Source organism: Cibotium barometz, chromosome 27, assembly GCF_041138505.1.
Source record: "Cibotium barometz isolate CiBa-2024 chromosome 27, ASM4113850v1, whole genome shotgun sequence".
NCBI lineage: Eukaryota > Viridiplantae > Streptophyta > Polypodiopsida > Cyatheales > Cibotiaceae > Cibotium > Cibotium barometz.
Window position 1 is genome coordinate 21320808 of NC_141072.1, and position 144179 is coordinate 21464986.

Genomic DNA, 144179 nt, shown 5'->3' on the forward strand with positions numbered 1-144179 from the left:
AGATGTTCAAAGGATACCTAATGTATAGGAATTTTGCAGTTGATCATGCAGCATTAGCTTTATGGGTAGCCCGAGCTTCATTAACCCATTTGGTGCAATAATCTATGGCGAGACGATTATATATCAGACTTGAGTGTACCTAGCCACAGGAAATCAATGCCCCACTTTTCGAATAGTTTCAAGGATACAATAGGGTTTAGAGGCATGTTGTCCTTAAAGTGGGGAATTATCGCTCGTTTTGGCATTCATCGCACCGCTTGACGTATTTTGTTATATCAGCCATTAAGGTGGGCCACCATAAAATGGCTATGAGGACTTTGCGTGCAGTGATATGTGCTACAAAGTTCCCCCTAGCACAAGCAAAATGAGCATGTTCTGGAAGGAAGACATATTCGTCTTCACACATGCAGCATCTGAGAATCTTGTCTTTCCCCTGCCTGTAGAGTTGGCCTACAATCAGTTGGTAGGGGGATGCTTGTTTAATGAGACATCATGCATGATCCTTGTTTTACAAGGGGGTCAATAGGTAAGCCATTGGCTAAAAAGTGTGCTACCTCCTCACCCCACTCAGGAATTCAATATAATTGGAATATACGGCGGCATCCGGTAAATCATCATCAACTCCCACGTGCAGCTTGCCATTGGGGATTCTTGACATGTGGTATGCGAAGACATGCTATGAGCCCTTCCACACTGTGACAGTGAAGTCAAACCCAAGCAAGACGAGTAGCTAGCTTGGTGATTCTTCCTGTTATACAGGGATTGCTTACCAAGGTATAGAAGAGCTTGATGGTCTACAAAGAAGATAAATTTGGTCCCCATAAGATAATGGCAAAACTTCTTAATGGTGTAACAACCCTTCCCTTTCAATCATGGTATAATTTCTCTCAGCCTCATTGAGTTAGTGACTGGCAAAGCTGATGGGAAAATCCATCTTGTGTTCACCATGTTGGGCCAGCACACATCTAACAGCAAAAGCGGAGGCGTCGATGTGGACATGAAAGATAATGTCCCAATTAGGGGACCTTAGAATAGGAGCACTAAGCCAAGGCATTCTTGAGGGTGGTATAAGCATGTTGGCATTTCTTTGTCCACTAAAAAATGATCAAGAGTCCGTAAAGAGGTCAAGCTATATCGACATACATAAAAATGAAGCGTCGATAATAGCCAACATGTCCCATGAAACGTTGCACTCTCTTAAAATTGGTGGGTGAGGGCAGCTCAAGGATGAGCCGCACCTTGCTATCGTCCATGGAGATTCAGGAGACAATGTGTCCCATGATTACTTCATGCCTAACCCAAAACTGGCATTTGAGTGGGTCAAATGAAATGCGGTACAACTTGCATCTTTCTAACACCTTACGTAAGCAGTTAAGGTGTGCCTTCCACGAGGAGTTGACACAGAGGTCTGTTGAGATTCAAGCTCGATGTCAGCTTGTGCCAGCTGCACTATGTGCTGGCATGTTAGGTAGCAGCATGTGTGAGATATAAATGACCACGTCTAGCTAGTCATAGTGTGTGGACATTAGCTAGGGTGTGTGGACACAACACATAGTGTGAGTTGTGTATTATCGATGATGGCTTTATGCATTGTGTGAGAAGGGAGATGGCTTCTCTCTATGGTTAGAGTTTGTAATATACATTAGGGTTTGGTCTTGTGTGTGTGTCTCCTCTCCCTCTACTTCTTTTTCATCATGGTATCAGAGCCTGGTGGTCTCTATTAGGGTTTATGAGTCAGTGAGAGAAGAGGGAGAAGAAGCTGTGAAGAAAAGATGGTGATGCTGTGAAGCTGGGAGCACACCGATTTCTATTAGATCAGAAGGCTTGGCCTACCGAATAAGGACTACTAAACATCCTTGAGCAGATTGTAGGTGATTCAAGCGCAAACAAGGCAAATTAGGGTTGCCCAAAGCAAAAGAAAATTTTGGTTTTTTGCAAGCTTTTCATTGGAGCTTGGAAGCGGTGATGTATTGTGAACATAGATGCAATCTGGCAAAGAAACATGTATCTGGCAAATGGGAATGTATTGGAAACTCATGTGCAAGCCCTACAATGAATTTGGAGCAAGTATTATGCATTTGAGTGATTGAAAAATTACTGTTTTTGAAGCTCTCACAAAACAAAGAAGAGAGGTCAATTTTTGATGAAATATGCATAAGCCTCATGTATAAAGCTCCTCATGTATAAAGCTTATACATTAGTGATAAGCCTTTATACATAGCCTTACACACATAAGCTTATGCACGAGGCTTATGCATAAGCATCATGTATAAAGCCATATGCACAAGCCTTATGTAACTACCGAGGTATGCACCAAGAGCTCCCATTATGTGTCGGGTGCTACCTAAGCATGCCACTAGCTATTGATATACCTGGGTAGTTACCCAATGCATGTTGGATACTACCTAAGTAAGCCAATAGCTTCCAACATGCCTAGGTAGCTACCCAATGCATATTGGGTGCTACCTATGTATGTCGGTATGCTAGCATGCACTGGGAGTACCCAATGCATGTCGGGTGCTACCTAGGTATGTCCGTAGCTATCGACATGCCTAGGTAGCTACCTAATGCATGCTAGATGCTACCTAAGTGTGCCGGTATGCTGCCATGCACCGGCGGGAGCACACCCATTGCATGTTGGTAGCTTCGATGTGCTACCTGCACATGCGAACAGCTTCCGTTGGTAGCTACTAACATGCACCCAATACATGATGGATGCTACCTAGGCATGCCAGTAGCTTCCAATGCATGTGCCAGTGCCACCTACGCATGCCTAGGTAGCTTCCTATGCATGCTGATAACTCCTAACATGCACTAGGAGCTATCGGCATGCACCATGAGCACGTAATCCATGTCGGGTGCTACATAGGCATGTGGGTAGCTTCTAATGCATGTCGGGTGCTACCTAGCCATGTCCGTAGCTTTCCAATGCATGTCGGAAGCTATCGCCATACACCGAAAGCACCCAATGCATGGCAGGTGTTACCTAGGTATGCCGGTAGCTACCGTCATGCACCGGGAGTACCCAATGCATGCTTGCATCATGCATGTGTTACCTAGGCATGCCGATAGCTTCCAATGCATGCTGGTAGCTATTACTACCATCATGCACTGGGAGCACCCGGGTGTTACCTAGGCATGTCGATAGCTTCCAATGCATGCCAGTAGATACTAACATGCACCGGGAGCACCCAATGCATGCCAAGTGATACCTAGGCACGTCGGTATCTTCTAATGCATGCTGATAGCTACTGGCATGCACCGATAGCACCCAATGCATGCCGGGTGCTACCTAGGCATGCCGGTAGTTTCCAATGCATGTTGATATTATACAGCATGCACTAGAGCCCCAGTAGCTACCTAGGCATGCCGATAGCTTCCAATGCATGTCGACATGCACCGCGAGCACCCAATACATGTTGGGTGCTACACCTAGGCATGCCGGTAGCTTCTAATGCATGCCGGTAAACTACCGACATGCACCGCGAGCACCCACCAATACATGTTGGGTGCTACACCTAGGCATGCCGGTAGCTTCTAATGCATGCCGATAAACTACCGACATGCACCAGCAACTATCAACATGCACTAGGAGCACCTAATGTATCTCGGGTGCTACCTAGGCATGCCAGCAGCTTCTAATGCATTCTGGTAACTATTGACATGATGTGAGAGCTATTGGCATGCACCGGGAGCCCCATTGCATGTCGGGTGCTACCTAGGTATGCCGGTAGCTTCCAATGCATACCGATAACTACCAGCATGCACCGAGAGCTACCGGTATGCACCACAAACACCCAATGCATGTCGGCTGTGCTACGCAGGCATTATTGTAGCTTCTAATGCATGCCGGTAACTATCGACATGCACCAAGAGAACCCAATGTATGTCGGGTGCTACTTAGGCATGCCGGTAGCTTCTAATGCATGCCAATAACTATCGGCATGTACCGGGAGCTACCAGAATGCACCGAGAACCCAATGGATGCGGGGTGCTACCTAAGCATGCCAGTAGCTTCTAATGCATGCCAGTAACTATCGACATACACTAGTAGCACACCCAATGCATGCCAAGTGCTACCTAAGTATGTCTGTAGCTACTATACAGGCATGCACCAGGAGCACCCAATGCATGGCAGGTGCTACCTAGGCATGTCGGTAGCTTCTAATGCATGTTGATAACTACCGACATGCACCAGGAGCTACGGGCATGCACTGGGAGCACCCAATGCATGTTGGGTTCTACCTAAGTATGTCGGTAGCTACTACAGGCATGCACCAGGAGCACCCAATGCATGGTAGGTGCTACCTAGGCATGTCAGTAGCTTCTAATGCATGTTGATAACTACCGACATGCACCAGGAGCTACGGGCATGCACTGGGAGCACCCAATGCATGTTGGGTTCTACCTAGGCATGTTGGTAGCTTCTAATGCATGATGTCGCAACATGCACTGGGAGAACCCAATGCATGCGGGTGCTACCTAGGCATGCTGGTAGCTTCATGAAGCTCATAAATCTGGAATAGATAACTGTTGTTTAAAGCTGGGACAAACTAGGGAGTTTTTTGAGAACTCCCTTGTCTGCCCTAGTTTTTTTGTAGGTTTATTTTCATTTCTTACGTTATTAGCATCCTTTTTTCACTGCTCAGCAACGCTATTAAAAACATCATTTTTCGTTACTTAGCAGCGTTATTGTTGCTGAGCAGTGATCCCGTTATAATAAAAATAGCGACGTTTTTAAGTAGTGAAATGCCCGATGTCTTTGTAGCCATCTCGTTATAAAAGCGCTATTATTTTTGCTGCTAGACCCTCATTCTATTGTAGTGTACTATTTTGGAGTTGGGACAGTAAATATTTATCCCAAACCATCCTAGAGTACTATCATATATTTTTGTATATTATATTTGTCCCCCTTGGGGAGTTCACCTCAAAAAATGTTAGTGTACCATGTGAGTTCAACAGAAGAGGTTTTTTAATTAGATACATTGAGAAAAATTAACATGATTACATTAACAGGAGGGGTCTTTAAATTAAACTTTCGAAAAAAATCATTTAGTTCATAAGTAAAGAGGGGTTGTTTTATTGGGGAAATTTTTTTAGTTAAGGGGTTGTTTTAATACCTCTTGAATGCATGTGATACCTAGGGTTTTCTAGTAGTGCACCCCCTGAGATTTATCCCAAAACACTCAAAAGTCTTGTCATATGTAATGTATTAAACAATATTGAAATAAATGTGAATTTAGGATACAAGAGTATCCTAATGTACTGTATTGAATAATAGTAGTCCATATGTGGAGTTGAGACACTATAGGTTTGTGCCAAAACACTTCATAGTACTTTTTTAGAGTACTCTATATGGTAAAATTGCACTCAAGTTATGGAGTTGAGGCATTACATATTTGTTCCAAAGATTTATCCCAAAATACTTTGGAATACTATCATATGATATGGTATAGAATTATAGTACTCTAGATGTGTAGTTAGAATACTACATATTTGTCATAAAGAGTTGTCCCAAATACTTACCGCAAAATACTTCGTAATACTATCATATCATATTGTTAATGTGCACTTAGAATACTACATATTTGTCACTATCATACCATCCTATGTAGAATAATAGTACTCGAGATATGTAGTTAGAGTACTACTAATTTGTCCTAAAATACTCCATAATGCTATCATGGCAATACTATCATATCGTACTTTATAGAACATTCGTACTCTAGATATGGAGTAAAACACTATAGATTTGACTCATAATATTGTCATATATAGTACCAAGATAATATTGTGTAAAACAATAGTAATTGAGATGTGGAGTGGTACACTATAGACAATACTATCTTACAATAGTAATATACAGTATCGGGATAATATTGTGTAAATAAATAGTAATTCAGATGTGGAGTGGTACACTAAAGACAATAATATCTTACAATAGTAATATATAGTATCGGGATCATTTTGTGTAAAACAATAGTAATTGAGATGTGGGGTGGTACACTATATATAATACTATCTTACAATACCTATGATACAATCATGCCCTACAGTATATCCTATAAAAATAATATTATAGCTATAGAGAAGAACAACAATAGTATAGACATAAAGAGAAGGACAGTCCTCCTCTTCTAAAAGTAGTACTGACATACATGACTAACTTACAGGAGCTATCGACATGGACCAAGAGCACCCAATGTATCCCAGGTGCTACCTAGGCATGCCGACAGCTTCTAATGCATTCCAGTAACTACCGACATGCACCAAGAGCTATTCGCGTGCACTGGCAACACTCAATGTATGTCGGCGGGTGCTACTTAGGCATGACGATAGCTTCCAATGCATGCGATAACTCCCAACATGCACCGGGAGCTACCAGTATGCACCACGAGCACCCAATGCATGTCAGGTGCTACCTAGGCATTCTTGTAGCTTCTAATGCATGCCGGTAACTATCGACATGCACCAAGAGCACCCAATGTATCACGGGTGCTACCTAGGCATGCCGGCAGCTTCTAATGCATTCCAGTAACTACTACTGACATGCACTAAGAGCTATTCGCCTACACTAGCAACACTCACGGGTGCTACCTAGGCATGATGATAGCTTCCAATGCATGCCGATAACTCCCAACATACACCAGGAGCTACTAGTATGCACCACGAGTAGGTGCTACCTAGGCATTCTTGTAGCTTCTAATGCATGATGCCGGTAACTACCGACATGCACCGAAAGCACAAAATGTATGATGGGTGCTACTAGGAATGCCGGTAGCTTCTAATCCATGCTGATAACTATCAAGATGTACCGAGAGCTACCGTGGATGCGGGGTACCTAAGCATGACGGTAGCTTCTAATGCATGCCAATAACTATCGGCATACACTAGTAGCACCCCAATGCATGCCAGGTGCTACCTAAATATGTCGGTATCTATGGGGATGCACCGAGAGCACCTAGGCATGTAAGTTCCAATGCATGTTGATAACTACCGACATGTATCGGGAGCTACTGGCATGCACTCGGAGCACCCACCAATGCATGTTGGGTGCTACCTAGGCATGTCAGTAGCTTCTAATGCATGTCGATAACTATCGACATGCATCGGGAGCACCCAATGCATGTTGGGTGCTACATGGGCATGCCGGTAGCTTCATGAATCTCATGAATCTAGGATAGAAAAGTTTTTTTAAAAGCCAGGGCAAACTAGGGAGCTTTTTGAGAACTCCTCTGTCTCCCTAGATTTTTTTTTTTGCATGTTTATTTTCAGTGATCACATTACTAACAACGTTTTTTCGCTGCTCAGTAGCGCTATTAAAAACATCATTTTTTGTTGCTCAACAGCGTTATTGCTACTATTTTCGCTGCTAAGTAGCGATCCCGTTATAACAGTGAAATAGGCGCGACATCTTCATAGCTGTCTAGTTATAAAAGCGTTGTTATTTTTGCTTCTAGACCCTCATTCTATTGTAGTGTACTGTTTTGGAGTTAGGACAATAATATTTGTCCCAAACCATCGTAGAGTACTATCATATATTTTTGTATATTATATTTATCCCAAAACACTCCAAAGTGATCATATGGTAATGCATAAGACAATATTGAAATATATGCTTATTTAGTATATGAGACTATCCTAATGTACTATATAGAATAATAGTAGTCCATATGTGGAGTTGAGACACTATAGATTTATGCCAAAACACTTTATAGTAATATTTTACAATACTCTATATAGTACAATTGCACTCAAGTTGTGGAGTTGAGACATTACATACTTGTCCCAAAGATTTATCCCAAAATATTTTGGAATACTATCATACGATATGGTATAGAATTATAGTACTTTAGGAGAGATTGCGATCAGATCCTGATTGCTACATGTCGCACATGCAAAAGGTTAGTGGGTTAGTGGAGTGTTTAATCCATTTGTGTGGGTGCATGCCCGTTGTACATTGACGAGTGGTTGACGTGTCTTGGGCCTTGCATGGCGATGGCCTCTAGGCGGCGGGCAGATGGCTTCTACGTAAGGATGAGGGGGCAAGTGGATGGAGGACTCGGATCCGAAGGTAGAGAAGGAGATGAAGCGCAGAGGTGAGGACGTCGAGGCAGCGTGCATCAAGAAGAAATGTGTTCCCGACTGGCTGAATGAAAGACTCTGTAAATCAGGTGGTGAAGAGCAAGGTATACTTGAAACTTAGCCCCAAGAGTTCATTAGAAGCCAAGTAGGGTTATTTTCGACGTGTACCGTGTTCCTTTTCTACCCGGGCAAGCCTCCGTCGAAGGGCAAACTAGGCAAGTGGCTCCAAGAAAGCATTCTGCACGATTGCTCTGTTTCTAAGATTTTCTACTTGGGGAAAGGTTTTTTCAATGTGCTGTTTACTAAAAGGTCAGCCTGTTTTTGAGTTTCTTGCTAAGGGACCCTTGTTTTTTGGGCAAAGGTTGGTGCATGTATTTCCTTTTGATCCCTTGTTTGATGTCAATAAAAGTTTACAAAATGCATGCCCTATTTGGGTAGAAGTGATAGGGAGTCCTCCCTAGCTCAGACCTGTGTTGCGTGATATTGCCTAGTCCCTTGGTTCTATGTTATACGTTCCTAGTGATGAGGTAGGAGGAAGGTAGGGTAATAGCGTGTGCATCACATGCAGTCCAACTAATGAAACTCCAATATCTATGGAGGTAGATTTAGGTCAATTGGGTAAGCTAGAGTTAGGCCTCAAGTTTGGAGCTTTCCCTGGTGCTTGCTTCAGATGTGGGGCGTTTGGGCATATTGCCAAAGACTACCCTGACTTAGAATCTATGAGGAAGGAGGGTAAAGAGGTCAATCGGGGGGAAGTGACAAAGAGAGAGTATCTTTGGAAACTCAGAAGATAGAATCTAAAGGGAAGGAATTAGTGTTAGAATCTGGGGAGAACAAGATGGAAGGGGGTTGGGCTAAAGCTAAAAACAAAACTAGTGCCAGACAGACTAAGGATAAGGCTAGGAAGGCCCAATTTAGTCGGGGTTTCGAGAGTAGAAAGAATGGGAATGGTGAGAATTTGAATTCTATCATCTTTTCTAACCCATTCAACCCACTTATGGAAATAGATAACCGTATGATGGTGGAACAGAATTTTGGGCGGTTACTGAATGAAACAAGAAAGGATTCTGGTCTTGTTCAGAGTAATCAGAGGGATGGAGAGGAAGTGGAGATGGTCCCGAAAACTACATTAACATGAAGAACATTACAGAGTTTAAGGGGTGCACATGGAACGTGAAAGGGATTAAAGATAAGAAGAAAAGTGCTATATTTTGGGAATTAGTGTGGTCCTGGGGTCTTTCTGTTTTGGCTGTACAATAGAATAACCTTTTTGGGAAAACCTCTAGGATAAATGGCTTTAGCAATTGGGAAATATTCTATGGTGGTGTTAGCTTAGGATATAGCGAGGTCATGACTCTAGTTAGGAGAGATCTCAATCCTAACATTATAGTTAAACATCCTGCGGGAAGAATTTTGGTTGTTGAGATTGTAATAGATGGTGAAATAATATGGATTGTTAATGTGTATGGGGCTCATAATCATAAGATTAGGAGCAATATGTGGAATTGGATTGCCGGGCTAAATGCTCAAGTTCCTTGTAATGTGTTAGGGGACTTTAATATGGTGGAAAAAGTAGTTGATAGATGTGGTGGTAGTGATGTTCTTATAGGGAAGGAAAAAGGGAAATGGGAAGAGCTTAGAAGGGGACTGGGGCTTAAGGATAGTTGGTATCTAGGTGATTGGAGAGATAAACCGGGGCACACTTATTTTGGCCTTCAATATTTATCTTCCTCATCAAGAATTGATAGAATTTTCTTTAGTCAGCAGGCTACATGTGCGAGATCCCTGCCCCCTCTACACATCGAGCTCTAGAGTGCTAGCAGCAGAAGTAGGAGCCTCATGTGTAGGGAAGAGCTTCCCACTCGAGGCCTTTCCCACGAATGTCCGGACAAGAGACTAATCCCTCGATTCTTTCAAAACCAAACCTGGAAAAAACTTCCCTAACCAGAAAGAATAGGCAATTCCTCCAGGAAAATTTTCTAACGTAGTCAAGAGCCTTAACTACCCTTTGTATTCTGACCAAACCCATGGGTCACATGGCCGAATCAAAGGAGGAACTTGCACTTGGTTCATAGAGACCAACAATTTTTTCCCTATCAAAAGAGGCACAGCCGATGATTCTTTTCCATAGAACAAGAATTATCCTATGACTTACTTCAACTATCGTAACTTGAATAGAATTGAATTTTATTATTGAAATCCATCGATCCAACCTAACCCCATCCAATCCCATGGGTTAGCCAACCGCCCAACCACTGTATTAATAGGATCCATTATGAAAATTTAGTTATGTTTTGTCCTGGCGGGTACTAGGGAAAAGAGTTCCCAGGCCCCCTAGCCGGCTCTCATGCAAAAATTAAATAGACACACCACTTACACACCCAATATGAAATTGCCTTTTCTCTGATTCAAACTATTTCCAAAACAGAATCTCAAATAAAACCAGTGTTTCTAGCATAATCCTTAGTATTCCATTTCCGAGTCCAATTTCCAACTTTTCTACTTTCCAACCATAAAATCCAAATTTCAGTCATTCCTTCCTCAGTGTACCTATGGCATCATTGGCAACCAGAATACTCACCACATGCTCACTCAGGGGCCTTTTCAATAGTTCCTAGCCCATAGTACCTAGGAGTATAATCACATAAAATCCATATGGACTCTCCGTTGAAGATCAACTAAATCAACCAACAAGATCCATGTAAAAGAGCCATGAACTCATCTATTGAAGACTAGTAAGGCCAATCAACCAGATCCATGCCCGTATTCAGAAAACAACTCCAACTCATTTTCTTAATCAACCAACAAGATCCATGTAAAAGAGCCATGAACTCATCTATTGAAGACCAGTAAAGCCAATCAACCAGATCCATGCCCGTGTTCAGAAAACAACTCCAACTCATTTTCTTCCTCGTCGCACGCATGGGTATCCTGGGCCGAGCATCGTATGGTCAGCACCCTCTAGGCTCCTTCGCAGGTCACCTAGCGCTTCACTTATAGGCTGCTTCCTTGGTCTCTCATCCACCGTACCGGAAGCTCACTATTTTAATCGAATCGAGGCTGGTCAAGACCTTGGCCAACCTTGCTATGCGAGATGTCCTTCTTTGACTCTCTGTTCAGTCGTGCAACATTTTTTCATGTAGGTCCCCACGACCTCATTCCATAAGATAGTCAAAATGCTTCCCCCAGCATTCTTGACGTAAAACAATCTTTAAAAAATAGGTTCCATATATAAATACAATTTTCAAACAAAATTTCCATTATTTCTCATCATTCCACATCATTCCATAGCATTCCACATCATTTCTCATTATTTCATATTTTTCTACATCAATTCACATCACATCAATTCACATCCATCATCATCCCACATCAATTCACATCCATTCACATCATCTCACATCAATTCAAATCCATTCACATCATCCCACATCAATTCACATCCATTCATATCATCCCACATCATTTCCACATTCATTCACATCATCATACATCATTTCCACATTCATTCACACCATCATACATCCATTCACATCATCATACATCATTTTCACATTCATTCACATCATCCCATATCATTCCCACATCCATTCACATCATCCCACATCATTCCCACATCTATTCACATCTTCATACATCATTTCCACATTCATTCACATCATCCCACATCCATTCACATCATCATACATCATTTCCACATTCATTCACATCATTCCCACATCCATTCACATCATCATACATCATTTTCATATTCATTCACATCATCCCATATCATTCTTACATCCATTCACATCTTTCCACATCATTCCCACATTCAATTAGATTTCTACAAACAAGATGGTGTCTTTTTGCTTTAAGCGAATCAGGTTTGATTATCAACTTTCCTTGATCTAGTTATCAAAATCTTTGTTCCACAATCAGCCAGGTTAAAAGTACAATTACTTTACTTTTCATACTGACAGAACTTTCTAAGTTTCGACCATTACTTGGCTCAGTTAAATGCATCTTTTTCTCAACTCAATTCCATTAAATCTAAGTTTCCGTTCACTTTTGCCTTTCAAGTATTCCAGATTCCTTTCCCAGGGAATCTAGGAATAAGTCAGTCCACAAGTATTCACGCTCATCCAACTAAGCATGTTTTTGGTCTTTTTCTGGGAAATCCTTTTCCCGTTCAGAATGTACCCCAAGATTCTATTTTTCGGGAATCTAGACGTATCTTTCATAATTTTAAAAGTTAAATGTGTTCATAATTTCTCTTTCTCATTAAAAATTAGCCATGTTTTCTCAATGCATTCCTATGAATATTTTCACATTCTTTTCTCAAATTTCTCCAAAATAAAATATCATGGAAATCCCTCTTTTAGCATGAATTATTCTTGCACACTACTAATCCATTTTTATCTAAATGAGTTATATTCCTAATCATTTCCATAATTCTCATAGTTTGAATGAATCTATTTTTTTTTTTTGCATAACCTTCTTTATTTTTCTAGTAAATGAATAATGCTCAAAACTCCACTTTTGGCATAAAATTAATTATGCATAATTTCATTCTTTAATGATATTAAATTTTCCATAACTTCCCTGTATTTTCTATGAATGATAATACTCAAAATTTATTTATGCATAAATTCCATTTTCTAATGATAAATATTTTACCATAACTTTCCCGTATTTTCTATGAAATGAGAATGCTTAAAATTCCACTTTTAGCATAAAATTTGATTATGCATAAAATTCATTTTCTAATGCTAAAATTTTTGCCATAGTTTCCCCGCATTTTGTATGAATTAAGAATGCCCAAAATTCTACTTTTAATATAAAAACTAGTTTATGCATAACCTTCATTTTCTAATGATAAAATTTTGCCATAGTTTCCCTGTATTTTCCATGAAATGAGAATGCTTAAAATTACACTTTTAGAATAAAATTTATTATGCATAAACCTTCCTTTTCTATCGATAAATTTTGCCATTACTTCCCTGTATTTTCTATGAATTGAAAATGTTCAAAATCTCACTTTTAACATAAGAATTAGTTTATGCATAAACCTAAGCTTAAACATAAATATTAATTAATCATAAATCAAGAAAAACATGGTTTTAAGAGGAAACCCATAAAATAAAATGCTTTCCAAGCATGAGCGAGGTTGGGAAGAAGATTACCATTGAAGAAGAGAGTAAAACACCATTGTTTTAGGCTTACTCTTGGTTTTTGGCTTGATTCTTTTAGAGAGAAGTGAATCCCACAAGAGAAAGCTTGGCCACCAAGAAGAAGAGGGTAATCTCCAAGAGAAGAAGAGGATTAGTGAAGCTCCAAAGCTTCACAATGGAGAGGCAAGGTAGAGAGATAATGGAAATACACTAAATTGAAAATTACACTAGCATGAAGTTACTCCAATATGAAAATAAAAAGTAATGGGGGTCTATTTTTAGGAGAGGGAGTCCACCAACCAAGTCCAACTGGGATCTAGAGGCTTCCAGCTTCAGTTTGATCTAATTTGGATAAGTTTTAGACTAGTTAAAGCCATTTTTTGATCCAGTTTGATGAGAGATAAAATGTCTGGCCACTTTATAATTTTTTTGAATAAAAAAATGCCCCTTTGATGTGATTTCTTGGTGACTCTTTCATGAGCTCCACTCCCCCCTCCTGAGGTGTCAAAAATACATTTTTTTACTATTAAGTCATGTACTAGTCAACTCTTCATCTTATGTGAGAATTTACTCCTTTTTAGGGGATTTTATTTTATTCTTGTATTTTTCTCATCCCAACACTTGGATTAACCCTATTGGCCCTTTAGAACACTCTTTGGATCTTAATCCATAATTTTCTAAAAATGTGGACCCTTAGGCTAAGGTGTCTAATGCACATATTCAATTACTTCCTAATGCATATTAGAAAACTCTTTTTGAACTTCTGTTTCATGGGAATTCATCTTAAATAAAAGGGATAACTTTATATCCAAAAATATCTCAAAACTATATTATCTCTCTCTAGAATATTTTCTCTCTCTAGGCCAAAAACAAAGGAAAACAATGTTTTCTTGCATTCTGAAATAGGGGATGATTACAGGGGACTGAGAGGAGAACTTATGCATATTTTAGGGGCTAAGGAGGAACCTTACATCCTACCCCACTTAAAAAATGCAAGATGTCCTCATCTCACACAACTAGAGGATAATCTCTTTCTTCTTCTATTACTTCCAGCGTTACTACCTTGGAAGTAGATGGCTGATATGGGAACTTCTCTCTTTGACTTCCCCAATTCTTATATTGAGATCTTGCGTTACTTTGCATTAAAGCTGAGGGTTGGTTAGGGAGTCTAATCTCTGGGGTTTCCCTGATTTTGACGAGGACCTTGATTACTCTGGAAGGAAGGAGCTGGCATCTGGAATCTTGGTTCTTGACTTCCTTGTCATGAAAACCTTGATCCAAAAGGAGTTGGGCACTCCGTGCTATAATGACCATGTTCTTGGCAGTTAAACCATCTAATTCCTTTGTTCAAGGGTGGAACTTCTGAAGTTGAGTTCCAAGGGATTGTGTTCTGAGAAAAAGGCCTTTCTTCCATTCTGGAACTTCCCGTATCCTAGGTTTGACTAGGACCTTATTGTCTCTTAAAAGGTGGAGAGTTGGAATCACCTTCCGGGGTTAGGAATCTTTTGAAAGACAATGGTGTACCTTGACAACAAAGGCCTTGGCGAAATCCTTCGCCATCCGCACTACTTCGGCCACAGAAAATGGCTTAGCATTTTTCACCAAGGTATCCAAGGGTTTGTTCATTCCCCGAATGAACCTAGCCATCAGCTATTCTTCATCAAGTGAGGGGCGAGTATTTGAGGAGGAGAGCGAATTCTTTGTGGAATGTAACACTGAAAAGCTATTAATAAACTAAAAAGGAGAAAGGGGGTTGAGGGCTCATAAAAGCAATTTGCTAATGAGATGCAAGGGATCATTAGAGATGTGGGTAAATTGAGGGCTGAGGAAAGGATGTTGAAATATGCAAGTGAATGGTGTGTGCGGGAACAAGCCCTTAGCTAGGGATTGTAAAAGGGAGTTCAGAATTGAGTGGGTAGCAGTGAAAAGGTGAGAAGAATCTCCTAGATGAGAGAATCAAGGGTAGTATGAGTGAATATAGGGATGTGGAAAGATTCTAGGAAAAGGTGGCCCCGAGATGTAAGGGATGTGGCACAAATCAGGGAGAAATTAGTGGGGAGTGGGTTCTTGGCACCTTGTGGATGTAAAAGCTATAAATTGAGGCATTGGCTTAATGAGAATTTGCTAGTTTTTGAGTATGCATTTGATCCACCATAGCCCATCACATTGCTGCAAATTCAACTTGGTATTAGATCCTAGCTTAGCATTCAGCTACTATTTTAAACCTAATCACCTTCTTGATTACTAATTAGGTGCTAATAGCCTTATAAGCCATTTTTTCACTTTTGCAATACCCACACTCGGTGCAGCTTAGATCTCTCCCTCCACATAGCTCCATTGCCTACAAAATTCACACACCCTCTCTTGCCAACACCCTGGCACCTAGGTGTGGCACCTCAGAAGCTCAAACCACCGACGAGACGGAGGCATCAATTTGCTAGCGCCATTTATTTTTAGAAAAATCACAAAATTGTCATCACGCCTTTGAATTGGAAGCATTCGAGCTAGCCCAAGAGGTTTTTGGGTGTGCTCAACACGTTGGTGACCTCAGAATTTTTAAATTTGTCAAGGAGAAGCTACATCAAGCTTTGGATCAAATCTGCAACAAGTGACTTTGGTAAAATAGAGATTAAGCATTCATTATTTAGTCAAATCTTATGTTTTTGAGCTTTATCCTCTACTAGACTAACTGCTATTGATGCCCTCAAAAGGATTTGAGCTCATATGAGCTCTAAGTCACCAAATCAAGCCTCCCTGTACACTCTATTTTTTACACACAAAATAGGGGATTAACCTTGTTAATCCAATTTTGGGATTAACAAGAGCTACCACCATTCTCTTACATCAAAGAGTCACAGTAGATACACGAAAGGAACATACATTCAAGATATGAAGCAATAGTGTCCAAAGCTACAACTTGGATGGGCACCCATAATGGTGTGACAGAGTATTTATGGTGATTCCTGCTTCAAGAGCGTGTGGTAGCAAGTTAGGATGAAGTCCTAAGTGATGTACTTCATGGATATATTATGAGAGTAGTCATTGTAATAGCATTAGGTCTCTTATAAGCCTAAAGTGCCCGATCGGCCATAGTGTAAGTGAGTGTGAACACTTATGGCCATGTATATAAGTGAATTTCTCTCATAATACAACATACTCTCCCATTGTGTAGTTGAGTCTTGCTCTTGCTAATCCTCTTGCTAATCTCTCTCCCTAATGCATGCTAGTGAGCGTGTGTGAGTGAAGTGAGGTGACAGGAGGGACGAGTACATGTGGTGCAACGTGGCGGTGTGACAACACTTGCAGCGGGAGACACGGTGGAATTGCTTATCAAGGAGTTGTAGAGCTTGGAGACCTCAAGGGTTACAAGCTCGGCCATTGGAAAGATCCTCACGACAGTTGCGGTTCACCAAGCAATCTCTTTTTGGATGTGTTTCAAGGAGGGTTAGGGTGAGCCATAAGATTTTTGGTGCCACTATTGGGGAGCCATCCCTTGGCTTTTTCCATCGTTTTGTCTCTAATCTATGCATAACCCATTGCCTATTATCTTGATTAGTGGTTTTCCATGAAAAACATGCAGATTTGATGGTGATTTGTGTGAGATTTGGTGTAGAATAGCTCTCTTTTTTGTTTTTGATGAAAAGAATGCTTTTTGCTTAATTTTTAGATTAATTTATTATTTTTGTTGTTGTTTTTATGATTTTTTATGTTTTTAGGGCTTGCACATAGTTTGTATTAGGCTTAGCATCCATTGCGTCAAACAATGCAATTTTTAGTGAATGTTAGCTCTCTTTAGTTTAAACATAGATCTAAGATCATTAATTCTAGTTTAATTGTGTGTTTTTGTTTAAAATATTTGGATTAGAGTGTTAGCAAACATTAGCAGTAGCTTAATGTTTCAAAAAATTTCCAAAAAAACCTTGAATTTGATTAATTTCTCTTAATGGACTGGTTTTTGTCATTAAGAGATTATTGAAATTATTTGGATTAGAGTGTTAGCAAACATTAGCAGTAGCTTAATGTTTCAAAATTTTTTAAAAAAATCCTTGAATTTGATTAATTTCTCTTAATGGACTGGTTTTTGTCATTAAGAGTGCTTAATCTTGTTCAAGAGGCCAAAAATTTAAAAAATGTGTTAATTGGGGGTCTAAATTGATCATATGAGTAGTCGAAATTGAGGTTTTTAAGTGTTTTGAGAGCATCTAGATGCATCAAAACACCTAATCACATCAATTATTTGATCAATTGAAGAATTTTGACTCTCTTTGCTTAATTTTGCCTTAAAGAGAGGAGACTATAATTAAGAGTCTAATTAATCTCCTAATTTAGATTAGTTTACACAATTGTTGATGCACAAAGATTAGTTTTTCCTTGCTCTATCCAATGATGTGCTCAATTGTGTGAATTAATGAGGGATTAGTGGTTAATTAGAGTCCTTAATTAGTATAAAAGAGAGAAAGATTAGTGAAAGAATTAATCTTAGGTTAATCCTTAATCACTTTTTTACATAACTCATTAAGGCTAATCAGTATTCAATGAGAAGATACTCATGAGTTGTCAATTTGTCCATTTTGGGGATCATTTATGAAGGCTGTACAGGTGTCATTAAAAGGTTGACTTTTTTGATTCCACTTACTCTTTTTGGGAAAATGCCCATATCCCTTTCATTTTAAATTCAAAAAATATTCCCTCCAAAAAGGAAAATTCGTATTTCCCACTAGACTTACAGAAAAAAACAAAATTTAATTTATGCATGAAGTCTGGTTCACGCGTGAAAACCGTTTCACGGCGTGAAACACTAGTTCACGCGGTAAAAAAAAAATTCGCAATTTAATTTTCGCGTGAAGTCCACTTCACGCATGAAACACTAGTTCACGCGGTTTAAAAAAAATCATAATTTAATTTCCACGTGAAGTCTGGTTCAACGCGTGAAAACCGTTTCACGACGTGAAACACTAGTTCACGTGGCAAAAAAAAATCGTAATTTAATTTCCACGTGAGTCTGGTTCACTGCGTGAAAATTATTTCACAACATAAAACACCAGAGTTTCACGTGCGGTAACAAAACAAAATTTAATTTTTCGTAAAGCGTGAAAACTGTTTCACGGCGTGAAACACCACAGTTTCACGTGCGGCCAAAAAAAATGAAATTTAATTTTTTGGGAAGTCCAAAGTGAAACACCAGAGTTTCACGTGGGAAAAAAAATGAAATTCAATTTTTCGCGAAGTCCGGCGTGAAACACCGGAGTTTCACGTGGCCAAAAAAAGACTCTAGAAAACACCCCTGTTTGGAGGCCCATATCTCCTAAACGGTATATCCGATAAAGGCGCTCTAGGGCTCATCGAAAAGTTGACATTGAGCTCTTCGACTTTGGACTTGGTTGTCCGAAGTCAAAATCAAACACTTTGGCCTCCGACCAGACCAGCAGCCTCAAAATTCAACCTGGTAATCAAGGCAAAAAACAACCCTAAAACCACGAACATTTGTAAAAAACAGCGCGAAAACGACAAGCCATATTCGGGCTACTTTTTGAGGGTGTAAACGACAAAATCATGAATGACTCAAGAAAACAAAGTTGTAGTACTCCAAAAATACTACAACTCCCTCATACAGAATTTTTCAAAATTCCTTTTGGAACACCCTTAAAAACGTGCTGCGAAATAGGTAAAAAACTCTCGAGAAATTTTTTTATCTTAAGACAAAGATCGAAAATGGGTTTTAGGACCTCCTCTTCCATCTGGGAAGTTCCTAGCATACGCTTTTTTTGAAAAAAATAGCACCTAAGCTAATTAGGGCAAACAAACACCCGTTTGATCCAACAAAGATTATGCCAAGCCTCGAGGCTGTAACGGGTGGTGGGAAAGTATAAAAGCAAAAAAAAAAAAACTTTGATTGCTCATTAAGAAGCATTTAGACACTCCCACATGGCCGTGATGGAGGGATTGCCAAAGGTCACACAAAGACTAAATCCAATGGCTGACATCTTCGAGCCATTGAGATCCATGCCGCAAATTCACCTCCGAATGCCATTGGCCATGCCTATAGCAAGTGTGTAATTAGGTTTTACACCCCCTATGACTTCGATCCCACTAGGCTTTGGTCCCTTGCCTAACATTCCCGCAAGTCCTATAAGTACCAACTATTTCCTTGGACATACTGATAAGTCTAGGAAGGGGGTGGCCCAAGGACTCACTGAGTCTCTTCCAACAAGAGCACTCACATACGGCCTCAACGATTCATATAGAAATACGATCGTATAAATTTTTAAAATTATGGGCAAATATGACAGAACAACAGACCCTGTTAAATTCATTCAAATGTTTGAACAAAGATGTGAAGCCTTTGGAAATCCCAGCCGCCCCACTAAGGTACTTGTGTTGAGCTTATGCTTAGAGGGAAAAGCTAGTCGATGGTTCATTGCATTAATGCTGGCGATCAAGACCAACTTCAAAACCTTGAAATTAGCCTTTATACATGGCTTTTCGAGACAAGGTTATCGATGGAGAGCAGTAACAGAACTGTATTCAATTGAGCGACAGCCAAATGAATCCATTAGAGACTTTATCCTTCGGATAAAACTCTTGGACTCACATTGTGAGTCATGGAAAAAATTAAACGATGTTCAATTGAGGAGATGTTTTAATGATGGGCTTAAAGAATAACAGCTTACACAACTTGATGATTGTATCTAGTCCGAAAACATTCGATCAATGTTGCAAAGAAGTAATACGTTTAGATGACAACATGCTAGAAGATGATCGTGCTATGAGATGTTCCTCATCTAAACCAAGTGAAGCAATGGCAAAAGAAAGATCGATCTCGGAATTGACATTCCGAGAATTTTATGAAGCCTTGTTTAAAACCTTACAGCCAACATCTGTAGAGAGGATGAAAACCTTCAAAACCAAACATCCTTAATGCCTATAAAAGTGACGAGCAAAATGCCTTGTGTTAAATGCAATCACTACGACCATCCCAATCCTCATTGTGCATACAAGGCACCTGTTCTTCTATACTACATATATTGTAAAACCTTTGACATGATACTAAAAATTGTCCTGCTTTCATCCGCTTTCATCCACAATGGATTCAAAACCTCCATCTCCCGTGCACAAAACAGAAATAGTCCAAAGAGTAGAAACTGCTCAGGAAGCAGTTAATCGGACACTTCAGTGTTTTTATTGTCGTGGACCTCACAAGGTGGAAGATTGCACAGTTTGGAATACTTCCATGCCCATAGTCATTGACACCTTGCGCGACCAATGTGTGAACAGTGTGGCATTGATCACTTTTTCCAAGATTTCCCAAGATGAGTTGCTTCAATGCAACTTTTCTCACAAAATACAACTCTTAACATATTAAGTGTGCAAAACGGGCAATTAGCCATGGTGCCCTTGAATGTGCTTACAAACTTACAAGCTAAGGCACGACAAACAGTCAAGAAAAATGTAAAAGACAATACCTCAACATGGGTAGAAGAACATGTTTTAAAACAGCACTTAAAAGAGAAAACAAAACCTTCTAAACCCAAGAAAAACAAGGGACTACAAAAAACTATCAAAACCAAGGTCGAATTAAAAGACAGGGAAAAGGAGTCTGTAGAGGACATAATCCCAAAACAGCCAAAAGCTATACATGATGCATCCACCTCAAAGACCACAACACAAACCACAACACCCATATATGTGCAACACAGGATACAAAAACCTAAAAGAAAATTCGATCTCGTTGCATGAGTAAACATAATGAAAAACTAACAAACCAAAGAAAGTCAGATAATGAAACAAGTTTTACTACATCACTAAGTGAGGATGAAACAAGTTCTTACTCTTCTCGCTGAGTGCACCACATAGACCAATCAAGAAACTAGAACCCACCCAACCACCCCAAATGAACAATAATGATCGCATGACGTATGCAGAACGCAAAAAGCAAGCTCACGAGAGCATGCTTAGCTTGGTTGAATGTCTTACAGGGATTGTGACTAAACCTCATAATGCCAAACCTAAAACAGCAACCAAGATACAAAGCCTAGAGGAGTACCGCTTTCCCTTCAAGAGGAAGACATACTCTCTATAGAAGAGTCGTTTGAAAAACAAACTGTACGAACTATAGTCTTGAGAAAGCACATAAGGAATTTGATAGTTCCCTTACAAGACTAAAACAGTCTCTCAAAACTTCATTCGGAGGAATGCTCTTCTCTGATAATAAAGCTAGGATCACATCAACACTTGCACCTTTAATGGCTCAACGTGAGTTATATAAGGACATAATGAGCTACATAAAACAAGACTGTCAGGATTCACAAGTTTCCAAATAGCCCTCATTAAGAATTGTCAGAGGGCCAAGTGCGCCATTGCACGCATTGGTGGGTACTCTTGAAAAACTTAGACCCAAACAAAGGATGAAAGTGAATGGGAATATGAAACAAACACATGATTTGAAGCTGAAACAATAACCAAAACACCCATGGTTCCTTGGAAGATTCTATCATAGTATGGTTGGATTTCCCTACAGGCAATGATGTTCAGCGCAAACGCACATTGACTAGCCCTCGAGCAAGTCATAACATCATGACAATAGACACTTGGGTGTCATTGGGACAACCTAAACTCACCACGACAAGCAATGGTCTTGCAAAAGGAGCCAATGAACAAACATTGAAGTTCCAGGCTACTTTAGATACACTATTGGGCGATATGGAATTTACATTTCATGTCACCCTAGATTCCCTTGAGTATAATGTCATCATTGGCGGACCTTGGATAAGTGAATTGTTGTATTCACTAGATGAATCCATACATACAGTCACCTTGAACACTTCTGCATGCAATGTACAATTGCTATCACGGGAGGAAGAAACCTTGCAGGAGCTGGAAGTTCCAACATATCTTACTGAAAAGGTCCCTAGGATTTTGTTTGGATTGGAAATTGCAAATAAAATCACCACAACTCAAGCACAACTTTATCCAACATGAGAACAAAATCTCATGATCCTCGAGCTATGGGATTTGTTAGGTCAATCAACACTCACGGCACATCCTGAAAGGATTACCTTTATATAGAAGTCTTGAACATGCCATGTTTGGGGCACTTTGAACATACAATGTATATTGAAACTAACCCCCTCACTTGCAAGTTTTTTGTGGTTGAGTATGTACTGGAAGCATATTTAATATTGGGGCATAAATGGACTGTTGCTTCCCAAGCACACCACTATGCTTTGCTAGCGATAGAGTCATCATGATGGTCGATGACAAAAAGTTGGCTTTCTAGGAAGAAGATCCAACTTTAATGGATATCTATGATGCTGAACGCATAAGGATACAAGCGTCTTCCACAAAAGCCCCTCTACACAATGACCTACCATATCTGCATCAATGACTGACTCTGATAAAGCCTCTACTCTTTCAACCCCATCCTCACCTAAGAAGTTTGATGCCAAAAACTCGCAATCCTCAAGAAATTCCCAGAGCCCAACCATCTAACTCTAACAAGGAACTCAAAGGAAATGCCCCTGGCTCCTATGCATCTTCATCGACAAACCTCATCAAAGGAGACAACCACATGCTCAAAGGCCTCCTCATCAAAGGAGACAACCACATGCTCAAAGGCCTCCTCATCGACAGCCACTCCACAAGAGACTCTAACCTCATCATCATCAACAATTCCCATGAGTCTCAAACCTGCAGCCTTAGTGCCAACCCAACTCAAGGAGGGCCCCAAACCTTCCACATCAACCCAAACGAGAACTTCACCACCAAACCTTCCACATCAACCCAAACGAGAACTCCACCACCATGACAACCACAATCAAGGTATCTTAATAGTATCAAAATGTGGGTGGAGAAGCAGCTACTTGTAGCTCAAGGCTACTATGAAGTTGCCAATCAAATTTGGGTGCCTTGACAGTCAAAACCTCTTCCTCAACGCACCGTTCGAAAGCCAAGGAAGAAGAAGAGTACTCCACAACACCATCCATAAAAGCCTATGCGAGTTCCTCAAAGAACTCCACAAATGCAACAAGTGTGGGTACCAAAAACACTACTGCAAGCACAAGGGTACTACCAAAGCTTGGGTCCCCAAGAGCATACAAGGACCCCTAAACTTGCACAAAGAAGAAAGCCTCAATACCAAGCACATCGGCAACCAGATTACAGTGTTCATCTCAAAGATGGTGTTAACCTATGGCAGACATTGAGATGTATTACTTTTTACATCATATAATTATTTTACGTATTCTGAGTCATGGGCTAGGCTTGTCAGCACCACATGTAAAGGGTAAGGGAATTGGGTGATCGCCGATGAGAGAGGCACACCTCGAATTTCATCAGGATAAGGGTTAGGATCGATCACCCATGTGTGGGCGCCCATGTGTGAACGGCCAGGTCACATATAAAAATCAAATGTAACCTAAAACCTCTCATTCTCTAAGTGTTGAATACATGTAGTGCTCTTGCTTCATCTTCTCCAGCGGGTGTGTGTGAGAGAGAGAGAGAGAGGGAGAGGGTGTGTAGCGATAGAGCATTGTGTGGTGGCACGGTGGCGGCAAGGCGGCAGAGCGGCGACGGCGGCTCCTTCTTCATCACGGCACGAGAATCCTTCACGACGGCGATCTGAGCGGTGAGTGACACAGCTTTGCTCCCTGTTTTGAGCTTGCTGGTTTCCTGGTTGTGTGCTTGTAGCCATTCGTGGCTCACACACGTTGCTTGGCAAGTCCCTAGCTCCGACACGTGCGACAAAGCGCACATTTTTGGCACCTTTGCCAGGGAATTGCCGTGCACCAAGTTCCAGATGCAGCTCGGGCTATTGCTTGAAGTCTATTTTATCCTGCAGGAAAGGCAAGGAGAGGCGTGTTTGTGTGTTTGCTATTGTTCTTCAGTCACTTCTCAGTTTTGTTTTCTTCATTTCCTGCACATTTCAGTTCTATGTGTTAGCTGTTAGTGTGTGCGTGCGCACGTGTAGACAGAGGGCAGAAGAGCCGCTGCGCCCTGTGCTGCAGGCAGTGCTGCAGAGGGCACCGCACGGGGGCCAGCGGGGCCAGTCCTAGGTGCACATGAGCTAAAACATTATCCTTAAGTTTTTTTAATTTTTTGAAAATATTTTCCAAATTTAAAAAAAAAAAACCCGCGTGGATAGAAATTTTTTTATTGAAAAAAAATTGAAAAAGAATAAACCCCCAATTGACCCCGACCCTGACCTCGGTCTCGGTCTTTTGATATATAATATAGGAGAGTAAGCCTCCATAGCTTTCTCGCAAGTGAGAGCTTAAGGGGAGTGAAGCTTTCTATATAGTCTACCCCCAGGGAGTGGAGTGGGCATGTGGGACAAAGCCTTCACCTATCCCCCCCATAGGCGCACAAATAGAATGTTCTGAGGACCACGGGAGCTCCGGATAGGTGAACACTGTGCTGTAAAGCACGCTAGGACCCCTTGAACGATACGCTCGTCTTGAGCTATCACACGCGTTAGTCCAGTTTTGACCATAAGGAGGTAAAAACGGGTTGAAAACAAGACAAAAACAAGTAAAAACGGGGTGCAAAACACCTGAGAAACCACTCCGGATCTAGCATGTTTAGTCATCTAATAGAGACTTTTAGTAGGGCTACATGCTCTGAACCTGCGACAAGTGTAGTAAACAAAGGAGGTGGGGAAGTAGATTCGCCATTTACATCTCATGTAGACCCTGCCCTCCCAAAGAGTGCCCATGTGGATATTCTACCCACTTCATTTAATGAAGTCCCTATTGAGCTACCACCTTCTGATGCTCTTCTTAAAGTAGAGGCCCCTAGAAGTCAAACCACAAGAAGTGACATTGCGTCCACTTCGAGAGAACCTTTTGGCATGCCAAGTTTGGATGGGATATTTCTCAATGAAATTGGGAATATGACCTACACACGGAGACTCTAACTGACCTATACACGGGTTACACATACCATGTAGGTTGGTTATTAGAAGTCATATGATCTTTATCTAGCGCCACCAATCTAGGTGAACAACAACAAATGATATGTGAAGTTATCCATATAATTATCCAATTCGAGAGGCAGAATAGGGGAGTGAACCTAGTTTCAACTGGCCCTATGAGATTTTTGGATACAGGCAAGGCTAAACAACCAACCCTGTCACAATTCGGTGAGTCCCGTAGATCCTTTATATGTTGTTTCGCCTGGAGTCTCAATGTAGGTTGAGCCCAGGAGCAGTAACTTTAGCTTTCCAACTTTGGCTCAACTTTTCATTAGGGAATCCACAATGCCTACTCCGATGATGAGCATGACGGAAAGTGCACCTGTTACCATTGTAGTTAGTACAACACCGCTACCTAGTGGTACAGTACGTACAACAGTGCTGCGTACCAGTGAATATATCGACCATATGTACCTATCGCTACTCATGCTCATGTAGAAACCATGGGGACCAAAGACACTACTTTAAGGGAGGAACCCACTTGGGAGTGAATGAGAATCAAGCAAAGACATAAATTGGGGGAAACAAAAGGAAACTCCTCCTGCCCCACAACCAAGTCAGCTAATGCCCTCTCCGGCTACCCAGACTGACTGAGACTCTCAAAGATAAGCCACGTGGGCCAAAAACCCTTAAGAAAACGATTGGGACTTACCCAAACCCAGTAGAGGAGATTGAACAAGTGCAACACTTAAGGGGTTTGGTGGAAGAAACACAAAGAGAACTGGAGCCATAACCTAGAAAAATCAAGATTCCAGACACAGTGTTTCATACACAAGTTCAGCCTCACAGGAGCCATAAACCGTTAGCTATACCTAGTATCATTCGGGAAGAAAGTGAGGATAGGACATTAGGAAGTGGGCAGACACCCTTCTTGCTTGAAAGAATGTTTAGTGAGGGAATGCCTAACCCCATCGAAGAGGAAGTGATTCCATCTTCACCAATCCCTAGTTAGGGAATGATATCTCGAAAAGTATCGTTGAATGTGTCCAAACTAATGGATTTCATGTCTTCTGAAATCAGAACCACAATCATATCCAAGTTATACGGAGATCCTGAGCTATTCTTAGCTCTTCGAATGGAGAACTGAAGGCGGGGTTACCATAATTTGCAAATATGGATAGACCCGACATGCTTCAAGATGTGGAGGAACAGTTGGATCTACAGCCCAACCTAGATGATGACTCGATCGTTGAAATACCTGTTAACAAGTTGGGACAGTACTTTGAAGGTGACGAATCTAATGCAACCCTCCCCATTACTACCAAGGGATTAACTCTAAAGGGAATCCTTGATGGTGGTGTTGGAATGAGCATTGTGACTAAAAACTACTGGAAATCTATGGGAAGACCTCACCTAGAAGTCAAAAACATAGTGGTTAAGATGGCAAACGGAACTATAGCTAAACCTATTGGAATGCTAAGGGACCTTAAGATCAAGGTTTTGGGATACAAGGTAAGGCATACCTTCATTGTAATGGAATTCTCTAAGCATCCTATGTCATATCAAATGATCTTAGGACATCCCTTCATGAGGGAAGCACAAATGGTGCATGACTGGTCGAAAAACCATGTCTACTTACAATTCCAGGACTCTGTCATTCGAGTTGATCTTGAGAATGGTCGCGCGCATCCTTTAGGAAGCAAGGTTATCATCGATAATCAATCGGATACCACTATTCACTCAGCCCCATTAAAGTATTGCTATACATGCAAAAAAGAGACCGATGATGGGAAAGATTCTCCTTGTATGGATGTCTTGCCGGGCATGACTGAGTCAAATAACCTAGATTGGGTACACCACCTAGCGGCAACCATAGACACATGGGGAAATAGAGGCACAAGTTGGGTAACACCTAAGGGGAAAGATATGCCACCATTAGTGCCAGTAAACATGATGGGTGTTATGCACTTGACTTCTGATGGCAAGAAAGTGGCAAACTCCCTTGACACTGAAAGTAGCGAGACTCTGACCAATGCGACTCCGGTCTGAATCTCAAGAAGAAACTGATTCTGAGCCTGATAGGGGGTATGAATTGAATATTCACCCAAGTGAGGGGGACACAAGTGAAGATCGATCAAGTGAGTCTGAATCTGATATAAACAAAAATCATAAACTAGGTAAGAAGAAGACGAGACATAAGCAACAATGCTATCGAGCTAATGTACGAGCTAGAATAAACAAAGAGAGATCCACTGCAGAATGGCTTAGTTATGTAGGAGCATATGATGCTCATCGAAGTTAGTGGATAATTGGGGAGAATACCTCTAAAGTATCATGTGGTGTAGTTCGCAACCTCATGACATCACCCAATTAGAAATCAAAGAGAAGCCGAAACTAAGTCATACTGCGAGAAGGCATCAAAACTGAGAGTTATCTCAGCAACAAAAGGAAGCGGAATTTAAAGAAAAAAGCATGGCACAACAAGAACCGGTAGACTTACACCCCGCACCCGAGCATTTCAAATCTTTTACCACGGGGGAACGTAAAGTCGTCTACACAAAAGCCCAACAAATGCCTACCAATGGGAGTAGCGGTGTCTATGATGGCCCGGCGGTAGTTAGGGAGATAGAACTAGCAGATATTGCTCTCAAGACCTCACCAAGATGGAAGAGGCTACACTTAAGATGCTTCTTAAAGAATTCAAGGACATATTTGCTTGGACATACCATGATATGAAGGGTGTTCCACCCTCTATGGTGCAACACACCATTCCAATGATTAGCACTACTAAACCAGTCCAGCAACGTCCCTACCCAATGAATCCTAAGTATGCAAAGATTGTACAAGAGGAAATTGAAAAGCTTATAAAATGTGGATTCATATACCCTATTGAGCACTCAGAATGGGTTTCTCCGATAGTCATTGTACCAAAGAAGAATGGGAAACTCAAAGTGTGTGTTGATCTCAAAAAGGTTAATGCAGCCACCAGAAGAGATCATTACCCCTTGCCGTATTCAGAACATGTGCTTAAAAGAGTTGCAGGCAAGGAGGCTTATAGCTTTTTAGACGGGTACTCTGGTTATAATCAGATCACAATTGCAGTAGAGGACCAAGCTAAAACAGCTTTTATAATGGAGTTTGGAGTGTTTGCCTTTTGCGTCATGGCCTTTGGCTTAACCAATGCACCTGCAACATTCCAACGATTGCCTTTGAGGAATATGTAAGGGACTTTTGTGAAGCCTTCTTAGATGATCTTTGTGTTCATTCCTCTTGGGACGAGCACTTGATGTGTTTATGAAAAGTATTTGAAAGGTGTATATTATATCGCATCTCATTGAATCCTTTCAAATGCCAATTCTGGGTTAAACACAGAGTTATTCTAGGGCATATAGTGTCCAAAAATGGGATTTCCACTGACGAAAGTAAAATCAAGGTCATTCTGGAATTGCCCCCACCCACCAACTATAAGGGAGTCCAACGCTTTATGGGCTACTGATGCTATATCTGTGTTTGCAGATATGGCAGATGCACAAGCATCACACACTTCATCCACTCCCACCTTTGGTGAGAGGTATCATCTATATCTTTCTCAGATATTTCACATGTGCTATCCTATAATTAAAACGGAATTGGGTCATATAGATGTACTAGCCAGTGAAAGAAATGTTGAGGAATTAGAATGGCTAATTCGCCTATTGACCACGACTTGACCACGACTGACCCCTACTTTGTAGAGGACGTATCCTGGATAGCCCAAGTCTTTACTTTTCCATAGGATAACTATCCTCGCATAGTTACATTCTTGACGAGTCTATGTGGAGTTTATGTGGATGGGAGGACGAAGAAGATATATCTGACGAGACGATGAATGGACGGATGAGACTCATGGCACTATCGAGGCTGATTTTATTTATTTGGATGATGCGGATAGAGGCTTAGCCTTAGGGCTATAGCCAGGACTCTACAACATCCTCTTACCTTGATCCTCAATATTAGTGTGGTGATGACTGGTAGGTAGGTTAGTGTTTTCAAGTTGTTTCTAGTTTTGTGTCCTTAAACGAGTCCTTATTTTTTCCCACTGATGTGCCTCTCGAGGTATAGTGCTTGTTAGTTAATTGTACAGGTTAAAAATTTTGAGGTGGGTTCGCTTTCATAGTCCTGGGACTGCCGCAATGTTCATACATGGATATCTACATCAAATTGCGGGCATTTCTCATCGAATCAAGGAGATCTCCAAAATAAAGGTGTAATTCTTCCATCCCCACTCTCTTTCATTTTTACTGTTCAATTAATTGCATGAACTATTATGCATAACCACATGGAATTTGTCAAGCACTACTTAGTTTTTGAAGTTGCCTAAGGTGTTAGTGTAAATCATTAATTGAGTTTAACCTTATTTTAGAAATTCTTGGGAATGCATGATGTCTTTAGTTAACCTTGGAATATGGTTGTCTTAGGTCTAGGGATAAAACCATCTTAATGCTTGAACAACCTGGCCGTGGGTGTTGACCTTTAAGACATAGCTTCTACCCCTTTGTCAAAGGATGTCAGAACGCATGATAATTTGGGAGCAAAAATCCAAAGAGATAAATTAAAAATAAAAAGAAAGGCCTACAAAAAATGGCAATGTATGTCTGTTATGTGCTTTCATGTCGGCCTATTGCCCTATTGACACTTGGTAGGAGAGGGGTATTCCACTCCAGACCGATGCCTTGGGTTGGTAGGGGGTAGCGTTGCCTAAGGTGAGCTAGTAGATTCCTAGAGAAGGCCTTGTGGTAAACATGGCACTAGGGTCGATGCTAGTTTTGCTTGCTAGTTTTGCTTTAGAGGTCGCAATTGTTTGTAAAAATTATCACAGCATAAAATAAATAAAGGGAAAAGACTCCTATGACTCTGATATTTCTTGTGTGTCCTTAGGCTCTTGGGATTAGCTTGTTCTTAGAATAGACACATTGTGGTCATCTATTTATTTATTAAGCTTGGTAATTTTCCTTGACTTAGGCTAGTTGTAGACCTTGACTAACCTTCGACACCTTGCTAACTCTTGAATTACTTTTAATAATTTTAAACTCTTGTTAATTTGCTACGCTAGCTCCTTAATGTGACCTCTTAAACTAGATTCTCATGGCATACTTCCATTGTGGTCTAACATGCTTGATTTTATTTTTGATACACTCTATATCTTTTGAAGACCAAGCATGCTTTCACTCTACTTTCTTATTTTGTAGATATAGCCTACCACAACAAACCCTGTCGAGCTTACCATACCATAGCTTCCAAGGACTAAATCTACATTAGGAAGGGGGGCATGTTAACCTATGGTGGACATTGAGACATATTACATTTTACGTCATATAATTATTTTACATATTTTGAGTCATGGACCGGGCTTGTCTCGGCACCACATATAAAGGGTAAGGGAATTGGGTGATCGTCGATGAGAGGAGCACCTCGAAATTTCATCAGGATAAGGATTAGGATTGGCCGACCATGTGTGGGCGCCCATGTGTGAACGGCCAGGTCACATATAAAAGTTAAATGTAACCTAAAACCTCTCATTCTCTAAGTGTTGAATACAGGGAGTGCTCTTGCTTCATCTTCTCCATCTCCTTCTCCAGCGTGTGTGTGTGTGTGAGAGAGAGAGAGAGAGAGGGAGAGGGTGTGTAGCAATAGAGCATTGTGTGGCGGCACGGCGGCGGCATTAGGGAAAAACGGAGCTCATTTTGGGGCCTTTTACGGTTTGGAAAAATAAGCTCTCAACCAATGAACAGAGGGCCAACGTAACGTTGGAAATTCACAAAAATAAGAGAAAATATATCAAAGAAACAATATTTTATGTAGGTACAATCCTGTTTTGCGTTAATGGACAAAATAGATATAGTCATTTGGGAGCATTTTTTAGTATAAAAAATAAAAAATTACAAACTAACCTTGCTTCCTGAATTCTTCGCTTGCATTCACCAGTCCCAGCCTTCAAATTTGCAATGTTTTTAATCTTCCTGCTTCGTTGTCTGTCTCCAAGCACGGTTCGCTTCCTTCTTGATCTTGTCAACTCTTTTTTACTCTTTGAATGCTCCTCAATTTCATTCTGCAACTGCTGCTCCAATTTTGCACGAATAGCTATCTCTTGAATCCTGGCCCCCTTTTCTTGTAGGTACATTATTTTATATGTTTCTGCAAATGCAGACTGTGTTGAAATATAACCAAGAAATCCATTTTGTCCATCGCCCGCAAACCTCAGTAGTGTGGTTGGATTGACAAATGGAGGTGTAGAGTTTTTTACTAGACATTTTGGATATATACTTCCATCACACCATAAGTCAATATGTTGGAGCCCTTCTCTTCTCATATTTTCCCATTGTTGAGCATTCAGCACCGTATCCTTTCGTCTTTTTTTTGTGCTGGAGCATATTGTTCTTCTAAGTCGATGTGAAGATGGTATAATCGCTTCTTCTGAGATTGTAACTCACTAGTATGCGGCCATTTTTTGTGCTTCTGAGGTTGCAAAGTTGGCTTGTCAATCTCATAGTCTTTTTGTAACATGAATTGTGGAAGTGTGGCGGTATCCATACAATCATTAAGTTCAGTGATGGATTCTTTATGAGAGGCCTGCACACGTCATCAAAAGAGATGCGGAATCTTCGAGAAACAAAAAAAATTAAGGAGATATTTAATGCAAAATCGTGTTAGTTAGATTATCTTATTCTTTTTTGAACTGACAGTTCAGTAGATCTTTTAGGAGAGAAATAAATTGAAAAATAGTGAATTTCTTACAGGGCCCCAAAATGAGCTCCCTTTTTCCCTAATGCGAGGCAGCAGAGCAGCGGCGGTGACTCCTTCTTCATCGCGGCACAAGAATCCTTCACGACGGTGGTCTGAGCGGTGAGTGACACACCATTGCTCCCTGTTTTGAGCTTGTTGGTTTCTTGGTTGTGTGCTTGCAGCCATTCTTGGCTCGCACATGGTGCTTGGCAAGTCCCTAGCTCCGACATGTGCGGCAAAAGCGCACAGATGGGTGCCTGTGCATGTACTTCAACAAGGATACTATGATGGTAATTCCATCATATGGTTGCCAAAATCGAACAATGTGAAGAAAACCTCACCACCAACTTCAATCCCAACAACTGCACCTATAGTTTGACAAGAATGGATGCCCAAGAAATAGCAAGCAAATCCCTCAACCACTCTCGTGCATTCAGCACCAACATAAGAGCTTGTTTGTTATTCAGCACCAACATAAGAGCTTGTCTGTTATTCAGCACACCACCAACACAAGAGCTTGTCTGTTATTCAAGCAAATAATCAGGAGTCTTCCCTACTACCTCAACATCATTTCAACAACAAATTCAAGAAGCAATACAAAGACTTAGGAGCATATCAGTAATAGAATAACAATGCTCTCCCCCTCTAGAAGTAAAAAATGAGCGCATAAGAAGCTGTTACTTGCAAATCATGACATAGATGACCCATAAAATAAGATAAAAAGAGGGTTAAAATCTGCAAATTTGTGGAATTCCATCTCATGGAATTACAATTCAAGAAGTCCCATCTCACGTCTTAAGAACCTGCACTTTCATGATTTAAGCCTCATCACACGGATTAAGCCATATCACACAATAGCCACTATATATTATTAAGCTTATTGCTTACTATTGTTTTGGCTAAATTAATGTAGCAGCTACTCCATGAGTACATATCCATACTCATGCACTGGAGAACATTTGCACCAAAGCCTCACCACCATCGACAACTTCCAAGTACATCTCTGGATGGGGGACCATGGTGGGCGATAGCCTGGTCAATGGTACAACCCATTGCCTCCCTGGAATTTTCCTTCAAATTACAAACCTCTCCAAATGATGCCACAATCTTCACAACTCAATGATTTTCAATCCCTAGTGAAGATCTCTATATTAGCCTTGCAAGTCGACGTAATTCTTTCAATCCTCACCAACAAGTGGCTACTTCAACACATAGTAGTTCAATAAGAGTCTATATGACTCAATTCTTCTCCTTCATGTAAATCTGCTTTATAAGAGCACCTAAATATGCATAAAAACATAAAAAGCACATGGGCAGAAGAAGACAGGATCAAGTCCTACTTGTAAGATTCCTCCCCAGCCTCTCAAAATGTCCAGCATCTTCCCCTGTAATCAATCCCTCTTCAGAAATATAAAAGACTTGTTTCTAACTCTTTTAACCTAGAGAGAGAAAATATTCTAGAGAGAGAATATTCAAATTTTTAATATTTTTGGATAAAAAATTATCTCATCTTATTAAAATAAGTTTCCCTGAAACAGAAATTCAAAAAGAACTTTCCAATGTGCAATTGGAATTAATTGGAAATGGGTATAAAGGACCTTAGCCTAAGGGTCTAGATTTTCAGAAATTTTTGGATTATGGTCCAATTAAGGTTCCTATGGGCCAATAGCATCAATCCATGTGTAGGGAGGAGATAAATCCAATTTGTAAAAGAAGATACCCAAAAATGAGTAAATGCTCACATAAGATGAAGAGTTGAAAATGTACAAGGTTTATTAGTAAAAAACTATGAGCAATATTAAAATGATTCCATTATGACACATATGTAAGGAAGGGGAGTTCTTTAAAGGAGGTGCATATTTCACATAAGATGAAGAGTTGAAAATGTACAAGGTTTATTAGTAAAAAACTATGAGCAATATTAAAATGATTCCATTATGACACATATGTAAGGAAGGGGAGTTCTTTAAAGGAGGTGCATATTTCACATAAGATGAAGAGTTGAAAATGTACAAGGTTTATTAGTAAAAAACTATGAGCAATATTAAAATGATTCCATTATGACACATATGTAAGGAAAGGGAGTTCTTTAAAGGAGGTGCATATTTCACATGCTTGAATGAGTTTTAAACTCATAAAAATTGAGATATTTCATCTCTCCTCTCTCCTCATTTAAGTCTAGTTCCAAAAAGTTAGCTTAACTGACCTAAAAATGGTCAAATATTGACCAAACTGATTTAGAAAATTCTAGAATCAGTTTGTTTGGTTAGGAGCTCAATTTTTCCTATAAATAGAAGCCTCCCCCTTGTTGAAAAATATATAGTGTTTATGCATCGTTACTCTACTCCACCTAAGCCAAGAACTGTGAATTCATTTAATAATTCACTAGTTTTTGGAGCTTCCCTCTTTCTTCAATCCCCATTAGTGGCTCCATCAACATACTTAACCAATTGATTGGTTGGGGGCCTCTACCGTGAACAAAGAATCAAGCAAGTTGTAAGGTAATTAGTGAATATTGATCTTTCTATAATTTCTCAATGTTTCTCTCTTCTCAACCCCTCTCAAGCTTGAGAAGTTTAATTGGTATGGTTTTTTAAATGCTATTGAAGTTTGAATAGTAGTGAAGAGTTACATAATTTAATAAATGCTATTGAAGTTAATTTTCATTTATGTTTAAATTCTAATGATTTTTATGTAAATTCTCTCTCTCACTCAAGAAATGGTCATACTCATGACCCGTTCTCAATCCAAATCAAGCTTTTCATAAAGCTTTTCCTTAACCCAAGATTAAGCTATGCTTGAGGTCAAATTAATGGCTTTTTTCTATGCTTTTAGTTTATGTATATTGATGATTCAATCCATTATGGATTAATAATCCAATTAGAGATCATTTTAATTATTTTCTTAATGATAAGCATTATCCCTTAGAAAAATTGAGATTTAATGTAAGATTCCTCCCCAGCCTCTCAAAATGTCCAGCATCTTCCCCTGTAATCAATCCCTCTTCAGAAATATAAAAGACTTGTTTCTAACTCTTTTAACCTAGAGAGAGAAAATATTCTAGAGAGAGAATATTCAAATTTTTAATATTTTTGGATAGAAAATTATCTCATCTTATTAAAATAAGTTTCCCTGAAACAGAAATTCAAAAAGAACTTTCCAATGTGCAATTGGAATTAATTAGAAATGGGTATAAAGGACCTTAGCCTAAGGGTCTAGATTTTCAGAAATTTTTGGATTATGGTCCAATTAAGGTTCCTATGGGCCAATAGCATCAATCCATGTGTAGAGAGGAGATAAATCCAATTTGTAAAAGAAGATACCCAAAAATGAGTAAATGCTCACATAAGATGAAGAGTTGAAAATGTACAAGGTTTATTAGTAAAAAACTATGAGCAATATTAAAATGATTCCATTATGACACATATGTAAGGAAGGGGAGTTCTTTAAAGGAGGTGCATATTTCACATAAGATGAAGAGTTGAAAATGTACAAGGTTTATTAGTAAAAAACTATGAGCAATATTAAAATGATTCCATTATGACACATATGTAAGGAAGGGGAGTTCTTTAAAGGAGGTGCATATTTCACATAAGATGAAGAGTTGAAAATGTACAAGGTTTATTAGTAAAAAACTATGAGCAATATTAAAATGATTCCATTATGACACATATGTAAGGAAAGGGAGTTCTTTACAGGAGGTGCATAGTTCACATGCTTGAATGAGTTTTAAACTCATAAAAATTGAGATATTTCATCTCTCCTCTCTCCTCATTTAAGTCTAGTTCCAAAAAGTTAGCTTAACTGACCTAAAAATGGTCAAATATTGACCAAACTGATTTAGAAAATTCTAGAATCAGTTTGTTTGGTTAGGAGCTCAATTTTTCCTATAAATAGAAGCCTCCCCCTTGTTGAAAAATATATAGTGTTTATGCATCGTTACTCTACTCCACCTAAGCCAAGAACTGTGAATTCATTTAATAATTCACTAGTTTTTGGAGCTTCCCTCTTTCTTCAATCCCCATTAGTGGCTCCATCAACATACTTAACCAATTGATTGGTTGGGGGCCTCTACCGTGAACAAAGAATCAAGCAAGTTGTAAGGTAATTAGTGAATATTGATCTTTCTATAATTTCTCAATGTTTCTCTCTTCTCAACCCCTCTCAAGCTTGAGAAGTTTAATTGGTATGGTTTTTTAAATGCTATTGAAGTTTGAATAGTAGTGAAGAGTTACATAATTTAATAAATGCTATTGAAGTTAATTTTCATTTATGTTTAAATTCTAATGATTTTTATGTAAATTCTCTCTCTCACTCAAGAAATGGTCATACTCATGACCCGTTCTCAATCCAAATCAAGCTTTTCATAAAGCTTTTCCTTAACCCATGGGATCGGATGGGGTTAGGCTGGACTGATGGATCCGTAAATCGAGATTTAATTTTACCATTTTTATTTCATGCATAGAAGTATGCATAATGGATAAATTTTTATATCAAAAGTGTTATTTTTACCATTTTTATTTCATGCATAGAAGTATGCATAATGGATAAATTTTTATATCAAAAGTGTTATTTTACCATTTTTATTTCATGCATAGAAGTATGCATAATGGATAAATTTTTATATCAAAAGTGTTATTTTTATCATTTTTAATTTTCATGCATAGAAGTATGCATAAAGGAAAATTTTTTATATCAAAAGTGTTACTTTTATCATTTTTAATTTTCATGTATAGAAGTATGCATAAAGGAAAAATTTTTATATCAAAAGTGTTACTTTTATCATTTTTAATTTTCATGCATAGAAGTATGCATAAAAGAAAATTTTTTATATCAAAAGTGTTACTTTTATCATTTTTAATTTTCATGCATAGAAGTATGCATAAAAGAAAATTTTTTATATCAAAAGTGTTACTTTTATCATTTTTAATTTTCATGCATAGAAGTATGCATAAAGAAAAAAATTTTATATCAAAAGTGTTACTTTTATCATATTGGATTTCATGCATAGAGGTATGCATAAAAGTTGATTATTTTATTATAAAAGTGTGACTTTTATCATAATTGAATTTCATGCATAGAGGTATGCATAAAAGTTGATTATTTTATTGTAAGAGTGTTACTTTTATCATATTGGATTTCATGCATATAGGTATGCATAAAAGATATTCTTTTTATACTAAAAGTGTGATTTTCCTCATAAATGGATTTTATGCTTAACTTAGATGCATAAGAGAAATTCTTTTATTCTAAAAGTGTAATTTCCTACCAAATTGAATTTATGCATAAGAAGATGCATAAAAGATTGATTTTAATTTCGAAAGTGTTAGTCTCCTTAAATGGAATTTATGTATAAATAAATGTGTAGAGAAATCTTATATCAAATATAAGAATTCTCTTTTATAAAAAAAAAAGATATGAAATGTGATAAGATGTGATAAGAGGTGTATGAGATGTGATAAGAATTGATAAGATGCGTATGGAAAGTGATAGGATGTGATAAGAGGTGTATGAGATGTGATAAGAATTGATAAGATGCGTATGGAAAGTGATAGGATGTGATAAGAGGTGTATGAGATGTGATAAGAATTGATAAGATGCGTATGGAAAGTGATAGGATGTGATAAGAGGTGTATGAGATGTAACAAGATGTGATAAGATTTGATAAGATGCATATGGAAAGTGATAGGATGTGATAAGAGGTGTATGAGATGTAAAAAGATGTGATAAGATGTGTATGAGATGTGATAGAATGTGTTAAGATGAGTTAGGATGTGTTAAGATGTATATGGGATGTGTTAGGACGAGAATGGATGTAATATGGTTGTATGAATGTGATGTGGATGTATACATGTAGATGTATATGTATGAATGTGAATGTTGATGTGGATGTGGATGTATGGATGTAGATACGGATGTGTATGTATGTATGTGGATGTGTATGTATGAATGAGGATGTAAAAATGGACGTATGTATATAGATGTGGATGTATGGATGTATGTATGTAGATGTGGATGTATGGATGTGATTGTGAATGAAGAGGTGGATGTGAATGTATGGATGTAGATACGGATGTGAATGTATGTATGTGAATGTGGATGTATGAATGAGGATGTGAAAATGGATGTATGCATGTGAATGTGGATGTATGAATATGAATGTGGATGTGTGGATGTGGAAATGAAGGTATGGATGTATGAATGTAGATGTGAATGTATGCATGTAGATGCGTATGTATGAATGTGAAATTGGATGTATGATGTGGACGTACGAACATGGATATGTATGTAGAATAATGAATATGAAGATGTATGTGAGATAATGTAGTCTATATGAGTGAATGGATGAGAACGAGTACACACTGAATGGAATGTGGAATAAGTAATGTGGTCCGAGAGTGGATAATATGGAAAGACAAGAGTTCGTTATAGAAACTGTATTTGTGACTGTTTGTAAATGACTGTTTTATGTCAAGAATGCTGGAGAAGCATTTTGACCGTCTTGAGGATTAAGGTCATGAAGACTGAACTGATAAAGTTGCAACTGCTGACGGAGAGTCAATGGAGGACGTCTCGCGTAGCAAGGTCGATCGAGGTCTTGACCAGCCTCGGCTCGATTTAAATGGTGAGCTTCCGGTGTACGGTGGATGAGGGACCAAGGAAGCGGCCTATGAGTGAAGCGCTAGGTCACCTGCGAAGGATCCTAGAGGGTGCTGACCATACAGTGCTCGGGCTCTGGGTCGCCGAAGATACCCACACGTGCGTCGTGGAAGATATTGGAACAAGGAGAAAGAGTTGTTTTCTGAAACCGGGCATGGATCTGGTTGATTGGCCTTGCTGGTCCTCAACGGATGAGTCCATGGCTCTTTTATATGGATCTGTGGGTTGATCTTGTTGATCTTCCACGGAGATTCCATTCTATTATATGAATATATTGCCGGTTACTATGAGCTAGGAACTATGGAAAAGGCCCCTGAGAGAACAAGTGGTGAGCGTTCTGGTTGCCAATGATGCCATAAGTACACCGATGAAAGAATTACTGGAAATAAGGATTCAACCAGAGACTTTGAGGATTGTCATCAGTGACATAATGGTTTTATTAAAGGATTGTTTTAAAGCTAGTTGATGCTAAGAAAAAGGTAATTTCATATTGGGTGTGTAAGTGGTATGACTAGTTTTATATTTGCATGAACTTCCGGCTAGGGGGCCTTGGAACTCTTTTCCTTGGTACCCGGGACAAAACCTAACCAAATTCCAAATTGGATCCCATCACTACAGTGGTTGGGCGGTTGGCTAACCCATGGGATCGGATGGGGTTAGGCTGGACTGATGGATCCGTAAATCGAGATTTAATTTCTATTATTACGATAGATGAAGTAAATCCCGGATAGAAATTGTTCTATGGATAGGAATCAACGGCTGTGCCTCTTGATGGGGAAAAAAGCGTTGATCCCAATGATCCAAGTGCAAGTTTCTTCCTTGATTTGACCAAGTACCGTTAAAGGTGCAGTCAGATCAGTTGATCCGTAATGATCTTGACTACGTTAGAGTAAAGAGTTATCCTGGTGGAATCGCCCGTGCTTTCCGGATAAGGGAAGTTTTTCCGGGTTCGGTTTTGGAAAAATCGACAGATTAGTCTTTTGTCCGGATATCCGTGGACGAGGCCCCGAGTGTGGGACCCTGCCTCGCGCAAGAAGTGCTACTTCCGCTGCTAGTACCCCGAATCCGTTGCGCGGTGGGAACAGGGATCTCACAGTTGGTATCAGAGCGGTTTTGAAAGCTAATAAAGATAATTAAATTCTTATCTGAAATTGGTAATAAGAATTCAGAAACAGCATTTTCATAATGTATTTTCATTCCGTAAGCTTCTTTAATGAAGAAATTTTAATCAAAGAAATTGTTTTTATAGATGGAAGTTCCACATTTATCTGGTATTTCCGACCTCACCCAGTCTCAAGATATGATTGCATTTGCCTTCAAGCATCTCATCTCTTCCGCTTCAACTCAAACAAGCCGAGCAAGACTCGCACGCCATTTCGCGGATTTATATTTTCCTACCCCAGCGGAGAGAATACAACATAAGTGGTTTGCAGGGCAATATGTCCACGCCCATTGCAACCGCCATACAATGCTGTGGCAGAATCTCTCATTGACTATGATCCTGTTAAAGCTGAAAATGGTGCGTGGTGTCATTCTATATCATTCGACACCTCGAAATTTCAGACTTTCATGTCGAATTTATAGACTCCTTAGTCGATTTATCCCTAAGGAGAAAATAATAACTCCCTTCGCAGTTAGAGAACTTATGTAACAGGGCATGACTATGGCCCAGTACCGTCGTCTTATGCGTCTCTCGAAGAGATTTTGAATTTTGGAGCCGAGCCACTCTATGTAATTATTGCAACTTATATATAATTATACAAATGTTTTTTTTTTACGGACGATCGGATAAAGAAAAATCTATTTATCAGACTTAAGTCATAGATCTCCAATAAGATCAACTGAGGAGCAAATTATGTCAAAAGTTTATCAAGACGCACAAAAAGGTTGTAATTGTTTGATATAATTCATACAAATTGTTAATTCAAATTGAAATTCGTAAATTAGTAGTTGGGTCTTCAATTGGAAGTACCGCAATTGTATGGAACCCTGACTTGCTTAAGACCTAGACATGATGGTATTTACCTTATAGTTTCGAGTATCATGACTATCCGTATATACCGAGGGTATAACTGTAGCTCTTTACCGACAGTATATACGAGTAAATCTAAGACTTGAAATTATAAGCGTTAATGCTATCCAGATGATGATTTTGAATGTGGTTGATATGATTTTTAATTCTGTTTGGGAACTGATGAATTGATTTGGATTCTGATTGAAAAATGATGATCCTTGAAAATGGGTTGAAATGTAATAAGCTGAGCGAAACCACAATGTGGATGATTGGGACGAGTCCCTGTAATGATAAATGATGAAAATGATTCAGCAAATCACTATGAGATTAGTGGATTATGTTGTCAAATTGCTACTGTTAATACTTGAGACGGTAGATCAAGTTAAGGGATGACAAATTGAGAACTTGCTTAACTTAAATTCCGTGGAGGAATGTTCAGAAGGAAATTTTCGGTCTAATGGACCATTATCGTGTTAAAGATATGAATGATATGATCTGAATGAATTGTTATTTAATGATGAATTCTATATAAGGGATATTTATCCCCATATTCTGTTGGGTTGACCGGAATATAAGGAACCCCAGAATAAATTGGATATTAAGCAAAAAAGTTGTCCTCTACTTGCGAGATGAGGACATCTTGCACCTTTTAAGTGGGGTAGAATGTAAGATTCCTCCCCCAGCCTTAGAGGTATACAGGAGTAAGAATCTCCCTTTCTGATCTTATAATTATTCTCTCTCTAAAATAAAAGAAAGATTCTGTTTAAAAAAGGAAGAACCTTTTTCCTGAATACTTCTCAAGAGTCCCACCTGTTTTAAGGATTCAGAACAACGAGTTCAGAAGTGAGAATCGATGTTTTGGATATCAAGGTTTTGGTCTCGAGTACGGCCCAAAAGAAGTTCTTTACCTCTTGGAAAGTATAAGAAGTTATCTCCCAGATATTGTGGACCAAAGAAAGTAGGTGATTTAGCTTACGAACTTCTTTTATCTCCTCATCTCAAAGTTCTGAATGCCTTCTATAGAAAAATGTACCAAACCCAAATCATGGAAAGACGGTAAAACTTCAGTGGCAAGTTACCATTGGCTTCTAAGTTACGCTAGCTCCTTCCTTTATATAAATCGTAACTTTTACTTGTCGTTCACAGTAATCTTACTTCCATCGATCTTCTTTCTTTCTTAATCTCCTTCATGGCTCTGGCAACAAGAATTAGTTTTATCCTTGATGATTTCTCACCTTCAAGACGTAAGGGAGTCTGTGAAGAAAGATTTTATAGAGCAGTATGAGCGCTCACTTTTCCCTCACTTGGGAACTTCTGTAGCGCAGACAAAATGGCGGACCTATCAAGACATAACTAGGGTAACACCCTGGGGTCAGCAGCACTTTCGTAACAATGTCCGCTTGGCCATGGTTATTGAAGCTTTGGGTTTGGGTCCCCGATACTACTGCGTCATGAGATCAAGGCATCCTGGGTTTTCTGAGCGGGTCTTCTTACTGGCGTGTTTTCTTCCTCATGAGAAGATATGCCTTTGCCCCGTTTTTGGCTTGCCTCTCAGAGGTCCTTTTGTTAGATCACCTCGTACCACTAAGATAGGTGCGGCAATAACCAACAGAATTATTCCCATAGATGAGTTACCTTATACTTGTGCAGCTTGTGAGTGCTGCTTTTGTGATCATATGATGGACGGGCTTATGGAAGTGTAAAGAGTTCTTCTATCTTTACTATATAAGTTCCGAGAATGAATAAAGTTTAAATCTTGTTCTTATCTTGAATCTTGCTCTCTTGAGATTTTTTTAATTGGTGGTTAATCTTAATTAAAAAATTTTCTCTCAGTCTCATACTTGTGCATCTTGCGAAATTACCCCCAGTTTGCGAGATGAGGGCATCTCGCGTTTTTTAAGTGGGAGAGAATGTAAGATTCCTCCCCAGCCTCTCAAAATGTCCAGCATCTTCCCCTGTAATCAATCCCTCTTCAGAAATATAAAAGACTTGTTTTTAACTCTTTTAACCTAGAGAGAGAAAATATTCTAGAGAGAGAATATTCAAATTTTTAATATTTTTGTTGAGATTCAAGCTCGATGTCAGTGTGAGCCAGCTATGCTATGTGCTGGCATGTTAGGTAGGAACACGTGTGAGACATAAATGACCACGTCTAGCTGGTCATAGTGTGTGGACATTAGCTAGGGTTAGATGTGTGTGGACACAACTCATAGTGTGTTGTGTGTATTATGGATTATGGCTTTATGCATTGTGTGAGAAGGGAGATGGCTTCCCTCTATAGTTAGGGTTTGTAATATACATTAGGGTTTGCTCCTGTGTGTGTGTCTCTCCTCTCTCTCTCTGTGAAGAAAAGCTGTGAAGCTTGCCATTGATGCTGTGAAGCTTGGAGCACACCAATTACTATCAGATCTGAGAGCTTGGCCTACTGGGTAAGGTCTTCTAAATATCCTTGAGCAGATTGCAGGTGAATTAGACAAAAACAAAGCAAATTAGAGTTGCCCAAAGCAAACAAAAATTCTGGTTTTTTGGAAGCTTTCCATTAAAGCTTGGAAGCATTGGTGTATGGTGGAAATACATGTAAATCTGGCAAAAGACACATGTATCTGACAAGAAGGAATGTATTGGCAACTCCTATGCAAGCCTTAAACTGATTTTGGAGCAATTTACATGCATTTGAATGAGTGAAAAATTCTGGTTTTGAGCTCTCACAAAATAGAGAAAAGGAGGTCAAAATTTGATGCATTTGGAGCATGTTTTTGGCAAAAATCAAAGCATTGATTGGTTGCACACATACCTAGGTGTGTTGGGTACTTGTTTACCTCATCAATTAGCAACTCCAACACTCCCAAAATCCTCAGGAGCAGGCGGCGCATTCTGGACTATAGAAACAGAGTATTTTTCACCATTTTACTGAGTGGAGGATCAAATTCAACTCCTGTGCTTGATATATTTCAAAATTGACTTAGAAATTGGTTGCTACACACACTTGAGAAGAAGGCTATATGATTGGATTGATCAATTATCATCAATTGAGCTGGGAATGAGCTGATTAAAAAGGCTGTTTACTGGTTGCAGAGAAACATAGTGAGTTTAATCGAGCAATTACTCTTTGGTTGGTCTTAAACAATTGGACTAATTCCTCTTACATGGAGTTAGTGGACATCATTGCTAAGCTAATGAATGCCTGGTTGCTCAATTTGGACAAAGATTGAAGAAATTAGAGCAAATTTGCTACTGGTTTTTCTGGTTTTTTTCCAAAATAGAGAAAGGGGTTTTACAAAATTGATATGTACACATGTCGAATGGTGTTGATACTCAACATTGAGGTTGTTTAGGTGTCAATGCAAGTTACCCATACTTGATTGCACCACTACATTGCAATTTGGAGCCTTGTAATGCGCATCAAATCAGGGTATCTCGAACTGCGTGAGCCAGTTCATTTTGGATGCATATACCGGTTGATTTTCTACATCAAAATTGAAGATTGTTGGCTACTTTGGAGTATCTGGAACACTCATTGGAGTGTGGTTGAGCTGAGGAAGGCTCGTTTACATATTTGGAATTGTGCAAAAGGTGTATTTACATTAAGCAATATGTCGACGGATAATCCAGTACAGATTGTTGGTGAAAAGCTAGATAGGAAGAACTTCCAGGCATGGAAGTACAGGATCAAAAGTTTTCTGAAGGGAAAAGGTTTTTGGAATCTCATTACAGGTGCTGAGCCAGAGCCGAAACTACCCCAACAACCTACACAACAGAGCAGGTTATAGCTCATAAGCAATTGTTAGAAAGAGCATTCAAAGTGTTGCATTATCTGTCTATATGTATTTCGGATGCTATGCTCATACACATACATGGTGCTGAGAATCCCAAGGATGCATGGGATACATTGGTGAAGTTGTAGACACGAGTGCAAGTAGTTGCGACAACAGATACATAATGTGAAGCATAATAGAAGGAGCATACTTGATTATGTGCAAGAAATAAAGAAGTTTGCAAATGCATTGGCAACAATAAATGCCCCCATGCCTGATGATGATTTGGTGGATATTACCTTGCGTGGTCTTGGTGGCAAGGAATATAAATCTTTTGATACATCCATCTTGGTTCAGAGTACAGGTTTACCAGACTTTGATGAGTTGGTTTCTGTAAGACCCCCACAACCCGTAGGGCGGGGGAATCCTTTTGATAGGCAGTTAAGTCTCGTGTTATTTTCCGATTGACGACACCTCGATCTCGTAGAAATACGAGGTTACGAGCAAACGGACGGACCTAATTCTATCTCGCAGGGGAAGCGTGGTCATCCTAAAGGAAATTCTAACCTCTAGCACGGAATGTGCGTGGAGATGGAACAAGACCCCCACACTTGGTTCAAGGAAGCCAACGCCTTTTTCCCCCGTATTTCAAGAGGCACGGCCGCTGGCTCGGTCCCCTAAAACAAGTCTTGTTCGTGGCTCTACTATTTCCTAAGTATCGTAAGTTACGACTAGTAGAAAGCTACCCGACTGATCGGGTCCACCCATCCTTAGAATGGTACCGTCAGGGCATCCATTCTCCCACTTTCCACGCACTCACCTGTTCAATTATTTTCTAATTAAGTCCTACCACACTGTGAAACACTTAAAAACAAATTCCTTTGTTAATTAATCACACTTGATTCCTTAAAGAAAATCTTCCTTAGCACAACATTGAAATCAACGAACATACTTACAGTGAAAAATATTTACAAAGACCCTGAAACCGGGCCGATATTCCAATCCAAACTTCATGTCCAAACCATAACCATAACCACAACCACAACCACATCGATGATCTAGAATTCGATCTTCCAGCCTCAACCAGCTGGGTAAACCTCACGGACCGTCTCCCCTCGTCGACAGCCATCCGACGAGGGCCAAGCCGTCCTGTCACCCCCTCAGGTACTGACGCTTGTACCAAACCCTCTCGTTCTTCGGAGGGGACGTCTCCTCATGAGGTGGGGGTTAAGTCACCGCACTAGCCTGGACCCACAGAACTAGGCAGCATATATACATCACCCTGGTGGTGAAAACCAATTCCCAGTGGCATAGGAGGGGATTGCCCTGGGCCGACTCCCGGCCTCGCTATATCCTCCGCCCGGCTACACAGGCAAGCACGAAGTTAGCTAAGGGGGGGAGAAGCTGTACCTGCATGTTAGCAATAAACCAGCAGTATATCCAATAAAAAGAGACATAGCCTTTATTCAATGAATTCACACATTAACAAAAACCATCGTTTCGGAAAGACAATGATTCAAAAGCAAGATTATTTTCCTATAACTTTACTTAAGAGTAACCATAAGGTACTTTAGGCCATCTATACTAGGGGTTTAACCTTGGTTCCTTTCCTATTATTTCAAATCTTTGCATTAAGCTTCATAAGAGAGAATTTTACTTAAACTTGTTAAATGACCAACCTGGTTATCGTTTTCATGCCTATTCACTTCAAGAGGGGCGAAGTCGATTGCAGGGACGCGATTCGCCTCATTCCCTCCTTGGGCAGCGCGTGGTTCTTCAATTCGGCGGCGTTTCGGCGCCATAAGAGCACTAGAGTTTTAAGAGGATAGAGAGAAAATGAGGTGAATATAAGAGGTTGGGAGCGTGGAGAGAAAAGAGAGACTTCTAATGGTTCAAACGGATTCGAAAACGGAGTCCATTTGGGGTAGGAAAAGCTTGTTGGGCTTATGGGCAGGAACGACCTCTTAGCCTAAGTTTAAGTCGCCGCATATGGGGGGGGAATTGAGAGGGTGTCCTTAACTTGGAGAGCTCTTGAGAAGAGTGTACGTCTAGGGAGGCCTAGGGAAGAGTAAGGCAAGGGTTGGAGGAGAGGCACACTTTAAGTCTATTCACACGGGGGGGGGGGAGAGTGTAGGACATGTCCTAGAGCTTGAGAGAGGGCTTGCGCGTAGGGGCTTGCTGGGGGCTTGTCTGGAGAAGGGGGCTAGGAGGGTCCTTTTATAGGTGCTGGAGGGTGGACGTCCGGGTGCGGGAAGGTGACACCTGGGATGTGTAGGTGTCCGGGAGAGGGTGTGGGCGTGAGACACCTGGGGGTGGAGGTGTCTCGAGGAGAGAGAAAGTGTGACACATGGGAGTGGAGGTGTCCCCAAGAGAGAGAGAGCGCGACACCTGTGGATAGAGGGTTCTGGGAGGAGGGGGTACGTGTAGGGGTGTGCTGGAGGGTGCGTCTAGGTCGTGTACACGCTTGGGTGTCTCGGGCGGATTGTCGGTTTTTTTCACGGGCGGCGCCCGTGGTGGGGCCCACGCCGCCCGCCCGCCGTCGTCCGAGGGGGTCAAAAAATATTTTTTGACGTAAATGTCCGGCCTTGCCCCGTGACCATGGGGGCGTGTTTCATTTGTTGATTAGACGCCTAGATAGTTACTATTTTAGGTCGGAAGTTCGCAGATTAAAGGCTTAAAAGCTTAATTAAACCCATTCCGGGTACCCGTTTTTAGTTCAGAAAAAACTATTTTAAGCGTAAAATTACGCGTAGATTCCAAATTTGGATTCAAAATTACAAGTTTCTAAGCACAAATGGCTCATTTTCCAAAAATAGAAGTTTTTTGATCGTAAAAATGACAAACTAAGTTATATTTTTCAACTCTGAAGCAAGTACATTGTTATTTACAATGGGTATGTTACATCTTTTTCGACTCTGAAGCAAGTACATTGTTATTTACAATGGGTATGTTACATCCTTCCCTGCTAAAAGAACTCGAGATGTCCTCATCTCGGCAAGAACTCTGGGTAATTCTTTTGGAGGGTTGACTCTTCCTCCCAAGTGGCATCCTCCTCAGGGTAATCTTTCCATTCCACTAAATGTTCCCTAAGGATTCTATTGCGAAGCACTCTTTCTCTAGAGTCGATGATTCTATTAGGTCTCATTTCAAGGACTCCCTGGGTTGGCATTACAATTTGTTCATCATCGAGAACATGATCAGGATGAGGCACATATGGCTTGAGTAAGCTTACATGGAATACATCATGGATTTTGAGGTGGGTTGGGAGGCGAAGTTTGTAGGCATGTTTTCCCAAACATTTGATGACTTCATAAGGCCCACAATACCTTGGACTCAGCTTCCTAAATTTTCCAAGAGATAAAGAACTTCTCTTTGGCCGCACTTGAAGAAAAACTTTGTCTCCTTGCCGAAAAATTCTTTCAGATCTTTTGGTATCAGCATAATGCTTCTGTCGATCCTGAGCGGCTTTAATATCCTTACGAATAGCTTTGGTTTGTTCTTCCATTTCTTCAAGCATCATTCTAGAGGCTTCAACCTTTAGTGTGGGGTCAGAGAAATTTAAGGGAGACAAACATTCCTGACCATAAAGAGCTTTGAATGGTGACATCCCTATGCTTTGGTGATAGGATGTATTGTAAGAGAATTCCACTAGAGGGAGATACTGAATCCACTTCTTTGGTTCACGCCCACAATAGGCTCTCAGGATGTCTTCTATAACCTGATTAACTCTCTCAGTTTGACCATCTGTTTCTGGGTGGTAAGCTGTACTGAAACAAAGTTGTGTTCCAATAGCCTGGAATAATGATGTCCAGAACTTTGAAGTGAAGTCAGAGTCTCGGTCACTGACTATTCTTTTTGGCAATCCATGAAGCCTAAAGATTTCCTTGATGAAAAGGCGGGCAATATCAGAAGATTTAAATGTCTTCTTTACTGGGATAATATGGGTGACTTTGGTAAGCATATCCACAACTACTAAAATAGAATCATACCCTCCTTGTGTTGTGGGAAGACTTGTGACAAAATCCATACTAATACATTCCCACTTCATCTGAGGAATGTCCAGAGGTTGGAGTTTCCCGGGCATTTTGATTTTTTCAGCTTTAATCCTTTGACATGAAAGGCATTGTCTGATGTATTGAAGGATATCTCTCTTCATTCCAGGCCAAAAGTAACTTCTCCTTAAGGCATTCAAGGTTTTTGCATAACCTGGGTGTCCTGCTTACGGGGCTATCATGAGCTTCAAACAAGATCATCTTCTTCAGTGCAAGATCTTTGGGAATACATAACCTATGCATGAAGTAGAGGCATTCATCATCGAGGGTGTATCCCTTGATCAATATAATTTCCTTTTCTGTGGGTGCCTCCTTGTGAACTAGGCTTACTAGCTTTTGGTAATCAGGGTCATGAAGTGAAACCTGCTTTACCTTCTCTAGGACGGGATTATTTGGCATAGAGATTGCACTTAGGAAGGACTTGCGACTCAGGGCATCTGCTACAACATTATCCTTTCCAGGACGAAATTTGATATCAAAATCAAACTCTTGCAGAATCTCAATCCACCTTCTTTGCCTCATGTTGAGATTGGGCTGGGTGAAGATCCAACTCTGGTGGTCAGTTACAAGCAGAAACTTACGGCCTAGGAGATAGTGTCTCCATAACTTGAAACAATGAACAACTGCAAGGAGTTCCAAATCATGGGTGGCATAATTGACTTCATAGGATTTAAGCTTACGAGAAGTGTAAGCCACAGGCCTTCCTTCTTGAATTAAGACACCACCAAGTGCAAGGCCACTAGCATCAGTGACAACCTCAAACTCTTTGGTGAAGTCAGGGAGCTTCAGAACTGGTGCTGAGGTGAGGATAGTCTTAAGTTGGCTAAAACTGATTTGGTGGATTGGTAGCCATACTATCTTACATTCCTTCTTGAGGAGATCAGTTAAGGGTGCGGCTATCTTGGCATAATCCTTGATGAATATCCTATACCATCCTGTGATGCCTAGAAACCCACGGATTTCTTTGACTGTCCTAGGGGGTGGCCATTCCAATATATCCTTGACTTTGGCAGGGTCTACTGAGATGCCCCTTGAGGAGACAATGAACCCTAGATATTCAATTTGGGAAGTGAAGAAGGTACATTTGCTTTTCTTGGCATAGAGCTTATGTTCGCGCAGTATTTGCAATACTTTGCGTACATGCTCCTCATGTTCCTCTTTTGACTGAGAATAGACCAAGATGTCATCGAAGAAGAGAAGGACAAATTCATCCAAATAGGGTCGGAAGATATCCTGCATCAAGCGGTTGAAGGTGGCGGGAGCATTGGTTAATCCGAATGGCATGACTGTAAATTCATAGTGGCCATAGCGGGTATTGAAAGCGGTTTTGGAGATATCTGATTCCTTGATCCTAATTTGATAGTAGCCAGACCTAAAATCCATCTTGGAGAAAACGTTGGATCCATAAAGTCTGTCAAGAAGTTCGTCGATGCGAGGAATGGGGTATTTGTTTTTGACAGTGACCTTGTTTAGGCCTCGGTAGTCAATACAAAGACGAAGTGTGCCATCCTTCTTTCTCTGAAAAAGAACAGGCGCTCCCCATGGGGAATTACTAGGGCGAATGAATCCTTGCTCAATGAGCTGCCTAAGTTGTTCCTTGAGCTCTATGGCTTCAGGAAGAGACATTTTTAAGGTCTCCTTGAAACTGATTCAGCACCAGGGATTAACTCAATCCCATGATCTACTTCTCGAGATGGGGGTAGTTTTGTAAGTTCCTCTGGAAAGATATCTGAAAACTCCTGGAGCCAAGAGGGTTCTAAATCTGGGTTGCTTTCTTCTACCTTGTTGAGTTTGACAAGGAAGATCTGTTGGCCCTTGCGCACTCCCTTAAGAAGACGATTAGCTTTGACCAAATGAAATTTGGGTTTACCTGTTTTTCCCTGGGCTGATACTACCTGTCCTTGACTATTCTTAAAGGTGATGCTTCCTTCAGCACAGTGAATGTCAGCATTGTTTGCAATTAACCAATCCATACCAAGGATTCCATCATAAATCCCTAATGGTAAGCTTCTAAAATACCCATGGGTTGATTCACCATCCAATTTAAATTCAAGATCTCCCACACAATGTCGGGATACTTCTTCTTTTCCACTAGCTAACTCAACAATCATTGCTTGGGCTGGTTTTTGATCTAACTGTAACTTACGCAAGCATTTTGGAGAAAGAAATGAATGCGTACTACCACAATCAACCAAAAGCTGGAAAGATCTACCTTGATAAGTAGCCGGAGCTTGGATAACAGAAAACTGCTGATTAGGTCCTTGATGTTCTATAGTTGCATGAATGGTGGCTTGCTCTTCTTCTTCCATCTCTAAAGTCGGTTCACCAATCATAGAGCAGACACGGGCAGTCACTCCACGACCTCTACCACGTCCACCACCACCTCATCTAGCCTGGCGGTTATTAGGAATCCCACGACCTTGAACTACCCGGCCGCCTTGTGGAGCAGCAGTGACACTAGGATTGAGAGAGGGTCTTGCAAGTTTGGGGCATTCATTCCGGAAGTGGCCAACTTCATTGCAATAAAAGCACCTTTGGTCCCCATAGGATTCTGAAGTGGAATTAGCATAACTGCGGGGGACAAAATTATTGGGGTACTGACCAATAGTATTGTGGCGGAAATTCGATTGGTAATTCCTCTGAAGGCGCCCCCTTGGGTTAGACTCAGGATAGACTCTCTTCTTTGCTTGACCACTCTTTACTTCTTTAGCCAGAGGTTTGGCTCGGGTAAGAGCATCTTGCAAGGTAGTTGGCCTCATTGCTTCAAGGCGAGAATCCAAAGGTTCATTCAGCCCTTGGCAAAATCGGGCCACTTGTTGAGTGATCGACATAGGTGGAGCATATTTGCCAAGTGTGACAAATTTTGAGTAGTATTCCTCCAAGGTTAAGCTAAGCTGCTTGAGGCTGAAGAACTCGTTTATCTTAATAGATTCATGAGATGGGGGAAGATAACGGCCCTTCACAGCTTGCTTAATGTCACTCCAGGTTTGGGTATCTTCAGTGACGCCCTTATCTCGGCACCATTGCTTCCACCAAAGTTTGGCGTCCCCGGTAAGACGGAATCTGGCAAGCATGGATTGATTCCCAATTCCTGTACCAGCAGCTGAAAAGTAATCATCCATGGCTTCTATCCAAACTTCTGCATCCCTTTCAATCTTTGAACCTGCCCCATTAAATGAGGGAGGTTGCATTTGTTTGAGGAGAAGCTTCTTCTCCTGTGTATCTGTATATAATGCATTGGGAGCAAGAAGTTGACGATCCTTATCATAAACCCAACGATTCTGCAGCATGCGATTCCCATCGATAGTGACATAGGTGTTACGAGGAGTGCCAATAAACCAGAACAGGCGAACCATCCGCAACATCTCGGCATATCGGATCCGCCTCAAGTCGTTGGTGAGATTGCCGACGTGCTCAGCTCGAATGATGAAATAGGTAGATCGACGATGCCAATACTCAGTTCTGTTCCATTCCCTTTCGATGCGAGTGTAAAGAGGAAGGGTTAGCTTGTCTACAATGTGCATCATAGTGTCACGGAACTCGAATTCGGAAGAGCGACAAGCAGTCATGAACATGCATTGGAATACCAGGAAGCGAGAATAGGGATCCATCTCGTCCTCCTGCATCCAGCTGTAACTAGATTAGTTTAACAAGAATTCCTAGAGCAACAAGAGAATACAATATAAAATCTCCCAAGTCTAAACCTGCTCTGATACCACGTGTAAGACCCCCAACCCGTAGGGCGGGGGAATCCTTTTGATAGGCAGTTAAGTCTCGTGTTATTTTCCGATTGACGACACCTCGATCTCGTAGAAATACGAGGTTACGAGCAAACGGACGGACCTAATTCTATCTCGCAGGGGAAGCGTGGTCATCCTAAAGGAAATTCTAACCTCCAGCACGGAATGTGCGTGGAGATGGAACAAGACCCCCACACTTGGTTCAAGGAAGCCAACGCCTTTTTCCCCCGTATTTCAAGAGGCACGGCCGCTGGCTCGGTCCCCTAAAACAAGTCTTGTTCGTGGCTCTACTATTCCCTAAGTATCGTAAGTTACGACTAGTAGAAAGCTACCCGACTGATCGGGTCCACCCATCCTTAGAATGGTACCGTCAAGGCATCCATTCTCCCACTTTCCACGCACTCACCCGTTCAATTATTTTCTAATTAAGTCCTACCACACTGTGAAACACTTAAAAACAAATTCCTTTGTTAATTAATCACACTTGATTCCTTAAAGAAAATCTTCCTTAGCACAACATTGAAATCAACGAACATACTTACAGTGAAAAATATTTACAAAGACCCTGAAACCGGGCCGATATTCCAATCCAAACTTCATGTCCAAACCATAACCATAACCACAACCACAACCACATCGATGATCTAGAATTCAATCTTCCAGCCTCAACCAGCTGGGTAAACCTCACGGATCGTCTCCCCTCGTTGTCAGCCATCCGACGAGGGCCAAGCCGTCCTGTCACCCCCTTAGGTACTGACGCTTGTACCAAACCCTCTCGTTCTTCGGAGGGGATGTCTCCTCATGAGGTGGGGGTTAAGTCACCGCACTAGCCTGGACCCACAGAACTAGGCAGCATATATACATCACCCTGGTGGTGAAAACCAATTCCCAGTGGCATAGGAGGGGATTGCCCTGGGCCGACTCCCGGCCTCGCTATATCCTCCGCCCGGCTACACAGGCAAGCACGGAGTTAGCTAAGGGGGGAGAAGCTGTACCTGCATGTTAGCAATAAACCAGCAGTATATCCAATAAAAAGAGACATAGCCTTTATTCAATGAATTCACACATTAACAAAAACCATCGTTTCGGAAAGACAATGATTCAAAAGCAAGATTATTTTCCTATAACTTTACTTAAGAGTAACCATAAGGTACTTTAGACCATCTATACTAGGGGTTTAACCTTGGTTCCTTTCCTATTATTTTGAATCTTTGCATTAAGCTTCATAAGAGAGAATTTTACTTAAACTTGTTAAATGACCAACCTCGTTATCATTTTCATGCCTATTCACTTCAAGAGGGGCGAAGTCGATTGCAGGGACGCGATTCGCCTCATTCCCTCCTTGGGCAGCGCGTGGTTCTTCAATTCGACGACGTTTCGGTGCCATAAGAGCACTAGAGTTTTAAGAGGATAGAGAGAAAACGAGGTGAATATAAGAGGTTGGGAGCGTGGAGAGAAAAGAGAGAATTCTAATGGTTCAAACGGATTCGAAAACGGAGTCCGTTTGGGGTAGGAAAAGCTTGTTGGGGGCTTATGGGCAGGAACGACCTCTTAGCCTAAGTTTAAGTCGCCGCATATGGGGGGGAGAATTGAGAGGGTGTCCTTAACTTGGAGAGCTCTTGAGAAGAGTGTACGTCTAGGGAGGCCTAGGGAAGAGTAAGGCAAGGGTTGGAGGAGAGGCACACTTTAAGTCTATTCACACGGGGGGGGAGAAGAGTGTAGGACATGTCCTAGAGCTTGAGAGAGGGCTTGCGCGTAGGGGCTTGCTGGGGGCTTGTCTGGAGAAGGGGGCTGGGAGGGTCCTTTTATAGGTGCTGGAGGGTGGACGTCCGGGTGCGGGAAGGTGACACTTGGGTGCTGTAGGTGTCCGGGAGAGGGTGTGGGCGTGAGACACCTGGGGGTGGAGGTGTCTCGAGGAGAGAGAAAGTGTGACACATGGGGGTGGAGGTGTCCTCAAGAGAGAGAGAGCGCGACACCTGTGGATAGAGGATTCTGGGAGGAGGGGGTACGTGTAGGGGTGTGCTGTAAATGGGATGCGATAAGATGTAAATGGGATGTGATAGGATGTGATGTGATGAAAATGAATGTGGATGAGATGTGAAGTAAATGGATGTGGATGTGAATGATGAGATGAGAGGATATGTGAAAGAAGGGTGAGATGGGAAGTAAATGGATATGGATGTGTATGTAAAAGAATGTGATGTAAATGGATGTGGATGTGTATGTAAATGGATGTGGATGTGTATGTAAAAGAATGTGATGTAAATGGATGTGGATGTGTATGTAAATGGATGTGGATGTGTATGTAAAAGAATGTGATGTAAATGGATGTGGATGTGTATGTGAAAAGAATGTGATGTAAATGAATGTGGATGTGGATGTGAAAGGACGTGATGTGATGTAAATGGATGTGGATGTGTATGTGAAAGAATGTGATGCAAATGGATGTGGATGTGTATGTGAAAGAATGTGATGTAAATGAATGTGGATGTGGATGAGATGTGATGTGATGAAAAGAGATGTGGATGTAAATGAATGTGGATGTGGATGAGATGTGATGTGATGAAAAGAGATGTGGATGTGAATGTGATATGGATGTGGATGAGATGTGATGTGATGTAAAGAGATGTGGTGTGATGTGAATATATGTGGATGTGAATTGATAGATGTGAACGTATGGATAGATGTGGATAGTCATGCATGTGAATGATTGGATGGATGTGGATGAATGAGATAGGATGTGTATGAATGAGATATGATGTGGATGTGATATAATGTGGATAGAATGTATGTGATGGAATGGGGATACAATGAATGTGATGAATGTGAATGGATGTGAATGGATGTGATGTGATGTGAGTCGGGATAAGTGTGAATGGGTGAGATGTGATGTGAAATGGATGTGATGTGAATCGGGATAGATGTGAATGGATGAGATGTGATGTGAATGGATAAGATGAGATGTGATGTGAATGGATGTGATGTGAATTGGGATAGATGTGAATGGATAATATGTGATGTGAATCGGGATAGATGTGAATGAATGAGAAGTTATGTGAATCGGGATAGATGTGAATGGATGAGATGTGGTGACTGGATGAGACGTGAATTGGGATAGATGTGAATGAATGAGATGTGAGGTGAAATGGATGTGATGTGATGTGATGTGGATTGGAGTAGATATGAATGGATGAGATGTGAATGAATGTGATGTGATGAGATGTGGATATGGGTAGATGCGAGTGGATGAGATGTGATGAGCATAAATGCGAAAAGATGTGATGAGATGAAAAATGATGTGATTAGATGAGAATGGATGAAGGACGATGGGAATACATATGATTGGACTTGGATTAAGTAATGTGGATTGATATGGAACAATGTGGAAAGATGAGAGTTCACTATAGAAACTATATTTATGACCTATTTTTAAATGACTATTTTATGTCAAGAATGATGGGGAAGCATTTTGACCATCTTGTGAATGAGGTTGTGGAGACCTAAGTGATAAAGTTGTAACAGCGACGGAGAGTCAACGGAGGACGTCTCGCGTAGCAAGGTCGGTCGAGGTCTTGACCAACCTTGGTTCGATTTAAATGGTGGTGAGCTTCCGGTATGGTGGATGAGGGACCAAGGAAGCAGCCTCCTATGAGAGTGAAGCACGAGGTGACCTGCAAAGGATCCTAGAGGGTGCTGACCATACGGTGCTCGGTCACTAAAGATACCCATGTGTGTGTCAAGGTAGATATTGGAACAAGGAGTAAGAGTTGTTTTCTGAACTCGGGCATGGATGTGGTTGATTGACCTTGCTGATCCCCCTAAACGGATGAGTCCATGGCTCCTTTATATGGATCTGCTGGTTGATCTTGCTAATCTTCAATGGACAGTCCATCTAGATTTTTATAAGTGAATACATTGCCGGGTACTTTGAGCTAGGAACTATCGAAAAGGCCCCTTAGTGGAGGTGGTGTGAGCGTTCTGGTTGCCAATGATGCCAAAGTTACACCAATGACGGAATGATTGGAAATTAGAATTCAACTGGATATTTTGGAGGATTATGATCAGTGATACTATGGTTTCATTAAAAGATTGTTTTAAAGTTAGCTGAATCTATGAAACAGGCAATTTCATATTGGGTATGTAAGTGGTGTGACTATCTTGAAGTTTGCATGAAGCGCCGGCTAGGGGGCCTGGGAACTCTTTTCCCTGGTACCTAGGACAAAACCTAACCGAATTCCTAATTAGATCCCATCACTACAGTGGTTGGGCGGTTGGCTAACCCATGGGACTGGATGGGGTTAGGCTGGACTAATGGATCCCTAAAATGAGACTCAATTCTATTATGATACGATAGATGAAGTAAATCCCGGATAGTCCTTGTTCTATGGAAAAGAATCAATGGCTGTACCTCTCGATGAGGAAAAAAGCGTTGGTCTCTATGATCCAAGTGCAAGTCTTTTCCTTGATCTGACCATGTGAGTTACGGGCTTGGTCGGATCAGTTTTGTTAGATAAGGCTCTTGACTATGTTAGAGTAAAAATATCACGGAGGAATCGCCCGTGCTTTTTAGGCGAGGGAAGTTTTTCCGAGTTTGGTTTTTGGAAGAACTGAGGGATTAGCCTCGTGTTCGGATATCCGTGGGTGAGGCCCCAAGTGAGAGGCTCTGCCTTGCGCAAGAAGTGCTACTTCCATTTTCTAGCACCCCCGAATTCGTTGCGTGGAGGGGATAGGGATCTTTCAACGGAGGTACTCTCCTTCCACTCTAATTCAAAAAACTATGTCCTTTCTGTGATGTCTCTTCTATAAACTTGAAAAAAAAGGCACAGGTACTCTAACCTACAACAAAAAATTGACCTTAGGAGCCCACTCGATTATATTCAATCTCTAGCTCTCCTCTCTTTGGTGGGAACTCCATCCACACCTCCACACTAAGAGTCCCTAAATTCTTCCTTCATTCTCCCTCTTCAAGGTCATCGCTACCCTTCAATTGCATCCAAAACCTGCGTTGCCCGCTTCTCTAGATTTTCATACTCTCTCTATTTTGATTTTTGCACATGCTCTTATCCATTTAATTGCCACACTGCTTTAGCCACTTGGGATCCTCTACACATCACCATATATACATTCTTCCATCTCTAAATTATTCTTAGAAAGGGTTTGGATTTCTCCACACAACGTCTTGACATGACAAGTAAGAGAATTTAAGTATTTTCATGATCCATAATTTAGAATGTATACAAAAATGCATCAAACAGCACGACAAAGAATGGTGACAAAATATACAAAGAACATCCAATGGGTGACCCACACCATGTCAATGACATGGATACAAGAGCCAATAAAAAATGTGCAAGCGGAAGGTGTGCAAGTTATGCGTGAGGAGGTCAAGCTCAATCTTAGGTGTGATAAGGAGGTAACACATGGCATGGCTTACACTTCCAGTACTCTATGTGCATTCATTTGTGATGTTAACATTCTCTAGGTTTGTGATTTTAGGTTCGGGCATATAGCAGCATGTGGGCCTATGGACATCTTCGAGTCAAAATGATTGATGATATGTGTCTTACTCAAGACTCGTGTATCGGTACATCATTTTAACAACAATCTTGTGCAAGTTCTCGTGACACAAACCTTGTAGATGAGAGCTAGGTTACGTTGGGGATCTAGAGAGAATATGAAGCCAATTTTTGTATTATGATTGATGATATGTGTCTTACTCAAGACTCGTGTATCGGTACATCATTTTAACAACAATCTTGTGCAAGTTCTCGTGACACAAACCTTGTAGATGAGAGCTAAGTTACGTTGGGGATCTAGAGAGAATATGAAGCCAATTTTTATATTATGAAATAAGTACAAATCAACTAGAAATTGATTCAGTCTCTCACATGTTGGTGTATTTGGTGTTGATTCAAGAGCATGTTTATTATAGATCATTTTGAAGATTCTTTGGTTCCGTACACAATACAGAGGTAAAGATGCTACCATGAAAAGAGTGCCCATGGGTTTTTTTCCTATTAACTCCTCTAAGTTTCTACGAGCAAGCAAATAACCTTACCTTCTTTCCAATGCACTATGCACATGCATTCTTTTACAAGAATCTAGATGGCACTCCATGGTGGAAAATTGTGCAAGTCAATCTTTGAGGTTGATGTTTTTTTATAGCGCACCTTCCTCTTTGCTCGAGGATAGCAATCATATTGATATCTAAGAAGATACATCAATGGTGGCTGAGGAGGAGTGTACACATCTTAACCTCAGTGTGATGGTGATTGCTCAAGGAGATAGACCAAGACCATCTAATGTCAATGAGGAATGGGAGGAGGAAGACAAGGATGAGGGGGATGAAGACCTCCATGAGTTTGGCATTGAGAAGGTAATAGAGCCTGTAACTTCAACTTTACCTATACCACCTAGGCTGCACCTAACAAAAGAGGAATTACAAGAAGCTAGCAAAGGACACAACAATAAACCGCTCTTTTACACTGACTAGTCCTCAAGTGTAATCCTACTTCTCCAATGATTTCCCTACTTTCAATGTGTCACCTTGGGGGGTGCACTACTAAGAAACCCTATGTATCACCTGCGTTCAAGGGGTATTAAAAAAACTCCTTGCTTGTAAATTTTTCAAGAATAAGATGACCCCTTTTTCTTTATGGACTTATGGGTTTTTTTCAAATTTGATTTCAAAAACCCCTTCTATAAATGTATTTATGTAAATTTACCTTGAAATTTTGAATTAAAAAACCCCTTCATTTGAACTCACATGGTATACTTACATATTTTAAGGTGAACGCCCGTGTGTGTCACATGCTTTCAGAGCTTTCAAACATCACACATATGTTAATTGCCACTCAGTGTTGCAAACAAGGTTATTACCATGCGGCATCGCTCCGGTGCTTCAGTAATATCATGCACTCCTATAGAACACACTTGGGGCTCCATCCAACCCCAAACTCTTGCTCTAGCTATGCGATGACAAATTTCTTGTTGACCTTATCTTAGTCCCTACATTTAAAAGAAAACTCTATGTTTATTAATCAATTTAATGAAAATTTACAACCATCTCATATTATAATCAAAGATCTCTTATGCCCATAGCTTGTGTACCTCATGTTAGATTTCATGTGGCGGATCAAATACAAGGATTAGCATTGTGGATTATGACTAAGTGTGCACAAAATTGAGGGATTAGAAATAATAAGTAAATGTACTCAATAAATGAACAACATAATGATATAAAACATGATCTTATTCTTCCATTAGATGTTGCCTCTTAAATACGTGCAAATACATAGTTCACAGATGAGGTTGGGAATCTACCTCAAAAATCAACACCACCTCCCATAATTCTCTCCTTGATTCTAGCTTGTCAAGTAAGGTATCAACTGGTTACATTCTCTCCTCAATGATCTCACCTAATAGATTCTCCACAAACAGCTTCTACCTACTTGGATGAACTCTTTTGATACTTTACTGCTTGGTGATTACACCTTTGACCTTTGCAAATATTTGTCCTAAGGTTATGCTTCATATATTATCCCTCATCCCCATGTTCTCATCAATTTTATCCAACAATCTCTCCCTCAAATTGATGACTTGTAACCCTGGCAGTAGTCCATGGGAATCTTCATGGCTTCCCCACTCTCAACAGGGACAACATCTATAACACCAACCTTGAACTCACTCCAATTGCATTGGCAGTAGACTCCTCATATCTCACTCCAATTGCATTGGCAGTAGACTCCTCATATCTCACTCCAATTTTGGTCTATTGGTTTACAAAATGAGAGGATTTAATTGGAATACATGATTTTATATGATTTAGGATCTGTATGATCACTTTAGATGTCCCATTCATAGTTAACAAAATTGGCCTCATGAGAGGCCACAGCATCAGTCGGTTCTTCTTCATCTTCATCCTCCACCAAGTTTGTAGATACCCTTTTCTTGGTGTAGAAATATTTCTCAAAGTGCCCAAGATTACCATAGAAGTGGCACTTACTCTCTCCTTTATCTTTGAATGTTGGCTTTGATGTAGATGCGTCTTCCTCCCTGGTGTTAGGCCTCTTCTCCTTCCCATTAGCAATGCTCCACAACTCTTTTTTCATTAATATAAATTTGATCTTGGTCTGCCATGTGTGAAATCTTGTTCCTTCAAATTTATCTATCTTGGTGGCAATTACAAAATGTCTGACCTCACAGAGGTAGTGTCTAGTCCCTTGACAAGAAAATAAATGATTAATATAAAGATTAATCCTAAATGATTTAAGTAATGAGCCCTCCCAAAATTAGATATGCAAGAGAATAAATGATTTAAGCAATGAGCCCTCCCGAAATTAGATATGCAAGAGAATAAATGATTTAAGTAATGAGCCCTCCCGAAATTAGATATGCAAGAGAATAAATGTGAAATAAAATCTTTTTTTTGTTGTGATTTTTTATCTTGATCTATTTATGTGTTTGGAGTTAGTATGTGATGTATAGATAAAGAGTTTTTTTAATGTTGATATGCTTGGTTAGCAAAGAGAGAGAGAGAGGGAGAGAGAGAGAGAGAGATGAGACAACGCATTAAAATACTTTCTTTATCTCTTTCTATCTTATGAGTGTTTTAATATTGATGATTTTTTTGGCAAATGTTTATGTGATTACGAACTTTGCCACTTCTAATACTTTAGTGTGTGCACATAATGCAGTTTATAATATTGATATGCTTGGATGTCTAAGCTATAAACTTTTCCTTTATTAGACCATTGCCTTTGAGATTGTAGAGAGAGTTCTAGAGAGATAATATATGGGCCCTAGAGAATATACAATCTATAGTAGGCTTTGAGAATATACAAACTATAGTAACCTTAGAATAGCAGAGATTACAGAGAGAGAATATATGGGCCTTAGATAATATACAAACCATAGTAGGCTTAGAGAATATTCAAACCATAGTAGCCTTAGAATTGCAGAGAAATGTTCTTAAAAAGTAAAGAACTTTCTTTATGGTTTTGGCAGTATTAGACTTCTAGAGGGACAATTATATGTATTGCTAAGAGTTATCATTGTGTACTTTTTCTATCAACGAGGTGTCTACATGTATATAGTGCTGGTATACAGTTAGGGTTATGTTATATGTTGACAAAGATATAAAGGTAAGTTTATAGAGCCTTAAGATATTCATTTTGGATTTCAGTAAATGGAGATCTAGAATGATAACAATGACTTCAATGCCTTAGTGGCCACAAATGATGCTTCCAATGCCAAAGCAGCTTTGTGTATCTCGCTTGAGTTGATGAATGTTAGAGCTACAAAGCACCTTGCTTGGTTAAACACTCCATCTGAACAACCAAGCTCCAAACGACTATATGGACATATGCAATCATACTAAGAAAAATCAAGTTGCTTGCAACAAGAAGTACTTAGATGCTCTTTGGGATGAGAGCCATGGAAATGGCAACCAAAGGGGAGATACGCTAAGAGATGAGTTAACTAATCTTTGGGATGAGGTCTGTGGAAGTGGCAGCCAAAGGGGAGAGATGCTAAGAGATGAGTTAACTCATCATCTCCATAGTGTTCTTGATAGTAGTGGTTGCATGGAGGCTAAAAAAGTAGACATGATGTCTTTCATGGAAAATATGCAAGTTCAAATTGGGGAACATCTAGGTGGATGTAATAGGGAATGTAAAGAACAAGTCAATTCTCTAAGAGAGCAAGTATGTACATTAGGCTATGAGGTATTGAGTCTAAAGATATTTGTTATCAACTCAATGCTATTATGAAAAATATAAGCTGTATGTTGGAAACTAGGGTAGTTGTCTAGAGGTTTTTGTGATGTAGTAATGATGCTTTTGCTCAAAGGGAAAATTGTATCGCAACTTTTTAGAGCCGGCTCACTATGGTGATATTTATGAAGTTTCTATTTTCTCAAATTATTTACATCTCTCTTTCTATTTTGTTTTCTCAGTCTTCTTAGTATTTGTCATTTTATTTTTCAAAGGAAGTTGAAGATGGTTAGGAGTTGCATATATCTAAGTTCGAGCCGAGTTTGTCGACATCAAATTTTGGATATAACACATGTGTCTCACCGTAATTGTAAGCGGACAAGGACTTGCATTCAAAAAAAAATTGTTGCTAATTTAATGAAGTACTTTAACAAAAATGAAATTGAAACATTTGGAAGGGTTGAATATGAGGAGGAGCATAGAGAATTCTATAGTAGAATCCACTTAGATTTGAGTAACAGAGTAACTTCCAATGCTATGGTACTTCAAGAACCTATCAATAAACATCAGAATGTTCAAGCACATAGATATATGGCACAAGGCCCTGTTTCTTTTGATTTGAATGAGCTACCTATAGATGAGATTGGTTCTGTTGATAATCCTCAACCTATTTGCTATGCTGTTTGGCGATCTGAAAGGTATTAAATCCCAATGTCACTCTATAAGACATGTGTTTTCATTACCTTGCAATGTTGAGCACCCAGTAACTATGGTATTATGTTCTGGAGAATGTACTCTTCACTCATTTAGGAGCTCTTGATTATAAGTGCCATTTTTGTGGTGCACTAATTTGGAAATGTGAGGCGTCAAGGAAGCTTGGACAATATGTGGACAAACACTATTGTGCAAGTGGGAATATCTCTTTACTGACTTTGGCGAATCCTCCTTCTACATTGGTTAAGTTATTACTTGGTAATGATAATGCAAGTAAGGAATATAGAAAGAATATATGCTCTTATAACAATGCCTTGGCATTTGTTTCATTGGGATCTCACTTGAATAATTAGTTCACTAGGAGGAGAGGAGTATTTAATTTTCTAATCCACTTGAATAATTAGTTCACTAGGGGGAGAGGAGTATTTAATTTTCTAATCCATGTTACTACCTATCATCGTGTTGGTTCTATAATACCTAATGAAACACACAATATAGAAAGAATATACGCTCTTATAACAATGCCTTGGCATTTGTTTCATTGGGATCTCACTTGAATAATTAGTTCACTAGGGGGAGAGGAGTATTTAATTTTCTAATCCATGTTACCTATCATCGTGTTGGTTCTATAATACCTAATGAAACACACAATGTGGCTCCTCAATTTGTCCAATTACATGTGTATGATATGAAGCATGAATTGGAGAATAGACTTCATGGAATGCCTTCTTTAAATCGTATCGTGCTTCAAAGGTTACAAACAATGATGCATGAACATAATCCGTATGCCCGTGCACTTCGTACAATGAGAGAAATGCTGCAAAGACAAGTCCACATGTTGATTTGAGAATGGTCATCATGGAATCTCAATCAACCTCAAGGCAATACTTGGTTCCTAAGGAGTGAGGTAGTTGCTATCATCGGGGGGTTCACCCATAAATATGTAAGCGTAGCACGTGGGTTCAACAAAAGGGATTTTAAAAATCCACTTTTAACACATTTTTTACATACAAAAGGATACCATTTAAAGGGGGTATTTACAGATTGAATAGAAAAAGGGTGTGATTTATTCATGAAAAATTCACAAATAAAGGGGTTTTTTAAATAGGCCTTGAACACGCATGATATAGAGGGTTTATGCATAGTGAACCCCCCAAGCTGCTATCATGCTAGGTCAAGGAGATTATTTTCATGTAGGTCATAGAGATATTCAAATAATGTCTTGCACACGTGCTATAAAAAGAATATCTAACTTGCATCGTTCATATATGCCTCTATTATATGTTCTTCTATTTCCTCTAGGAAAGGATGGTTGGCATCTTGGAATTTCACTTCATAGTAGGAATAGACAAGGTTTAAATGAGGATTCAAAGATTGTAACTCAACGGTAATATTATGCATGTAGATTATAGATAAGGGAAGATACAAATGCTTGTCTTCTGCATGATGGTCAACTTTTGCAATAGTACATTGTTGATGCATATTATAGCATGGAATAATCAAGATTAGTATGGATATGTAATAACCAAAAAGCATTGCATGCCAAAGTATACCAAGGGCTTGAAGATATGGTTAATACAAGCGATGGGGTAAATAGAGTCTGTGGAGGCATTGCTGGACGCAAGATAGTTCTACCATCTTTATATATTGGGGGCCTCGATATATGCATCAATTGTATCAGGATTCAATGGTAATTTTTACAAAGATGGGTAAGCTTGACCTCTTTATTACCTTTACTTGCAATCCTAAGTGGGATGAAATAGTCAATGCTTTACTACCGGGTCAAACTACCCAAGATCGACCGGACTTGATGGCACGGGTCTTCTATGAGAAGCATAAGGATATGATGCACTTATTGGTTTAAAAAACATTATTTGGAATGGTGGTAGGATTTTTTTATGTTATTGAATTTCAAGAAAGAGGTTTGCCACATGCACATATATTATTGATATTGGAAAGTGGATGCAAACTGACTAAGATTGCTCACTTATGATATGCTGGTATGTGCTGAACTTCCAGATAAGCTGATGCTTCCTGAGTTGCACAGCATAATTAGTCATTGTAATATTCATGGGCCATGTGGAGAACTAAATATGTGCTCTTCTTGCATGGTTAACAAGAGTTGCAAACACCGATATCCTCGAAAAAGTTTTGAGACTACTATGTTTATGACAATGGGTATCCAACATACATGTGACGAGACGATGCTAGTTTCATCCAAGGAAAGGATCATAGGGTGGATAGTCAATGGGTTGTTCCATATAATCCTTTTCTCTCTATGAGATAAAAAGTGCATATTAACATATCAGTATGCTCTACTATTACAGCAATGAAGTATTTGTATAAGCATGTATATAAAGGACATGATAGAGCTACTAGAGTTACAAGATAGAGTTACAAAATACAAATGGGGTTAGGGACAAGGTTAGTCAGTATCTCGATGCACAGTACATGTCTGCGTTTGAGGCGGCATGGTGGTGCTTATATCAATATGATTTGCATGATGAAAAGATTGATATAAAAGGTTGCATGTTTATCTTTCGATGCAAAATAATGTGGTATTCAATGACCATGATGATTTGCATGATGTAACTAGTTGTGTCAGAAACCAAAGAACTACTCTCATTGAATGGTTCAGAGCTAATGAGTTGTATGCAGATGCATTTATAGCTTGCTATATGTTGATTTCCCTTGCAAGTGGGTTTGGAATTCAATTCTTCAATCATGGACTAAAAGAAAAATGGAGAATATGATTGGCCGTGTGTATAATGTTAGCCCGAGTTCAGGTGAGTAATACTACCTATTCATGTTACATTGTGTAAAGACTGTAAATCATTTAAGGATGTTCAAACTGTGAGTGGACAATTATATCCCTGCTTTAAGGTTGCATGTGAAGCCATAGGAATGGTGGAGAGTGATGAGGGCAGAAGAATGTAAATGTAATCTATGGCCAAAAGGTAGAGAGTGAGCTATTGATACAACAACCTACAAATGGCAGAGACTACATTCCTAGATATCTCTATATCAATCAAGTAAGCATTTGAAAGGAGAATGCTTGCAAAGATCTGACATGTGCTATCTATGTTGTCTTTATGTAAATGTGCATGTTTTTAAGTTGATGGATGTTTCTTTTAGAATAATAACTATTTTGTTGTGATACGAAGACATGAATTTTGATAGGAGTTGGATGGCAAATTTCCTTCAATTTATCTCACAATAGTGCTACCCTTGCCGGTAATATATTGAATTGATATATATAAATCTACTTACATTGAGGTAAAGCCACCATACAAATCCACAATATGGAGTGACCCATCTATTGTTCAAGGGATGGTTCAAATTGTTAATGTAGCTGTAGGGAGTTCATGTTTGTTTTTTTTAACATTTGGATAAGCAAATGTTTAGCTTTTGACTTGCTTTCATTTACAATGGCTTTTTTTAATTTTTCTTGCTTTACTTGAAATATTGAATGTCCCACAGAGAGAGAGAGAGAGAGAGAGAGAGAGAGAGAGAGAGAGAGAGAGAGAGAGAGAGACTGAGAGAGACTGACCTCAAAGTCTTGATTTGATATCACAGGTATATTGCTTAGCATGGATGTGGAAATGAGATCATTTACATTTATTTATGGTAATGGACAAGTAATTAAATGTATCCTTCTTGACGTTCGCTATAATATAGTCATCATTTTCCATAATCTATTTAATTTTCATGGTTCAATTGTAGACCTGCCGTTTTGGGAAGGACAAGTAACATCATCTCTAATAATTGAACTATTTAGGAGAGCACACACTACAAGGGATTGGGCTCATACCCGCGCTCTTAGCCGCTAAAAATGACTTGTGAAGAAAAGTAGCGGGCCCGTGTATAAGCGCGTGTATAATCGCGGCCAGAGACATGCGTGTAAAACCGCGTGTAAAGTACCTCTCAGAGGCGCGTATACACGGGTGTATAGCCGCGTTTTTTTACACAGACGCGTTAATACACGCCCCTATACACGCTTCTTATTATATTAGACGCGCTTATACACGGGTGTATAGCCGCATCCTGTTCAGTTCCCATGTCCCAGACGCGTTTGTACTTGCCTGTATACACGCCTTTCTTTAATTTAGATGCGCTCATACACGCGTTATTGCCAGTTTATACGCGTTAATACACGCGTAATTTCCAGGGTATCCGCGTAGATACACGCGAATTTTAGCAGTTTTGACGCGTTTATACACGCGAACAGAGAGCAAAAAAAAAATCCAGAGAGTGCTATTTGGTGCCTGAATACTGTTCCAGCATTCCAGCACCCAATAGCACTCTCTGGTTTAGGGTTTTTGGTGCATTAGACCATCCCATTAGACCATCCACGAAGAACATATGCACGAGGGAGATTAAGACAAGAACGACATGAATGCATACATTGTCATTACACGATTCAAGACAGACATGAATGTAATACTATCGATCAATCAATTCAATATTACTATCAAAATTTCATACATGTATACAAGGGAGTCCATATCTCGAAGTAGCCCATGGCTTGAGTTTACAAAAAAATATATACAATCACATCCTAAATATGGAATGTGATACTACAAGTCTGAGTACTACTTAGACCCAGATGATGACTCGGTGCTCCCCCCATGCTCAGATGAGCTCGCATCGGTCGGAATGTCCGAGGAGTAGTGCTCACGTCCACCCTCTGCAGCGGGGCGGCCGGTGGATCATCAGCAGCTTGTGCCTGTTCAAGTAATATATAGTATATAAGTATATATATATGCAATTCAATAAACCAAAACCATTCGTTACGAATTTTCAAGTACCTGTCGACCGTATGGTCTCATGGCCAACTCAAACTGCGCGTCCGTAATACGTCCCTCGGCTTTGAAGATGGCCCACGTGTCACGTCTGCTATGCCGGCGAGCATACGCAGTATCGTGGGTTGTGGGCTTCCTCCCCGTAACCCGTCGTCGCTGTATCATAATCAACACAATTTGTAAGATTAAAACAATTCATAGAATCAATGAATTAAGTAAACAATCAAATAAAGTGACAGGATACTTACGAACTCTGCCTCCCATGACTCGACGCCGCCAGATCCGAAATGCGAAGATCCAACGGTCTCCATCTGGATCCGTCGTGCCTCCACATGCTGCCTGCTCTTCACGCCACCCTCTGCTTGTTTCTTTGCCTCCTTCCACTCGCGTTTGTGCGCAGTGGCAGGTTTCTCGGCAGGATAGCCACCCGCAGCTACATTTAGCCGGTCATCGTACGCGAGTTTTTTAAGGTGAGATCTTTTATTACTTAAGATCTCCCTTATTCGCGTCCTTCCCCATACATCCGAGAATGTAGCATGTGGGGGATTGGGGTACCGACTGTGTACAGCCTCTATCACCTCCCCAACTAATCGGCTATTTTGATCTTTAAATTTAATAAAACAATTTCTATATGAGTTTGATACTACCCCACGCATGTACTCCATTACCTCCCTCCCCCTCGCATCCATCACTATCCCGCCCCTATCCGTCACATCATAGCAAACCACTCTCTCCATCTCTCTCATCTCCTCCTCTTCCGAACTGTCTCCTCTAACTCTTCTCCCTCTATCTCCTCTCTCACCCCGTGCCCTACTACCTCCCCCACCTCCCCCACCTCCCCCACCAAAGCACCCGCCGCATCCTCCACTCCCACTCTTCCTACTGCTGCGGGTGGAGTCACGACTGGGGGATTGTCTACGTGACGGTGGCTGTGAGCCCTGACGTGACGCTGGCTCTGAGAGAGCACGTGATGGTGGCTGTGAGGGTGTACGTGAGTGTGTCTGGGACGAGGTATGTCTCCTCGGTGGACGTGGAAGAGGAGAAGCTGCATGCCGTCTCGTCAGACTCGGAGGAATAGACGGCACTGGAGTGCCCTGGATACTCGCGGTAGGGGTATAGACACCAGGCAGGGAAGGAGGCGGATGGGCATACATATACTCTGTAAGCTCAACCGGACCAGGTTGGCGCCCAAAGTGATTCATCATCTCCATCAACCAATTGCTGTACACAAATGGATCGGATGAAGAACCTGGAATATCCATAAAGAACCTGCAACAAACATCATCATGCACATCATGGGCTGTCTCTTGACTCACACATTGTCATTACACAAGTCAATTGCCTGCAAATCATGAAATCTGAAACGCCGCAGTTTTCTGTCTGCAGAAACGCGTGTATACACCCGTTAAAAAACGCGTGTATACACCCGACCAAAAACGCGTGTATATACGCGTGAAAAAACTCTGCAGACAGCTTACACGCGCTTCTACACGCGTTTGTACACGCGACCTGCGAAAAAAATTTCTCGAAAAGACCGACCCCCCGACAAAGACAGAATGTCCTTATAAAAGGACCAGCCATTGTCGCCCCTGTCAGGATGCAGCAACCCAATCGTGTGCAAAAAGACAAAGCCAAAGAGCAAAGAGCAAAGTAAACAAATCTGACAAAAGAGACAAGGCACAGGACAAAGTCACTCACCTCTGAAAAAGTGAGTCGTCTCTGCTCCTTCTCTGCTCCCTCCTTCTCCCGTGTGTGTGCTCCTTTCTCTGCTCCCTCCTTGCTGTTGGAAGAGGCGAAAACAGGCGAAAACGCATGTACTGTTGATTTCTAAGTTCAAAATCTATATTTGGGGAAGGCGGGCTATTTTTAGTTTAAATATGCCGCCGCGTTTATATTCGCGTTTATGAACGCAGGTATATTCGCGTGTATATGATTTTAGCTGCGTTCATACACGCGTTTTGCAGAAATTAGCCGCGTGAATACACGCGTTTTTTAGGAAGTAGCCGCGTTAATACACGCGAGTTTTAGGATACAGCCGCATCAATACACGCGATTTTGTGCTTTCATTAAAAACATATAATGATTTTGTGTTTTCTGATTTGTACACAGGATGTCATCAACCTCTTCAAGCAGTTCTGGGGAAGATGAGACAATGCGTCATCGTAATCGCGATGTGTGGTTGGGACAACGGATCAAATGTATGTGTAATCGATGTCAAGGATGCATTGTACGAGCACGTCGAATTACCTTGAATCCATGTATGGAGAATGGAATCAAACAGGTTTAGAGGTGAGTAGATGTAAATTGATGGTATTCAAATGACTCATGGTATCCAAATTAAATTAATAGAGTTGTAACATATAATTTGATAAATTGAAGTAGGATGCAGTACCACACCCTAACATGGTACCTTACGCGCGACGAGAGCACGTAAAGCGTCGACGAGATGATGCTGGAGCTTCGGGATCTATTGTCAGAGATGAGTGGGAAAGGGACGACAATAGCCCTGCACCCCACGAAGTTGTGGAAGAGGAGGTGCTTGATGATATGGTGCGGAATCTTTTTAAGGATGATCCCAAAGGTATGGACGACGATGATATGGAACAAGAGCATCTTTATAAAGCTTCATCGACACCGGTGTTTGAAGGGTGCACATTCTCAGTTTTACGTGCTTCACTTGAACTACTTAATATACAAACAGTTTATGGATGGAGCAATGCAAGTCTTGACGCATTGTTGAAGTAAGCATTCTAACTTATAAATTTGAATTAGTGGTTTAAGGTTTAGGATTTAAGACTAATTATAATTGATGATATTGGATGCAGGCTATTATTCTAACTTTTTTTTATTAAGACTTTATTATTCTAACTTTTTTTTATATTTTAACAGGTTTGAAAACATCGGGTAAACATGCATGTCTTGTTTGTGGCCCTTCGTTAGTACATGAGTATGCTGATGGTTTGTGTAAGACTATATTCGATAATCATCATCGATTTCTCCCCTCAGATCATCCTAAATATGTTGCTAGTAAGAGTAACATTCCTCCACAAACACTTCGTGTAAAAGATTGGAAGCGTATTTGGGAGTCTACAACTATTCTTCCTCCAGATGGCATGAACAGGTATAGTGATGTTTTTTCAATCTTGTTTTGTGTAGTCTCTAATTGGATTAAAGGTCACATAGAGCAATCCCTTGTGCAGGTACTCCATTTTTTTCCGGCTGCCATATTGGACCCATCTTAAGATCAACCATCTTCTTGATCCCATGCACATCTTCAAGAATGTGGGATCTGGTATTTGGGAACATATTACTGGTAAACGAGACAATGTCAGCGTACGTGAGGACTTGCGGGTCGCAGGACGTATGCGTCAAGCTTGGCCACGAGAGGTGGGTGGACACGTTCGTCTTCCGCCTGCACCATGGATTATATCAAAGAAAGAGGAGAAGCAGGTAAAGCAGGCCATCACCACTTTGCGTACTCCCACTGGATGCATGAGATCATTGAAGGGAGACTTTACAACCACTAAGAAAAGAGGCGTTGAGCAACTATATGGGTTGAAGTCCCACGATTGGCACAAGATGCTTCAAGTAAGTGTTTTCCAAGTCTTGTACGTACGTTGACATTAAATTTTGTAATGCCATAAACCATAAATGTGCTCTTATGTGCGTAGTTCATACTACCTACTAGCATCGACCATTGTGCGAATAAGAGTTTAAAAAAATGTATTTATAAGATGGGCGAGCTTGTGAGGTATGTAAAACCCATGCTCAGATCACCCTTCATTATACCGTGCAAAATGAACGTGCATGAGGTATAACGTACTATTTATTTATTTTTCAGATATGTTAGTTCCAAAGCAATTGATCCAGCCACGTTGGATGATGCGCGTGTTATGGCAGTGGAGGTGGTTTGTTTGGTAGAGGAGACTTTTCCGCGAACCATTCTCACAAGTCAACTACATCTCATTGTGCATTTAGTGGACGAAATTGCTTTATGTGGTACTGTGCATGCACGTTGGATGTTCTTCCTAGAGCGCTTCATGAAGACCTTAAAAGACTTTGTGAGGCAAAGTGCAAGGCCTGAAGGAAGCATGGCCGAGGGTTGGTTGATACAAGAGTCTCTTGTATATATTTCAGAATTTCTTGGTCAGGTGGACAGCTCTTTGCCACGACTATGGAGCAATGAAGAGGACTTGAGGATGACCTCTATTGTGCCTCAAGGAAAAGGACAGAGTAAAGTAATTGACAGAACATTGATTGATGATCTCAATTTCACTTGTATCCTTAATAGTGATGTGATGAGCAGATGGGTTACAAGATATGAGGATGCAAAGACAAAAAGGCAAGCAGAAAGAGCTCTCTTTCGGAGGCAACATGGCTCTCGAAAGGCGTACCCTAAGCATCTAGCAACACTTTCGAATGATATCCATGTTGATTGGTTGCATGAGGAAATGGAGAGAGCAGAGAGTGACGAGGGGCTGCATATCACGGCGGAGGAATGGGAGTATGCACGAGGATGCATGTCAAAGGTACATAGAACTAATGTTTTGTATTAGTTGTAAGTGATTTGCTTTTAATATTTATTCACATTGCTTACACAAATATTGCTTCTATTTTGGTCCAGTGCACTATGTTCAATGCTATATGGTGTGAAGGCAAGCATTTTCAAACACAAAGAATTGATGAAAAGAGAAATACACAAGATTGCGGTGTCATTAGTAGCTTTGAGGGAGCTAATGGAAAAATGGATGATTATTGTGGCATAATCCAAGACATATTTAGGCTTGACTTTCGTCGCTTCTTTGTGTATGTTTTGGATGTCAAATGGCAAATGAACGTGGTGGAAAAAGGGCCTGATGCAATGATAAAACGCCATGCAAGTGGATATGTAACTATTGACTCTACAAAGTTCTGGCAAACAAAGAAAGATAGACTCGTATTGCCACAACAATGTGAGCAGGTATGCATTTTTTTACTAATGTGTTTCATGTACATATATATCTAAGCTCGCGTACCCCTTGACTTTTGATATGCTAATTAATTACTGTACTGTGTGTATTTGAGTAGGTTATCTATCTACCAATGGTGCATGACATCAAATGGTGGTACGTCATCCCTATTGCACCACGTTCCAAAGTGATGTATAATACATTCACTGATATGGAGCATATGGAGGATGTAACAAGCCGCAATGAAGATGACATCGAATATGCCATTGAAGATGTTGTGATCGATGATCAAGAAATAAGAGATGATCGTGATAATGAGGATGAGCATGCCATTTCTCATGATCATGAGAATGACCCTACCATTGAGGATGATGGTGATGTTGATGAGGATGATCAGGACATCGATACCATTATCAATGGAGTACAGAATATCGATAGTGGAATAAATTTAATCGTAGCCTTACCAATTGATCAAATGGATATTGATGTTGATCGTTTGGCAAGGATGGATCTTATTGAAGATGAGATCGAACCCTAACCAATCCGTCACTGTATGTTCTAAATTGATGACATTTCTATCATCTCATATGCATGATTTATTTTTGAATATATTTCATTGTTGTAAATGCATGTAGTGGGATTGTGTAATGATGTATACTGTAATGTACTATGAGATGGTTTAAGGAAAATAGTTTTTAATTTTGTTAAGGAATTCAGTTTTTTTTCAGTTTTTCTCTGCCATGCGTGTATTAATCCGTGTACAGTGGCGTGTATTTATCCGTGTATAATAGCGAGTATTACCCCGTAAATATTATCGTGTATTTATCCATGTATTACTGCATGTATATAAACGCGTTTATACACGCGTTCATAAATGCAAATATACACGCGAACTTAAATGCTAAAATACACGCGCCCGATTCTATTCAAATACAAGCGCGACCATACACGCGTTCGTAATTTATCGCGTGTATGAAACGCGTGTATGGTAGCATTGTCTTGTAGTGACATGTGTATTACGGTATGAAAACTAGCTTTTTATGTTGCTTTTGTGTTTTATGTCAATAAAAATTATTAATGATTTTTTTTGCAACAGGGAATATCTTTGTTTTTTGGAACCTAGATTATTGGTAGGTTTGTATGGTCGAAACACAACGATAGTTTGTATTGGTAGGTTTGTATGGTCGAGACACAACGATAGTTTTGGGCTCCTTGGAATTTACTAGCTAAGATTGCAAAAGATTGCGGATCAGCTTCATGTACATGAAATGTTTGTAGACTATGAAAAGCTTAATAAGTTAGATTTTTGGTGCATAGGCACTGGACATTACTGAATATTCCGCTTTGCTGTCAACAAGCCTATTGAAGTGCCATTCGTCTCAAATGTTGATCCACCGAATGATTTTTGTAAGATTCCGTGTTTTTGCTTTTTCTCGGCATAAATTAAATCTTGGAATAGCTAATGTTATTATCTTAAATATATTTTTTGGACAAATGGAGGCGAGGAGTACAGGCTTCCAAGGAGATATAATCTAGTCGCCCGAAGATTGTTTTAATGCTTGTTCTCAGGTGTGTTAAGATTGTCAACACTATTTTGCTTGGAATGCTAGATGTATATCTTTATGCAAAGTTTGGTATTTTATTCAAAGAAATGTAAGCTCTTTAGGAGCTTCTACATGGATATATATGGCAAGCATGGTGTGTGTATATATAAGTTGGCAAGTTGAGGACCATGAGGCCCAAAATAGGCTTCAAATATAAAGCTTTTCTCTACTAACTCCCCATGACGAGCCTTTTGTTTTTATGCATGCAAGAATACTCTTAGCTGTTAGGGACGAGTCGTGCCACTAGGTACGGGTACAGGTGCGTGAGTGTGTAAATAAGTAAGTGTGTATGTGTAGGTATAGGTATGCTATGTTTGTTCTTATGTATCTCTAGAGATAGATAGATGTTGTTCATATGTATAGGTAGCCTATGTGAGAAAGATAGATGTTGTTTCTTATGTATAGGTAGTCTATGTGAGTACCATGTACACATATATGTGTAAATATATGCATTTACATAAGGATAAGTTAAATATGCATATACATGTATGTATAGTTGATTGCTTCTATGCATGGATACATATGGATGTCTAGGTATAAATGCGTATATATAATGTATATATATATGTGAACATATATATTTACAAAAACATAAATATGTGTATTTGTATGTAAGCATATATGTGTGTGTACGTAAATATATATGGATAGACATTGTAGATGTATGTGTATATGTATATATGTTTATATGTGTGCCAGTTCCTAAAGTATACATGTATGTATATGCAAAGAGATTTTGTGTGCGTGTATAAACATGAGAGAGAGAGAGAGAGAGAGAGAGAGAGAGAGAGAGAGAGAGAGAGAGAGATGTCCATGTTTGTCTTGGAATTTAAGGCCTACTCTATGGTATCCAAACCTTTCATGTCCAAATTTAAGGCCTACTCTATGGTATCCAAACCTTTCATGTCCAAATTTAAGGCCTACTCTATGGTATCCAAACCTCTCATGTCCGCGGAGGATGGGGGATGGGTTGTCTCCTCAACGAAGTTATCTTTTTTAATGGTGTGCTTAGCTCAACCCATCGAAGATGGGTCTCCCCACTAGTTAAAAGGAATTCCTAACAAATTATTTGCAGTTGTTGGCCATACCTATTGTTTGAATTTGAGAAGGAAAGATAGGAAAGGTTCACTTGAACTGAAGACATTAAATGTTGTGAAGCAATGTGTAAACTGCTGAAAATGAGCAGTAGAATCTAACGATCCAAGAAATAGAATCAAACGATCCAAAAAATGTAGAATTAGAAGAGCAGAAACTAGAATCGATGAAGTGGCATTGATCATCGAGAGGAAATATTACCAAAAAGTAGGATCACAAGAGCAAGATCGTTTTGAAAAGTAAGATTGTTAGAGTAGGATCATTTAAAAGTAAAATTCTTGATGTTACAGGATTGTCAAAAAGTAAGATTGAATACCTAGAACTTTAATTCCCTAGTTTTATATAGGAAATTTTCCTTGATGTAACTCAAAAATCTCTAAAATTTCTCTATATAGAGATTCCCTATACAGGGAACAATTACAAGTTCCTTGTGGACGTGTAGTCACTAGCTATCCTTCCCACTTGACAACAGAGAGGACCCCTATTGTCCACAGCGTAGAGAGAGAGAGAGAGAGAGAGAGAGAGAGAGAGAGATATGTAGTCAATGGCTACCCTCCCCTTGACACTATTGTGTAGAGAGAGACCACCATGTAAGAGAAATCCCTTTGCAATGGAGAGAGAGAGAGAGAGAGTTTCAAAGCCCGATCCATTAACAATTGATCGCCTGTGTCGAACAGCGGTGCGGAATTACGAAATCAAAACATAATTAACAGTCTCGGTACAACAGAACCGGAATCAAAAAACTGAATCCGATAAGAATTAATTAACTATTAGTCCGATTAAGGTGAGCTTGGAGCTGGGGATAGCTCTATTCCATTCCCCGCCAGAGCTGAAGCCATTGCAGCTTGGAGAGAGATGCAAAGGGGGCAAACTGTGGAGAGCCAGGGAAGAGGCAGTGCATGGAGCCTCCCAACGCCATGAAAGCTGGAGTGCTGTTACAGAAAAGAAGAGGTCGAGGTTTGAGGCGTCATGCTCAGACTCGCCCCCTGGCTCCCCACAATTGCCTCCGCCGCATCTCTCCAAAACTGCACCATATCTTCTGCTGCCCATGCAATCGCCTTGTCATCGGCCTTTTGCTAACCACCCACACAATATCTAAGGGGAAGCCTGTGCGGTACTGCAGGAGCCCTTGAAGTACACGAGCGCAAAAAGTAGTACAGGCGTAATACAACTTGAGTTATTTAAGAAATTGTACTAGCATGGAATTACTTCAAAAACCAGAAATTCTATCCCTTTTTTTCAACCAATCAAAATAAAGGTAGCTTTTTACAACAACCGGTATTTTGAAAATATGACTAGCTCAGCTGTTAAGGTGTTTGGTTGATATGCCAGAGGTTATGGGTTCTCAAACCGTGCTGTTGGTAGTAACCCCAAATGATGCTATCTTGTAATGTTGTCCCCGTCGGTGTGTGTGGAGTGTGGTGTTTGTAAAAGGGCATGCGTGGCCCTAGGAGGAGTCCTCTCGTCAACTAGGAATTAGTTGCGTAATTTTTAAAAAAAAATACAACCATGATTCAAAGAGAGATTTAATTTTTAACCACGTTTTTAAAGGCATACACTCTCATGAAACCTTTATAAAAGGAGAGCTTTAATTTTCACCTAGCCTTTTAAAGGTGTGCACTCTTATGAAACCTTTATTAAAAGATTGCTAAATTCTATTAAAAAACTGAGTAACATGTAAGCCTTAACACTACAACCTCCACATTACAAAGGGCAATGTCTACTCTACTCTAAATAATCTAAGAATGAAGACTTTACCAGTCATTATAATTCTCCTCTTTCACTTTTTGGTTTCAACAAGTGCTAGGCCCATAAAATGCATTAGCTCCCACTGCTTAATGAATACGCATAAACATCCTTTGTTGAGACACTTGTTGTCTCCATGATACACCATCACCATTGTCATGACTTTCCTATAATTAAGTCACCAATCGTCTCGGTAAGAAAAAAAAACGCTCTATTAACTCTCGTAATGCTTCCACATGTAAAGTTCCTTTGTTGAGACACCCATCTCCATGTACCATCACCATTGTTGATGACTTTCTTATATAGAAGACATGAATCAGCAAGAAAAGGAAAAGCTATGTGTAACATCTACATCTTCTTTGCACACATAATAGACTCCATAACTATTGAAATCCTTAATAAACCCTTCATCTCAAGATGCAATTGGCGACCTAAATTATCAAGCTCTTGTTCTCTAAAGAACTTATACCTAACCATTTCTCTACTTTCTCAAGAGATATAGATCTAACGTTTATCCTTACAAAAATCCCAACATTATTGATCCACTTATCATGGACTGATACAATAAATATTTACATTATTTAAATATATTACTATTATAATAAAAAAATATCGATTTGTTTAGACATTACTTATGAACAAGATATATTAAGAACTATGCCAAAAAAATTATAAATTTGTTTAAGCATTGCTTATAAACAAGCCAAAAAGTAATGGTGCTCGAGTGCTGCTCAAAATTCCAAGCAACATTTCTAACTATGCTACCTAAAAGCTATGTCCAAATTATTACAATTGATGCGGTCCTATAGGATGGATTTCTGGCTTCTCTTTTGATGATGTTAAATGCCTCTATTTGGCTCTCCTCATTACTAAAAGCTACCCTCCTGCTTCCCTCTGCCTATAGATTTTATGCCCAACCCTATGTTATATGTGCTTTACACCCCACCCCTTTGATAACCCTTATCCATAGCAATGGAGTAGTAGGCCACCTAGTCTTGGGATGTATCCCTTGATTTGCAAATGTTTTAACACTAGTCTTGCAAAGAAAAAGCCACTTTTGTGGCTTTTAGAGACTTTTGTAGAGACTTTTGCAAATAAATTGTTGCTTCTCAGCTCTAGCCCTGTACATAAAACCATTTCAAGGAAATATGCCCAAGACCAGATGTGCGAGTCAACAAATAATAGTGGGCCTAAACAGGGGTGAGATTATATATGCTTATGTTGTCATCTTTTAGGAGGGTCATTTGGCTAGACTGCTTAAAATTTTAAGAAATTATCTAGAAAGCACCTCAAAAGATTTTTAAGCATGCCAAAAATGCTATGAAAAATCCATCCATATGCATGTGATACATCCCTCTTCTTTTCATCATTTCTCCTTCACATTCGAGTCTCTTCTCCTTCTTCCCTCTTAATCTTCCTCACTTGCCTCTCTTTCCCCATTTTCCCATATGCATGCCAAGGTTCTCCCTCTCCGTCTCTCAATAGGGTTTTCCCTTCTATATTCATCTCTCAATAGGGTTCTCCCTCCCACAAGAGATGCATGCACTCTCTATTCATCTCTCTTATCTCCCATGCACAAAACCCTAATGGTCAATATTAGGGTTTCACTATGTTATCCTTAACATCTTTTACTATCTTCTTGCACACAAGAAGGAAAGATAAGAGAAGAGAGATACATGCCATCGAGTCCAGAGAGTTTTACTTAGCTAACCCTAAGTCTAGGTAACTCCTTGATGTGAAGCTAACCCTAAGTCTAGGTAACTCCTTGATGTGAAGCTACTAGGGGCTTACTCCACCTCTTCTTGTGTCACCCAAGAAGAGATCTAATGGCTAGGTAGAGAGCAAGACAGAAGGAAGCTATGGAGAGCTCAACCTTCACCTCATGCAACTAGCATACAAAAGGGACTTTGTAGATAGCAAAGAGAGGGTAGAGAAGAAGAGAAATTAAAGCATTACCATCCTTACTTACATACCCTGACAATCAAACATGAAAGCAAGCAAGAACACAAGCTAGCATGCATACACAAGATCAAATGAGAGAGTGAGAGAGAGAGAGAGAGAGAGAGAGAGAGAGAGAGAGAAAGAGAAGAGGCAAACTCAAATGAGACAAATGGGATTTTCCCTTTTCATATTTCATAAAATGACTCAATTGTACTTCTATAATTGATAGTTCATTGCATTGATGGATGGATGTGCACACTCTTCTTACTTTATCAGCTTTGAGGAGTAACTATTTCTCAAAATTGAGTAGCTATATTGCATGGTCTTGCATAAAGTCAAAGCTTTAATACCATATAAGAAACCATGGCATTCATGCTCACAAACCTAACAATTTTTTATTTGGATGAGATAAAATGCACACATTACACAAGAGAAGAGAGAGATGAAGAATACAATCTAAGAAACCATGGCATTCTACAGAGTCAGATGTCAAAGCTAGCTATCTGAGTCACCTTCCTGAGCCAAATTTTGGAGTGAGCTATATGAGTCAGCTTCCTGAGTCAGATTTGGGAGTTAGCTACTTGAGTAAGCTGCTTCCTGAATTAGCTGTCTAAATCAACTGTTTGAATTAGCTACTGAGTCATCTGTCTAAATTAGTTGTCAGTATTAGTTGTCGAAATCAGATTTTATTTCACATTTATTCTCTTGCATATCTAATTTCGGGAGGGCTCATTACTTAAATCATTTATTCTCTTGCATATCTAATTTTGGGAGGGCTCATTACTTAAATCATTTATTCTCTTGCATATCTAATTTCGGGAGGGCTCATTACTTAAATCATTTAGGATTAATCTTTATATTAATCATTTAGGATTAATCTTTATATTAATCATTTATTTTCTTGTAAAGGGACTAGACACTCTCTGTGAGGTAAGACATTTTGTAATTGCCACCAAGATAGATAAATTTGAAGGAACAAGATTTCACACATGGCAGACCAAGATCAAATTTATATTAATAAAAAAAGAGTTGTGGAGCATTGCTAATGGGAAGGAGAAGAGGCCTAACACCAGGGAGGAAGCCGCATCTACATCAAAGCCAACATTCGAAGATAAAGGAGAGAGTAAGTGCCACTTCTATGGTAATCTTGGGCACTTTGAGAAATATTTCTACACCAAGAAAAGGGTATCTACAAACTTGGTGGAGGATGAAGATGAAGAAGAACCGACTGATGCTATGGCCTCTCATGAGGCCAATTTTGTTGACTACTATGAATGGGACATCTAAAGTGCTCATACGGATCCTGAATCATATAAAATCATGTATTCCAATTAAATCCTCTCATTTTGTAAACCAATAGACCAAAATTGGAGTGAGATATGAGGAGTCTACTGCCAATGCAATTGGAGTGAGTTCAAGGTTGGTGTTATAGATGTTGTCCCTGTTGAGAGTGGGGAAGCCATGAAGATTCCCATGGACTACTGCCAGGGTTACAAGTCATCAATTTGAGGGAGAGATTGTTGGATAAAATTGATGAGAACATGGGGATGAGGGATAATATATGAAGCATAACCTTAGGACAAATATTTGCAAAGGTCAAAGGTGTAATCAGCAAGCAGTAAAGTATCAAAAGAGTTCATCCAAGTAGGTAGAAGCTATTTGTGGAGAATCTATTAGGTGAGATCATTGAGGAGAGAATGTAACCACTTGATACCTTACTTGACAAGCTAGAATCAAGGAGAGAATTATGGGAGGTGGTGTTGATTTCTTAGGTAGATTCCCAACCTCATCTGTGAACTATGTATTTGCACGTATGTAAGAGGCAACATCTAATGGAAGAATAAGATCATGTTTTATATCATTATGTTGTTCATTTATTGAGTACATTTACTTATTATTTCTAATCCCTCAATTTTGTGCACACTTAGTCATAATCCATAATGCTAATCCTTGTATTTGATCCGCCACATGAAATCTAACATGAGGTACACAAGCTATGGGCATAAGAGATCTTTGATTATAATATGAGATGGTTGTAAATTTTCATTGAATTGATTAATAAACATAGAGTTTTCTTTTAAATGTAGGGACTAAGATGAGGTCAACAAGAAATTTGTCATCGCATAGCTAGAGCAAGAGTTTGGGGTTGGATGGAGCCCCAAGGGTGTTCTATAGGAGTGCATGATATTACTCAAGCACCGGAGCGATGCCGCATGGTAATAACCTTGTTTGAAACACTGAGTGGCAATAAACATATGTGTGATGTTTGAAAGCTCTGAAAGCATGTGACACACACGAGCGTTCACCTTAAAATATGTAAGTATACCATGTGAGTTCAAATGAAGGGGTTTTTTAATTCAAAATTTCAAGGTAAATTTACATAAATACATTTATAGAAGGGGTTTTTGAAATCAAATTTGAAAAAAATCCATAAGTCCATAAAGAAAAAGGGGTCATCTTATTCTTGAAAAATTTACAAGCAAGGAGTTTTTTTAATACCCCTTGAACGCAAGTGATACATAGGGTTTCTTAGTAGTGCACCCCCCAAGGTGACACATTGAAAGTAGGGAAATCATTGGAGAAGTAGGATTACACTTGTTGAGGACTAGTCAATGTAAAAGAGCGGTTTATTGTTGTGTCCTTTGCTAGCTTCTTGTAATTCCTCTTTTGTTAGGTGCAGCCTAGGTGGTATAGGTAAAGTTGACATTGCAGGCTCTATTACCTTCTCAATGCCAAACTCATGGAGGTCTTCATCCCCCTCATCCTTGTCTTCCTCCTCCCATTCCTCATTGACATTAGATGGTCTTGGTCTATCTCCTTGAGCAATCACCATCACACTGAGGTTAAGATGTGTACACTCCTCCTCAGCCACCATTGATGTATCTTCTTAGATATCAATATGATTGCTATCCTCGAGCAAAGAGGAAGGTGCACTTTAAAAAAAACATCAACCTCAAAGATTGACTTGCACAATTTTCCACCATGGAATGCCATCTAGATTCTTGTAAAAGAATGCATGTTCATAGTGCATTGGAAAGAAGGTAAGGTTCTTTGCTTGCTCGTAGAAACTTAGAGGAGTCAATAGGAAAAAAACCCATGGGCACTCTTTTCATGGTAGCATCTTTACCTCTGTATTGTGTACGGAACCAAAGAATCTTCAAAATGATCTATAATAAACATGCTCTTGAATCAACACCAAATACACCAACATGTGAGAGACTGAATCAATTTCTAGTTGATTTGTACTTATTTCATAATACAAAAATTGGCTTCATATTCTCTCTAAATCCCCAACGTAACCTAGCTTTCATCTACAAGGTTTGTGTCACGAGAACTTGCACAAGATTGTTGTTAAAATGATGTACCAATACACGAGTCTTGAGTAAGACACATATCATCATCAATCATTTTGACTCGAAGATGTCCATAGGCCCACATGTTGCTATATGCCCGAACCTAAAATCACAAACCTAGAGAATGTTAACATCACAAATGAATGCACATAGAGTATTGGAAGTGTAAGCCATGCCATGTATTACCTCCTTATCACACCTAAGATTGAACTTGAACTCCTCGCGTAACTTGCACACCTTTCGCTTGCACATTTTTTGCTGGCTCTTGTATCCATGTCATTGACATGCTGTGGGTCACCCATTGCCTCTTGGATGTTCTTTGTATATTTTGTCACCATTCTTTGTCGTGCATTTTTGTATACATTCTAAATTATGGATCATGAAAATACTTAAATTCTCTTGCTTGTCATGATCAAGACGTTGTGTGGAGAAATCCAAACCCACTCTAAGAATAATTTATAGATGGAAGAATGTATATATGGTGATGTGTAGAGGATCCCAAGTGGCTAAAGCAGTGTGGCAATTAAATGGATAAGAGCACGTGCAAAAATCAAAATAGAGAGAGTATGAAAATCTAGAGAAGCGAGCGATGGAGGTTTTGGATGCAATTGAAGGGTAGCGATGACCTTGAAGAGGGAGAATGAAGGAAGAATTCAGGGACTCTTAGTGTGGAGGTGTGGCTGGAGTTCCCACCAAAGAGAGGAGAGCTAGAATATAATCAAGTGGGCTCTTGTAGGTCAATTTGTTTGTTGTAGGTTAGAGTACCTGTGCCTTTTTTCAAGTTTGTAGAAGAGACATCACAGAAAGGACAAAGTTTTTTGAATTACAGTGGAAGGAGAGTACCTCCATTTTGAAAGATCCCTGTCCCCTCCACGCAACGAATTCGGGGGTGCTAGAAAATGGAAGTAGCACTTCTTGCGCAAGGCAGAGCCTCTCACTCGGGGCCTCACCCACGGATATCCGGACAAGAGGCTAATCCCTCGATTCTTCCGAAAACCAAACCCGGAAAAACTTCCCTCGCCCAAAAAGCACGGGCGATTCCTCCATGATATTTTTACTCTAACATAGTCAAGAGCCTTATCTAACAAAACTGATCCGACCAAACCCGTAAGCCACATGGTAAAATCAAGGAAAAGACTTGCACTTGGATCATAGAGACCAACGCTTTTTTCCTCATCGAGAGGCACAGCCATTGATTCTTTTCCATAGAACAAGGACTATCCGGGATTTACTTCATCTATCGTATCATAACAGAATTGAGTCTCATTTTAGGGATCCATTAGTCCAGCCTAACCCCATCCAGTCCCATGGGTTAGCCAACTGCCCAACCACTGTAGTGATGGGATCTAATTAGAAATTCGGTTAGATTTTGTCCCAGGTACCAGGGAAAAGAGTTCCCAGGCCCCTTAGCCGACGCTTCATGCAAACTTCAAGATAGTCACACCACTTACATACCCAATATGAAATTGCCTGTTTCATAGATTCAGCTAACTTTAAAACAATCTTTTAATGAAACCATAGTATCACTGATCATAATCCTCCAAAATATCGAGTTGAATTCTAATTTCCAATCATTCCTTCATTGGTGTAACTTTGGCATCATTGGCAATGAGAACGCTCACACCACCTATCCACTAAGGGGCCTTTTCGATAGTTTCTAGCTCAAAGTACCCGGCAATATATTCACTTATAAAATTCCAGATGGACTCTCCATTGAAGATTAGCAAGATCAACCAATAGATCCATATAAAGGAGCCATGGACTCATCCGTTTAGGGGAACCAGCAAGGTCAATCAACCAGATCCATGCCCGAGTTCAAAAAACAATTCTTACTCCTTGTTCCAATATCTTCCTTGATGCACACATGGTTATCTTCAGTGACCGAGCACCGTATGGTCAGCACCCTCTAGGATCCTTTGCAGGTCACCTGGCGCTTCACTCATAGGAGGCTGCTTCCTTGGTCCCTCATCCACCGTACCAGAAGCTCACCATTTAAATCGAACCAAGGCTGGTCACAAGACCTCGACCGACCTTGCTACGCGAGACGTCCTCCGTTGACTCTCCATCAGCTGTTGCAACTTTATCACTTAGGTCTCCACAACCTCATTCACAAGATGGTCAAAATGCTTCCCCATCATTCTTGACATAAAATAGTCATTTAAAAATAGGTCATAAATACAGTTTCTATAGCAAACTCTCGTCTTTCCACATTGTTCCACATCAATCCACATTACTTAATCCAAGTCCAATCATATGTATTCCCATCGTCCTTCATCCATTCTCATCCAATCACATCATTTTCCATCTCATCACATCTTTCCACATTTATGCTCATCACATCTCATCCACTCGCATCTACCCATATCCACATCTCATCACATCACATTCATTCACATCTCATCCATTCATATCTACTCCAGTCCACATCACATCACATCACATCCATTTCACCTCACATCTCATTCATTCACATCTATCCCGATTCACATCTCATCCAGTCACATCACATCTCATCCATTCACATCTATCCTGATTCACATCACTTCTCATTCATTCACATCTATCCCGATTCACATCACATATTATCCATTCACATATATCCCAATTCACATCACATCATATCACATCCAATCACATCACATCTCATCTTATCCATTCACATCACATCTCATCCATTCACATCTATCCCGATTCACATCACATCCATTTCACATCACATCTCACCCATTCACACTTATCCCTACTCACATCACATCATATCCATTCACATCCATTCACATTCATCACATTCATTGTATCCCCATTCCATCACATATATTCTATCCACATTACATCACATCCACATCATATCTCATTCATACACATCCCATCTCATTCATCCACATCCATCCAATCATTCACATGCATGACTATCCACATCTATCCATACGTTCACATCTATCAATTCACATCCACATATATTCACATCACACCATATCTCTTTACATCACATCACATCTCATCCACATACATATCACATCTCATCACATCACATCTCATCCACATACATATCACATTCACATCCACATCTCTTTTCATCACATCACATCTCATCCATATCCACATTCATTTACATCCACATCTCTTTTCATCACATCACATCTCATCCACATCCACATTCATTTACATCACATTCTTTCACATACACATCCACATCCATTTGTATCACATTCTTTCACATACACATCCACATCCACTTATATCACATCACGTCCTTTCACATCCATATCCATATTCATTTACATCACATTCTTTCACATACACATCCACATCCATTTACATCACATTCTTTTACATACACATCCACATCCATTTACTTCCCATCTCACCCTTTCACATATCCTCTCATCTCATTCTCATCTCATCATTCACATCCACATCCATTTACTTCACATCTCATCCACATTCATTTTCATCACACCACATCCTATCACATCCCATTTACATCTTATCGCATCCCATTTACATCTTATCACATCCCATTTACATCTTATCACATCTATTCACATCCCATTTACATCTTATCGCATCCCATTTACATCTTATCACATCTATTCACATCCCATTTACATCTTATCACATCCATTCACATCCTATCACATCCCATTCACATCTTATTCCTATTTAGTAGCTTTTCCTACTTCAATACCGATAATGGGACTTTTTCTAAATTTCTGCCAATTGCTTGGCTTAGATAAAGGTTCTTTTTCTCGATGACTATTTCCATATTCTTTCTCAATTTCTCAAATGAATTATATTCAATATTCCTCTTTTGAATAAAAGAATTCATGAGATTTTCAAAAATCAATTCTACCCATATTTTCACTTTTGATAAATATTCATAAATTGAATTGACTGTTGTGCTGCCTTTTTAGCTGAGTGCTTTTTGTTTGTGAGAGCTAGGTGTATTATGTGTGACCGTGTTTAGAGTTTTGAAGTGTTGATGTGGTCTTCTTGTGAAGGATGCTTGAGCTTATTGTGTTCTCTTCTGATATGTTGATGCCTATGTCCCAGGGCTATTGGGACACTATTGTAGTTAGTGAGTTTGGGTTGTATCAGTTAAGAATTGATGCCAAGTCTACTGATTTGTTATTTTGTTGTGATAAGTGGGTTGTTTTGAAAGAGTTCATGAAGGTTGAACCTCTGTGTGTGCTAGACTGACTAGGGAACTGATTCTGAGTCAAAATCCATTACGAAGGAACATGGTTGATTATGTGTCAATTGAGCATCAGTCTTATCAGGTGTGTGTGTAGAGGGTGAGATATAGTCTATTTGGGTCGAGTGCAAGCTATATGGGCTTTGGTCTAATAGTTTGAGCTATCAATAGTCAAGAATCATAAGGACTAGTGAGCTGGAGGTGTTTCTGTGGTAGCCATGAGTCAGTTTGTTGCTATTAGCTAAGTGGTTATAAGATTGGGTCCTTGTGAGGATAGAGTGTTCCAAGGGTTTATAAGTGCCAAACGGAAACAGAGGAGAGGAAACGTGCATTTGCTCAGTCATTTTTGTCACCCTTGAGAGAACACCCAATTCAGAGTACTTTCTTTCCAATAGCTGCAAGTTGTTGTTTGATGCTTTTATATTTGTTAAAGTGTGTGGCTAGAGGTTCACTTTCCTTCATGTCAAGTTTGTAAAATTGCATTAGTAGACTTATCTTTGAATTCTTTGCTTGCGTACCAAAAAATTTATTAAGTTCATCCCATGCATCTTTAGCCCTTTTTATCCCTATAATGTGGTGAATGGCTTCATCATTTAGACTAAGTGCAATGAGTCCTAATGCTTTCTCATTTCTACTCTTCCACTCATCCTTCCCATGCTCCTCTGGACATTTATCTCTTCCCTAAACTAGCCCCCATAGATTCTTCCTCATGAGCAAATACATGGTTTTTGTTTGCCATGTATGGAATTGCTTCCCATTGAATTTAGCTAATTTTTGTGCAATGCTCATGATGATGTGAAGGGGGTCTCACCTCTTGATCCTATTCAAGATTCAAGGGTAGTGCCTACCCTTTTACAACTCCAATTGGGTGTTTAGTGATGATTACAACAAGTTTACAAGCATGAATACACCAAAAGTTGCATAATGCCAATGATAGTTGGTTTTGTACTGGATGGTTGGGACATCAAACCAACTTCAAATTGTAATCTGAAGTGATAAATGTCTATATCAGATACCTAATGGTAAGTTTGGACCATCAATTGCACCAAACTTTAGTGATTAGTGCTAATCATTAATTAGTGAGGTTTGTTAATCCAATTTTGGGATTAACAAGAGCTACCACCATTACATCAAGGAGTCACAGTAGATACACCAAAGGAACATACATTCAAGATATGAAGCAATAGTGTCCAAAGCTACAACTTGGATGGGCGCTCGTAATGGTGTGATGGAATATTTATGGCGATTCCTACTTCAAAAGCGTGTGGTAGCAAGTTTGTTGAAAAATAGGTAGAGGGAGAGGAGACACACACATAGGAGCAAACCCTAATGTAGAGGGAAGCCATCTCCCTTCTCACACAATGCATAAAGCCATAATCTATAATACACACAACACACTATGAGTTGTGTCCACACACATCTAACCCTAGCTAATGTCCACACACTATGACCAGCTGGACGCGGTCATTTATGTCTCACACGTGTTCCTACCTAACATGCCAGCACATAGCATAGCTGGCTCACACTGACATCGAGCTTGAATCTCAATAGCCCCTCTCAAGCTCTTGATGTACTACCATAGATGAAGATGTAGATGAGCTTGGGATCCAAGGCTCTCAACACTCCCCCTCAAGCTCATCCCATGTACTCCCAACATAGTACGGAAGTACTCAAACTTCTCCCTGCTAAGTGGCTTTGTAAAGATGTCTGCCACCTGCTCATTAGTATTCACATATTGTAGATCAACTGTACCATCCAGCACCTTCTCTCTGAGAAAGTGATAATGGACCTCTATGTATTTGGTCCTCGCATGAAATACTGGATTCTTGGCCAACTGTATACTGCTCATGTTGTCACAATGAATGACAACTTTGCCATCAATAGGCTCACCCAAATCTGCCAAGAGATTCTTTAACCATACTGCCTCACAAGTAGCAATGGGCAGCACCTCTGTATTCAGCTCTATACTAGATAAAGCAACTATAGGTTGCTTCTTGCTACTCCAACTCACCACGGCACTTCCAAGTGTAAAGGCATAACCACTAGTAGACCTCCTGTCATATGAGCTACCTGCCCAATCAGCATCTGTGTAGCCATGTATATCCAAGCCTTTACCATTCTCATATAGAAGACCATAATGTGCAGTGGTCTTTACATATTGCATAATGCGTCTCACTGCATCCAAATAAGGTTTTCTAGGGCTTTGCATAAACTGGCTTACTAGCCCCACAGCATAACTTAAATTCGGGCGTGTGATAGTCATGTAAATGAGACTACCAACCATCTTTCTGTACATAGATGGATCATCTAACTCCTCACCAAAATCAGCCCGCAACATCACATTCTGCTCCAATGGTGTACTCATAGGCTTACACCCTGTCATGCCATATTTTGCCAACATATCCAATGCATATTGGCGCTGTACTAACCATGTACCTGCATGGTCTTTGATCACTTCAATTCCAAGAAAGTATCTCAACTCACCAAGGTCTTTCATGTCAAATTGTCCACTCAAAGCTTTCTTGACATGCATCACATCTGTACCATGATCACCTGTGATAATCAAGTCATCCACATAGATGACAAGTAAAACAATCCCATGATCTGTTTTCTTCACATAGAGTGAAGAATCTGCGGTAGAAACCTGAAATCCAAGGGAGATAAGATATTTGCTCATCTTATCACTCCAAGCACGAGGTGCTTTGCTTCAAACCATATAATGCCTTTTTCAGTCTGCATACATGAGTGGGATACTTGGGGTGTACATAACCTTCTGGCTGTGCCATATAAACCTCTTCTTGTAGATCACCATTTAGAAATGCATTTTTGACATCCATTTGATGCATTTCCCAACCATTAGCTACAGCCATAGCAATGACTACTCTTACTGTTCCCATCTTTGCCACTGGACTAAATGTTTCATTATACTCCAAACCTTGGGTTTGTGCATAACCCTTAGCTACCAATCTTGGGTTTGTGCCACTGGACTAAATGTTTCATCATACTCCAAACCTTGGGTTTGTGCATAACCCTTAGCTACCAATCTTGCTTTATGTCGCTCAATGGAACCATTTGACTTGCACTTCACTTTGTAAACCCATTTACAACCAATGACATTTTTGTCCTGTGGTAATGCAACCAAATCCCATGTGTCATTATGAACCAATGCATCCATCTCAACATCCATTGCTTTCTCCCATACATGCTTTCCAATAGCTTCTGTATAGCATGTAGGTTCCACATGCTTCACCATAGATGTCATATATGCATAATGCATAGCAAAATATCAATACGTCAACCTGTCAATTGGATATCTGACTCTTTGGGATCTTTGCAACAATGCATGCGGATCACTCTGAACACCTGTCACTCTAGCATGTGGTGGCACATATCTATCCTGCCAGGTGTGCATAAAACAGGTATGCCAAGCTCTTTATCCAAACTCTCTGAACTCGATGACTCATAACATGTAATTCCAATGCCTTCAACCTTCTTCTTTCCTTTATCCACACCAGTGCTCACACTCTCATGTCCCTCAAACGTCCTGTGACCATGGACATACAGTGCTACTCTCAGCCTCTGCTCTGCTGGCCCCAGACATGGAAGTAGAACTAGAACTTGCTTGTGGCAAGTTCACATGCACATCAGCTTCAAGTGACTCAATGACACCCTCATCTTTTGCTTTGTATCAACTAGCAAGCTCATCAAACACTACATCTCGTGAGATGACCACTTGTCTAGTTTGTGGATTGTAACATTTGTATGCCTTACGATCCTGTGCATATCCAACAAATACACATTTTTCTGCCTTAGGATCCAACTTCCTTCTTCTTTCATCAAGCACATGTACATAAGCTATGCATCCAAAAACTTTGAGGTGTCCAATGTCTGGCCTATAACCTGTAAGTTGCATCTCTGGCGTACTTCCATGTATGGCTACTGTAGGTGTTTTATTCAGTATATACACTGCAGTAGCACATGCTTCTGCTCAATAATAATCTAGCATGCTCTTTTCATTGAGCATTACCCTGGCCACTTCACAAATGACTCTATTCTTTCTCTCAGCCACACCATTTTGCTAAGGTGTATACCTGCAAGTCAATTGCCTTCTTATTCCATGCTTTCTCAAGAAATGCTCAAACGCATTTGAGGTGTATTCACCTCCTCCATCTGTCCCCTCAAACATTTAATCCATGAGCCATATTGCTTCTCTGCAAAAGCTTTGAAATCCATAAACTTTTCCAACACTTCACTTTTCTCTCTGAGAAAGTATATCCATGTCATCCTGCTGAAATCATCAATGAATGTCACATAGTATATACTGCCTTTCATGGATAGGTTTTGTGCAGGACCCCATACATCACTAGGTACTATCTCAAGTGGCCTGCTACTCATGTTTCCTTCTCTAGGAAACTGCAATCTTGCCCGCTTTCCAAACTGACAGGCTTCACAAACATGCATATGCCTATCATACTTGAATCTAGGTGGCCCACTAACAATGCCTCTTGCCTGCATGTTTTTTAACCTTTGTATATTGACATGTCTAATCCTCTTATGCCACATATCAATGTCCTGTACCACATTTCTGCTTTTAGAGAACATGGTTGATTTTAACTCAAGAATCCCAGCATCCAGCTTAAACAACCTGCCTTCTTTCTTGCCTTTAGCAATGACTCTACATCCATGTTTGAAATCTTGAATGAAGCAACCATGCTCGTTGAAACGAACCTGTAATCCCTGTTCCACGATTTGACCAATTGAGGCCAAGCTTTTTTGTGATAGAAGGCACATACAGTACATCTGACATAAATTTTGTTTGAGCATTGTGCATAACCAATGGTACACTTCCAACATGTGTAATGGCATGCTGAGTATCATCTCCTGTTTCCACATAGCCTTTCACATCCATAGGCTTCATATGCTCAAACCATTCACCATGACAAGTCATATGGTTTGATGCTCTAGAGTCCATATACCAAGTATCATCATTCTCAGCATTTGTCATCATAGATCCCACAACATGTTTATGGAAAACAAGTGATTTGCGCTGCCATCATTACTGCTTGATGCATAATTTCCACCATGTTGTGCATAATTTCCACCATAATGTCCACCACGTTGAGCTCTACCTCCTCTCAAATCATTCTGTTTGTGGAAACAATCTCTTGCCATATGACCAAATTTCCCACAGTAATGGCATTCCACATCTTGCATAGATGTTTGTTGGCCTTGCCAACATCCTCTACCACCACGAGGATTACCTCTGCCTCTTTGAGGTGTATATCCACGACCACCTCTGAGGTGTATATCCACGACCACCTCTAGCACCATATGAAGGCTGAAAATTCTATTGTGATGACCTGTCCTGCCATCCACGACCATTACCACGGCCACATGATGCGAATCTCCCCCTGCCTCTAAAGCCTCTTTGAGAATAGAAAGCTTGATTTCTGCCATTATCATCATGGCTAGTAGATGCATCCTGAAATGAATCACTGAGTTTGATTTCCTCAACAAGCAAGAGTGAAACCAACTCATCAAAGTCTGGTAAACCTGTACTCCGAACCGAGATGGATGTATCAAAAGATTTATATTCCTTGCCAAGACCACGCAAGGTAATATCCACCAAATCATCATCAGGCATGGGGGCATTTATTGTTGCCAATGCATCTGCAAACTTCTTTATTTCTTGCACATAATCATGTATGCTCCTTCTATTCCGCTTCACATTGTGTATCTGTTGTTGCAAACTGAGACTTGCGAGCACTCGTGTCTGTATCAAACAACTTCACCAATGTATCCCATGCATCCTTGGGATTCTCAGCATCATGTATATGTTCGGAGCATAGCATCCGAAATATGTATAGACAGATAATGCAACACTTTGAATGCTCTTTCTGACCATTGCTTATGAGCTATAACCTACTGCTGTGTAGGTTGTCGAGGTAGTTCCGGCTCTGGCTTAGCACCTGTAATGAGATTCCAAAAACCTTTTCCCTTCAGAAAACTTTTGATCCTGTACTTCCATGCCTGGAAGTTCCTCCTATCCAGCTTTTCACCAACAATCTATACTAGATTATCCGTCATATTGCTCAATGCAAATACACCTTTCACACAATTCCAAATCTATAAACGAGCCTTCCTCAGCTCAACCACACTCCAATGAGTGTTCCAGATACTCCAAAGTAGCCAACAATCTTCAATTTTGATGTAGAAAATCAATTGGTATGCATCCAAAATGAACTGGCTCATGTAGTCCGAGATACCCTAATTTGATGCGCTTTCCAAGGCTCCAAATTGCAATGTAGTGGTGCAATCAAGTATGGGTAACTTGCATTGACACCTAAACAACCTCAATGTTGAGTATCAACACCATTCGACATGTGTACATATCAATTTTGTAAAATCCCTTTCTCTGTTTTGGGAAAAACCAGAAAAACCAGTAGCAAATTTGCTCTAATTTCTTCAATCTTTGTCCAAATTGAGCAACCAAGCATTCATTAGCTTTGCAATGATGTCCACTAACTCCATGTAAGAGGAATTAGTCCAATTGTTTAAGACCAAAGAGTAATTGTTCGATTAAACTCACTCTGTTTCTCTTCAACCAGTAAATAGCCTTTTTAATCAGCTCATTCCCAGCTCAATTGATGATAATTCATCAATCCAATCATATGGCCTTCTTCTCAAGTGTGTGTAGAAACCAATTGCTAAGTCAATTTTGAAATATATCAAGCACAGGAGTTGAATTTGATCCTCCACTGAGTAAAATGGTGAAAAATACTCTGTTTCTGCAGTCCAGAATGCACCGCCTGCTCTTGAGGGTTTTGGGAGTGTTGGAGTTGCTAATTGATGAGGTAAACAAGTACCCAACACACCTAGGTATGTGTGCAACCAGTCAATGTTTTTATTTTTACCAAAAACATGCTCCAAATGCATCAAATTTTGACCTCCTTTTCTCTGTTTTGTGAGAGCTCAAAAACCAAAATTTTTCACTCATTCAAATGCATGTAAATTGCTCCAAAATCAGTTTAAGGCTTGCATAGGAGTTGCCAACACATTCCTCCTTGTCAGATACATGTGTCTTTTGCCAGATTTACATGTATTTCCACCATACATCAGTGCTTCCAAGCTTTAATGAAAATGTTGGAATTAGGGTCGCAGGAAAGCACACAAAGCTTGGAGAAGAAGAAGCAAGAATGCACACAACACAAAGTGTATTAGATTGTGTCAATGTACAAAGATAAGTTAGCCCTAGAAGGATGGGCGTATATACAAGCCGGGGGAAAAAACCTCCTAAAGAGGGAAAAAGTGCCTCGGCGGTCCTAAGTGTGTTCACACACATCACTACCTATATATATGGCAACAAATCCCCCCTGGGAGTGATGGTGTGAACGAGAGCTGGCACTCATGTATAGGGGAGTGCCATGCCTGAAGTAGATCAATCCACAAAGGGGAGCAAGCCCAAAGCTTTGCGGAAAGCTTCGAACTTCTCACGAGGAAGCGCCTTTGTGAAAAGATCGGCGAGGTTGTCCTGTGTTGGCACATAGGCCAAGCTGATCTCTCCTGCTGAGAGTCTCTCCCTGACATAGTGATAATGCACCTCAATGTGCTTTGTGCGAGCATGAAAAACTGGGTTTTTTGCAACTGCCAATGCGCTCTGACTGTCAGTGAAGATAGAGGTGGCAGACTCCTGCTCAACCAAGATATGCATGAGCTACCGAGCATGAAACAAAAACCACTTGTGGACACTCTTGTGTCATAGCAACCAGCCCAATCTGAGTCCGAAAAAGCATGTAAATCTGGCGGCAACAATCCCCCCTTGGGATAAAACAACCCAAGATGTATGGTGCCACTCAAGTAGCGAAAGATGCGTTTAACTGCCTTCCAATGCTGAGACCCTGGGCTATGCATAAACCTGCTCACCTGTGAGACTGTAAACTGAATGTCCGGCCTCGTAATGCATACATAAATGAGGCAACCAACAGCTGTCTGATAGAGTGTGACATCAAAGTGATCTCCAGCATCATGAAGACTCAACTTCAAACCTGTCTCCATTGGAGTAGCAATAGGCTTGCAATCTTCAAGGCCAAATCTCCGCAACAATGTCTCAATATACTTTGTCTGACACAAAGCAATACCTCCATCACACTGCTTAAATTGTATCCCCAAATAATGATGCAAATGCCCCAAATCTGACATTTCAAAAGAGGCATTCAAATCAGCCTTAAAATCAGCAATATGACTCTCATTTGGTCCTGTGAGCAGCATGTCATCGACATAGAGAGCAATGATTAGATGTACACTATCCACACGTTTAACATACAAAGTGCTTTCTGTTGGACTATTCTGAAACCCATGTGCAGCCAAATCTGCATGTATCTTTTCATACCAAGCTCGTGGAGCTTGCTTTAAACCATATAAAGCCTTTTTCAATTTGCACACTTTGTTTTCCTGCCCTCTTTGAACAAAACCACGAGGCTGTGATACATACACCTCCTCATGCAAATCTCCATTCAAGAACGCAGTCTTTATGTCCAACTGATGTACATTCCAACCATTATGAGCTGCCAATGCACAAATGCTACGAATGGTAGTCATACGACAAGTGGGAGCAAAGGTCTCATCAAAATCAATGCCCTTTTCTTGAGCATAACCCTTTGCAACAAGTCTAGCCTTATAGCGATCAACACTACCATCTGGCTTTTGTTTCAATTTAAAAACCCACTTACATCCAATGGCCTTTTTACCAATAGGTAAATCACACAAAGACCATGTACCATTCTTCATTATAGCATCATATTCACTTTGCATTGCAGCCAACCAATTTTCTGAATTTTGTGCCTCATCAAATGAAAGAGGTTCTTCCTCTTCACACATACTAGACACAGCCAAAGCATAACAATCTGATGCATAAGAGGCATGCTGAAAACCTGAACGAGTACGACTAGTAATAGGTGCATCAATCTTACTATCACGCAAGGTTTGCACCAGCCATTTAGGCATACCTCTAGCCTGCTCATTTTCAGCCCTATCCTCATGAATTACATCCTGTAAATCTGCATCAGAAATAGGCTGATCTATGATGTCGTTTGAAATCTGCATAGGCTGAATATTTGCCTCATTAGGACTTACATTTGAATTCCCACCTGTAAAGAGAGGCAACAACATATCAAATACATCTCGTGAGCTTACACCTGTCTCTTTGGTACATGATAACAAGGGCTGCACAGCATCTTCCACAAAAACAACATCTCGACTAATCAAGATACGCTTTGACTGCGGATGATACAATCTGTAACCCTTGCTCTCAGCACTATAACCAACAAAAATGCATTTGACAGCCTTATCATCCAATTTTCTGCATTGTTGCACAGGCACTAAAGCATAGGCCAAGCAACCAAAGACACGCAAGTGACCAATAGAAGGCTTCCTGCCATGCCAAGCTTCGTATGGAGTAATAGACTGCAAGGCCTTAGTGGGACACCTGTTGAGTACATATGCAGCACACATGATAGCCTCAAGCCAAAACACATGTGGCAAAGCTTGGCTCTTGACCATACATCGTGCCATCTCCATAAGTGACCTGTTCTTCCTCTCAGCAACACCATTTTGCTGAGAGGGGTATACGGCACTGTACATTGGTGTTTTATCCCACGACTAGCCAGAAATGCATCAAACTCTTTAGACATGTACTCCCCCCCTCGATCAGTACGGAGGGTGCCCACATTACAATTGGATACATTTTCAGCCATAAGAAAAAACTGTTTGAAGCACAAAAACACTTTGGACTTTGCCTTCAGTGGATATACCCATGCATGCCTTGAGTAATCATCAATGAAAGTCACGAAGTACAAGTGTTTACCAAATGACGGAGTTTGCATAGGCCCACATACATCACTATGTACAAGCTGCAATTTGCGAGTGGCCCGCACAGAACCATCCTTTGGAAACGCAGAACGCTGCATTTTGCCCAAAATACAGCCTTCACAAACATGTTTCAATGGTGCCTTAAGAGGGGGCAATGAAGCAACCATATCAAATTTCTGCAAACGCAGCAAACTAGCAAAGTTCAGATGACCAAAACGAGCATGCCATAGTTTTGCATCTGAAACTGCCTTTTCATGAGAAACTGCATTTGCTGAATCTTCCACACACTTGTCATAAGAATTGAGCCTATACAGCCCACGAAACAAGGTGCCAGATACAATAATCGTATCACCAGAAGTCAAATCATGAACAGTACATCTGTCATCCACAAATTTGATTACAAATCCAAGTCTAGCAAGTGCAGAGACAGACAATAGATTCTTCTTTATCCCTGGCACATACAAAGCATCTGAAAGTGTGAAAGCGCTGCCATTTGTAGCAGTAAGCATAATTTTACCAATGCCCTTCACTGGGTAAGAAGCATTATTGGCACATGTGACAGTATTCCCATTAGGGACAGCCTCAAGAGAAGTGAACATATCACGATGCGAGGTAATGTGCTTTGTAGCACCACTGTCAAAATACCAAACATGAGAGTCAACAGAAACTGCCAAACATGCATCATGTACAGATGGGTCATACTGGCAATACACGCTAAACGCCCATTCTGTATCCTGCACAACATTTGCAGAATCTGCATTTGTAGAAGCATCCGCTATTGTGGCTGCATTTGACTCTTTCTTCTTTGCCTCTTTAGCCTTTAGCTTAGGGCAATTCTTAATGACATGATCATTTGCCTTACAATAGTTGCACCTGGTCTTTTTCTTGCCTTTATCAAGAGCCTTCTCAGACTTATTGTTGCTACCTGTGGAAGGAGAAGAAGTTGCAGACCTACTAATAGGAGAAGAAACAGTGGAAGGGGCTGCCTTACCACTTCTTCTCTGTTGCTAGGCAGCAATAAATGCTTGATCAACTGCACGCTGCTTGGCCCTATTTTGCCTGGACTGCGCTTCTTGCAAGAGCTTGTTGACTAAAGTATCATACTTGACAGCATCAGGTCTGTCCTCATTAAGAAGTCTCCACGTGGAAGCAAAAGTTTGATATGTCTCAGGTAAAGCATCAAGAACAGTCTGCACAAGAGAATGATCAGGAATAATCTCACCTGTAGAAATCAACTGTTCTTTGAGATCTTTAATCTCAGCAAGAAAAACATTCATGTCATCATCTTCTTGCATAATCTTCAATTCTAGCTCTTTACGCAGGTAAGCGATTTTTGCCTTGTTACGACCTGCATACAAACCAGCTAGAATATCCCAAGCCTGTTTTGTTGTTTTAGCTGAACGAATATGTGGGGTGATGTTACGTTTGACAGAAAGTACAATCAAGGCATGAGCCTGCGCATCTTTACCATCCCAACGAGCTTGTTCAGCAGTGGGTAAAACAGCAGCAACAGTAGAGCTGCTAGAACCTGCAACATCCTCAACAGATCCTACATCCACAGAACCTGGACGTACATCTATACCCTGCACAATGTTCCACACTCCTTTTGCAACCAAAACATGCTGCATCATGTATGCCCAAAGTGGATAGTTGCTATCTCCATCCAGTTTGTCTTCAGCAGACAACATGCGAAATACATCATTGCTGTTATCAGCCATGGCCACTGACTGAAACTGATGCAAAAGCTGTCTGTAATGAAGCAAAGATTGAACAAAAAACAACTCGTGCTATGTAGCACGGTCCACAATAGAGTACGTATGCCTGTTTTGCAGAAAACTGCACTGTCGAAATTTCTGCAGAAAATGACGAAAACACCTGTGCAGAACTTGAAATGCAAAAACGGAGCCCGAAACGACCTCAGATGCAAATTCTGAGAACGCTAAGTCCTATGGGCTAATTTGCAGAGTATAGGGACCTGCAAGCGCTCGTGAAAACTCACCTCAATCGGAGAACGTGAGTCGGAGGGTGCTAGCGGTGTTGCCCTGGGAGCCGATGCCTGCTCTAATACCAATTGTTGGAATTAGGGTTGCAGGAAAGCACACAAAGCTTGGAGAAGAAGAAGCAAGAATGCACACAACACAAAGTGTATTAGATTGTGTCAATGTACAAAGATAAGTTAGCCCTAGAAGGATGGGCGTATATACAAGCCGGGGGAAAAAACCTCCTAAAGAGGGAAAAAGTGCCCCGGCGGTCCTAAGTGTGTTCACACACATCACTGCCTATATATATGGCAACAGAAAAGCTTCCAAAAAACTAGATTTTTTGTTTGCTTTGGGCAAATCTAATTTGCTTTGTTTCTATCTGAATCACCTGCAATCCACTCAAGGATGTTTAGAAGACCTTACCCAGGAGGCCAAGCTCTCAGATCTGATAGTAATCGGTGTGCTCCAAGCTTCACAGCATCAATGGCAAGCTTCACAGCTTCTTCTCCCTCTTCTCTCACTCACTCATAAACCCTAATAGATAGCACAAGGCTCTGATACCATGTTGAAAAATAGGTAGAGGGAGAGGAGACACACACACAGGAGCAAACCCTAATGTATATTGCAAACCCTAACCATAGAGGGAAGCCATCTCCCTTCTCACACAATGCATAAAACCATAATCCATAATACACACAACACACTATGAGTTGTGTCCACACACATCTAACCCTAGCTAATGTCCACACACTATGACCAGCTAGACGTGGTCATTTATGTCTCACACGTGTTCCTACCTAACATGCCAGCACATAGCATAGCTGGCTCACACTGACATCGAGCTTGGATCTCAACAAAGTTAGGATGAAGTCCTAAGTGATGTACTTCATGGATATATTATGAGAGTAGTCATTGTAATAGAATTAGGCCTCTTATGAGCCTAAAGTGCCCGGCCGGCCTTAGTTTAAGTGAGTGAACACTTATGGCCATGTATATAAGTGAATTTCTCTCATAATACAACAGACTCTCCCATTGTGTAATTGAGTCTTGCTCTTGCTAATCTCTCTCCATATTGCATGCTAGTGAGTGTGTGTGAGTGAAATGAGGTGAGAGGAGGGACAAGGACCATTAGTGCAATGCAGTGGTGTGATAATGCTCATGGGATACTCGGTGGAATTGCTTCTCAAGGAGTTGTAGAGCTTGGAGACCTCAAGGGTTACGAGCTCGGCCATTAGAAGATCCTCACACGAGAGTTGCGGTTCACCAGGTAATTTCTTTTTGGATCAAGGAGGGTTAGGGTGAGCCATAACATTTTTGAAGAAGAGTACTCCACAACACTATCCCCACAAAAGCCTATGCGAGTTCCTCAAAGAACTCCACCAATGCAACAAGTGTGGGTACCAAAAAAAGTGCTGCAAGCACAAGGATACTACCAAAGAAATACCAAACCTTGGTTCCCCAAGCACATCACAAGAAAAAAGCCTTAACACCAAGCACATCAGCCACCAAATTACAGTGTTCGTCAAAGATGGGTACTTGTGCATGTACTTCAACAACAAGGATACTATGATGGTAATTCCATCATATGGTTGCCAAATTCGAAAAACCTCACCACCGACTTCAACCCCAACAACTTCACCTAAATTTCAACAAGAATGGAGGCCCAAGCAACAACAAGCAAATCACTCAATCAAGCAACAATCAGCAGTCTTCCCTACTACTACCTTGACATCATTTCAACACAAATTCAAGAATCAATATAGAGACTTAGGAGCACATCAAGAATAAAATAACAATGCTCTTGTCACCCCTCAAGAAGTGAGAAATGAGTGCACAAGATGCTGTTTCTTGTAAATCATGACCTACATGACCCATAAAATAAATAAATAAAAACCCTCGAGGTCAAAACCTTCAACTTCACCAAATTAAGCCATATCATGCAATAGCCACTATATATTTGTTAAACGTATTGCTTACTATGCTTTTGGCTAAATTAATGTACCATGAGTACATATCCATACTAATGCACCGGAGAACATTTGCACCAAAGCCTCACCATCCACAACTTCCAGGTACATCTTTGGATGGGGGGACATGGTGGGCGAAAGCCTGGTCAATGGTACAACCCATCATCTGGAATTTTTCTTCAAATTACAAACCTCTCCAAATGACACCACAATCTTCACGACTCACTGATTTAAATCCCTAGTGAAGATCTCTATATTAGCCTCGGAAGTCGACCTAATTCTTTCAAGAGATTACCTGGTGAATTGCAACTATCGTTGAGGATCTTTCCAATGGCCAAGCTCGTAACCCTTAAGGTCTCCAAGCTCTACAACTCCTTGAGAAGCAATTCCACCCTGTCTCTCGCACGAGCATTGTCACATTACCCTATGGGTACTCGTCCCTCCTCTCACCTAACTTCACTCACACACACTCACTAGCATGCATTAGGGAGAGAGATTAGCAAGAGCAAGACTCAATTGCACAATGGGAGAGTATGCTGTATTATGAGAGAAATTCACTTATATACATGGCCATTAGTGTTCACACTCACTTAAACTATGGCCGACCGGATACTTTAGGCTCATAAGAGACCTAATACTATTACAATGACTACTCTCATAATATATCCATAAAGTACATCACTTAAAACTTCATCCTAACTTGCTACCACACGCTCTTGAAACAAGAATCGCCATAAATACTCTGTCACACCATTACGGGCGCCCGTCCGAGTTGTAGCTTTGGACACTATTGCTTCATATCTTGAATGTATGTTCCTTTGGTGTATCCACCGTGACTCCTTGATGTAAGATAATGGCGGTTAACATTCCCACCTTCTTCCTGATGTTGACGATCATGTCCTCTCATCATGAAATCGCGTTGAAGACCTTTGTGCGGGGAGAATGAACAAGATTTGTCGATGGCATTGATGTTGAGTGATGTTCAGTGGTTCTTTTTCCTCTAGAAGGAATAAGAAAAGCTAGTTAATGAATGAATAGGTTAGTGGTGTATTGGGAATTCCTAACGGGGGTGGGTTTTTTTTGCTAATGATTGCATTTTGATATTTGTGTGAGCCCCTTTTGTTTTTTGTTTTTTTTTTGGCTCACTTTGTTTTTGGCAATCATCGATAAGGTGACATGTGATTTTTGTTAGTGGGTACACTAAGAGATTTTTAATAATGGGAGAGGAGAGAGAAGGATCCGGAGAGGAACATAGACTTAATCATCAGAACGAGATGATGATTCTCAGTTCCTCATTTGATTCATTGAAGCGACATTCATCATTTGAAGTAAATGGCTTGTGATGATGTCCCTTTGTGTGACAGGATTCTTGTCAAATGTTGTTGAGTAGGACTTGATCCTGTCTTCTTATGCCCATGTGCTTTTTATGTTTTTATGCATATTTAGGTGCTCTTATAAAGCAGATTTACATGAAGTAGAAGAATTGAGTCATATAGACTCTTATTGAACTACTATGTGTGTTGAAGTAGCCACTTGTTGGTGAGGATTGAAAGAATTACGTTGACTTGCAAGGCTAATATAGAGATCTTCACTAGGGATTGAAAATCATTGAGTTATGAAGATTGTGGCATCGTTTGAAGAGGTTTGTAATTTGAAGGAAAATTCCAGGGAGGCGATGGGTTGTACCATTGACTAGGCTATCGCCCACCATGGCCCCCCCATCCAGAGATGTACCTGGAAGTTGTCGATGGTGGTGGTGAGGCTTTGGTGCAAATGTTCTCCAGTGCATGAGTATGGATATGTACTCATGGAGTAGCTGCTACATTAATTTAGCCAAAACAATAGTAAGCAATAAGCTTAATAATATATAGTGGCTATTGTGTGATATGGCTTAATCCGTGTGCTGAGGCTTAAATCATGAAAGTGCAGGTTCTTAAGCCATGAGATGGGACTCCTTGAATTGTAATTCCATGAGATGGAATTCCATGAATTTGCAGATTTTGACCCTCTTTTTATTTTATTTTATGGGTCATCTATGTCATGATTTGCAAGTAACAGCTTCTTATGCGCTCATTTTTTACTTCCAGAGAGGGAGAGCATTTTGTTATTCTATTATTGATATGCTCCTAACTCTTTGTATTGCTTCTTGAATTTGTTGTTGAAATGATGTTGAGGTAGTAGGGAAGACTCCTGATTATTTGCTTGAATAACAGACCAGCTCTTGTGTTGGTGCTGAGTAACAGACAAGCTCTTGTGTTGGTGCTGAGTAACAGACAAGCTCTTGTGTTGGTGCTGAATGTAGGAGAGTGGTTGAGGGATTTGCTTGCTATTTCTTGGGCATCCATTCTTGTCAAACTATAGGTGCAATTGTTGGGGTTGAAGTCGATGGTGAGGTTTTCTTCACATTGTTCGATTTTGGCAACCATATGATGGAATTACCATCATAGTATGCTTGTTGAAGTACATGCACAGGCACCCATCTGTGCGCTTTTGCCGCACGTGTCGGAGCTAGGGACTTGCCAAGCACCGTGTGCGAGCCAAGAATAGCTGTAAGCACACAACCAAGAAACCAACAAGCTCAAAACAAGGAGCAATGGTGTGTCACTCACCGCTAAGACCGCTGTCGTGAAGGATTCTCGTGCCGCGAGATGAAGAAGGAGTCACCACCGCTGCTCTGCTGCCTCGCCCGCCGCCGTGCCGCCACACAATGCTCTCCCTCTCTCGCTCTCTCTCACACACACACACGCTGGAGAAGGAGATGGAGAAGATGAAGCAAGAGCACTCCCTGTATTCAACACTTAGAGAATGAGAGGTTTTAGGTTACATTTGACTTTTATATGCGACCTGGCCGTTTACACATGGGCGCCCACACATGGAGGCCAATCCTAACCCTTATCTTGATGAAATTCGAGGTGCTCCTCTCATCGACGATCACCCAATTCCCTTACCCTTTACATGTGGTGCCGACAAGCCCGGCCCATGACTCAGAATATGTAAAATAATTATATGACGTAAAACGTAATACGTCTCAATGTCCACCATAGGTTAACATGCCCTCCTTCTTGATGTAGATTTAGTCCTCGGAAGCTATGGTATGGTAAGCTCGACAGGGTTTGTTGTGGTAGGCTGTATCTGCAAAATAGGGAAGTAGAGTGAAAGCATGCTTGGTCTTCAAAAGATATAGAGTGTATCAAAAATAAAATCAAGCATGTTAGACCACAATGGAAGTATGCCATGAGAATCTAGTTTAAGAGGTCACATTAAGGAGCTAGCGTAGCAAATTAACAAGAGTTTAAAATTATTGAAAGTAATTCAAGAGTTAGCAAGGTGTCAAAGGTTAATCAAGGTCTACAACTGGCCTAAGTCAAGGAAAATTACCAAGCTTAATAAATAAACAGATGACCACAATGTGTCTATTCTAAGAACAAGCTAATCCCAAGAGCCTAAGGACACACAAGAAATATCAGAGTCATAGGAGTCTTTTTCCTTTATTTATTTTATGTTGTGACAATTTTTACAAACAATTGCGACCTCCCTAAAGAAAAACTAGCATCGACCATAGTGCCATGTTTACCACAAGGCCTATTCTAGGAATCTACTAGCTCATCATAGGCAAGGCTACCCCCTACCAACCCAAGGCATCGGTCTGGAGTGGAATACTCCTCTCCTACCAAGTGTCAATAGGGCGATAGGTTGACATGAAAGCACATAACAGATATACATTGCCATTTTTTGTAGGCCTTTCTTTTTATTTTTAATTTATCTCTTTGGATTTTTGCTCCCAAATTATCATGCATTCTGACATCCTTTGACAAAGGGATAGAAGCTATGTTTAGAGGTCAACACCCCACCACAGCCAAGTTGTTTAAGCATTAAGATGGTTTTAACCCTAGACCTAAGACAACCATATTCCAAGGTTAACTAAAGACATCATGCATTCCCAAGAATTTCTAAAATAAGGTTAAACTCAATTAATGATTTACACTAACACCTTAGGCAACTTCAAAAACTAAGTAGTGCTTGACAAATTCCATGTAGTCATGCATTATAGTTCATGCAATTAATTGAATAGTAAAAATGAAAGAGAGTGGGCATGGAAGAATTACACCTTTATTTTGGAGATCTCCTTGATTCAATGAGAAATACCCGCAATTTGATGTAGATATCCATGTATGAACATTGCGGCAGTCCCAGGACTATGAAAGCGAACCCACCTCAAAATTTTTAACCTGTACAATTAACTAACAAGCACTATACCTCAAGAGGCACATCAGTGGGAAAAAATAAGGACTCGTTTGTTGAGATATCGAGCTTGTCTAGTGAGGCGGTGGACACTGATGACCCGCCTGGGGGATAGGCCCCACACTTACACCACTGGCATGGTTGGTGAGATCTTGGGTGATATGCGGCCAGTGGGATGACAGGCTGTGTGACAGCCATTCTAGAGACTGGCATAGTTATAGCGCTAGCTCATTTAGTCGGGTTCACACTATAGAGAACCCGTGTATGTATTGGTTGAGTACCTTTCATATTATTGTGTACTCTTATCTTGTATATGGAGTGTTGAGTGTTGAGTAGAGAAGAAGAAGATTTTCAGCCTCTCACCTTGTGTGTTCTCTATTAGGGTTTTGTGAGTGTGTGTGTGTGCTTGCAAGAGCTCAAGCTCCCTTCCCCCCTGCATCTTTTCATGGTATCAGAGCCTGGTTCGTGCTAAGGGCTGAGCTGCAAGCAAGAGAACCACAGGAAGCGGTACGAGGGTAAGAGCTTCAACTACTCTTCCCTATTGTGTTGGTGACTACACCCTTGTCGGGAGCGCTACGAGAGGCACCGGCAAACGGTCTCTGATTGAGAAGCTTTCTTCGCGGGAGTAAAGCTATAGGGCAACTATACAGTCCTATCAGACTATGATTTTCGGGTCGAAAACGCATTTCGGGCGCGTCTGGACCTCCGTTTTTCAAAAAGCAAGCGATTTCGAGCACTGCGGGTAAGTCATCAATTCTCTGTAGAACTCTGTTTTAAGAACTGCAAGAAGACAGATTGACTGTACAGACACTGTGGGTGCTGCAAAGAGCTCTACAGTTTCCATTGGGTGTATGTATGCACATTGAAGTCACTGGTTGTGACATTTGAGAGTACTACAGTACCGCTGTGCAGAAAATACAACAGTTTGTGTAGAAAAACCAGAGTGCAGTTTCTGGTAAAATTGTGTGTTTGGCAAGATGTCTAATGATGGCATAACACAGATTGTGGCTGAGAAGCTGGATAAGAATAACTTGCATGCTTGGAGGTTCAGGTTGACGAATTTCCTGATGGGAAAAGGCTATTGGGACTACATAGAAGGTGAGCATGAAGAGGCACCGGAGATACCGGATATAAATCCGACTGCTGCAGATGTGAAAGAGTTTAAAGACTGGAACCAAGGAGCCAGGAAGGTTATGTATTGGCTCTCCATTAGTATACAGGACACCATGATTGGGCACATTCAGGATGCCAAGTCCCCCAAAGCTCTATGAAAGAAATACCAAGGCACGTAAGATACAGTTGAAGAATGAACTTCATACTATGGAGAAAAAGAGCATGTCTGTGAATGACTATGCGTTGAAGATAAAGGGTATTGTGGAATCCCTTGCATCTATTGGTGTGTCAGTAGATGATGATGACAAGGTGGAAGTCTGTCTACGTGGTCTTGGGCCACAATACAAGGCATTTAAGACGTCTATTCAGACTCGGGAAAATATTCCCAACTTTACAGATTTGGTGTCTATGCTGATTATCGAAGAGAAGAACTTGGGTGAAGACCAACAGTCTTCACAAAGCAAAAACAGTTCAGAGCAACAGGCCTTCTACACGAGTTCAGGAAGAGGACGAGGTAGAGGAGGCCGTAAACGCGGTCAAGGAGGTGGCCGAACAGGTAATCAGAATTATGGCTAGCAGCAGCAGCAACAACAACAGTCCCAGAATCAACAACAACAACAACAACACGCAGGTGGAAGAGGCAAATTCAGAGGTAGGGGGAGTCAAAGAGGCCGTGGAAATTGGCAAAGGCAATATAATGATGCACGTGAATGCTATTATTGTGGTAAGCCTGGACATGTGCAGTTAGAATGTTATAAGAAGCAGGCTGACATGCAAAATGGGAAAGTGCAGCAAAACAATTATGCATCCTCAAGCAGAAATAATGAGGATAATGAAAGGTTGTTTGTTATGCAGCATGTTGTGAATGCCATGTCTGAAAATGTTGATGCAGCACAAAAAGATAATATATGGTATGTGGATTCAGGCGCTTCGAACCACATGACGAGTCATGGGGAGTGATTCAAGGAGATGAAAAACCCGGAAAGACCAGGTTTTGTGGAAACAGGGGATGACACTGCTCATCCAATTGCCCACGTTGGAGATGTGCCATTGTCTATGTAGCAGGATGGCAAAGTGAAGTACCTTGCAGATGTACTTCATGTACCGAACATAACAAAGAATCTGGTTTCAGTTGGCCAGATGATTGAGCAGGGTTTGCAGGTTCGGTTTAACCCTGATGGGTGTTATGTTGAAGATTTCAAAGACAAGTGCAGGTTGGTTGCAAAAGGCAACAAAGTGGGCAGAATGTTTACGTTGAATGTAGACATGCCTGAAATGAGTGCTGCGATGTTTGCAAATGGTTCAGGAATTGTTGCAGACACAGACATATGGCATAAAAGAATTGGACATGTAAATGTGCAGAGATTGAAGTCTATGCAGACAAAAGGAATTGTGACAGGGCTGCCAAAATTTAAAGTAGAAGGTATGCAAAAAATATGTGAAGCATGCCAATTTGGGAAGCAAACAAAGCATGTGTTTCCACGTAACAGATATGTGAGTAGAAATGCACTAGATGTAGTGCATTCAGATGTATGGGGTCCTACAAAGACCGTGTCTATGGGAGGCTGCAGGTACTATGTCACTTTCATTGATGACCACACAAGGAAAGTGTGGGTATATTTCATGAAGGAGAAGAGTGAGGTGTTCACTCACTTTCAGAATTTTAGAGTTTTGGTTGAAAAGCAAACAGGGAAATATGTAAAGTTCCTAAGGTCAGATGGAGGGGGAGAATACTTCTCCAATGAGTTCTCTGAATTTTTGAAGAAGAATGGTATTCGGAGATAGTTCACATGCAGATACAGTCCGCAAATGGAGTTGCTGAGCGGAAAAACAGGCACATTGCTGAGATTGCGCGAGCATTGATGGAAGAGAAGAATATGCCGCATTGCTATTGGGCTGAGGCTATTTCTACAGCAATATACATCATGAACAGGACTCCAACTGCTGCCATACATGATGTAACTCCAGAGGAGAGGTTTACTGGCAGAAAACCAGATTTGTCTCATCTGAAAGTCTTTGGATGCATTGCATATGTGCATGTGCCAGATGAGCTGAGAACTAAGCTAGATCCGAAAGCTGAAAAATGTGTGTTTATTGGATACTCCCTTGAGCAAAAGGGATACAGGTGTTATAACCCTGCTACACGTGAGTTGAGGGTAAGCAGGGATGTTGTCTTTGATGAGATGAGCAGCTGGTATGCTGCTGAAAAAGAAGCTGTTGGGGCTGATGTGAGTGGAAGTGTGGTTGCACAGAATGCAGGTCAGCAATCACAGTCTTTGAGTGGACCAGGAGAGTCCTCATCTAGTGGGTCTATTGATAGACCATGGAGTGGCAGGCTGCGTCATAATACCAGTCCTGCAAATGTGATTACTACATCACGTAAAGGAAAAGAGAAAGTGGTTGAGCCCCTTGGTACGCCTGACATTTCTGCAGGGCATTCTCATGTTGATGGAGAGTCTAGTGGCTCAGATATGAGCCTTGATGAGGAGCTTGGGATCCCAGCTATGAGAACACCTGGTGTAAAGAAGGCTATGGAAGCCATGAATGAGAAGCTGCGAAGATCTGGGAGAGTGAAAAATCCTGTGCAGAGATTTACCCATGATGGTTATGTGGCACATCACTATGCATATATGGCAAAGGTTGTGCAGGTTGTTGAGCCCACATGCATTGATGAGGCTGTTGGAAATGTGTATTGGGAGAAAGCCATGGATGAGGAGATGGATGCACTATATGGAAATGAAACTTGGGATTTAGTGCAATTTCCTGAAGGCAAGAAAGCCATTGGATGCAAGTGGGTGTACAAAGTTAAACATAACAGTGATGGAAGCATAAACAGGTGCAAGGCTAGATTGGTAGCCAAAGGATATACGCAGACATATGGGATTGATTATGAGGAAACTTTCAGCCCAGTTGCCAAGATGGCAACAGTGAGAGTTTTGATAGCAATGGCTGCGTCAAAGCAATGGTCTTTACATCAGATGGATGTAAAGAATGCATTCTTGCATGGGGATTTGCAAGAAGAGGTGTATATGTTACAGCCACCTGGTTATGAGGATGAGGGTCACCCTGAGCATGTTTGTAGGTTGAAGAAAGCCTTGTATGGCTTAAAGCAAGCACCAAGAGCATGGTCTGACAAGATTTCTGAATATCTTGTCACTATTGGCTTTCATGTAGCCAATGCAGATTTCTTGCTGTATGTGAGACATGGTGATAGAGGAGTTGTGCTTGTTGTTATCTATGTAGATGACTTGATCATTACGGGGGACCATGATGCAGAGATCTTTGATGTAAAGATCTTGCTAAGACAGAAGTTTGAGATGAAGGATCTGGGGGAGCTCAAATATTTCTTAGGCATTGAGGTGATTAGGTCACCACATGGTATTGGATTACTGCAGAGACAGTATGGCTTGGACATGTTGTCCAAGTATGGTATGACAGGTTCTGTGCCATTGGATCAGAATGGCAAGTTGAGTGCAGATTCAGGAGAGATCTTGGAGGATCCTACTATGTATAGGCGCATAGTAGGAAGTTTGATCTACATGACGATCACCAGACCAGATTTGAGCTATGTTGTTGGGTTGGTGAGTCACCACACTAATATTGAGGATCAAGGTAAGAGGATGTTGTAGAGTCCTGGCTGTAGCCCTAAGGCTAAGCCTCTATCTGCATCATCCAAATAAATAAAATCAGCCTCAGTAGTGCCATGAGTCTCATCCATCCATTCATCGTCGTCAGATATATCTTCTTCGTCCTCCCATCCACATAGACTCGTCAAGAATGTAACTATGCGAGGATAGTCATCCTGTGGAAAAGTAAAGACTTGGGCTATCCGGGATACGTCTTCTACGGAGTAGGGGTTAGTCGTGTGGTCAATAGGCGAATTAGCCATTCTAATTCCTCAACATTTCTTTCACTGGCTAGTACATCTATATGACCCAATTCCGTTTTAATTATAGGATAGCACATGTGAAATATCTGAGAAAGGTACAGATGATACCTCTCACCAAAGATGGGAGTGGATGAAGTGTGTGATGCTTGTGCATCTGCCATATCTGCAAACACAGATATAGCATCAGTAGCACATAAAGCGTTGGACTCCCTTATAGTTGGTGAGTGGGGGCAATTCCAGAATGACCTTGATTTTACTTTCGTCAGTGGAAATCCCATTTTTGGACACTATATGCCCTAGAATAACTCTGTGTTTAACCCAGAATTGGCATTTAAAAGGATTCAATGAGATGCGATATAATATACACCTTTCAAATACTTTTCGTAAACACATCAAGTGCTCGTCCCAAGAGGAATGAACACAAAGATCATCTAAGAAGGCCTCACAAAAGTCCCTTACATATTCCTCAAAGGCAATCGTTGGAATGTTGCAGGTGCATTGGTTAAGCCAAAGGCCATGACGCGAAAGGCAAACACTCCAAACTCTATTATAAAAGTTGTTTTAGCTTGGTCCTCTACTGCAATTGTGATCTGATTATAACCAAAGTACCCATCTAAAAAGCTATAAGCCTCCTTGCCTGCAACTCTTTTAAGCACATGTTCCGAATACGGCAAGGGGTAATGATCTCTTCTGGTGGCTGCATTAACCTTTTTGAGATCAACACACACTCCGAGTTTCCCATTCTTCTTTGGTACAATGACTATCGGAGAAACCCATTCTGAGTGCTCAATAGGGTATATGAATCCACATTTTATAAGCTTTTGAATTTCCTCTTGTACAATCTTTGCATACTTAGGATTCATTGGGTAGGGACGTTGCTGGACTGGTTTAGCAGTGCTAATCATTGGAATGGTGTGTTGCACCATAGAGGGTGGAACACCCTTCATATCATGGTATGTCCAAGAAAATATGTCCAAGAAAATATGTCCTTGAATTCTTTAAGAAGCATCTTAAGTGTAGCCTCTTCCGTCTTGGTGAGGTCTTGAGAGCAATAAAAACTGGTTTAGACTCCTCACGTGGATCTGCTAGTTCTATCTCCCTAACTATCGCCGGGCCATCATAGACATCGCTACTCCCATTGGTAGGCATTTGTTGGGATTTTGTGTAGACGACTTTTACGTTCCCCCGTGGTAAAAGATTTGAAATGCTCGGGTGCAGGGTGTAAGTCTACCGGTTCTTGTTGTGCCATGCTTTTTTCTTTAAATTTCGCTTCTTTTTGTTGCTGAGCTAACTCTCAGTTTTCACGCCTTCTCGCAGTACGACTTAGTTTCGGCTTCTCTTCGATTTCTAATTGGGTGATTGCATGAGGTTGCAGACTACACCACATGACACTTTAGAGGTATTCTCCCCAATTATCCACTAACTTCCAATGAGCATCATATGCTCCTACATAACTAAGCCATTCTGCAGTGGATCTCTCTTTGTTTATTCTAGCTCGTACATTAGCTCGATAGCATTGTTGCTTATGTCTCGTCTTCTTCTTACCTAGTTTCTGATTTTTGTTTATATTAGATTCAGACTCACTTGATTGATCTTCACTTGTGTCCCCCTCACTTGGGTGATTATTCAATTCATACCCCCTATTAGGCTCAGAATCAATTTCTTCTTGAGATTCAGACCGGAGTCGCATTGGTCAGAGTCTTCGCTACTTTTAGTGTCAAGGGAGTTTGCCACTTTCTTGCCATCAAAAGTCAAGTGCATAACACCCATCATGTTTACTGGCACTAATGGTGGCATATCTTGCCCCTCAGGTGTTACCCAACTTGTGCCTCTATTTCCCCATGTGTCTATGGTTGTCGCTAGGTGGTGTACCCAATCTAGGTTATTTGACTCAGTCATGCCCGGCAGGACATCCATACAAGGAGAATCTTTCCCATCATCGGTCTCTTTTTTGCATGTATAGCAATACTTTAATGGGGCTGAGTGAATAGTGGTATCCGATCGATTATCGACGATGATAACCTTGCTTCCTAAAGGATGCGCGCGACCATTCTCAAGATCAACTCAAATGACAGAGTCCTGGAATTGTAAGTAGACATGGTTTTTTGACCAGTCATGCACCATTTTTGCTTCCCTCATGAAGGGACGTCCTAAGATCATTTGATATGACATAGGATGCTTAGAGAAATCCATTACAATGAAGGTATGCCTTACCTTGTATCCCAGAACCTTGATCTTAAGGTCCCTTAGCATTCCAATAGGTTTAGCTATAGTTCCGTTTGCCATCTTAACCACTATGTTTTTGACTTCTAGGTGAGGTCTTCCCATAGATTCCCAGCAGTTTTTAGTCACAATGCTCATTCCAGCACCACCATCAAGGATTCCCTTTAGAGTTAATCCCTTGGTAGTAATGGGGAGGGTTTCATTAGATTCGTCACCTTCAAAGTACTTGTTAACAGGTATTTCAACCGATCGAGTCATCATCTAGGTTGGGCTGTAGATCCAACTATTCCTCCACATCTTGAAGCATGTCGGGTCTATCCATATTTGCAAATTGTGGTGGTAACCCCGCCTTCAGTTCTCCATTGAAAAATGCCCGAAGAGCTAAGAATAGCTCAAGATCTCCGTATAACTTGGATATGATTGTGGTTCTGATTTCAGAAGACATGAAATCCATTAGTTTGGACACATTCAACGGTACTTTTCAAGATATCAGCCCCTGACTAGGGATTGGTGAAGATGGAATCACTTCCTCTTCGATGGGGTTGGGCATTCCCTCACTAAACATTCTTTCAAGCAAGAAGGGTGTCTGCCCACTTCCTAATGTCCTATCCTCACTTTCTTCCCGAATGATACTAGGTATAGCTAACGGTTTATGGCTCCTGTGAGGCTGAACTTGTGTATGAAACACTGTGTCTGGAATCTTGATTTTTCTAGGTTCTGGCTTCAGTTCTCTTTGTGTTTCTTCCACCAAACCCCTTAAGTGTTGCACTTGTTCAATCTCCTCTACTGGGTTTGGGTAGGTCCCAATCTTTTTCTTAAGGGTTTTTGGCCCACGTGGCTTGTCTTTGAGAGTCTCAGTCAGTCTGGGTAGCCAGAGAGGGCATTATCTGACTTGGTTGTGGGGCAAGAGGAGTTTCCTTGTGTTTCTCCCAATTTATGTCTTTGCTTGATTCTCAGTCATTGCGCTCCTGAGTGGGTTCCTCCCTTAAAGTAGTGGATTTGGTCCCCATGGTTTCTATTGAATCAGAATCATCTTCAGGATCATTCATATAGACAGGGTCGTCTCCTGTCCCTATATTAGTCTTTGAACTAGGTTTGGAGCTTGTGGCATTAAGCAAGCATTGACTGTGTGACTACATTTGTGGGTACAACAGTTGTGGTTCCTAGTGCCTCATTGGTGACCTCAACCAAATTCAATGGCGTAATCTTGGGTGCACTTGGATTATGTGGACATTGAGCAATAAAATGATCTATGTCACAATGATTACATGTAAGTACCGGAATTCCCAACGTGCTCCCTTGATTTGGTTGCATTTGAGTAGCGATTTTCTGTAGCCTATTAGGGCACTCCGCTACATGATGCGGTCCACCACAATCATAGCATTGAAGAGGTGGTCTCTTGGTAAAGGTATTAAGGATTTGTCCTCTTGTGGCGAGAGCAACTGCTTGATATACAGGCTTGACTTGCCCAAAATGATCCTCCATGTAATACTGGGGAGTCATTTCAAACGTATTGATCCCATATGGAACAGTGGGGTTTATATCCTCTTCATAATCCCCACACACACTATGTGACTCACAACCCATCTGGTTTATAGGGGTAACCCTCGGCGGATGTGGAGGTTGTGGTCCTAGCACTCGTGGTGGTAACGGCACAGACTAGACTAAATTTGGGTTCCTTGGAACTATCTGTTGTGACGGTTTCTCGACACGTGGTGCATGCATCAGTGCGGGTACTTGAGGTGTGTTTGACCAGGTTAGTGGTGCCTGATTTGCTAACATTCGCTTAAGTACTAGGCAATCCTTAGATTGATGGCCATACTTACCACATGTAATGCAAGTCCCATTGAATTTAACTCTAAAGGTGGGACATTCACTTGTGCTATGTGGTCCTAAGCAAACCGAACACCATTGTTTCTCTCTTCTTGGGTACATATGGCTATTTTGAGGAGCTCGATTACCCCTAAAGTATTCTTAGAGAGCCTTAGTAAGGTCAGCTATAGACATTTTGGATATCTTGGGCTCATTGGCAATAGGTTTTACAGTCATTGGCTCGTGCCCAGATACTTGCAAACTGACTGTCTTTGTCTCCGAAGACACCTTTTTACCTGCAATCATCAAGTTGTCTTCTAACTGGATTGCCTGCTTCCCACGTCGTAAGACCTCTAATTACTAGGCTATTGTATATGTCCTCGTGGCGCAATCCTCAGATGAATCTATCAAGAAGTTGGTTGTTATTGAAGCGCTCATCGGGAATACAGTGAGAATTCAGATGCTTTAGTCGACTAATAAAGTCTCTCACTGACTCTCCTTCCTCGCGTTCAGCTTTTTGGAGTTGAGATGCTACACCCCAACGCACACCCTCACGTATGTATTCTTTCAAGAACAATCTCTTGAGAGTGGGATAGTGAGTATGCTCTTCAACCCTTAAAGTTCGATACTAATCTCCGGCTTTTCCACTCAAGGTTAAGCCTAAGGCTTTACACTTACGTAGCTCATTGTGCTCTTCCAAGGAATCACACACGTGTTCAAAAACTTATGTAGCTCATTGTGCTCTTCCAAGGAATCATACACGTGTTCAAAAACTTCAATGTGCTTCCTAACATCTTCATTACCACTGAAGTTCTAAGTGAGCTTGGCAACTTGTATCGCCTTGCTTTTCTAGGCTCTCTCTCAGGTATGCCATGCATGTTTTTTGCAATAGATCATCCGATCGTTTGAGAAAATGTTGCTAGATCACCTAAGTGAGCAGGCACTTCTGGGATGGCCTGGTTGATAGGAGTTGGCATTGGTCTTAGTATGTATGCAGCTAACGCAGGATATGATATGTGACTAGGCATAGCTCCTCTTGGATAAGGGTTTTGATAAGGCATTCGTGGAGCATACGCCATTGGCATAACAGGAGGCGTAGGAGCTACATGAGCATGAGTAGCGATAGGTACATATGGTCGATATTCACTGGTACGCATTGTTGTACGTACTATACCACTAGGTAGCAGTGTTGTACTAACTACAATGGTAACGGGAGCACTTTTCATCATGCTCATCATCGGAGCAGGCATTGTGGAATCCCTAATGAAAAGTTGAGCCAAAGTTGGAAAGCTAAAGTTACTGCTCCTGGGCTACCTACATTGAGACTCCAGGCAAAACAACATACGAAGGATCTACGGGACTCACCGAGGGAGTCTCCAATTGTGACAGGGTTGGTTGTTTAGCCTTGCCTGTATCCAAAAATCTCATAGGGCCAATTGAAATTAGGTTCACTCCCCTATTCTGCCTCAAGAATTGGATAATTGTATGGATAACTTCACATATCATTTGTTGTTGTTCACCTAGATTGGTGGCGCTAGATAAAGATCATATGACTTCTAATAACCAACCTACATGGTATGTGTAACCCATGTATAGGTCAGTCAGAGTCTTCGTGTGTAGGTCATATTCCCAATTTTCATTGAGAAATATCCCATCCAAACTTGGCATGCCAAAAGGTTCTCTCGAAGTGGACGCAACGTCACTAAGGCGTGTGATAGCTCAAGACGAGTGTATCGTTCAAAGGGTTCCTAGCGTGCTTTACAGCACAGTGTTCCCTATCCGGAGCTCCCGTGGTCCTCAAAACACTCTATTTGTGCGCCTATGGGGGGAAAGGTGAAGGCTTTGTCCCACATGCCCACTCCACTCCTTGGGGGGTAGACTATATAGAAAGCTTCACTCCCCTTAAGCTCCCACTTGAGAGAAAGCTATGGAGGCTCACTCTCCTATATTATATATCAAAAGACCGAGACCGGGGTCGGGATCGGGGTCAATTGGGGGTTTTTTCTTTTTCAAATTTTTTTAAATAAAAAAATTTCTATCCACGTGGGTTTTTTTTAAAAAAATTAGAAAATATTTTCAAAAAATTTAAAAAAACTTAAGGATAATGTTTTAGCTCATGTGCACCTAGGGCTGGCTGCTGGCCGCCGCGGCGCCCTCTGCAAGCAGCGGCCCACAGGACAGGGCGCAGCGGCTCTTCTACCCTCTGTCTACATGCACACACGCACACACTAATAGCTAACACATAGAACTGAAATGTGCAGGAAATGAAGAAAACAAAACTAAGAAGTGACTGACGAACAATAGCAAACACACAAACATGCCTCTCTTTGCCTTTCCTACAGGATAAAATAGACTTCAAGCAGTAGCCCGAGCTGCATCTGGAGCTTGGTGCACGGTAATTCCTTGGCAAAGGTGCCAAAAATGTGTGCTTTTGTGGCACGTGTCGGAGCTAGGGACTTGCCAAGCAACGTGTGTGAGCCACGAATGGCTGCAAGCACACAACCAGGAAACCAGCAAGCTCAAAACAGGAAGCAATGGTGTGTCACTCACCGCTCAGACCGCCATCGTGAAGGATTCTCGTGCCGCGATGAAGAAGGAGCCGCCGTCGCCGCTCTGCCACCTTGCCGCCACCATGCCGCCACACAATGCTCTATCGCAACACACCCTCTCCCTCTCTCTCTCTCTCACACACCCACGCTGGAGAAGATGAAGCAAGAGCACTACATATATTCAACACTTAGAGAATGAGAGGTTTTAGGTTACATTTGACTTTTATATGTGACCTGGCCATTCACACATGGGCGCCCACACATGGCCGATCGATCCTAACCCTTATCCTGATGAAATTCGAGGTGTGCCTCTCATCGGCGATCACCCAATTCCCTTACCCTTTACATGTGGTGCCGACAAGCCCAGCCCCATGACTCAGAATACGTAAAATAATTATGTGACGTAAAAAGTAATACGTCTCAATGTCTGCCATAGGTTAACACCATCTTTGAGATGAACACTGTAATCTGGTTGCCGATGTGCTTGGTGTTGAGGCTTTCTTCTTTGTGCAAGCTTAGGGGACTTTGTATGCTCTTGGGGACCCAAGCTTTGGTATTTCTTTGGTATTACCCTTGTGCTTGCAGTAGTGTTTTTGGTATTTCTTTGGTATTACCCTTGTGCTTGCAGTAGTGTTTTTGGTATTTCTTTGGTATTACCCTTGTGCATGCAGTAGTGTTTTTGGTACCCACACTTGTTGTATTTGTGGAGTTCTTTGAGGAACTCACATAGGCTTTTATGGATGGTGTTATGGAGTACTCTTCTTCTTCCTTGGCTTTCGAACGGTGCGTTGAGAAAGAGGTTTTGACTGTCAAGGCACCCAAATTTGATTGGCACCTTTATAGTAGCCTTGAGCTACAAGTAGCTGCTTCTCCACCCACATTTTGATACTATCAAGATACCTTGATTGTGGTTGTCATGGTGGTGGAGTTCTCGTTTAGGTTGATGTGAAAGGTTTGGGGCCCTCCTTGAGTTGGGTTGGCACTGAGGCTGCAGGTTTGAGACTCATGGGCATTGTTGATGATGATGAGGTTAGAGTCTCTTGTGGAGTGGCTGTCGATGAGGAGGCCTTTGAGCATGTGGTTGTCTCCTTTGATGAGGAGGCCTTTGAGCATGTGGTTGTCTCCTTTGATGAGGTTTGTCTTCGCTGAAGATGCATAGGGGCCGGGGCATTTCCTTTGAGTTCCTTGTTAGAGTTAGATGGTCGGGCTTTGGGAATTTCTTGAGGAATAGTTGCTGATTGCGAGTTTTTGGCATCAAACTTCTTAGGTGAGGGTGGGGTTGAAAGAGTAGAGGCTTTATCGGAGAGTCAGTTTGATGTAGATGGTAGGTCATTGTGTAGAGGGGCTTTTGTGGAAGAGGCTTGTATCCTTATGCGTTCAGCATCATAGATATCCATTAAAGTTGGATCTTCTTCCTAGAAAGCTAACTTTTTATCGTTGACCATCATGATGACTCTATCGCTAGCAAAGTAGCACAGTGGTGAAGCAGCGCTGTGGTGTGCTTGGGTAGCAACAGTCCATTTATGCCCCAATATTAAATATGCTTCCAACACATACTCAACCACAAGAAACTTGCAAGTGAGGGGGTTAGTTTCAATATACATTGTATGTTCAAAGTGCCCCAAACATGGCATGTTCAAGTCTTGTATAAAGGTAATCCTTTCAGGATGTGCCGTGAGTGTTGGCTGACCTAACAAATCCCATAGCTTTAGGGTCATGAGATTTTGTTCTCGTGTTGGATAAAGTTGTGCTTGAGTTGTGGTGATTTTATTTGCAATTTCCAATCCAAACAAAATCCTAGGGACCTTTTCGATAAGATATGTTGGAACTTATAGCTCCTACAAGGTTTCTTCCTCCCGTAAATAGCAATTGTACATTGCATGCAGAAGTGTTCAAGGTGACTGTATGCATGGAATACAATGATTCACTTATCTAAGGTCCACCAATGATGACATTATACTCAAGGGAATCTAGGGTGACATGAAATGTAAATTCCATATTGCCCAGTAGTGTATCTAAAGTAGCCTGGAACTTCAATGTTTGTTCATTGGCTCCTTTTGCAAGACCATTGCTTGTCGTGGTGAGTTTAGGTTGTCCCAATGACACCCAAGTGTCTATTGTCATGACGTTATGACTTGCTCGAGGGCTAGTCAATGTGCGTTTGCGCTAAACATCATTGCCTGTAGGGAAATCCAACCATACTATGATAGAATCTTCCAAGGAACCATGGGTGTTTTGGTTATTGTTTCAGCTGCAAATCATGTGTTTGTTTCATATTCCCATTCACTTTCATCCTTTGTTTGGGTCTAAGCATTTTCAAGAGTACCCAATGCGTACAATGGCACACTTGGCCCTTTGACAATTCTTAATGAGGGCTATTTGGAAACTTGTGAATCCTGACAGTCTTGTTTTATGTAGTTCGTTATGTCCTTATATAACTCAGGTTGAGCCATTAAAGGTGCAAGTGTTGATGTGATGCTAGCTTTATTATCAGAGAAGAGCATTCCTCCAAATGAAGTTTTGAGAGACTGTTTTAGTCTTGTAAGGGAATTATCAAATTCCTTATGTGCTTTCTCAAGCCTATAGTTCGTATAATTTGTTTTTCAAATGACTCTTCTGTGGAGAGTATGTCTTCCTCTTGAAAGGGAAAGCGGTACTGCTTTAGGCTTTGTATCTTGGTTGCTGTTTTAGGTTTGGCATTATGAGGTTCAGTCACAATCGGTGACCTTGTAAGACATTCAACCAAGCTAAGCATGCTCTCATGAGCTTGCTTTTTGCATTTTGCATATGTCATGCGATCATTATTGTTCATTTGGGGTGGTTGGGTGGGTTCTAGTTTCTTGATTGGTCTATGTGGTGCACTCAGTGAGAAGAGTAAGAACTTGTTTCATCCTCACTTAGTGATGTAGTAAAACTTGTTTCATTATCTGACTTTCTTTGGTTTGTTAGTTTTTCATTATGTTTACCCATGCAACGAGATCGAATTTTCTTTTAGGTTTTTATATCCTGTGTCGCACATATGGGTGTTGTGGTCTTTGAGGTGGATGCATCATGTATAGCTTTTGGCTCTTTTGGGATTATGTCCTCTACAGACTCCTTTTCCCTGTCTTTTAATTCGACCTTGGTTTTGATAGTTTTTTGTAGTCCCTTGTTTTTCTTGGGTTTAGAAGGTTTTGTTTTCCCTTTTAGGTGTTGTTTTAAAACATGTTCTTCTACCCATGTTGAGGTATTGTCTTTTGCATTTTTCTTGACTATTTGTCGTGCCTTAGCTTGTAAGTGTGTAAGCACATTCAAGGGCACCATGGCTAATTGCCCGTTTTGCACAATTAATATGTTAAGAGTTGTATTTTGTGAGAAAAGTTGCATTGAAGCAACTCGTCTTGGAAAATCTTGGAAAAAGTGATCAATGCCACACTATTCACACATTGGTCATACAAGGTGTCAGTGACTATGGGCATGGAAGTATTCCAAATTGTGCAATCTTCCACCTTGTGAGGTCCATGACAATAGAAACACTGAAGTGTCCGATTAACTGCTTCTTGAGCAGTTTCTACTCTTTGGACTATTTCTGTTTTGTGCATGGGAGATGGAGGTGGATGAAAGCGGGACACTTTTTAGTATCATGTCAAAGGTTTTACAATATATGTAGTATAGAAGAACAGGTGCCTTGTATGCACAATGAGGATTGGGATGGTCGTAGTGATTGCATTCAACACAAGGCATTTTGCTCATCACTTTTATAGGCATTAAGGATGTTTGGTTTTGAAGGTTTTCATCCTCTCTACAGATGTTCGCTGTAAGGTTTTAAACAAGGCTTCATAAAATTCTCGGAATGTCAATTCCGAGATCGATCTTTCTTTTGCCATTGCTTCACTTGGTTTAGATGAGGAACATCTCATAGCACGATCATATTCTAGCATGTTGTCATCTAAACGTATTGCTTCTTTGCAACATTGATCGAATGTTTCCGGATTGGATACAATCATCAAGTTGTGTAAGCTATTATTCTTTAAGTCCATCATGAAACATCTCCTCAATTGAACACCGTTTAATTTTTCCCATGACTCACAATGTGAGTCCAAGAGTTTTATCCGAAGGATAAAGTCTCCAATGGATTCATTTGGCTGTCGCTCAATTGAATAGAGTTCTGTTACTGCTCTCCATCGATAACCTTGTCTCGAAAAGCCATGTATAAAGGCTAATTTCAAGGTTTTGAAGTTGGTCTTGATCGCCAGCATTAATGCAATGAACCATCGACTAGCTTTTCCCTCTAAGCATAAGCTCAACACAAGTACCTTAGTGGGGCGGCTAGGATTTCCAAAGGCTTCACATCTTTGTTCAAACATTTGAATGAATTTAACAGGGTCTGTTGTTCCGTCATATTTGCCCATAATTTTAAAAATTTATACGACCGTATTTCTATATGAATCGTTGAGGTCGTATGTGAGTGCTCTTGTTGGAAGAGACTCAGTGAGTCCTTGAGCCACCCCCCTTCCTAGACTTATCAATATGTCCAAGGAAATAGTTGGTACTTATAGGACTTGCGGGAATGTTAGGCAAGGGACCAAAGCCCATAATTTTAAAAATTTATACGACCGTATTTCTATATGAATCGTTGAGGCCGTATGTGAGTGCTCTTGTTGGAAGAGGCTCAGTGAGTCCTTGAGCCACCCCCCTTCCTAGACTTATCAATATGTCCAAGGAAATAGTTGGTACTTATAGGACTTGCGGGAATGTTAGGCAAGGGACCAAAGCCTAGTGGGATCGAAGTCATAGGGGGTGTAAAACCTAATTACACACTTGTTATAGGCATGGCCAATGGCATTCGGAGGTGAATTTGCAGCATGGATCTCAATGGCTCGAAGATGTCAGCCACCATTGGGTTTAGTCCTTGTGTGACCTTTGGCAATTCCTCCATCGCGACCATGTCGGAGTGTCTAAATGCTTCTTAATGAGCAATCAAAGTTTTTTTTTTTTGCTTTTATACTTTCCCACCACCCGTTACAGCCTTGAGGCTTGGCGTAATCTTCGTTGGATCAAACGGGTGTTTGTTTGTCCTAATTAGCTTAGGTGCTATTTTTTTTGAAAAAAAGCGTATGCTAGGAACTTCCCACATGGAAAAGGAGGTCCTAAAACCTATTTTCGATCTTTGTCTCAAGACAAAAAAATTTCTCGAGAGTTTTTTACCTATATCGCAGCACGTTTTTAAGGGTGTTCCAAAAGGAATTTTGAAAAAGTCTATATGTGGGAGTTGTAGTATTTTTGGAGTACTACAACTTTGTTTTTCTGAGTCGTTCGTGATTTTGTCGTTTACACAATCAAAAAGTAGCCCGAATATGGCTTGTCGTTTTCGCGCTGTTTTTTACAAATGTTCGTGGTTTTAGGGTTGTTTTTTGCCTCAATTACCAGGTTGAATTTTGAGGCTACTGGTCTGGTCGGAGGCCAAAGTGTTTGATTTTGACTTCAGACAACCAAGTCCAAAGTCGAAGAGCTCAATGTCAACTTTTCGATGAGCCCTAGAGCGCCTTTATCGGATATACCGTTTAGGAGATATGGGCCTCCAAACAGGGGTGTTTTCTAGAGTCTCTTTTTTTTCCCCCACGTGAAACTCTGGTGTTTCATGCCGGACTTCGTGAAAAATTGAATTTCATTTTTTTTCATTTTTTTTCTCACGCGAAACTCTGGTGTTTCCCTTTGGACTTCACGAAAAATTAAATTTCATTTTTTTTGGCCGCACGTGAAACTCTGGTGTTTCACGCTTTATGAAAAATTAAATTTTGTTTTTTTACCGCACGTGAAACTCTAGTGTTTCATGCTGTGAGACAATTTTCATGCCGTGAACTAGACTCACGTGGAAATTAAATTACGATTTTATTTTTTTGCCTCGTGAACTAGTGTTTCACGCCATGAAACGATTTTCACGCGTTGAACCAGACTTCACGTGGAAATTAAATTATGATTTTTCTTTTTTGCCGCGGGAACTAGTGTTTCACACGTGAAGCGGACTTCATGTGAAAATTAAATTACAAATTTTTTTTTTGCCGCGTGAACTAGTGTTTCATGCCGTGAAACGGTTTTCACGTGTGAACCAGACTTCATGCATAAATTAAATTTTGTTTTTTTTGTAAGTCTAGTGGGAAATACGAATTTTTCTTTTTGGAAGGAATATTTTTTGAGTTTAAAATGAAAGGAATATGGCCATTTTCCCAAAAAGGGTAAGTGGAATAAAAAAATTCAACCTTTTAATGACACCCGTTATTTATATAGCCTTCATAAATGACCCCCAAAATGGACAAATTGACAACTCATGAGTATCTTCTCATTGAATGCTGATTAGCCTTAATGAGTTATGTAAAAAAGTGATTAAGGATTAACCTAAGATCAATCCTTTCACTATTCTTTCTCTCTTTTACACTAATTAAGGACTCTAATTAACCACTAATCTCTCATTAATTCACACAATTGAGCACATCATTGGATAGAGCAAAGAAAAACTAATCTTTGTGCATCAACAATTGTGTAAACCAATCTAAATTAGGGGATTAGTTAGACTCTTAATTAGTCTCCTCTTTAAGGTAAAATTAAGCAAAGAGAGTCAAAATTCTTCAATTGATCAAATAATTGATGTGATTAGGTGTTTTGATGCATCTAGATGTTCTCAAAACACTTAAAAACCTCAATTTTGACTACTCATATGATCAATTTAGACTCCAATTAACACATTTTTTAAATTTTTGGCCTCTTAAACAAGATTAAGCACTCTTAATGACAAAAACCAGTCCATTAAGAGAAATTAATCAAATTCAAGAATTTTTTGATGGTTTTAGGAAATTTTTTGAAACATTAAGCTACTGCTAATGTTTGCTAACACTCTAATCCAAATAATTTCAACAAAAATACACAATTAAACTAGAATTAATGATCTTAGATCTATGTTTAAACTAAAGAGAGCTAACATTCACTAAAAATTGCATTGTTTAACGCAATGGATGTAAACTAAGCCTAATACAAACTATGTGCAAGCCCTAAGAACATAAAAAATCATAAAAAACAAGAACAAAACAATAAATTAATCTAAAAATTAAGCAAAAAGCATTCTTTTCATCAAAAACAAAAAAGAGAGCTATTCTACACCAAATCTCACACAAATCACCATCAAATCCGCATCTTTTTCATGGAAAATCACTAATCAAGATAATAGGCAATGGATTATGCATAGATTAGAGACAAAACGATGGAAAAAGCCAAGGGATGGCTCCCCAATAGTGGCACCAAAAATGTTATAGCTCACCCTAATCCTCCTTGAAACACATCAAAAAGAGATTACTTGGTCGCAACTGTCGTGAGGATCTTTCCAATGGCCGAGCTCGTAACCCTTGAGGTCTCCAAGCTCTACAACTCCTTGATAAGCAATTCCACCGTGTCTCTCACTGCAAGCATTGTCACACCGCCACGTTGCACCACACGTACTCGTCCCTCCTCTCACCTCACTTCACTCACACACGCTCACTAGCATGCATTAGGGAGAGAGATTAGCAAGAGCAAGACTCAACTGCACAATGGGAGAGTATGTTGTATTATGAGAGAAATTCACTTATATACATAGCCATAAGTGTTCACACTCACTTACACTATGGCGGCCGATCGGGCACTTTAGGCTCATAAGAGGCCTTATGCTATTACAATGACTACTCTCATAAAATATCCATGAAGTACATCACTTAGGACTTCATCCTAACTTGCTACCACACGCTCTTGAAGCAGGAATCACCATAAATACTCTGTCACACCATTATGGGTACCCATCCAAGTTGTAGCTTTGGACACTATTGCTTCATATCTTGAATGTATGTTCCTTTGGTGTATCTACTGTGACTCTTTGATGTAAGACAATGGCGGTAGCTCTTGTTAATCCCAAAATTGGATTAACAAGGTTAATCCCCTATTTTGTGTGCAAAAAATAGAGTGTACAGCGAGGCTTGATCTGGTGACTTAGAGCTCATATGAGCTCAAATCCTTTTGAGGGCATCAATAGCAGTTAGTCTAGTAGAGGATAAAGCCCAAAAACATAAGATTTGACCAAATAATGAATGCTTAATCTCTATTTTACCAAAGTCACTTGCAAATTTGATCCAAAGCTTGATGTAGCTTCTCCTTGACAAATTTAAAAATTCTGAGGTCACCAACGTGTTGAGCACACCCAAAAACCTCTTGGGCTAGCTGGAATGCTTCCAATTTAAAGGCGTGATGACAATTTTGTGATTTTTCTAAAAACAAATGGCGCCAGCAAATTGATGCCTCCGTCTCATCGGTGGTTTGAGCTTCTGAGGTGCCACACCTAGGTGCCAGGGTGTTGGCAAGAGAGGGTGTGTGAATTTTGTAGGCAATGGAGCTATGTGGAGGGAGATATCTAAGCTACACCGAGTGTGGGTATTGCAAAAGTGAAAAAATGGCTTATAAGGCTATTAGCACCTAATTAGTAATCAAGAAGGTGATTAGGTTTAAAATAGTAGCTGAATGCTAAGCTAGGATCTAATACCAAGTTGAATTTGCAGCAATGTGATGGGCTATGGTGGATCAAATGCATACTCAATTCTCATTAAGCCAATGCCTCAATTTATAGCTTTTACATACACAAGGTGCCAAGCACCCACTCCCCACTAATTTCTCCCTGATTTGTGCCACATCCCTTACATCTCGGGGCCACCTTTTCCTAGAATCTTTCCACATCCCTATATTCACTCATGCTACCCTTGATTCTCTCATCTAGGAGATTCTTCTCACCTTTTCATCACTGCTACCCACTTAATTCTGAACTCCCTTTTACAATCCCTAGCTAAGGGCTTGTTCCCGCACACACCCATTCACTTGCATATTTCAACATCCTTTCCTCAGCCCTCAATTTACCCACATCTCTAATGATCCCTTGCATCTCATTAGCAAATTGGTTTTATGAGCCCTCAACCCCCTTTCTCCTTTTTAGTTTATTAATAGCTTTTCTGTGTTACATTCTACAAAGAATTCGCTCTCCTCCTCAAATACTCCCCCATCGCTGGGATGAAGAATAGCTGATGGCTAGGTTCATTCGGGGAATGAACAAACCCTTGGATACTCAAACTGGATCAAAAAATGGGTTTAACTCATCTGAAACTTATCCAAATTAGATCAAACTGAAGCTGGAAGCCTCTAGATCCCAGTTGGACTTGGTTGGTGGACTCCCTCTCCTAAAAATAGACCCCCATTACTTTTTATTTTCATATTGGAGTAACTTCATGCTAGTGTAATTTTCAGTTTAGTATATTTTCATTATCTCTCTACTTTGCCTCTCCATTGTGAAGCTTTGGAGCTTCACTAATCCTCTTCTTCTCTTGGAGATTACCCTCTTCTTCTTGGTGGCCAAGCTTTCTCTTGTGGGATTCACTTATCTCTAAAAAGAATCAAGCCAAAAACCAAGAGTAAGCCTAAAACAATGGTGTTTTACTCTCTTCTTCAATGGTAATCTTCTTCCCAACCTCGCTCATGCTTGGGAAGCATTTTATTTTATGGGTTTCATCTTAAAACCATGTTTTTCTTGATTTATGATTAATTAATGTTTATGTTTAAGCTTAGGTTTATGCATAAACTAATTCTTATGTTAAAAGTGAGATTTTGAACATTTTCAATTCATAGAAAATACAGGGAAGTAATGGTAAAATTTATCGATAGAAAAGGAAGGTTTATGCATAATAAATTTTATTCTAAAAGTGTAATTTTAAGCATTCTCATTTCATGGAAAATACGGGGAAACAATGGCAAAATTTTATCATTAGAAAATTAAGGTTATGCATAAACTAATTTTTATATTAAAAGTAGAATTTTGGGCATTCTTATTTCATACAAAATGCGGGGAAACTATGGCAAAAATTTAGCATTAGAAAATGAATTTTATGCATAATTAAATTTTATGCTAAAAGTGGAATTTTAAGCATTCTCATTTCATAGAAAATACGGGGAAGTTATGGTAAAATATTTATCATTAGAAAATGGAATTTATGCATAAATAATTTTTATATTAAAAGTGAAATTTTGAGTATTATCATTCATAGAAAATGCGGGAAAGTTATGGAAAATTTAATATCATTAGAGAATGAAATTATGCATAATTAATTTTATGCCAAAACTGGAGTTTTGCTAGAAAAATAAAGAAAGTTATGCAAAAAAAAATTTAGATTCATTCAAACTATGAGAATTATGAAAATGATTAGGAATATAATTCATTTAGATAAAAATGGATTAGTAGTGTGCAAAAATAATTTATGCTAAAAGAGGGATTTCCATGATATTTTATTTTGGAGAAAATTGAGAAAAGAATGTGAAAATATTCATAGGAATGCATCGAGAAAACATGGCTAATTTTTAATGAGAAAGAGAAATTATGAACACATTTAACTTTTAAAATTATGAAAGATACGTCTAGATTCCCGAAAAATAGAATCTTGGGGTACATTCTGAATGGGAAAAGGATTTCCTAGAAAAAGACCAAAAACATGCTTAGTTCGATGAACGTGAATACTTGTGGACTGACTTATTCCTAGATTCCCTGGGAAAGGAATCTGGAATACTTGAAAGGATTGAGGATCCAAAAGTGAACGAAAACTTAGATTTAATGGAATTGAGTTGAGAAAAAGATGCATTTAACTGAGCTAAGTAATGGTCGAAACTTAGGAAGTTCTGTCAGTATAAAAAGTAAAGTAACTGTACTTTTAACCTGGCTGATTATGGAACAAAGATTTTGATAACTAGATCAAGGAAAGTTGATAGTCAAACCTGATTCGCTTAAAGCAAAAAGACACCATCTTGTTTGTGGAAATCTAATTGAATGTGGGAATGATGTGGAAAAATGTGAATGGATGTGGGAATGATGTGAATGAATGTGAAAATGATGTATGATGATGTGAATAGATGTGGGAATGATGTGAATGAATGTGGAAATGATGTATGATGTTGTGAATGGATGTGGGATGATGTGAATGAATGTGGAAATGATGTATGATGATGTGAATGGATGTGGAAATGATGTGGGATGAATGTGAAAATGATATGAATGAATGTGGAAATGATGTATGAAGATGTGAATAGATGTGGGAATGATGTGGGATGATGTGAATGAATGTGATAATGATGTATGATGATGTGAATGGATGTATGATGGTGTGAATGAATGTGGAAATGATGTATGATGATGTGAATGAATGTGGGAATGATGTGGGATAATATGAATGGATGTGAATTGATGTGGGATGATGTGAATGGATTTGAATTGATGTGAGATGATGTGAATGGATGTGAATTGATGTGGGATGATGATGGATGTGAATTGATGTAGAAAAATATGGAATATTGAGAAATGATGTGGAATGCTATGGAATGATGTGGAATGATGAGAAATAATGGGAATTTTGTTTGGAAATTGTATTTATATATGGAACCTATTTTTTAAAGATTGTTTTACGTCAAGAATGCTGGGGGAAGCATTTTGACTATCTTATGGAATGAGGTCGTGGTGGGACTATCTTATGGAATGAGGTCGTGGTGGGGACCTACATGGAAAAATGTTGCACGGCTGAACAGAGAGTCAAAGGACATCTCGCGTGGCAAGGTTGGCCAAGGTCTTGACCAGCCTCGGTTTGATTAAGATGGTGAGCTTCCGGTACGGTGGATGAGAGACCAAGGAAGCGGCCTGTAAGTGAAGCGCTAAGTGACCTGCGAAGGAGCCTAGAGGGTGCTGACCATACGGTGCTCGGGCTCTGGGTCGCCCAGGATACCCATGCGTGCCATGAGGAAGAAAATGAGTTGGAGTTGTTTTCTGAACACGGGCATGGATCTGGTTGATTGGCCTTACTGGTCTTCAATAGATGAGTTCGTGGCTCTTTTACATGGATCTTGTTGGTTGATTTAGTTGATCTTTAACAGAGAGTCCATATCCTATGAAACCCATGGGCAAGCATAAGAAAGCCTATGCAAGCCTTATGATGGGCCTTTGGAGGCCTTATGAAAGCATGGGTAAGCCTATACAAGCCATGGGAAAGCCTATGCAAGCCTTATGATGAGCCTTATGCAAGCATAGTCAATCCATATGCAAGCATGGAAAAGCCTATGCAAGCATAGTCAATCCATATGCAAGCATGGACAAGCCTATTCAAGCAATGGGTAAGCATAGTCAATCCATATGCAGGCATGTACAAGCCTATGCAAGCCATGGGTAAGTATAAGAAAGCATAGGAAAGCCATATGCAAGCATGAGGGCTATGACTATGCATGTATAAGCAATCCCTATGTATATGACAAGAAAGAAACCCACAATAACTTCTTGCCCCTTTCTGCAATCAATAAGACTTAAAAAAATAAGAGAGGGTGCCACATACCTTGCCAGCAGTTATAATAGTTGAGTATGGTGGTGCCTAGAAGCCTAGCTTCTTCTTTAATTTCTCTCAACCTAGGCAAAAACCATAAAACAAGTTAGTTTATAAGTATAAAACCTCTTTTTAAATTCTTCTTCAACCGCTCTCAACCTAGGAAAAAACCATAAAAATAAGTTTGTTTATAAGTATAGAACCTCTTTTTCAAAACCCTACATTATGTATAGAACATTACAAATTTGAACATAAGCAAAAACACCCACACAAGAAGATGGCACAAGCAAGCTATCAAGACGTGAGTGCCTAAACTTATTGCTATTTCTTTCATTATCTTGAGTATTGCGTAATCATGCACTAAAAGTCAACCACCATTGCATAAGCATAAGCATGTACTAATTAATATACACTGAAAGATTAATCTACACTAATTAATGTACTCTCCAAACTCTCTTTACTCCCCACTCCATGCTGGTGAAACCCTAATATTGACCATTAGGGTTTTGTGCTTGGGAGATAAGAGAGATGAATCTCTTGAGGGAGGGAGAACCCTATTGAGAGATGAATATAGAAGGGAAAACCCTATTGAGAGATGGAGAGGGAGAACCTTGGCATGCATATGGGCAAACAGGGAGGGAGAACCCTATTGAGAGTGCACACATCTCTCAATAGGGAGAACCCTATTGAGAGTGCATGCATCTCTTGAGGGAGGGAGAACCCTATTGAGAGATGAATACAGAAGGGAAAACCCTATTGAGAGATGGAGAGGGAGAACCTTGGCGTGCATATGGGCAAACGGGGGAAGAGAGGCAAGTGAGGAAGATTAAGATGGAAGAAGGAAGAGACTTGGATGTGAAGAAGAAATGATGGAAAAGAGAGGGATGTATCACATGCATATGGATGGATTTTTCATAGCATTTTTGGCCTACTTAAAAATCTTTTGGAGGTGCTTTCTAGATAATTTATTAAAATTTTGAGCAGTCTAACCAAATGGCCGTAAAAGATGAGAATATGAGCATATGTAATCGCACCCCTTTTTAGGTCGATTATTATTTTTTAGCTCATATTTGGTCTTGGGCATATTTCCTTGAAATGATTTTATGTATAAAGCTATAGCTCAGAACTTGCAGGGATTTAATATTCACGTGATCACAAGATTTTTTATGATAAAAGCACATGTGAACAAGTTATTCACATGTTCTCATGTTACCGTTCACAAAATAACAGGTCACTTGCCATTTGGGAACCCCTTAAAAGCTTGGCTACACATGGGAATAAGCTATTCACATGTTCTCATGTTACCATCTTCACATAATAGCAGGTCAGTGGCCACCTAAGAAGATTTTTTATGCCCGACAAAGATAATTTTTTTAGGCCCTTGTGAAAGCTTTGTGAATATAACATGTGATCACAAGATTTTTTGTGTTATTAACATATGTTATTTAAATTGTTCACATGTTCTCGTTTACGTCAGTGAAATCCCTGCTCAGAAGCAATAAATTGTTTTGCAAAAGTCTCTAAAAGCCACAAAAGTGGCTTTTTCTTTACAAGAATAGTGTTAAAACATTTGCAAATCAAGGGATACATCCCAAGACTAGGTGGCCTACTACTCCATTACTATGGATAAGGGTTATCAAAGGGTGTAAAGCACATATAACATAGGGTTAAAACATTTTCTTTACAAGACTAGTGTTAAAACATTTGCAAATCAAGGGATACATCCCAGGACTAGGTGGCCTACTACTCCATTACTATGGATAAGGGTTATCAAAGGGGTGTAAAGCACATATAACATAGGGTTGGGCATAAAATCTATAGGAAGTGGGAAGTAGGAGGGAGATTTTAGTAATCAGGAGAGCCAAATAGAGTCATTTAGCATCATCAAAAGAGAAGCCAGAAATCCATCCTATAGGACTGCACCAATTGTAATAATTTGGACATAACTTTTAGGTAGCATAGTTAGAAATGTTGTTTGGAATTCTAAGCAACACTCGAGCACCATTACTTTTAGCCTTGTTTATAATCAATGCTTAAACAAATTTATAATTTTTTGGCATAGTTCTTAATATAGCTTGTTCATAAGTAATGTCTAAACAAATCAAATTATTATTATTATTATATTAATATATTTTAATAATGTAAATATTTATTGTATCAGTCCTCCATGATAAGTGAATCAATAATGCTGAGATTTTTGTAAGGATAAATGTTAGATCTATATCTCCTGAGAAAGTAGAGGAATGGTTAGGTATAAGTTCTTTAGAGAACAAGAGCTTGATAATTGCCAATTGCATCTTGAGATAAAGAGTTTAGTAAGAATTTCAATAGTTATGGAGTCTATTATGTGTGCAAAGAAGATGTATATGTTTCTCATAGTACCTTGTCCTTTTCTTGTTGATTCATGACTTATATATAAGAAAGTCATCAACAATGGTGATGGTACAGGGACATGGGTGTCTCAGCAAAGGAACTTTACATGTGGAAGCATTATGAGAGTTATTACAGCTTGTTTTTTTCTCACCGACAATTGGTGACTTATATATAGGAAAGTCATAATAATGGTGATGGTGGATCATGGAGACAAGTGTCTCAACAAAGGATCTTTATGTGTATTCATTAAGCAGTGTGAGCTAATGTATTTTATGGGCCTAGAACTTGTTGAAACTAAAAAGTGAAAGAGGAGAATTATAATGACTGGTAAAGTTTTCATTCTTAGATTATCTAGAGTAGAGTAGGCATTGCCCTTTGTAATGTGGAGGTTGTAGTGTTAAGGCTTACATGTTACTCAGTTTTTTAATAGAATTTGGCAATCTTTTTATAAAGGTTTCATGAGAGTGCACACCTTTAAAAGGCTAGGTGAAAATGTGTATGCCTTTAAAAGGCTAGGTGAAAATGTGTATGCCTTTAAAAACCTAGTTGAAAATTAAATCTCTCTTTGAATCGTGGCTGTAGAAAGTCATCAACAATAGTGATAGTACATGGAGATGGGTGTCTCAGCAAAGGAACTTTACAGGTGGAAGCATTATGAGACTTAATAGAGCTTGTTTTTTTCTTACTAATTGGTGACTTATATATAGGAAAGCTATAACAAAATGGTGATGGTATGATAGCAAGGAAGTCCCAAAAGGCATGCTGCAGCAGTAGGTAGTCTTGCACCTGAGATAGCAACCACTAGTAAAGTATCTCTGATTTGTTATTGATTACACTTATGTGGCCTTTATAGAGAACCCGGTTGGAACAAGATCGGTAGTTAAAATCTAGACTAAGAAAGGCAAAGTTCTGGAGAAACGACCTCCTAAAGGATGTACCACTGAAGCCATGATTGAAGCTTGCAGTCAGCTAAGTTATCAGATTTCATGGGAACAATCTTCTTTTGCACTAGAAGATGACATATGGCCTTTGGTTTGTGATTTTCTAAACATGGCTTGAATGATGTAAAATGTGATCTGATGTAAGGATGTAAAGCTTCTTTTTGATGATAAATATATATATCTATTGGTCCAAATAAAAAACGATGATGGTACATGGAATTCTATTTTTTCCCCCAATTGAAAGAGAAGGAAACCTTAGATGAGAAAGCGAGCTCGCAAGTTAGTACAAGTTTTGAAGTAATTCCATGCGAGTACAATTTTTTAAATAACTAAACAAGTTTCATGTACTACCTTTTGTGCTCATGGCTCAATCTATGTACTTCAAGGGCTCTTGTTGCAGTACCAACACAAGCTTTCCCTATATTGTGTGGGTTCCTAGCAAGTCCGATGACAATGCTAATGCAAGGTGATTGCATGGGCAAATATAGTGCAGTTTTGGAGAGATGTAGGGAAGGCAATTGTGGGGTGCTAGGGGCAAGTGTGAGCATGATGTTGTGCATTTGCAGTACTCCATCTTTCATGGTGTTGGGAGGCTCCATGCACTCTTCCATCCCCAACCTTCTTCTCCCCCCATTTAGTTTCCCACACCACCTCCCTCATCCACACCACCCTCATCAGCTCTTGTTGCAGTACCACACAAGCTTTCCCTAGTATATTGTGTGGGTTTTAGTAGCAAGGCTGATGACAATGCTAATGTAAGGTGATTGCATGGGCAAATATGGTGCAGTTTTGGAGGGATGCAGGGAAGGCAATTGTGGGGAGCCAGGGGCAAGTGTGAGCATGATGTCTTGCAATTGCACTACTCCATCTTTCATGGTGTTGGGAGGCTCCATGCACTCTTCCATCCCCAACCTTCTTCTCCCCCCATTCAGTTTCCCACACCACCCTCACCCCCCTTTTTATCACACTACAGTTGGGAATGCACACTGCCTTCCATGACACCTCCACCAAACCCCCACTCCTCTTTGAAGCAAGCCTTGCCACCACAGGAGCCTACACCTCGACAACCCCTCCACCCCCTTCGCCGACACAACCCCCCTTCCCACAAAACCTCGAAGAAGGAAAGATTCCACCGGCCACCACCACTAGAGCATGAGGAGGCCGAACCTCCGTTCAACCCTCTTAATTGGCAGGACGCCCCTCGACGGTACGGAGCTCAAGCAGGTGATTGCCATCTTTCTTGGTCAACAACTCTAGGCAGATCCCATCACCCGCATCATGGACCGCATGGACATTCATGTCCTGCATCCTTATCTTGAAGCCAAGCATCACCTGCAGAGCGAGAACACCCCCCAAGGGTGCACGAAGGATACCATCGGCCACACGCCGCTGCTCACCCCATCATAATAAAACTTATGGGCAAGCAGCCGGCCTGGAGGCATGGCATGGAGGCACCCTTTCCTCTTCAAAACTTTCATCTAGGGGGAGACTTATTGCAATGCGCCTTATGCACTCCGCATTAGCCCGGACTACCTCCCTATACAAAGATGGTGTGCATGGCATGTTTTCCATGAGGAGCAGAAGCAGAACCCGAAGCTTAAGTTCAACCTTCCTTGATTCGCCCCTCCATCAGCGCAGTAGCCATGTATTGAAGAGATGATGATCCGGTGCTTCCATGACTTCATCTATCGCTCTGGCTTTTTCTTTACAAGACTAGTGTTAACACATTTGCAAATCAAGGGATACATCCCAAGACTAGGTGGCCTACTACTCCATTGCTATGGATAAGGGTTATCAAAGCGGTGGGGTGTAAAGCACATATAACAAAGGGTTGGGCATAAAATCTATAGGTAGTGGGAAGCAGGAGGGTAGCTTTTAGTAATGAGGAGAGACAAATAGAGGCATTTAACATCATCAAAAGAGAAGCCAGAAATCCATCCTATAGGACTGCACCAATTGTAATAATTTGGACATAACTTTTAGGTAGCATAGTTAGAAATGTTGTTTGGAATTTTGAGCAGCACTCGAGCACCATTACTTTTTGGCTTGTTTATAAGCAATGCTTAAACAAATTTATAATTTTTTTGGCATAGTTCTTAATATCTTGTTCATAAGTAATGTCTAAACAAATTGATATTTTTTTATTATAATAGTAATATATTTTAATAATGCAAATATTTATTGTATCAGTCCATGATAAGTGGATCAATAATGCTGGGATTTTTGTAAGGATAAACGTTAGATCTATATCTCTTAAGAAAGTAGAGGAATGGTTAGGTATAAGTTCTTTAGAGAACGAGAGCTTGATAATTTAGGTCGCCAATTGCATCTTGAGATAAAGGGTTTATTAAGGATTTCAATAGTTATGGAGTCTATTATGTGTGCAAAGAAGATGTAGATGTTACACATAGCTTTTCCTTTTCTTGCTGATTCATGTCTTCTATATAAGGAAGTCATCAACAATGGTGATGGTACATGGAGATGGTGTCTCAGCAAAGGAACTTTACATGTGGAAGCATTACGAGAGTTAATAGAGCGTTTTTTTTCTTACCGAGACGATTGGTGACTTAATTATAGGAAAGTCATGACAATGGTGATGGTGTATCATGGAGACAACAAGTGTCTCAACAAAGGATGTTTATGCGTATTCATTAAGCAGTGGGAGCTAATGCATTTTATGGGCCTAGCACTTGTTGAAACCAAAAAGTGAAAGAGGAGAATTATAATGACTGGTAAAGTCTTCATTCTTAGATTATTTAGAGTAGAGTAGACATTGCCCTTTGTAATGTGGAGGTTGTAGTGTTAAGGCTTACATGTTACTCAGTTTTTTAATAGAATTTAGCAATCTTTTTATAAAGGTTTCATGAGAGTGCACACCTTTAAAAGGCTAGGTGAAAATTAAAGCTCTCCTTTTATAAAGGTTTCATGAGAGTGTATGCCTTTAAAAACCTGGTTAAAAATTAAATCTCTTTGAATCGTGGTTGTATTTTTTTTAAAAAATTACGCAGCTAATTCCTAGTTGACGAGAGGACTCCTCCTAGGGCCACGCATGCCCTTTTACAAACACCACACCCCACACACACCGACGGGGGCAACATTACAAGATAGCATCATTTGGGGTTACTACCAACAACACGGTTTGAGAACCCATAACCTCGGGCATATCAACCAAACACCTTAACAGCTGAGCTAGATATATTTTCAAAATACCGGTTGTTGTAAAAAGCTACCTTTATTTTGATTGGTTGAAACAAAAGGATAGAATTTCTAGTTATTTTTTCCCCCTCATTCTTTGTAGTTGTCCTTCAATCAATTGAACCTTAGACGAGAAAGGGAGTACACAAGTTAGTACAAGTTTTGAAGTAATTCCATGCTAGTACAATTTCTTAAATAACTCAAGTTGTATTACGCCTCGAGCATGTGTACTACTTTTTGCGCTCGTGTACTTCAAGGGCTCCTGCAGTACCGCACAGGCTTCCCCTTAGATATTGTGTGGGTGGTTAGCAAAAGGCCGATGACAAGGCGATTGCATGGGCAGCAGCAGATATGGTGCAGTTTTGGAGAGATGCGGCGGAGGCAATTGTGGGGAGCCAGGGGGCGAGTCTGAGCATGACGCCTCAAACCTCGACCTCTTCTTTTCTGTAACAGCACTCCAGCTTTCATGGCGTTGGGAGGCTCCATGCACTGCCTCTTCCCTGGCTCTCCACAGTTTTCCCCCTTTGCATCTCTCTCCAAGCTGCAATGGCTTCAGCTCTGGCGGGGAATAGAGCTATCCCCAGCTCCAAGCTCACCTTAATCGGACTAATAGTTAATTAATTCTTATCGGATTCAGTTTTTTGATTCCGGTTCTGTTGTACCGAGACTGTTAATTATGTTTTGATTTCGTAATTCCGCACCGCTGTTCGACACAGGCGATCAATTGTTAATGGATCGGGCTTTGAAACTCTCTCTCTCTCTCTCTCCATTGCAAAGGGATTTCTCTTACATGGTGGTCTCTCTCTACACAATAGTGTCAAGGGGAGGGTAGCCATTGACTACATATATCTCTCTCTCTCTCTCTCTCTCTCTCTACGCTGTGGACAATAGGGGTCCTCTCTGTTGTCAAGTGGGAAGGATAGCTAGTGATTACACGTCCACAAGGAACTTGTAATTGTTCCCTGTATAGGGAATCTCTATATAGAGAAATTTTAGAGATTTTTGAGTTACATCAAGGAAAATTTCCTATATAAAACTAGGGAATTAAAGTTCTAGGTATTCAATCTTACTTTTTGACAATCCTGTAACATCAACAATTTTACTTTTAAATGATCCTACTCTAACAATCTTACTTTTCAAAAACGATCTTGCTCTGGTGATCCTACTTTTTGGTAATATTTCCTCTCGATGATCAATGCCACTTCATCGATTCTAGTTTCTGCTCTTCTAATTCTACATTTTTTGAATCATTTGATTCTATTTCTTGGATCGTTAGATTCTACTACTCATTTTAAGCAGTTTACACATTGCTTCACAACATTTAATGTCTTCAGTTCAAATGAACCTTTCCTATCTTTCCTTCTCAAATTCAAACAATAGGTATGGCCAACAACTGCAAATAATTTGTTAGGAATTCCTTTTAACTAGTGGGGAGACCCATCTTCGATGGGTTGAGCTAAGCACACCATTAAAAAAGATAACTTCGTGAGACAACCCATCCCCCATCCTCCGCGGACATGAGAGGTTTGGATACCATAGAGTAGGCCTTAAATTTGGACATGAAAGGTTTGGATACCATAGAGTAGGCCTTAAATTTGGACATGAAAGGTTTGGATACCATAGAGTAGGCCTTAAATTCCAAGACAAACATGGACATCTCTCTCTCTCTCTCTCTCTCTCTCTCATGTTTATACACGCACACAAAATCTCTTTGCATATACATACATGTATACTTTAGGAACTGGCACACATATAAACATATATATATATACACATACATCTACAATGTCTATCCATATATATTTACGTACACACACATATATGCTTACATACAGACACATATTTATATTTTTGTAAATATAAATGTTCACATATATATATACATTATATATACGCATTTATACCTAGACATCCATATGTATCCATGTATAGAAGCAATCAACTATACATACATGTATATGCATATTTAACTTATCCTTATGTAAATGCATATATTTACACATATATAAGTACATGGTACTCACATAGACTACCTATACATAAGAAACAACATCTATCTTTCTCACATAGGCCATATATTTACACATATATAAGTACATGGTACTCACATAGACTACCTATACATAAGAAACAACATCTATCTTTCTCACATAGGCTACCTATACATATGAACAACATCTATCTATCTCTAGAGATACATAAGAACAAACATAGCATACCTGTACCTATACACACACACTTACTTATTTACACACTCACGCACCTGTACTCGTACCTAGTGGCACGACTCATCCCTAACAGCTAAGAGTATTCTTGCATGCATAAACACAAAAGGCTCATCATGGTGGGGAGTTAGTAGAGATAAGCTTTATATTTGAAGCCTATTTTGGGCCTCAGGCCCTCATGGTCCTCAACTTGCCAACCTATATACACACACACCATGCTTGCCATATATATCCATGTAGAAGCTCCTAAAGAACTTACATTTCTTTGAATAAAATACCAAACTTTACATAAAGATATATGTCAGGCATTTTTCTGAGACGTCTTTTGGGTCAGTGTACATATGGATGCGTGACGTGTGTGAAGGTTTGGGCTTTGAAGGCGTTGCCAGGTGTTCAGTGTGGACAGCATTTGATTTGGGTTTGTTGCAGGCTTGTCCGGTGAGCGGTATGCAGGTGGTTCCAGCTCTTCGATGGTCGTCTTGAAGTATGTGGGCGTCGCAAAGAAATGCATGGGCACTAGCCGGTTTGTTGAAGGTATGGAAAGCATGGGCAAATCAAAAGAGAATGGCCAAGGTAGTATGGGCATATGAGTGTGAAAAGGTGGGAGTGGCCATTTTAGGTAAAATAAATAAATATATAATAATTAATGGCCAAAAAAGCAAAGGTGGCGTGGAGCGCTGAAGGGCTGCCAACGCTACGTTCTGGAAGCCGGTCGAAGGTGGTGAAGTCGACGTGTGTGCTGCAGAAAAGCGAAAGCGGCCGAGTTGTTTCAGTGGGGGGGCTCTCTGGGCAGCTGCAAGACGGTGAGAAGGCCAGGAGCGTGTGTCAGTCGGGGGTTCCCAGGCGCAACACCAGGTTTCCAGAGGAAGGAACGGCGAGTTGGTGGCGTCAAGCGTACGTGTGGCTGGTGTAGAAAAGCTTGCATGGGCCCCTCCCAGGTGAAGTGACAGATGGTGTAGGGCCATCGTGTACAGGTAGCGTGGGTTTTGGAGCGCAGCTCGTCAAGCGTACGTGTGGCTGGTGTAGAAAAGCTTGCATGGGCCCCTCCCAGGTGAAGTGACAGATGGTGTAGGGCCATCGTGTACAGGTAGCGTGGGTTTTGGAGCGCAGCTCGTCAAGCGCAGAGGAGCAGGCTGGCGAAGAGACAGATGGGGCCTCGTCACTCTGTAGTGAAGGCAGATGTGGAGAGCATGGTCGTGTGGGCTCTCGAGTGAAGCTGCAGCTTGGCCACCTTTGGCATGTGGAGCTGCTGGCGGCAAAAAGAAGCCTATGGGCTGATGAAGTGCAGATGCGTGGGAAGCCGCCTTTGACTGAGGTGTTCGTGGCCAAAGGAAGCAGTGGTAAACAGAGTTAAGAGGGCAGCCGTGTGGGGGAGCTGCTATCGTCAAGGAGCGGGTGTGATTAGCATCAAAGGTGACAGAGAAGCTGAGCGTGGGCTGGTAGGAGCCGCCTTTGAAGCAAGACAAGGTCAAAGTGACAGGCTGGCTGGTGTGGGCCGCCTAGAAGACAGGACAGAGGACAGAGTGGGTGCCGAGTGAAGCACAGAGAGAGGCTGGTGTTGCTGCTTGGTGGTGGGCCGGTAGCAAGGCAGATAAGCTGCCTGGGTTTGTGTGAAGCTGGCAAAGGATCAGCACAGAGACAGAGAGAGAGAAAGAGATGATGGTGTAGCTGCTGCTGGTGACGACACATGCAGAAGTGATGGGTCAAAGAGGACTCGAGGGTTAGCTGGTGTGGGCGCCTTCTGGAGCGAGAGTGGCCGGGTTCATTCTGATGTGATTGGTACAGCAGGCAAGCGAGTGGATTTCGTGGTGATCAGGGATATGGTGTATCCTCGGCTGACAGGCCTGAGTGTTGTGTTTGTGGCTGTGTGAGTAGGCTTCTGTGTTGAGAGAAGCTTGTATAAAATGTTTTGATCTGGAATATAAAGCTGGGTGTTTGTCTTGGTTTATGGTGCCCCTGTTTTGGGCTGTCTGTCTGGCGTGGGTTGGGTGGTGAAGCGTGAGAGAATTGTTCCAACCGGTGGTGGCTGGTGGTGCCCCCGTTCGTGTGTGTTATTCCAAGTTTGCGAGGTGGAAGGGCTATAGAGGCAGGTCTTTCTTTCTTTTTTTCACCTCACAATATACATCTAGCATTCCAAGCAAAATAGTGTTGACAAGCTTAACACACCTGAGAACAAGCATTAAAACAATCTTCGGGCGACTAGATTATATCTCCTTGGAAGCCTATACTCCTCGCCTCCATTTGTCCAAAAAATATATTTAAGATAATAACATTAGCTATTCCAAGATTTAATTTATGCCGAGAAAAAGCAAAAACATGGAACCTTACAAAAATCATTCGGTGGATCAACATTTGAGACGAATGGCGCTGCAGTAGGCTTGTTGACAGCAAAGCAGAATATTCAGTAATGTCCAGTGCCTATGCACCAAAAATCTAACTTATTAGGCTTTTCATAGTCTACAAACATTTCATGTACATGAAGCTGATCCACAATCTTTTGCAATCTTAGCTAGTAAATTCCAAGGAGCCCAAAACTATCGTTGTGTCTACAAACCTACCAATAATCTAGGTTCCAAAAAACAAAGATATTCCCTGTTGCAAAAAAAATCATTAATAATTTTTATTGACATAAAACACAAAAGCAACATAAAAAGCTAGTTTTCATACCGTAATACACATGTGCTCTCTAATAGTTCAATTATTAGAGCTGATGTTACTTGTCCTTCCCAAAACGGCAGGTCTACAATTGAACCATGAAAATTAAATAGATTATGAAAAATGATGACTATATTATAGCGAACGTCAAGAAGGATACATTTAATTACTTGTCCATTACCATAAATAAATGTAAATGATCTCATTTCCACATCCATGCTAAGCAATATACCTGTGATATCAAATCAAGACTTTGAGGTCAGTCTCTCTCTCTCTCTCTCTCTCTCTCTCTCTCTCTCTCTCTATGGGACTTTCAATATTTCAAGTAAAGCAAGAAAAATTAAAAAAAGCCACTGTAAATGAAAGCAAGTCAAAAGCTAAACATTTGCTTATCCAAATGTTAAAAAAAACAAACATGAACTCCCTACAGCTACATTAACAATTCGAACCATCCCTTGAACAATAGATGGGTCACTCCATATTGTGGATCTATATGGTGGCTTTACCTCAATGTCAGCCATTTAATCCACACAATGTAAGTAGACTTATATATATCAATTCAATATATTACCGGCAAGGGTAGCACTATTGTGAGATAAATTGAAGAAAATTTTCCATCCAACTCCTATCAAAATTCATGTCTTCGTATCATAATAAAATATTTATTATTCTAAAAGAAACATCCATCAACTTAAAAACATGCACATTTACATAAAGACAACATAGATAGCACATGTCAGATCTTTGCAAACATTCTCCTTTCAAATGCTTACTTGATTGATATAGAGATATCTAGGAATGTAGTCTCTGCCATTTGTAGGTTGTATCAATAGCTCACTCTCTACCTTTTGGCCATAGATTACATTTACATTCTTCTGCCCTCATCACTCTCCACCATTCCTATGGCTTCACATGCAACCTAAAGCAGGGATATAATTGTCCACTCACAGTTTGTACATCCTCAAAAGATTTACTCCATTTTTCTTTTAGTCCATGATTGAAGAATTGAATTCCAAACCCACCTACAACAAGGGAAATCAATATATAGCAAGCTATAAATGCATCTGCATCATGCAACTCATTAGCTCTGAACCATTCAATGAGAGTAGTTTTTTGGTTTCTGACACAACTAGTTACATCATGCAAATCATCATGGTCATTGAATACCACATTATTTTGCATCGAAAGATAAACATGCAATCTTTGTATATCAATCTTTTCATCATGCAAATCATATTGATATAAGCACCACCATGCCGCCTCAGACGCGCAGACATGTACTGTGCATCCAGATATTGACTAACCTTGTCCCTAACCCCATTTGTATCTTGTAACTCTATAGTAGCTCTATCATGTCCTTTATATACATGCTTATACAAATACTTCATTGCTGTAATAGTAGAGCAGACTTCTATGTTAATATGCACTTTTTATCTCATAGAGAGAAAAGGATTATATGGAACAACCCATTGACTATCCACCCTATGATCCTTTCCTTGGATGAAACTAGCATCGTCTCGTCACATGTATGTTGGATACCCATTGTCATAAACAATAGTAGTCTCAAAACTTTTTCGAGGATATCGGTGTTTGCAACTCCTGTTACCCATGCAAGAAGAGCACATATTTAGTTCTCCACATGGTCCATGAATATTACAATGACTAATTATGCTATGCAAATCAAGAAGCATCACCTTATCTGGAAGTTCAGCACATACCAGCATATCATAAGTGAGCAATCTTAGTCAGTTTACATCCACTTTCCAATATCAATAATATATGTGCATGTGGCAAACCTCTTTTTTGAAATTCAATAACATAAAAAAATCCTACCACCGTAACGTTTCCAAATAATGTTTTTTAACCAATAAGTGCATCATATCCTTATGCTTCTCATACAAGACCCATGCCATCAAGTCCGGTCGATCTTGGGTAGTTTGACCCGATAGTAAAGCATTGCCTATTTCATCCCACTTAGGATTGCAAGTAAAGGTAATAAAAAGGTCAAGCTTACCCATCTTCGTAAAAATTACCATTGAATTCTAATACAATTGATGCATATATCGAGGCCCCCAATATATGAAGATGGTAGAACTATCTTGCGTCCAGCAATGCCTCCACAGACTCTATTTACCCCATTGCTTGTATTAACCATATCTTCAATCCCTTGGTATACTTTGGCACGTAATGCTTTCTGGTTATTACGTATCCATACTAATCCATGCTATAATATGCATCAACAATGTACTATTGCAAAAGTTGACCATCGTGCAGAAGACAAGCATTTGTATCTTCCCTTATCTGTAATCTATATGCATAATATTACCATTGAGTTACAATCTTTTAATCCTCATTTAAACCTTTTCTATTCCTACTATGAAGTGAAATTTCAAGATACCGACCATTCTTTCCTAGAGGAAATAGAAGAACGTATAATAGAGGCATATATAAACGATGCAAGTTAGATATTCTTTTTATAGCACATGTGCAAGACATTATTTGAATATCTCTATGACCTATATGAAAATAATCTCCTTGACCCAACATGATAGTAGCTCGGGGGGTTTACTATGTGTAAACCCTCTATATCACGCGTGTTCAAGGCCTATTAAAAAAACCCCTTATCTGTGAATTTTTCATCAATAAATCACACCCTTTTTCTATTCAATCTGTAAATATCCCCTTTAAATGGTACCCTTTTGTATGTAAAAAATGTTTTTAAAAATGGATTTTTAAAGTCTCTTTTATTGAACCCACATGCTATGCTTACATATTTATGGGTGAACCCCCCGATGATAGCAACTACCTCACTCCCTGTAGGAACCAAGTATTACCTTAAGGTTGATCGAGCTTTCATGATGACCATTCTCAAATCAACATGTGGACTTGTCTGCAGCATTTCTCTCATTGTACGAAGTGCACGGGCGTATGGATTATGTTCATGCATCATTGTTTGTAACCTTTGAAGCACGATACGATTTAAAGAAGGCATTCCATGAAGTCTATTATCCAATTCATCCATACACATGTAATTGGGCAAATTGAGGAGCCACATCGCGTGTTTCATTAGGTATTATAGAACCAACATGATGATAGGTAGTAACATGGATTAGAAAATTAAATACTCCTATCTCCCTAGTGAACTAATTATCCAAGTGAGCTCCCACTAAAACAAATGCCAAGGCATTGTTATAAGAGCGTATATTCTTTCTATATTCCTTACTTGCATTATCATTACCAAGTAATAACTTAACCAATGTAGAAGAAGGATTTGCCAAAGTCAGTAAAGAGATATTCCCACTTGCATTATCATTACCAAATAATAACTTAACCAATGTAGAAGAAGGATTTGCCAAAGTCAGAGATTCCCACTTGCGCAATAGTGTTTGTCCACGTATTGTCTGTTAAATTTGCAGCAATGTGATGAGCTATGGTGGATCAAATGCTAGAATCAACATCATTAATAAAGAGATTAGATGATAATTAAGATGTGATTAGTGAGCAATTAACTGATAGCTTAATGTAGGCATGGATAATAAAAAACTAGCAAATTCTCATTAGGCCAATGTCTCAATTTATAGAGTTTACATCTAAGCATCCAATCCCACTGATTTCTCCTTGATTCACTCCACCTCTTTTGCTTGATTCTCTCCACCTCTTCCCAGAATATCTCCACCCCTCCTAAATCTCCTCATGCTACCCTTTATTCTCTCCCAGTTAGATACTTCTCACATTTTCATAGGTTCTCTCACATTTATAGATTCTCTTTTACAGCCTCTTGCCAAGGGCTTGTTCCCGCACACACCCTATTCACTTGTATATTTCAACACCTTCCCTCAAGTGAATCAGGGTTCCTTCTTACTTGATAGTCCACGACCAATGCCTCAAGTCCCTAAACTCATAGTCCTTGACACTCTTTCTCTCTATGTGTCCAAGGCTACTACAAGCGCCCGTGATCTTAACTAAAGTGCTCACACATACATCTACCACATGGCCTATATCATCGGTGGCTCAGAGGTGGTTTTACTATGTTGGGGCAGGTTACATTGGGTTGTGGGGATTCTCTCTCTCTCTCTCTCTCTCTCTCTCTCTCTCTCTCTCTCTCTCTCTCAGATATTTTCACATGGCTCCTCACTTCTTGGAGCCTCACATCTTCTCTTGTTTTCAGTCTTCTTATCGTGGCAGCTTCTCTTCACGCGTCCATGTCTTCCTCTTCTTTCAGTCTTCTTGTTGACAGCTTCTCTTCACGCATCCATGTCTTCCTTCAATGCTTCCTCTAGCTCTTCTTCTCGGTGTTGATCCTCCTCTTGGAAAGAGATGTCCATCTTCTTTCATGGCTAGGGCCATGAGCTTGTCCGTCAGCTCTTGCTCCATGTGAGCAACATGTTTTAATGTATTGTTGACAGTTATTTTGGGCTTTTGATGTTTTTCTTGTGTCATTATGCAATGCAAACCCAAATCTATGCGGGAGGTCTTGCCTCTTGCCTTATTCTGGACAAGGGTAGTGTCTGAT

The 144179-nt window shown here is 40.3% G+C and overlaps 2 pseudogenes; one reads left to right on the top strand and one right to left on the bottom strand.

Moving 5' to 3' along the window:
• Nucleotides 1–26086: 26086 nt before the first annotated feature.
• Nucleotides 26087–75927, top strand: LOC147623173 (uncharacterized; annotated as a pseudogene).
• Nucleotides 75928–75941: 14 nt separating this feature from the next.
• Nucleotides 75942–112092, bottom strand: LOC147623174 (uncharacterized; annotated as a pseudogene).
• Between the last annotated feature and the right edge of the window lie 32087 nt (nt 112093–144179).